This window comes from Ambystoma mexicanum, chromosome 11 (assembly GCF_040938575.1).
Source record: "Ambystoma mexicanum isolate Mex_15411 chromosome 11, UKY_AmexF1_1, whole genome shotgun sequence".
Lineage (NCBI taxonomy): Eukaryota > Metazoa > Chordata > Amphibia > Caudata > Ambystomatidae > Ambystoma > Ambystoma mexicanum.
Window position 1 is genome coordinate 1452892033 of NC_090934.1, and position 144179 is coordinate 1453036211.

Genomic DNA, 144179 nt, shown 5'->3' on the forward strand with positions numbered 1-144179 from the left:
GGCCATAAAAACAAGCCCCAGAGGCTGCAAACACGTTTGGAAAGCTGAAAGAAGCGTTCCTTAAGAAATCAGCCTCCTAACCTCCATCCCAAGGGAAGATAATATGGATACCGATAACACACAAGAGACTGACACCACCTCAACTGACGATAAACCTCGCAAGAAAATAGAGGAGGAACAGGTGCAGGGTAAAAAGAAAACCAGGACAGACATGTCGAACAAGACACAGAGGCGTCTGATAGGTTTGACCCGGACAGTATCCGACATTGGAGGTCCACAGACTGGCAGCCATCACCTAGAGTAGCATTTTATATGGCTCAGAGGCTTAGGAAACCTCAGGAAGAAAAAACGAGGCTCCGTATGTGATCCAAATGCCCACGACTGGAGCAGTCAGGAAAGGTAGAAGGAACGCCGGAGCTAGACCCGCGCATAATAGCTCATCACTAAAGCATCGAAAGATGTACATAAGGATGGACAGATCATGGAGAAGCTGCCAAGAGAAGCTCTTGGGCCGGACAGGCCCAACCTCCAAGACTATGGACCTAGCCAAAAGAGCCAGGGATACTAGCGAACTGGTAGACCACGGATGTGCTAGCCAGCTCGGCACAGAGGGCAGTTTGCCTCCTAGGAAACGGTAACTGCACCCTATCCTCTGAAAGACGAAGGAGCGTGCTCCTCAAAACTGATGCATAACTGGGGGACCTGGCGTCTTATGAAGCAGGGGAAGCAGTACACGGACTCCTGTTCAGGGAAACATTCACCAAAGAGATGGGCAAATTAATCAGGACATATACTGCTCTTGAGAAAGCGCAATCATCTATAAAGAAAAATCTCGCCCAATATGTTTTTACAAGGACCGTCATTACTGAGGTGATCCGGCCAGTTGTCACGCTTCATTGAGAAGACCTCAGGGCATCAGAGCCCAATACGATTCCTTCTTCCCAGTGAGAGGGAGAAATCCGAGAGGCCGTAGAGGAAAAGGTTTTGGAAGATTCCACAGAGCACAATCAGGTGCGAAGCATCCCCGGATTTTATCCTCCAGTACGAGGGGGGGGGGGAGATCAAAGAGTACATACACAAGTGGCGCAAGGTATCAAGCGATGCTTGGGTACTGGAAAGAGAGACAGGCTTTTGTCTGGAGTTTATAGAGATGCCTAACAAACATGCGCACTGCCCCATATTCATACATCCTTAAGGAAAGACATACAGCTAGAAAGCAAGTTACTGCAACTCTGCATAAGGGAGCCATAGAGCGCAGCGAAGTGGGGCCCGCATCTTTCATCAGAAATATGTTCCTAGGTCACAGAAAATAAAGTGAGGCCGGTGATAAACTTGAAGGGACTCAACGGGTGGGTTGTGTATTGGCACTTTAAGATAGAGGGCATCCACCTCCTCGGAGACCTTCTCAGGATAGACTACTGGATGGCCCGTATAGAACTAAAAGACACATACCTGACAATTCCAGTAGCACAGGTCATGGCTCAGCTTCAAATGTTGAGATTTGACAGTTCAAGACGCTGCCCATGAGTCTTTCCTCAGGGTAATGGGCTTTAACCAAAATAATGAGACCCATGAAAGCAGCAATCAGAACGGTATCAGGCAGATAGTCTAGCAAGACGGTATTCCGATTTTAGCAGAGAACAGGGAAGCACTATCGGAACAGACTCGTGGGAGAGAGACCTTCCAGTATCCCTTCGATTTCTGATACATCATCAGACTTGAAACCCAGCAAAAGGATTTACCTCCCGGGGTTCATTGTAGACACTAAGAAAGCAACCCAATAGCTTCCGACAAGGAAGATAAGGGACATCAAGAAAGAGACGCAACTATTAATAGCGCGCAGAAAACCCTTTAAAGCAGTGGTGACCGCCACCATAGCGAGATGGGTACGTGAAGTCATGCCCGAAGCAGGAGTTAATACGTCCAGATTTGGCGTGCATTCTGTCAGGGGGAGTTATGGCCTCCAAAGCCTTTGTCTCAGGAGTCGGTGTACAAGACATCCTGCGGGCGGCGGATTGGACTAATGACAGTATATTTAAGGCGTTTTATTGCAAGCCAATAATGTCAGTGGCGGCTACAGTATTTCACATCTTTGAACAAGCCACTGCTTGCCTCCGTCCTGACATAGATTGAACATTACCCAGGTTTACAGCTCAGGGAGTCTTGATTCTATTAAAAGACATGGAAGCAGGTATTATTCCTGCCCAGAATATGCACAATTGTTTGGATTACTTATTATACTGCCCGTATTACAACAAATGTGCATTATTATTATTATAATATACCCTCCCTCATCCTGTTCTTTCTAGTCTCACAGGGGAGGAGCAAAAGAACAGCTGATGATACAGACACAAAAAGGGGGGCTCGGCTGTGATTGGCAGTCACTGAGGAGATGACGTGGTGGGACAGCAAGCCCAAGGGTCATGTTTTGTTGGTGTTCATCGCAGGCTGCCTCGGTGAGATACTGAAAGCAGCCGACGCGAAAGACTTCGTACTTCACAACAACGGTAAGAGCCCGTCTGCTTGTTCCGTACACGATGACTCTGTAAGAGACTATTGGGATGCGAACAGATACGCACAATGAATCGGATGCGATAATCCGAGCACGCGCTCACTCTAATGTAAAATAGTTTAAGCAGTACGCCTAAAACCCTGTACCTATGGGGACACGCTTTAATTCCACAACTTGTTACCGGACTGAAGCCAGGTGTTAAATATGCGATCGCGCACAGATTAATGAAACATAATAAAACCAGTAAAATGCGCACAATCTGTTAGACATGGTGATTAGATAAATTAGTGATGACAACGCGCTAGTGAAACAGGAGCAAATAATGGTGCACCAAGACTATATGGGATTTAGACGGGAACAATGTTTTTAGAAGCCACAGGAAAACAAGGGTAAGACTAATTCATTGCAAACCTAACAAGCATTCTCATGAACTACAATAAGGCAAGATAGCCTTTCATGGCTTAATATTAATAGAAGAATACTAAAAGGATGTGCTAAAGGATAACAGACAATCTAAGCAATCTTAGCCCTACCACCAAGGCATAGAACGTAACTAAATAGAGCACTTATATAAAATAAACAGTAGCTGTAAGCCTGGGTAATCTTCATTGTACACAGAGCCATCAACAATGATAAACAGGTAACTTTTGAAATGGGTGCAGCATTGTTTCATAAGGGGACTGTCACCCAAATACCATTTATTACCACTGTGATTTCCCCTTTATTCCAATCATGCTTATGTCTACTGGCCATCAACGAATGGAAGGTGCTGCATGTTCTATCCATCACAAGCCGTGCAGTTTTATTCTAGGCAAGAACGCTAACCTATTGTTTATTTAATATGACGGCAAATAAGTACTCAAGCGGACACAGTGTAACCATTTTGCCAGACCAAGCTAAAAACATTAAAATATCACCTGTGACCCGTCCATCCTAGCTTAATTTTTGGAATGATTTTGTAGTTTTTAACATTTCATGAATCTCAAAAGCACGCTTCTTCTCTGTGCGATCAAGTGTTTGTTTTAAAATATGAACTTCTGCAGTAGTACACATTTAAAGCATTTAGTTTTGTAAGATTTAACATTTATCTTTTTTTCTATTAAATGTGGTACATTACATGATATCTGCAATATCGATACAACAGGTAATGTCAAATCACTTGGGAACCTAAACCATATATTGCACTTTAAAGCACCAGTACGACTAAAATCTTATTTCACAAACAATGTTGTCAATGGTGGGATCCCACCAAAACCTTGATGCGCTTTGGTTTTCTAGAATTGTATTACACCAGAGACCGGAAACCAGGAATGAAAATTTATTAAAATATCTCTACAATTAGCAAATCCCATTGATCCTGATACAATGCCGATGTCGTGCAGTTGGGTCATTACATTTAGCGAGTAATGCCAATAATAGCCTATAGTGTATCAGACATGCGAGGAATGACTAAAGTGAGGACATGTTAAATACATATGTGCAAAGTTTTAAAAGCGAACACGCATTATACTTAAAAAAAAATGCCTCTAAAATGCAGAAGCCCGATTCTGAATAACGAAGAGTGCAAACAATTGAAGAGCAAGAGATAATTAAACAGGCATTTCACAGTCCAGGTTGTACTACTGCTTTAACTAAAGATAAATAGCTTGTAGTGTGAGGGTTAGCAGTCTCATATTTGACATAGCAAACTGGAACATGAACAATGGGAAGTTTGTCCCAAGAGATCCTGAACCCCTTAATTCTGCTTGCTAAAAAGATGCTTGCTTCCTTCGGTCATCCCTGGGTCAAATGTGAACTCCGGTATTTAAAATCTGAGTGCTGCATTTGTTCTTGAGCACTTACACATTGAGACTCATCTATAACATAGTAACAACCTCCAGGTGAAAACCAAAATGATTAAATTCACATGGGAAGCTTGGAATCCAGAAACAGGGCTGAAGACGTGACCTGCTCTTCTTTCCATACGCCAACACCACGGGCCACCGCGCTATTCCTGTACGTGGGTCTTTCAGCATCAGGAACATTTGTTGAACATCTCAATGGTAGGATGCATGATCACATGAATTACAAGCTTATAAAGAATCTTACAAACAGAAGCATCTACAGAGAATTTCCAACTATACACAAGGTGCTTCGCTTTACATTTCAAAGAAAATTGATAACCTCATAGAAAGTTAAAGCAGTTAAGGCACGGTTTGGTTTCAGGCGTTGAGTGCTGAAGTCCCAGTTCTCAACGGACGCTGTGCGACCCAAAGAAAACTACGAGTTTCTCCGCTAGAAGCACTTGTGGGATTCTACAGGTATCCAATAAGTGCATTACAGACACAATCATTTAAAGCATTTGTGCACACTAATTTCACCGAGGTGGTCTGAAGCTGAAACAAGTGAATACCAGCTCGGCCCAAAGCCTTAGCAGACCATGCCAATGTCCACCATTTTACAGGAAGACGGAGACTGGTACCCAGCAAAAAGACCAACGCCACCGCTAATAAGAATACATGAAAACATAATTAACAACAGTTGCACTGATTTCTTTTAATTGCATGTGCCAGATTATAGGCTGCAGCCATAATATCAGGATGCAGAGTCAAAGGTACTGTCAAACCTCAACTACTTGGTCTTGGCACCAAGCTGCATAATGTTCTGAAGGCAACAGCAGGGTTCCTGAGCACAGCCTTCGGAACAAGGCCGAGACTGTTATGGCACAATGTGTCACTGGTAACGTAGCCGCCACGCTACCCAAAGCTTTTTGTAGGCAGGGACCATGTTATCAACAGAGAAACCAGGTCTAATCACGGTCATTATGGCCCAATGCTAATTACAATTGTCAAACCCCACGAATGTCAGCTCTTTTTGAAAATGTTGATTTTCAGCAGATGGCTTCCCAGATCACAAAGACTTTCAGACTCTAATGAGAGCCAATTAGCCAGCCCGTCTTCCCAAACGGCGTGAAACGGCTCTTTTACCAGAAAGTGGCTGAAAGCCGGACTACCTTGTTTTAGGTTTTGGGATGGCTTATCATTTCCATTTAGCTTCAAGCATCGTTAAAACTCAGTAAGGCATATTAGGCTTTTTACAACACTAAATCAAACACAACCCAAGGGAACATGCCATTCCCCCCTCCAGCCATCGCTACATAATGCGGTGTGGGGGAAAACTGATCACAAAATGAGTGTGCTTTACACATGATACTTGCTTCTTAAAGGGCGCTCCTTTCCCACGTCTGTCTCCATGCCGTGAAAGCTATGGAAGGGACCAGTAGAAGAGAGGCGGCTTGTGCATAGGCAACAATCATCGTCAAAACCAAGGAGGCACGAGGGAGCAATGATTTCTGAGCCAAAAAGGTACAGCGAGAAAGGAGGATAGATCAACCAAGCATATCACCCGGCTACCTTTAACTTAAAAGAAGTACCTGCTCTACGAAGGCAGAAAGTAAATAGAGCAGCAATTAAAGCATTTGCCTGGCTTACTCCAAACCTTCCCTGCTCATTGTCATGCCCGTTAATTAATCAGACAACCATTTGAGTGTTCGAGAGAGAAAGGTTTCAGGGAGTCGAGTCATTCCTCCATGTGCTGGTAGTGTCCTCTGTACCAACGCTGCATTAAGGTAGGATGTGAGTGTTCTGGTGTCCCGCCGATCCCAGTAAAGTCAACTTGTCCAATCAAACAGTCTGTTCCAGTAGGCAAGGAATGATGGAGAGTTGCTGATCCCAATCAGAGCCAGCAGCAGAACATACATGGCCATCATCAAGGCAAACCTATGTTTGGAGAACCAGGAAGGAGGACTGCAGGTCCTAACAAAGGCAAAAGGGACAGACGTCAGGCTCAAGTTTAATTCACACAGGCTGCCCCTCACATTGTTCTTGATAAAAGACATTAAAACACAGACATATAAAGAAGCGCACATACAAAAAAGAAGAGTAGTATTCATGGTCGGTATCTTTAGGCATGCAAAACAGGTTTAGTCTTTTAAAATAGGTCTGCTTGAAAAATAGACTTCCTTTACTCTCAGCATCAACAATACATTACTTATAGGACCTCTACAGATCTGTTTAACATCATGGGGCGAGTGATGTATTCCATGTTGGAGGACTATTTGTCTCGTAACCCTCTATATTGACTGCTCACACAGCCGGTTTATTTAATTATTTACGTTACCACAGCTATCTGCGCACGTACCATAATGTGGTGAACAACACTAGACTCCAGTAGGACAGATCTTTTCAGATGCCTTATTGAGACTGGTCGACCGCGACACAATTGTGCGATTGAACTCCTATGCTTGTGGTCCGTTCCGAATTTAGGTGAGCTCTAATGTTTGGTTTTGCGTTTACCTTTTTTTATTGTCACATTAGGAAGGACTGCCGTATGGCGTGCACCCTTGGTTTTTTGGAGTGGATATCAGCTACTGATGATCCCTCCTGTATTACAACATGTTCCTGTCTCTCCTTTTTGTTTTTTGCAGTTCTACTTGACTGAGAACTTGCCCTACAGGTCCATACACATTTCCCAGGATGTACATTCGGGAACAAGTGGCCAGTTTCAAGGTTGAGATATTGGTAAATTTGATAATTTAATTATTTAACCATGTTTTCTCCCATTATTTAGTAAGGAGGTGTTTTTCCAGACAGTGTTCTATGGGGGCAGGGAGGGGGTTATCCTGTTCGTCAATCACAGATCATTATGTTTTAATCATTATGCCCTCTGTTTTCTTGATTTGATTTAGTTTTGCAGGTCAATACACAATGTATCCTCGGTGTTGTTTCGATTATGTATTTACTGTTTATTATTTGTTTTTCCCTCTTTTTTGTTTGGTTCTTTTAGGTAAAATTATGGATTCAGTTTGCATAATTCTGTATTCCTGTATGTATTATTGCCTTATTGCTACATTAAAACCTTCAAGTGGCAAATATTCCAAAGGGAGTGCGCCGTCCTGAAGAAGATGGGCATCAACCGTGAAACAGCTTAGATGCTCCGCACCATCGAAACTACTTCCTGTGTATATGCCACACCTAGTGTATTTAGTAGGTCATGACAGTAAAGTAGTCGACGTATGGCACCCCTTTTTCTAATTAGGAACTATTGCCTTGTCCATATATTTTTGTGGTTTTCTCTACATTGTTAAATGTGGCCATAGCCTCTGACCACCAGCCGGGTGACCCTCTTCAGCCGATTTGAGGTTCAGACAGCTTGGCAACATGAAGTTAATACTGACTGAATTTTCAGTCTGGTTTTATATTGGCACTTTGTTTCACTAAGCACTTTATTCTACAACAATATGCTGCTATTTAGAGATGAGCTCGTAACAAAATTTAAAATGTATGTTTTAAACAAATGAAATTTAAATAAAATATTCATGTTTTTCAATTATTGTTTGGTTTATATGGCCTGATCTGTGATTCCGAATTTCGGGGGCCCCCTCTCTGCCCAACCCATTGCCGGTCACCACTTTAACTTGAATTTTGTTTCTGCTGACACACTCTCTGTTCACTACTCTACAGATCAGATAACACAAAATAACTGTTTGTGGCACGCGCTGCTGATGCCTCTGGCCTGAACCCCACAACAAAGCAGCGCAGACAGCAGAAAGAGTCAGGAACCTGCCAATCGCATACTCACTTTGCTTGGAGAATTAGTCTGATTTTGGAAAGTAAAGCAGACGGTAGGCTGCTTACCTGGAATGCTTAAGAGCATCAACTGCCTGAAGCCGAACACCTAAAAACATGCACATCCCAACAGGGCTGCATCCTGTGGAATGAGAAGGTACGGCAGAACACAACGGGCACATGCACGTCACATACTTTTCATCAACCGCAATCTCTCTCACAAGTTCCAAGGGAGAGGAGTAGCCAGCCCGTTCTTGCCTTCCCCTTCAAATGCTATACAGAGTTACAGCCGTAAACACCTAAATTCCATCTGGCTGAACAACAGACTTTATCTCCAATTCATGCTAATGCAGCCCTAACAATGACCCAGAAAACAGCAGCATAGGTATTTCTAGACCTTAACCTCATGCCACCCGCATAAGCCACCCTCCACTGGCTGCCTCTTGTGGAACCCAGCTTCCATTGCCTATACAGGGCTGCATAGAGAAGTGTGGATATTGTGACTTTCAAGTTTAGACTTCAAATTGTAAGTGCCAGCAATGGCACAGCGATCCACATGCAGTACTCAACAGACAACCAAAGAACACCCCTATCCCAACTGAAGAACCGAGGAGTTCATGGCTTGCATGCACCAAGATGATCTCTTGCCTCACTGAAAGATCACAAACCTCCTTTCTCCTCACAAGCCAGATGCACCACTTGAAGAATCCGGTGAGGCTCAACACTCAACCTCCCCCCACCTCTTTAAACCCTTCAAGAGTCCTTCAATTGATCCAATCCTTTGGCCTAACGTACAACGAGGCAGACATCACCCTGATCATCCAGGGACTAATGGGCTGTCAAAGCATGCAAGGATCAGGCATGGAATGTGTTTACTAACATGTGTTCATTATGGTTTGAGAACAGAGATTAAGAATGTCCGCAAAGTGACTAAAACGTGGTCAGAATGGACATGCATTAAAGTATGCACATGGGCCTCTGGGGAACGCTCACAGTAAACGTTATTTTGAGTTCTCTTTAAGGCCAGGTCCTAGGCCTTCCGGGTACCTAAACATAACCAAATGTGAGAGTAAGAGCTCAATGTCCCAATCAAAATAAAGAATTGCCAAGTGTCTCTACAATCTTGCTGTTTGGTACTTAAGTAATACCTATGTTGTTCGAAAGCTTCCAGGGTGATCTTTTGTGCCCATGTGTATTCGAACCATGATTCTTATGCAACAAACCAAGCTAGAGGAAAAGGAGTGCTTGAACTACTCAAAGTGGTTTTCCGCTCTTGGAGTGAGGATTAAGGAGGGCGAGTTGCTGGAAAATGAGGCCCAGCTGAAGAGATATTCTGCTTCGTTAGTTGACTGTGTAGGCAAACTCTTAGCGTGAAACATTGCAGGTCTGTCTTGGGAAGTGGAATTTGTAGATTGGTTTAACGACTATCTTGCTGCAAGAAACCTCAGCATCGAAGCCATTCCACCATCCATTCAAGATTTGTTACGTTTATTGTCCTGGTTGCGAGGACAGCCAGGCATAGTCACCTCATAGGAGGGCTGACCATTTATGCTTCTACAAAGCAGGGGCCGAAGGGTTCTCAAACTCTATAATTAATAATAACATGCATGTTCTCTCATGCACATCTTGAAATTGTCATTAACTGTGCTAATTACAATTCTACAAAAATAAAAAGTGAAAGATTGTATTGAACTACTTGAAAAATTTAAAACTAAATGTCATTCTACATTCACAAGAGGTCTGGGAGCCCCTCTACTGAGAACCACACTACCAAATAACCTGTTCTATGGGAAGATGCCTACTCGGGAGAGTCTACAACCACATTTTAGCTCACTGTACCTTTCACAACGGAGAAATACTCGTTTGCGTATCAGTCTGGTACAACCCACAACCACAGTTCAGCAGTGAAATGCTAGGCAGTTCTCCTCTGAACAAGAGTACCAGCAGCAATCCAAGACATGTTTCGGCCTTGTTGGACCTCATCAGGGAGGTTAGGCAGTGGGACAATACTGATGATGCAAATGGGTATTTCTCCTCTGTGAAGAGTGCAGTGAAATAAAACATGGTTTTAGACCCTCCTTTGTGGAAGGAATGCCATAGAACAGGGTGTTGGACCCATATTCGTTCTCAGTAGAGCAGCTCCCACACTATTTGTAAAACTCGGGGTTTCACCCCAAGTAAACCAGGGTAATTCAGACGTGGACCCCGTGTTCACTGTGCTTTAGAGAGGCACAGCTTCACCTCACTGAGGAGTGCCAACAATGCCGAAACATGTGTCTGGGGCTCATTTACTTCAACATCTCATTAGGAAATCCCATTGTGTTGTTATTACTCATGAGATTCAATACACTTCCATTGGCTGCTGCTATGGCAAAGTGGTGTGGCAACATAAGTACTGCCAAATCGCTGCTATGTCGATGCGCGGAGCAGGCCACTCCGGCGCACTTTCTCCTATTATGTCCAATTTATGCTACTTTGCAAAATAGCTGCTTCCAGTTTTACAGACCTTAAGTCAGGCATTATAAGCAGCTGTACATGGTTTATCAAGTTCCAATGACCCATATATTAGTTCTAGTCTAGCTTCTTATGGGTTAGCAGCTTGAAAGACTGGAACTGGACTGCTTTCCGGTTCTTAGGGCTGGTGTAGGAATATTGAACTGATTTATGGTCCATTTTGTTTTTATCGTTTATTTTGATGCATTACTAGATTACTGATTTTGCACATGGGCTCTTTTATATTGCTATGTTTCATATTGCATGTAGTACTGTTAGTTTGTTATCTTGTCTCTTTGATGAAAATGTTCATATTCAAATAAAGACAGACCAGAACTTCTTGTGCAACTAGGGGATGGCGGGTAGGCCCTCCTCTCAGAGCATTATGGCTGCTTCTGTAATTGGCTTTAAGCTAAGGGAGGAGCCACAGGTAGACAGGGGACCTCCCTAAGGTCGATCCAGGGTCCTCTCTAAGCCTCCTATTACCTCCCTGTGCCGGGTTTGGTTTATTTTCTTATATAGTTCCCCTAACCCAGGGGTAACTCGGTGCTTGAACTTGGGTACAAATGGATAGATATCGCACACAGCGCATTACAAGATAGTATACAGGTAACAGAAGCAAAATATACACAAATGTACAAAAGGTGGATGCAAATCACAGCGCATTACAAAAAAATAATATAGAAGACAAAGAAAAATAATACAAGTTACAGAGGCAAAATATGCACAGCAATATACATACCAAAAATCAGATTTACAGAAGCGCAAAGGGTATACAGTCTTGGGCGCCTATGGTAATACACCGAGTAGAGCCTAGAGTAGGCTTGAGAGAGAGGAGTTAGATGGCCGATTAGGCAAAGAGCCAGGCTTTAGTTTTCGCTCTGAAGGACCAGAACGAGGGTTCCCCTCTTAGGTCAGGAGGCAAGGAGTTCCAGCATGTGGCTGCTAATACTGGGAAGCTAGATCCTCCAGCAGTTCTTAGGTTGTATTTAGGGATGATGAGCTGGTTGAGGTAGTTAGACCTAGTGGGTCTGTTCGAATGGTGCCTGAAGAGTTTGTCAATCAGGTATTTTGGGGCAGTGTTAGAAAGGCACTTGCTAATGAGGACTAGTGATCGTAGGGTGATTCTCTCAAGCACCAGAAGCCAGTGTGCTTCCTTTCCAAGGGCCTAGATGTGCCTATAACGAGGGATATTCAAGGCTGGTCTTAAGGCGCTGTTCTGGAGAAATTACAGTTTACGTTTCTGATGGAGGATCCAAGGAATAAGGTGTTACAGTACTCCAACTTTGAGAGGATTAGGGCTTTGGCAAGTGTGGTATGGCTGTTAGTGGATAGGAATGGTTTACAGGCATTAATGAGCTTGTTAGTGTAGGCAGTGGAGTACACTTGCTGAGTAACGGCTTGGGAACTGATGATCAAGAGTTCAGTCTTATCATTTAGACACACACTGTGGGTTGCCATCCATGCTTGGATCTCACGATAGATGTTGATCAGCTGGGTGTCTTTGGTATAGCAGCCAGTGAGTGTGATGAGGATCTGGGTGTCATCCGCATAATTAGTGTAGGCGACACCCAGATTGTCAAGACGGTCAGAGAAGCTTCGTAAAAATATTATAAAGTGTGGGGGAAAGGCAAGAACCCTGTGGTACTCCACAATGGCTGGGGATAGGTGGTGCCAATGCTGAAGGTGCAAAGACTCTGGTGGTTCTATTGTCAAGGAAGGATTGGATCCAACTGCCAGCATCCAGGGAGAAGGCTGCTGCTGCGGAGGTGAGATGTTTAGTTAGGATTTTATGGTCAACCAAATCGAAAGCTGCTGAGAGGTCTAACAGAAGGATAGGTTTGCCTTTGTCTTTCGCTTCATCCATCTTTATTTTCAGATCTAGGAGAGCCGGCTCAGTACCGTGTTTGTGTCTAAAGCCGGACGCCTAATAAGCTTGTCGTCTTGCAGGTGTTTTTGGATTTGCATATAGGCGGCGCAATCTAGAATTTTTAAGAGAAAGGGAACCGTGGTGATGGGCCTAAAATTGGTGGGGAGGTTTATTTTTTTTTTTTTTTTTTTTTTTTTTTTTTTTTTTTTAGAAGCGGCATGACCCATGCTTCTTTGAGGTTGTCCGGGATTATGCAGTTTTTAAAGGATGAGTTTATTAGGGTAGTTATGAATGGGGCGAGTTTTTTTAGCTCCTTCCTTAATGGCAGAAGCAGAGCAAGGATCTCCCTGGCAAATGGATGGTTTTATCCCACAAATTATATTTTCCACTTCGCCGGTGGTGACCGGAGAAAAGTGAAAGGGTACATAAGCTGGATGCTGGATGGTGTTGGGCTCTGTGTTAGTGGATCTCATAGGTAGGTTATTTCTTTTAGTTTCAATGTTGTTTTGCAGAACTGTTCTTCAGTCTTCCAACCCAATAATCTCATCGACATAGCCACAAGCTCATACCTGGCATCTCTTGTTCCTTCCTTCCTTCCGTCAATCCTTATCCTCATGATTCGCATGCATCATCAATGCTTCGCCTCAGGCTTGTTCCTCAGCCATCCAGGGCTCCCCTTAGATCTTCTCTAAGTCTCCCACTCTCACCTGTATCTTCATTTCCTCTTTCTCCTGGTGATCCACCACTTCACCTGTCCAAAATAGTCCCCCTTCATTTTTGTCATCCATTAATTGTTCTTCCCTTTCTTTATAAGACTTCTCCTTCGGCACTTCTATATTGAAAAACTGGTTTCTCTGTGGTTCCTCTGCCCACCGCCTCGTGACATGTACCCAGTGCTAGCATCACTTTCAGCTTCTGAGTGTCTCCTCCGACCCCTGGGGGGAATCGTTCTGGCCACAACGTTGTAAGTCTCTCTTTCTCACTCTCTCCCATCTCCTTCTCAACAGCCTTCTGGGCCCCTCTCTTTCTCAACAGCCTCCTGATTCTCTATCTCACACCAGCCATCAGGGTCTCCCCACTCTCTCACACCCACAACAGAACCCTGGGGGGTCTCTTCTCTGTCGCCTCCTAAGTCTGGGTCTCTCTCCAGTCCAATGCATCTCTTTCTAGCCAGCCTCTTGGGTGTCCCTCTCCCCTCAGCCTACTCCATCACTCCCCTCCCACTTCCTCGCCCAGCCTCCTGGATATCCCTCTTGTTCTCCCCATCGTCTCTCATCTGAGCCTCCTAGGTATCTCGGCAGCCTCCTCGGTCAGACTCTACCCCTCTGGCAGATTCCTGGGTATGTTCCTGAACCTCTAGCTCTCTCATGTAAGTCTCCTCCACGTTTCTCACACTCTCTGTGCCCATCCTCCGGTCTCTCCAGCTCCCTCTGCATGGCCCATTGGGTCTCTCTCAGACTCCCGAGTCTCCATTTCTCTCCCACCATGTTCCTGGGTCTCTCTCAACAGCTTCTCTGGTCTCTTTTTCTCTCCATGTCTTCTGGGGCAACTCTCTCCCAGTCACTGTCCTGTCTCACTCCCTCTCACACCATGGTTATGGGTCTGTGTCTCTCTGGCAAGACTCCTGGGTCTGTCTGGCAGAGTCTCTCTCAGTTGCCGGGCGTTTTTCTCCCTCTCGTCCTCCTCCCACTTTCCCAGTCTCTAGTCGTCTCTTGACAAATTCCTGGTCTGTCTCAAGTTTCATGGATATATCTCTCACCCCCCACCCCATCTCCTCCTGAGTCCGTCTCCCTCCCTCTCGCCAGACACCTGGGTCCATCTCTCTCCTCCCTCCCTCTCGCCAGACTCATGTGTCCATCTCTCTCCCTCCCATCGCCAGACTCCTGGGTCCATCTCTCTCCCTCCCTCCCTCTCGCCAGACTCCTGGGTCCATCTCTCTCCCTCCCTCTCGCCAGACTCCTGGGTCCCTCGAACCCGCTCACCAGCCTCCTGGGTACCTCCCTCCCGCTCACCAGCCTCCTGGGTCACTTGACACCCTCCTGTACCTCTCCCTCACTCACTCACTCACTCACTCTCCCAAATGGGGTGGATGGGGAAGAGGGCAGTGGAAGCGCTTGCTTTGTCAGATTAGTTAAGTTTAAGCGAAGCCCTGAAGAAACCCACAGTTGGGCGGACCTTGATGTGCAGCGGGTTCCAATGAAGCAGGCTAGGGAGAAGGAACAGAGGGCGAGAGAAGGCATTGGGGCATGGGACAGTACAGCTTAGTGTACAGGAAATAAGACCGAGTAGACGGATATAGTTAAAAGAGGCACTGAGTAACAAGACTATCTATAACTTTATAGACTACGAGAAAGAACTTCAAAGGGATCGTTTGTGCACGGAGAGACAAGAGGCATGTGTCAGTAGTTGGCAGAGGATCTGGATAGGTTGTAGAGAGTGCAAGTAGAGAAGTAAAGGACATGGTCTAGAGGGAGGTGGAGTAGAGAGGAATGCTGAGGAGAAGCCAAGTTCACTGGGCACAAGGGTGGACATTAGAGTTTGCGTAGAGTGGCAAGTAAGAATGGATGAAATTTAAAAAATTTTAGATCAACAGCAAGAAACAAGGCTGGAGTGGAGGGAGATAAACGCTCCAGGTGATCCAGACACTTTGAGGAGAACATCGGTCAATAGAAGTGCAAGATGGGTTGGCGAGGAGAACTAAAAGGTGCTACTTTTGTAGGTGAGAAGTAGAAGCAGTAGTGGGGGTATGTGGCGAACAGAACGAGGGTGGGGAAGGAGGAAGAGGAAGGCTGTTTGTATTACAGATTTTAGAGGAAAGTAGTGAGCAAAGGTATTAGCAGAAAGGGATGAGGCAATGGCTTGGGTGGTCTGAGCAAAGCTTTGAGGGTAGATAAAAGTGTGGAGTGGTAATTACAAAGGGAGGTGATTAGGTGTGGAAAGTAGAAGTATTTAGCAGAGTCCAGTGCAGAGGTTAGTACAGCAAGATCATTTGTGTTGGCTAGAAGCAGGGTGGTGGTCTGTGATTGGCAACAGAGTGGTAGGTCATGACACAAGTATACTTTGAGGGTCTGGATCACAGAGGAGATCCAGGGCTGAGGAAGGGAAGGTGTAAATGTGCATGCAAGATAGTGTTGGTGAGAGGGTGATCAGTGAACGTCTGAAAAAGCATGGTCAATTGCAGAGGCATGCAAGAGGGAGGAAGGCAGGACAGAGATCCTCACATTATCACGGTAAGAGGCAAGAGAGTCCTGATTGCATTTCCCCTTGGTCACTGAAGAGGAGCGAGGAGGAGTGTAGGGTGGATGGACGGAGCTGTTTAAGTGAAACCATTGCATGATCGGTAGGAGAGAAGCCAATTGAGCGATCAGAGGAGAAGTGGAATGAAAGTCATGGTTAAGAGAGTTATTGCCAGAGTGTGTAGGCCGGTTGTGAGGGGGGAGGGGAGTGGGGGGTATAGAGTGGTCAGACAGGAGGTAGATACGTTCAAGGAAGGTGGCTGCAGATGGCTTGAGAAGGTTGAAGTCCCCAGGATGATCAGGGGAATGTCAGTGGGAAGTGACTGAAGGGAAAGGTTCAGGTGAGGGAAGAAGGGTTTGAGAAGACCAAGGTTTGAGAGCCAAAACTCCAGCAAAAGGATAGTGGAAACTCAAAAGAGCAGTACGTGATGCCAGGGGAGGTTGAGTGGGGGGCAGAGGTAAAGGCCTTATTGATAAGGAACCCCCACTCCACCAGCCTTACTGACAGGTGTAGGAGAATGGAAGACGGTAGCTGTGTCAGCGTGGAGAGACACTCGTGTAGAAGAGTCTTTATGGGCTATCTAGGTTTCTGTGATAGCAAGGCGTGAACATTGAGGTTGTAAGAGTCTAAGAAGTCAGTGATGTAGCAGACATGTTATAGAGGTTTGTGCATACCACAGGCCAACTGAGACAGTAATAGGAGGAGGAGGAGGAGGAGGGTAGAGTGGCAGGTGTGATAGGTAACGGGGGGGGGGGGGTGAGAACCTACAAATTGTGGCTGAAGGCTGCGAGAGAGCAAGTACAGGGAGGAACAGAGCAAAGTCCGGGTGCATTATAGAGGGTAGAAGAAATAGGCAAATGAAGACTGTAAAAGAGGTTTGCCGACTGAGAGGGTAGGTGAGTCAATAGGAAGGAAAATGTTGTTTGGGAAGGAGTGTGTTTAAGTTCAAAGTTGGGCTAGAATTTGACTATAGCTAACCACAATGAGATGCTAGAAACAGTGATGTTCCTAGGCCCTTTGAGGTAACGGCAGCTTTGTAGAGAATGGAGAATCACTAGGTCAGAGGATCCTGTGACAGGGTCATGGATATGACCTGTCAGAGGGGACTGAAGACCCCTCTCAAGAATGAGTAGGCAGCTTACTAGCATCATGTCAGAGACAAGTTTAACCTAGGGGTGGTATGAATGAGCTCAAGGTGACCCCCCCTGTCTCTAGCTCCCCAGAATGTGTGGTGACATGGATATCTGTTGGTACATCCTTTTCTGACCTGCTCCCTTCTAGCCTCAGTCCTTGCAGGCATTTCTTTTTTATTTTTCAGATAATGTCCTGCAGGCCTGGTGAATCGAAAGATCTAGCATCACAATGCAAGCAACTACAGCTACCAGCATGTACTACACTACTTGGGTTCTAGGGATGGCAAGGGAATACCGAGATGCAGCACTGTGCAAAGAGAATATGGACTACAAGTACCAGAATGCACCTTTGCCCAACAGACACAGGACAGGAAGAAATAACTGGTTGCCCCAACGAAAATAGACTATACTCCCCATTGAGGAGCCAAATGGAAGACCCAACACCTAATCCACAAACCCCACATTTGCTAATTGTGTGCAGTGGCGCAGGAGCAGTGAAGTAGTGGGCAGGGGAGTAAATCAGAAAGATTGAGAGGGGGGGCAGGGGAGTAAATCAGAAAGATTGAATCGGAAGCATCTGACTCGTGTACCCAATAAGAGCTGAGAGAACCATCTAGACAGGAAGAAGGACATACAAAGCAATCAGTGTCAGTTGAAAGGGCAAGGTGTTTTAGTGAGGCCTTTTGGGGGGAGGAGAGCTTTGGTTTGTGAGCGAGTGAAGATAAGGTGTTGGGTTTGAGAGAGTGGTACAATTTTTGATGGATGAGAGAGCGCAGTGAGACAGGACGATGGATGAGAGTGGAGGAAGGAGTAGTGATGGGAGGGGGAAGATATAGAGGAAAGCAGGTCATTTCAGGATGGAGGTGGAGAGTACACAGGAGGATGTTTGAACAATAGGAGCAGGAGATGGAGAGTATAGAGGCAGGTTGAGAGAGAGAGAAAGATAGAATAATGAGGGTAGAGTAGAGAGCAGTGTAGCAAGAGGAGAGTGAGGTTAAAGACTGAAAGACTCATCCGAAGAAATGGCATGCGAGGGCAGTCAGACTAACCTGCTTATATCACATAGGAAGTCCTTGAGGGGTTGGAGAGATGCCTTTAAGGCTCCCCTAGGTTAGACAGCATGGGTAACCCGACTATAGTGAACCGGTTTGTGTGAACACCTTTGAGAGAAGGGATCCTGAGCTGTTGCAGTGGGAGCCCCTTCAAGCATGAACCCTACCATGGTTCGGGTTGACGAGCCGATAAAGACCATGCCCGCCTCCCACCAGGCATGAATGCCATAGGTGAGCCAGTCAAATGGCTAGAGCAATTGACTCTTGGCAAGTAGGAAATGGTGTGCTCTGTGTATGTATAGAATTGCAGTGGCAAGTGACTTTTATATAGCTGGCTAGTACCTTGCAACTTACATTTTTGACCCCCGCCTCCTAGTGTAGGCAGGTGGGAAGAGCATTAGAAATACCCTTGAGATTATGGCCCAGAATCTTCACTATACCTCTAAGCTGATGGAGCTGCTAAACATTCTGAGAGCAGATGACTTGTACGCCATCACTCATGCTTGGAGGCTTCTTTATTTATGGGCTAAAGAAGCTCAACACTCTGTCTCACAAACACCCAAACACTGGCATTTCCCTGCACTTGAATAATAGGTGGGATACATCCCACCCATATGAGTGCATGCAAGAGAAACCTTTAGATCGTCAAACCCAGTTGCTGGCATTACCATTAAAAATCCATGCCCATTGTCGAGAGCAGAGTCACGCATCTTCATATTTGCGTGCTCTCTGATATTCTTCTTTCATTTAGCACCTATGATCAATCCAATGGTGTCATCCCTCCTTTCCTGGCGATGACCTCTCCACAAGTAAACAGGAGATGGCAGCCACTACCTGATCCTGATCTGGGGGCGACTATATGAGAGAGGATCACATGTGGTTTGGAGGGAGAGATAACCTCTGGGGGAGTAGTATGGCACCATCAGAGAAGGCATGGTATTCCCCTTCCTCTCTTGAGGATGCCCCATCCATACCCAATCCCTTAATGGCATACTGTTACACCTCCCCTTATCCACCTGGGAAACGTACTGAAGACCTAACAAGATCTGTATGTGAGCCATCAAAATCTGACTTACCTAGCAAGACTCATGAAAACATCTTCTCAAACTCTACCTGCAAGGTATTCAGAGCTAACTTGCCTTTAAAGATTTATGAGAGCACTTAGCCAGACTTTACAAGTAAAACATCAAGAATGGACATCCATTCCCATAACTGCAAGAATACTGGGACGAGGAAGATGAGCTGAGTAATGCAGAGTGGAAAAGACCAAGAACACAAGCTGCGCTCTAGTTGTTGGGAGCGCCTACCTGTGACCGGGATAGTGAAACAGCAGGAGCAGCTGACTGAGGCGTGCCACTGGAGGGAGAAAGCGGCTTCTCTCGGTAAGGACCGAGAGACCGTGGGGGTGCCAGGAGTTCTGTGGAGCCATCTGTCTCAGAGAGGAAAACAGACCACCAGAGAGAACACACTGCTGGAACGCTCGAAGCTGACACAGGCCTCCTGGGCGTTTGCAAGTGTTGAGCGGCATGTATACCTTACCGAAGCAGAAGGGCCCAGCAGGAACCACGCAATGCCGAGAAGCGGATGAATGAAGGCGGTGAGATCGGAAGAAAATCTTAACAACCGCCTCGGCTTGCCGCGAGAGGACCGAAGTACGCCAGCAAGAACCGGTGAGTCCACCCAAGGGAAGCAGAGACATAGGGGCGTATTGGCAGACAGGCCAAAGGCGAACAATTGAAAATGAAGTAAATAAAGTACTCGAAAGAGAAGGAACCAGTGAACATTTCGTAAAAAGAGAAAACTGACGAAAAGTAAGAGACTTTCAAGTTTGTGTGAGTAATCGATACACTTTTAAGAATAGCCCTGGCAGCATTGTGTACCAGGCAATTGCAAGTGTGTTCACATAAGAAAGCCCCGATAGGGAAACACACCAGGCAAAGACAAATTGAATAGTACATAAAAATACATCACCTAAAGGGGTCCTGAGAAGGATACATCAGGACCAGCCAAAGGCTTTGTAAAACCAAAGAGAAGAGGAGTGAACATCTGGCTGGGGAGTACACCAGGCATCCTAACAAGATAAAGAGCCAAGTTTTGTCATGGATGAGGAGAAACTCAAGGAACTTATATCTGTGAATATACAACAGAGGGCAGAGAAATCCAGGGGGAGGAACCACCCTCTGGAACAAGGAACTCTATCTTTCTGGAACCTTTGTGTTGGAGTGACACATTTCCCTTTTTGAACATTTATTAACTATTAAAGGCCAAAGACATTACCCTTTATACCTTCAAGTTTATTTTGTTAGAATGTGAGGGCCAGAATAGTACTTTGGACAGAACGGTTTTGCTTTGGACGTTTGGACATTGACAAACCCTTAGTTTTGGTTAGCGAAACAGTCTTAGAGGAGGGGCAGAGAGGCATTTCCCCACCCCCTTTACCATGAATCCTTGTGTAGGAGTCCCTTCCTGGCTCCTCACATATCCCTACAGATCCCTTGAGGAATCCTGAGAGATTAGGGGAAATATATTGTTGTGCAAATAGCGTGACCATCTTGGGCAAGTGAATGAGAACCATGGTGCCATCGATCGTAGAAGGTAAGAATGACTTGGTTTGTGTCCATCTTCCATCCCTAACTTTAGAACTTCTTACCGAATCCTATAGGTTCCCCCTTACTATAGGTACACTAAGTGTGATAATAAAGAAATTCACTTGTGCCAGTTTGATGTGTTATATTGCGCATGGGCAATAAAGAGTGTGCAAAGGTGCCAAAACTCACACTGCCTTGTGTTGGATCCTCACAGTAACAATAACATGTGAGATATTGCAGTCACAGGTTTTAGTTAACCATTAACTTGCACTTGAGGCAGTAGCACTTGCTGGACACAAAGCTTATAAATATTAAGCAAACTAGCAATAAGCAATGTCTGAGCGAGAGTACCCCTTTTCTAGGTATACATTTGCATCACCCTTTTAAGATTCATTACCAGTTGCTTGCTTTGCTAAAACATCTATAGAATAAATTAGTTTAAAAAGGGACAAAGGACACCTGCACATAGAGAAGGGCATAATAATGTGCGTTTGCTTCTTTCTCAAAATAGATTAGACTTACTGTAACTATTAAAGTTACTAAGTCTGTTTCTAAGTGCTTGTGGATTTGTCTGTACTGCAGCGCAACAGGGTAAGAGTGATTCACCCGGGATTAGACCATTACTCTGAAATGGGGATAAAAGTATTATAATCCAAATGAGAAGATAGATGGGATAGGACGAATGAGATGGACATGACCAGAAGGATACAATATAAATATGACAGGATGGATACAATCAATTGATATGACCGGAATCAGTAGAAAAACAGGCTGAGATTGGTACAAAGGAATAATGTGATGAACCAATGTAAAGAAACGGTTATTGAAATGCTTAAAAGTGAAAAGACAAAAAGGCACAAAATGGTATGTAAAATATTATAAACCGATTGTATAGCAAGCATTAGGGGATAAATGTGAGGATAGGCAGAATTGATGGAGAAATGGACAGGGTAGAATTAAAAAATGGATCGGATATATGGGAACAATTAAAGAGATGACAAAGATGGAAGAATAGACAGGACAAATGGAAAAATAGACATGAGAGACCAGACGGATGGATATATGCACAGAAAGGAAGTATGTCGTACGAATAAGAGGCTAGATGGCCATCTAGCAATAAGAGGTATAAGGATGGAAGCGAGAAACTAGGGATGGGTGGGAGATAAATAGGAAATAATGAAAGGATTTATCGGGAGGGTGCATCTGAAGAATTTGGGGTCAGGAAGAAAATACAGTAAGAGTTAAATTAATTTCTTCTTTCGTCCTCCAACCCTCTTCCTATATACACTTCTCGCACCTTCAGTGTATTCCCCACCCCACTTATCTCTTCATTTTACATTCCTTCAGTCTTTTCTTTCTTGAGCTCCTTCCCGCCCATCTCATTCCTTGTTCTCATATTTCCTCCCATGTACTATTTCCTTTCTTCTGCACGTTGCCCCAGTTTTCCTCATGTCCTTTTTCCTCATCTTCCATCTTTCTTCAACGCCTGTGAACCTTCCATCTTCTCGTCAAATATTTTTGCCCAATCCTGTACTTTATGAGAACGCAGTGCGGTGGGCAAAACAAAAATCCTTGTTGGCTGTATTGAATCCGTAGTTTAAAGCTGCAAATGTTACTTGCAGTTAAAAATACTCAAACATTCCTGCAAGTCAAATCAATTGAAATATAAAAATCAGACCAAAAAATAAATCGGACCAAAAACTTATGTGGCTGTCTAGTGCAATGTTGTTCCAACCTGCCCTGAAAGTAAGTTCATAAGGTGGTGTAGGCTTGTAAACCTTTGCAATCTCCCTGACATGTTTCCAAAAAGGGCTGTGAGGTCAAAGTAAATATACCAGTGAAAGCCTGTTTCAAGTTTATCCACATATATATACCCAAGCAAATTACTGCTCGTTTTCTTTTCCTATGCCAGAGGCTGCACCTCTTCCTTTCTCCATTTCCCCACACACTACATGTAAAAGTGGACGATGTGAGAGGTAATCAACCCTGGGAATTGGATCACAAATCTCCAAAACTAAATTAAGAGCATCTGCTCCCCTCTGTGCCAAAGTTAGTCTCCGAACAAAGAGCTTCTTCCATCTGTTACCTCTCTAGTAGTGTTACCCTACCTTTCCTTCACGCAAAGAACCACAATTTTGAATACTAAAGGAATTTTCAACAAAATAGGACGCTTTTAGTATCACTAAAAATTCTTCCCATCTGACCTGATGGTGCAGATTGTCTCTGCACTTACAAGAACCCAGACACACTGAACTAAACACTGATGTGAGCAGATCCCCACCATAAATAATCCTCCAATCCTTTCACCAACCATACAGCACTGTACGGACAGCCCTGAGCATACACTTGCTAAATTCCTGAATGCGTTAGTTCATTTCTTTCATTACATTTTTATGGACTAAGGAATGAATTAATTCCGTGGTGGAGGATGACGGAAGCAGAACGATGATGCACCTATACAGAACATGTCGGAGCAGGGAGCATCGGGACCTTAGGAGGAGATTAGAACAGTGATTGACTGGAGCGCGCATAAAGGTAGACTCCCCATTACACAGGTGGATACTCACCTTCGTCTGTGCTGCTTCTGTGAATAAATGAGCAGATACTTCACTCGAAGGAGCTGGTTATTTGTGACAACGAAATATTTTTGGGGAACGTCACCTCCTTCACTGTTGCGGACTCGTGCTCGTCTCCGGTCGATCTCTTTGGAATCTGAAGTGGGAGAGAAATTCGGTGAAACATGCAACGTGCCTCACATAGGACAGGACTGCAAGGTTTGGAGAAAAAAAGTGCATTTTGAGAATTCATTGCTGCTCTCAAGGCTCAGAGCATAGGGATGCAGCAGATGTATTTATAAAAATGTTTGTTCTAAAAAAGAAAAGTGAGGTTTCCCTCTAGTAAGTCGTAGAAAGCTAAAGCCATAAGAGATTTCACAGAGAACAAGACATCTGGTGTAAGAATGAACATGACATTTCACAAACTCTTGACATTCTCTTCCCAAAAACTAGACAGAAACTCACGACCCTCCAAGAAAGGCAACACATAGTTTGATGAAAACCTGATGACACAAAAAAAAAAGGCCAGAAACCTGGAAGAAGAATATTACAACACACAGACAAGCTCCTTTCCAAGACCCATGAGCGTTCTAGGCGTTTATCCTTAGGAAAACGAAATTATACACCCAGGACCACGCAACAGAAAGTCAACAGACCAGCGGAGACCTCCAGAATCCTTTGGGAATTTAGCACCCCATCCTGGAGCTCATAAACAACGAATACCCACCCTCTCAAGAAATAGTGGTAAGTTTGCAAGTTCCTTCAGAGAAAAAATATGAAACATCAAAATCTCTACTGAAAGGTGCAAACAAGTGACAAGATCACTGACGGCCAATTCATTACCGAACGTCTACTTCATAGGCTTTAGCCTAACCTCGCCAGAAGACAGCATCAAAATGATCAAATCTAGGAAACCATGAGCAGCCTCATCAGAGCAATGCGCAGCATACTATTTAAAGGAGTGCATCCTGGGCCTTGGCCTACTGTAAGAAGGCATGGGGTTAATAGTAAGACAGACACAAGTGACCACAGTTCAAGGACGTTTATTGAACTTTAATAAGGGTGTGATAAACACCTATCTAAAACTAAATCTTCAGATGGGAGCAGGCTAAAACCATCAAATAATAATACAGTCCTAGTGGATTCTCGTCAAAATAAAAGGGCATGTACTAAAAAACCCATCGCCAATCCTTACCTCTAAATACAAATAGTGTGGGCTAGTCTTCATGAAAAAAAATAAGTGTTCAAAAAAATTATAGGTCAGGACTTTCAGGTCATTCCCCTTCCCCACGTTTTCAGCACAGGACAAGGCGGTTCACTTGAGCATAGCACACTGTTTCTTCATCACGAAGACAGTTCCATTACTAGCATCAGGGCCTTCTGTGCCCAAGTCTCTAAAGTTATCAAAGTCTCTTGACTTCGAGGGCCTGATGCACCAAAACAAACGAAAACAAAAACCTCCTTTCCTCTTACAAGCACTCAAGTCATGTGATTCACTCTTAACCCTTTACCCCCCTCAGCTGGGCTAAAATCCCCTTCTCCAATTTTCAGACAATATTCTTTCTCGGATGACTCACGGTTCACCCCGGATTCCCCTCAGCCAGGCTCAGATCCTTCGTCTTACACAATTAGTCTCCCTCAGCCGGACTTGGAGCAATTGCAGTTCTATTAGCTTTCGAAGACTTTCGAATGTGCACAGGGTTTAAGCTTGACCCGTTGCAGGACCACTTTGATTTCACAATTTACATTTGCCAACTCTCAGCTGACTAGCTGACAGAGACACATGTGGCGCCGGACCACTCTGTATATGTATCCATCTTGGATTCAAAAGTTTAGTCATTCCTTGGATGTCCAATTATATTTGCGTTGATCATCACATACGCTTCACACACTTATCTTCAGATTTCTTCATACAATGTTGCCGCTTGCAACCTTGGTTCTAAAACAGACCGGTCTGTTCTCAGTCTCTCCGACTCAGCGGCTGGGCGGACTTTACTGGTGCTGCTTCGTTGTAGGAGCCAAGGACAGTACCATGGTGGCAATCGCTCCTCCCCACATTGGCTATCGACACGGGAGTGCCCCGGGTACCTCCAACACACAATGCATTGCTCTTCAGCTTTAATTCCAGGTTTTATGTTTCTTATTCTCGTAGGCTTGTGAAAGTAGTGTTTTTTTCTCCGGAAAGGTCCAGGGTACTTCCCTCCTTGCAACCTTCTCTGGTCTTGCCATCTTTCTCATATTAAACTGCCATCTTGGAACTGCTGCTTCCTCGTGTGTTTTGTCTTGCTCAGATTGCTTTCGTGCTCCGCCTTTTATGTGTGTGGGGCAGTGTGATACAAGTCAGGTGTGTAATGACCAGTAATTGCCCGCCTCTGCCTGACCCTTATGTTGGACATGTCAAGTATACGGCTCAAGTGTTAGTCCGTTTTCTCTCACAGAAAGCAGTCTGTGAGAAGGTTTTCATGTCGGGAAAGGGGGGGGGGGTTGAGTTCTTAAGTATCCTACCTGGTAGGATGGGGAAAAGGCGTTACAGGGAAGGGGATACCGCGTCTCACTGTGCGATATCCCACTCCCCCAAGACCCTTCATCCAGGTGATCCTCCTACACTGGTCCACACCCAGGAACTGGGTCCAAACGCAATGGCTGTGCCCTGACCACCTGGATGACAGATCCGCAGGGACTAGCGGGTGAGACACCTCCTGGTTTCTCACACTACCCATGACCAGAAACATCAATGAATGAATCCCTTTTGAAGGTGTCTGTACCCCTGGCCTTTAAACATTGTACAGTGACTGCACTCGTCAAAAAAGCATTCTGCCCAATCTCAGCAACCAATTTTATGGCACAAATAGTCGAGAAATAGGTTGCTAATCCACTAGCAGAATACAGCATCTCCCATGCCACATTTGTCTTCAATCAGCGAGGCTTTGGGGCCACTCAGGAGCACTTGGATGGCTCTCCTATTCATGGGAGAAGAAATCCTTCAGGTTCTTGATAATAACACTGCCATCATAACGTTACTAGACCAGTAAGTGGCCTACGCCAAGGTCGTCTACTCCATCGGACACAAACTGGGTTTTGCGGTAAGCTCAATATCCAGGTTACTGTCTTCCCTCAAGTTTAGCAGCAGCGCAGTCAAACTAGGCGAGTTCACATCCAGACCAATCATGTTGAACATTGGAGTACCCCAGGGGCCACCCTGTCCCCCGGGCTGTTCAATGGCTATATTCAACCATCAACTTTCAAACTATAAAAGTTCTCGGAAATATTTTAGACGTATGTGAAAGATACTCAAATTCTGCTCAAACTTACTAACCCAGTGACTCCGACAATGTCTCTTAATGCCATCCTGGAGCAGATGGCACAAAAAAACCTTTGCTTGAATACAAGCATGGCTGAAGTTTTATTCTTCCATGCACAACCATCTGGCTCCGCCCCTTTTCTTTGGCCCAAGGAGCTTGGTACATGTCATCTGGCTGCCAAGACAGTTGGGAAGGAATAGTTACTGGTATCTTCCATATATTTCACATGTTGAATATTCCCAGTCTTCATGTTGTCAATCCTCTATATTAATGAAGCAATTCCAATGAAAACACAAGAAACTACACTCATTGTAGTGTTCGTCAGTCTAATTTTGGGTCAATTACCCTTTAACCAATAGGCAGTACCTTTCTTAGTCCCACCGCTGTAAGTCATCTTCATATTCTTTACTGCAAGTTCAGAGATAGGAGTTCTACTTTTTTTTTGATGTTATAATGAGACCGTTGCCAGCTATAAAACCTATATCATTTTACAGCCAAAGATATTGTGAGGGTTTGAGAGCACTACTCTCTGTGCAAGCTCCACTAAGATGGCTGGGGGCACTCGTTATTTGTTGTTCCTTCGGGGTAGGATCCGCAGAGGTGCCCCTCCTTCTTACAACACCATGTCTGATCATATGCCTCTGGAAAGCCTCTTCAAAGCTTGCGCCACTCGCAAACATAAGAACATATATGTGTAAGGCAGGCACGAGGAGTGCGTTTACTGACTGTTACCTGTCCATTATTGGGCATCAGCTCCATTTGCCATTCTTTCACCAACAAGGCTATGAAAGACAGGCATAGAAGACTGGTTGCTTGGCTGAATTATCCTCAAACTCAGTGACAAACTGTGCTTCACAATGTCGTAGCAGGCTAGCAGAAAAAAGCAATCTCTTCTAAAAGAGATTGACTGTGAGGACTGGGGGTTGATGCACCAACTTCTTTGCGCTTTGCAACCTCAAATTGTGTCGCAGTCTGAGGAGGAACAGAGGTCTACACCCCAACCCACCTCTGAGAGCAAGTTTAGAATTTTGTCACCTTCCACATGAACTGTTCATGTGGAAGGTGACAAAATTCTAAACTCTACTAAAAGAGCAAGGTTCCACAACGAAGCCTCCAGGGAGAAAAGGTGATCCCACCTGGGCTCAAAGGAGTACTCGCCTCTTTCCCCCAAACCGTAATTGAACAAATGGGCAGTGGGGTGGCTATACACTATATCTCTCTTACCCAAACAAGTACTTTGCCTGACCTTTCTTGGCTTACTGTCCAGACGCTACTGTTGTGGAATCATTAAAAGAGTGCACGCTTTTTTATGCCGCCTTCCCATGCAATGTAATTGCAGAACTGTTTACTAGGAATTAGTGGTTGTGCAAAGTCAACTGCACTCCCTTGCATCCTTCAACTCGCTCCTCCCCTTTTCCTTCTTTCCCTCGTACACTGCAAAACTAATTTTTTTTGTTGCACTTTACCTAACAATAAAATAAACAGACAAATTAATAAATACATTTTGGCTGTTGGTTTTGGTGTAGAATTGCTCATATTGTTGCCTGCCTCATTTTGATAGTATTGTGAACAAATACTATATAGCCTATATAGCCATCCAGTTCCATAGGTGTCACCCACAGGAATAAACACATTTAAATTAAAAAATCATATGAGATGAGCTTATAGATCAATAATTTCTCAAAGAAAGCCATGCAGTGACCTCCATCTCGGTGGACATGACTTTCTATTGTCTTGGTGCATGTACAGAATTTGAGAAACAGGAACTAATCACAATGACTTTAGGTGTATTATTCAGTATGTGAACTGCTAGATTACCAGCACACCCTGAATCCTCACCGCACACACACCAATGAGGTTGGCGATTGGTCCCTCTCCATATTAATGCTATCGACAGCCTGGTCATAATGTGCAATGGAGACTAGCACCACCCCAGCGGTCTGTAACCTTTGGCTCTCCAGATGGTTTAGCCTTCAACTCCCACCAGCTCTACACAGCATAGTCAATGGTGAGAGATCATGGGAGTCAAAGTGCCAAAGATTTGGTGAGACACAGGTTGCAGACCCCTGCCTTGGGGGAACCTAGATGGAGCTAATGCACCCCAAAGCATGAATAGCAGCTCTTCTGGAATTGCCATGGCCGTTATTTTGTTAAACATTTTCTCTTTCAAAATCTTCATTTGGGACAGGACCAACAAAGACACTGCTTTCCACAAATATGTAATCTTCATTCCAACAGGAGTGCAATACCATCTGCAAAAAGCTAACAGTTAGTACCTTTATGCTCGACACTAGTGAATAACAATAATATTCCGCTACGCATACTTTTGGAAGCCGATAAGCACATGGATCCAGTATTCTGCATGTGCATCGTTATATCTGTGCTTGTAACATTGACTGGAACGATCAACATAGTGCACAAAGGAGATTCAAAATGTCCACAATGTATTCATTATTGGTTCAAGTTAGCCCCCTCATCCTACGTATGGATACAGCACGGTTTCATCCATGGAATAATTGTAGAATATTGTGTCCTGACGGGCACCTGTCTATTATTAGGCTAATGGTGCACAAATCTGTCCAAGCAGATACCGCCTCAAGCAGATACCAATCATCAAGGACTGCTTCTCAGAGTTCAAGGTGTTTTCATCAAAACATGCCCTCCCCCCCAAAAAAAAGTCTTATCGCCACCCCCCGTTGTCTACTCTCCCACCAAATATCTCGCCACCATGGGCCCAACCACTGAATCCTTTTTTGGTGAAGCCCCACAACCGCCTGTTTCCCGTTCTCCATGCTAATGAGAGCTTTCACCCCCTGCACCTCATTCGCTACATGTCTATACACAGAATAGAGGGCTCTGCCCCATTGCTTCCTTGGAAATCCAGCGGATGGATGCCCTCTGACCCCCACCTCACATGTCACCTAAATCAACTCCCTCATCGCACCACACATTCCCCATAATCCTGCTCCTCTACCTCACCTTTCCTCACGCCACCCCCGTTGTCCCAACCCAAAATTCCTCACCATACCGCGCTCACTTCATCGTTCAATGCAGTAAACACTAGATATAGAAAGCAAAACGCCCCTTTCATCAAACCTGGGCTTGCTGTGTAGGCCAGTTGGTGCTCTTTGCGTTCGGCTAAGATAGATTCGATGAATCCATCATCCTCCCTGAATATGGGTAAAACCCTTCTCAGGTAGTAAGGACTGGCTCACCTGGCCCTATTATGAAATGTAATCCAGCCAAAATGGTGCATCATTTATCCTCATCTAATCATCATGCATCTGAGACAACAGGCACATTTCTCAGTCAGAGTCAATATTCCCAAGAAGGTGGAAACAGCAACATCTGTTACAGGGTGTACAGCCTTTTGTTCCAACAGAGCTCTTGATCGGTTGCCCATCACACTTGGACGGATGAAATGCTCTTCCTACCGCCTTCCTTGCAGTTCGTTTTTACCAGTCAAAGCTTGGTTGCATGCGACTGAGCACCTGAATTTGTGAGCTAAGAAATCTGAGCAAATGTCTCCCAGTATCCACTCCTGGCACTCGCTCCATTTATGGGATCAAACTCCTTGAGAGTTGGGCTGCACCAAGGGAAAATCTATTGTTTTGCACAAACCAGGTTAATTATCAATTCATGTGCATTTTGCAGATAGACACATTCAAATCTTCTCATCCAATTCATGTTTTGTCGGATGGCAAACGGGTGGGGTTCTGAGGCAGCAGAGTAGGCCCAAAACCGTCCAAATATCACCACCATCCTCGAAGGTTGGCAGGTGCTTCTTCTCGTCATACAATGCGTTTGGTTTTCATGAAGATCACATTTCTCATGGTGGCCAAAAGCTGTGACCTGTGTCCAGTCTATCCCTAGAGGATAATTCCGCACGTCTTTTGGATCACCTATGTATGTGCTATTTGGCAAACATCAGATGGTCGGCAACTTTAAGACGGCAGTGTTTTACTGCTAGCTATCCTTCCATATTTCTTGTTGTGCTCTTTTCTGATAGGTCTCATGACATTAGCGAATGTGAGGGATACCTGCAGATCTCTGGATGCAACTCTTCAATTGTGATAATTTTTTTTGATGATTTGCCAGTTTATCCTTCAAGAGGTTCCGGGAGGAGAGACACTCCAGGGTACAGCAGCTGTGCTCTTGAACATTACACATTGGAAGACTTTCTGACAGTGGATTGGTGGAAGGACGCAGTCTCTTTGAGGACATTTTGAATGAGATTTATTAAAGAATAATATGAAGGCATAACTTTCCCTAGCTCTATGGGTATTCCCTACCCATAAGGTGCTCGTCAGTCGTCTTGGAATGTCCAAAAAGAATATGTCCTCCATCCAAAAACAAACACTATCTGACCCGATCAATTATATGAACAAAAAAGGAGGACAGGAGAAAGACTCCCTTCTCCTGTTAGATGCTTCTCGCACTCATCTTCTTGGTTTGAAAAGAGTTCCGTCTTTTGTCTTTAGCGACTTGTGGTTAGTTCATGTAGCTCTTTCCTGAAGTTGTGATATTTAACTTTCTTTTTAGAAGTGTCTTTCCTTGACTTATCACAAAGGCTATTTCGGCCTTCGGCTCCTAGTATTCTTTCCTTCTCAAGTCCCACGCTTCTACTTCTGACTCTGGATTTGTGTTCCATTTTTCCTGGATACATGTCTATCCGATTGTGATCCTCTCTATGGCTTCTGTCCCTTTATTGGAAATATTCAGTATTTGTTAATGTGGACTATAAGCCTTTTTTACTTCCTTTCCACAGCATTATTCTTTCTCCCTCTTTATCACAGGGCCAGTCTTATTCTCCCCCTAACTTAGTCACAGTTCAAACTTCGTTAGTTTGCTTTCAAAGCCCTCTCATTGGTAGTGAGACAAATTCTTTGATTCATATATAGTTTGCTGCCTTCCCGGTTCCCAGTTACTCTCTTTATGTTAAAGGTTATTTATACCGCACACTACCATCGCAGTGGTCCCCTGGTGGTTCTTCTGATTAATGACCGTCTATGGGTTCCTCAAGGGATCTCGCAGTTTTTTCATCTCCTTCGATTCTCCACCGACACGTCTCTCTCGGCATCTGTCGGATGTTCTGCTCAGGGGATTCATGTCGCTTGCTACAGCTTTCCGGGGGCGGTATCGGCGTGGTTCTGAGGACAGACTGCCCACAAAGTCTCTCGGGGTTGCGCCACCACCAGCTCTCAAGCTCCACATGAGCCATCTTCACTCCGGCTCTTGGTTACGCGGCTCTTTGTTGCTTCCCAGCAACTTTTCATTTGCTGGGGTCCACGTCCTGCTGCAGCTCCTTATCCTTTCAGGTTTGCGTTCACAGGAGAGGTCCCCTGCTTTGAGGTACATTCCTCACACACCCCTCCGCCTGACGAGTCTTTGTCCTTTAATCCATTCGTCTCAGTGAATGGTTCATTTCCAATTAAAGCAACAGTTTCTTTCTTCAGGATGAAAATGTCTGTTCGCATCTTCGGCCACGTCTTGGTACTTGGTAGTATTTCATACATTTGACATTCCCACATATGCCATCATGGTTCATGGGTCAGGGTATTTCCTAACAGGAACAGGAGTCCTTGTCCCCTAAGGGGAAGAGTCTCTCCCGCTGTGGTCCCACTTGCCCCGATCCCTAGGGAGGGTGTTGCGGAGCAGGCTCACATCCCTTGCTCACAGTGGGGGGGGGGTTCCCCCTTGGGAAGAAGAGACATTCCCTCGACTTGTCACAAAACCCTACTAGACTATTTTGAGCAACATAGCCCTAAATACTGCAGGCATATCCATTTCGGAGTTCTCCTAATTTCTGCAGATAAAAGGAAGTGTGACACACCGGGGAGAAATGGATTGGCATTGATCACCCAACTTTGGTCAGGTATACTTTGCATAACCCACAGAACGTCATGAAGATTAGGAACAGTAGTCAAATGTTGCACAGAAGACTCCCTACCATTCACGCTCCATAGGTGCATGGTCAGTGAGGCAAAATAACTTCTGTAACACTGCACAGTGGTGCACGTCTCAACCCTCCCTCCCGTTCTTTAGAACATGTCCTTGTGTGGTAGGCTGAACACTGAAACTCACCTTTTTTCTTCACCTGGCATTTCACATCCGGATGATCAATAATCTCGCATACAGCTACTGAACTAAGGACTGGTCCCAGAATGCTGTGCTGCCAACCATGGCCATGTGGGCTGTAAAGCAGAGCAAGGCTTAAGTCGCTGGTCAGATATGTTCCCTCCCCAAACAAGGATGTCTGCAACAAAACAGCCACAAAGAAAATTACAGATGAATGGAATTAACAAAAACCACCTGAAATTGCTCTGCTTCCATCATGGTACACAAACGTAAGTCAAGAAAGAATAAATGACAGTGGCACACATCATGCATTTGAACCATTAACAAGGTGTGCATTATTGATTATACACAAACGTGCCTGTCTTTCCAGAGTATTACAGCACAATGCTTGGGGAGATTTAGGAGCTGCTTCCCAGATAGACAGAATGCCCAATGCAGTTTCCAGGTTTCCAAGTAACCAATGGCTACAAAATAACTCTTGAAATCCGTACTTTATCTGCGTTCACTCAGTTCTTGGAGGTGGATTAAAGGAAGATTTATTTTTGTTTTAGTACAGACCTTTAATGGAGTTTAAACTGAATACTTGACCAGTTGAATGTTAAGCCCTGTGTCGGCCTACTTCAACAGGGCTCCCAATTTTGAAGCAGAGGGCAAGGAGAAACACGAGTGGTCAAGCATTTACATTGGTCAAGTAGGGAAATTAGGTCTCCTGGTTCCAAGTGTTCAAGTAAATCAAATCTGGCATTGAGGACATGCAGATAAAGGGACAGGGGTACAAAGCAGTCCAAGCTCAGCAGAGGTGACTGTGATATGGGAATGGCACTGTGTTTCTAGTCCTTCTGGGCACATAAGACAATAAGGAAGGCTTTCTTGAACATTCATGATGTGCCTAAGCTGAATAAGACAGTTTATCATTGGATACAAGCACTGATCACGTCCAGGCCGGCTAGCCGATTAACTATACACCCAATACTGCCTTGGAGTTACATAGAACCACTTCACTGTGCTGAAGCTCAGTCTGGCTGGGCACAAAAGGGATTCGGTGGAAAGTACTCCCTTGCCAGTTCAGGTAAAATGGCTGGAAGCTGGTTTCCCCATCATGCTGCCTTTCTTAAGGCACACTGCAGACAATTCTCCCTTTTCCTAAAATGGCATCCCTCCAGAGACCATTGCCCCGGGAACTCCCAGGAGTGGTCAAACTCAAAACCAGCTGCAGAAAAGTAAAACTATCCTGAATTAAGTAGTACATTAAAAATGTACCAACCATATGTAACTCACAAAGGCATTTGAAAGCTCACGTGTGAGCCAGCTTGTAGCAGTGAAACGGCCAGTCTTGCCCCAGTCTAAAAATTGTCTACAAAGAGAAGAGTGTATCAAAGGCAATGTGGCAAGGCAGCTAAGTATTTAATTTCAACAAAACCAGTGCACATTTCCAAAATAATTAAGCTGCAGAAATATAAATAGCAAAATCTATTGCACATATTTAGGAATAACAAAATCATCCATATTGCTGCAGTGGCATAGCCCAAAGTGATGGCAACCCCCAGAAAAAAGTTATGCAAGGCTCTCTCTAGCGCTGCAGCAGTGCACTACACACCACTCAACGTGAGTACTATTAAATCTCCTTGAAACAGTGTTAAAATGGCTGTGAGGGCATCACCTTGTTCAGATGGCAGTGAAGACCACTGTGCAGGATGGAGTGGAAGTTCTCCAGTCGGCTCCCATGGAATGCATAGATAAGGTCCTTTTCACCCTTGGTTTCTTCAAACTTGGCATTCATCTGTTCACTGTAGACAATTTGGAACAAGAAGTCCGGTGGTGGCACAGCAGAGTTTGAAAACCCGGTTAGCTCTTGAATTTTTTCGTACTGTTGAGAGCAAACAAAAACTAAGATTAAATTAAAAAGCACCTTGCACATTTTAACTTAACAGCATCCCTACTATTTGAAAACACATGGGTGCCAAAAGAGAATTTACAGTGAGAGGGAAATGACAGATCTTCCTTTTGGAGACCATACTCTAAACGAACACTGGTTTACTTTAAGATGTCAAGAAAGGTTACCATGAACCTGATGTCAATGTACTGATACTGCAAGGAAAATCCCCACATTGTTTGCACTCTGCCTATGTGTGTTATTATGTAGGACCCACGCCATAAATAGTATTCAAATGTCTTTATTACATCTTCTTCAGTTGCATCATTAACAGCAGCCCCAGCCGGCCAAGGCTTCTCCAACCTGGGGTGAGATCAGGCTTCCAGAGGCATTGCAAGTGCTCTGAAATTGAATTTTTGTAGCGCGCGTGTCCCAGCGCCCTCTGCGCTTGTCCTTGCTGCTTTCCGTGTTCTCCTTCCTTCCACCCACCGCTGTCGCAATGGATGCCTGACCGTTACAGTTGGCCACCCTAGGCAGCCCAAGCCGTGGCAGCCCCCTCGGCAAAGGACCCAAGGCTAAGGACAGCTGTGTGGAAGCAGCTCCAGATGGTGCCTGCCAGTGTCCGATGGAGAAGCAAGAAGCTAGCAGCCATCAACCAGCTGCGACCGACCAGGAAAGGGGTCAAGAGAGGCAGTACTCACTGCACCTCACCTAAGTGGCCCCTCCAACACTGTCATCTACTGTACCACACATAGGATTCTTGGTATATTGCATGGTTTAGCCTCACACGTCTACCCTGTATACAGACATCCTTGGCATTGCTGCTTTGGTTGAAAACTAGGCCTTTCCCCCCTCTTTTTAGAAAAGCTGAATCTGGTTTGCTTGGTGATAACTGTGGTACTGCTAACTGTGTCTCATTGGGCTTTTCCCAAACCCATGCTTAGAGTTCCTGCATACTGGTGAGTGTACTAACTGACCCATCTTCCTGTTCCCTACTGTGTAACCCCCCCCTGCGCATCCTGTGCGATGTTTGCGAAGCGTCCCTCCCCTCTCTTCACTCCCTCCTCCTCCTACGCCTCCCACACCCTCTATGGTGCTTTCCGTTTCCCTATCTTCTCCAACTGCTACTCCATTTCCTATCCTGTCTCCTGTCCCTCTCACGAAGTCTGGAAGGAAGAAGTTCAAAAGGGACATCCTGGTCTCCAACCCAGGCCTCCCTATAGCCGATACCCACATCAGTGTTTCCTCCATACAGACACTTACCGACATCCTCTTTGTTGTTCCCTCTCCAGAACTATGGACCCCTCAGTTTCTGCTCCCTCTCCTTTTTCCTCCTCTCCCATTAATGGTGGCACTCAGTGGGAGGTCCTCTTGGCCCCCTTCCAGTCCTCCAAGACCATTATTAAATGTCCATCTGAATGGCACGGTCTTGGTCCAGGCCCCTCACCCCAATCTCTTCCTGCTCGAAAGGCGTCTCCCATGTCTGATCAACTTCCTTCCTTATCCTGCTACTCCCACCCGCACCTCTCTGGCTCCTCTGCCACCGGCATCTTCGGTCAACTCTCTGGCACACTCCTCATCCTCTCTGGCTACTCTGCGGCAATCTGCTCCACGTCGCTACACTCATCTCTCGCTCTGCTGTCAAATACTCCTCACCTCCTTGAAGAATTGGACCTGGATGTCCTCACTCTCACTGAGACATGGTTCACGGCCGTCTCTGTCACCAGTTTTGACACTCTTCTACCCGACGTCTACAAGATCCTCTCCGAACCCAGAACCAACCGTCCCAGAGGTGAAGTAGCTCTGATCTTTCCGGAGTGGATCTCTGCTTCGGTCATTCCTACACAGGCCTCTTCCTCCTTTGAATGCCTTGTCTGCAGGCTTTCTATCTCTCTGACTGTGGCCACCATCTACAGGCCTCCTGGCCAGGTCTCCCTCTTGCTCTCAAGTGGGCTGACCTCTACTCTTCTCTCCTTGCCTTTGCCTCTCAACTTCTCTTCCTCTGAGACCTCAACATCCACATTGATGCTTAAATCGCTCCACTGGGCTCTTCCGTAATCTCTGCAACACTCTCTCTCTCGCTCTCCTACTATTCTACCCTCTGGCCCAACACACTCTGCGGGCACACCTTGGATGTTCTCATCCCCTCAGACATCCCCCTCTCCAATCCTCTCATCACTCCCCTCTCTTGGACCGACCACTTTCTGCTCTCCTCCCACCTGAAACACTGTCCCCCAGGTGAAGCCGACCCAAGGACTGCCACCTACCTTCTCGGCCATCCGGCATATGATGCTTGTGTCAGAGAGGGCCTTGCGGCTACTTTCTCTCTTCCAACACCTGTGTCTAACTCACACTCTGACACAGCGCTCTCTAACCTGCATCTTTCTATCTCCAACACTCTGGATGTCCTTGCCCCTGTCCTGAGAATCAGACGGAAGCATACCCCCAAGAGCAACTCTTGGTAGGACTCCGACCTCGCCACCATGAAATGCAAGTGTAGGGTGGATGAGAGGAAGTGGAGGACATCGGGCACATCCTCTGACAAACTGGCCTGCTGCCTGATCCAAAGGCAATAGAGACTCTGTCCTGTCCAAGAAGAGAGCCCACACCCAAGCCTGCATCTCTGAGGCCTCTAACAGGGGCGAACATCTGCAAGGAGCGGGCAAATCCTACTGCAGTGTCCACCTCTCCAGTTCCCTCCCAGTCCTTCTACATGGCTCTGGCTTCTCACTTCACCACAAAAACTCAGGACATCGTGTCCTCTTTCCTCTACCTCGCTCCGCCCCCCTCCGGCCGCCTCTCCCTCTCTTCTCTCCTCTTTCTCACTGATCACACCTGGCGATGTTTCTAGACAAGTCCGACCTATGAAAGTGTTGTTCAAGCAGGTACCCCCCTGCTCCTCCAGAACCATCAAGGACAACATTGTCACCCTCGCTCCAGCCTTGGACGATTTCTGCAATCACTTTTGCCATTGGAACTTTTCCCCTCCCGGCCAAATCACTCCCTTGTGCACCCCCTCCTGAAAAATCCTTCCGCCGATCCTTCCTGTCTGGCAAACTACAGCCCCATCGCCCACTCCTTTCCTGGGCAAACTCCTGGAAAAGTTGTCCATCTCAAAGTTTATTCTCCACACTGAATCTGTTGGTTGACTTGATGACCATCAATTCAGTTTGCATGCTGAAACTGCTCTCCTGAACACATGTGATGATCTGCTCACTATTCTCGACTCTAGCCTTCCTTCTGTCCTCATCCTCCTGGATCTTTCCTCTGCACACAGTCAATCATGTCATCCTGATCAATCGTCTCCGTGAGAACCTGGGCATCACAGATCAGGCCATGGCTTGGTTGACCTCCTTCCTCCTGGACCTACCCTCCCAGGTCCAACTTGGTTCCTTTCTCTCCGCCACCACCCTCTCCACATGTGGTGTCCCCCAGGGTTCTAACCTCTCACCCTGGATTTTCAACGTCTACTTGATCCCTTTGGCCCAACTCATCTCAACCTTCTCCTCTAATTTCCAGTGTTATGCGGGTCGCCTTCAGGCTCCAGTCTGCCTCCTTTCCCCTCTCCTGCATTCCTGACTGCATTCCTGACTGTCTATTCATGATTCAGGAGTGGTGCGCCCCCAACAATCTCTGCATTAATGTCAGTAAGACGGAGATACTTCTCGTTGGGACCCCTGCTCCCGCTTTCCCTCTGGTCGCCCTTCTTGGGCCCCCCCCTCCTGCACCTTCCTGTCAGGCAAAAACCCTTTGGGTCATCTTCGACTCCACTCATTTTCACCTCACATCACAGACCTTGCTAAGAAGTCCCACTACCAGCTGCACCTCCTCAGATGTAGTCTCGTTTTTCCCCCAGAAGCTCCGTCTCCAGAGCCCTGGTTCTCTCTAGGCTGGACTACTGCAACAACCACTTTCTCAATCTGCCTTAGTCTACTCTGCGCCCCCTGCAACTAATCCAGAACAGGACTGTGAGACTTTTCCTTGGCCTCAAGCCCAGGGATTGTATCTCTCTAGCCCTGAAATCTCTACACTGGCTCCCTGTGGCTGCAAGGATAAAGTTCAAGACCCTCTGCGTCGTCCACAAGGCTTTCTGGGGCCGGTGCCTGTATTACATCCGACCCGCTCTTCCTAAACACCTTCCTTCTCGAGCCCTTCGCTCAGCCACCTCCAACACTCCGAAGGGTCAGATGCTTCTCAAGGCAGAGAGTGGGTGGTAGATATCTCTCCTCTGCAGGTGCCTTCCTCTGGAATGGCCTTCCTACCCCTCCTCAAATTTGAGCCAGACCACCTGAGGTTCCGGAAGCAGCTCAAGACCGCTCTCCCCCCACCCTCTCTCTCCCTACCTCCCTGCCTCCCTCTCTCCCTCCCTCTCCCCCTCACTCTCCCCCTCACTCTCCCCCTCTCCCTCTCCGTCTGCTGTATTGACCAGTTGCCTGGCTGCCCTCTGAATCTCAATGGGCACCAGGCTCCTCCATGACCAGTAGCCCCTGCACTGCCTCCAGGGCTAACGCGCACTTAGGGGCTGTATCTGTAACCCTACAGTCCACTGCTTCCTTGCACTTACCCAGAGTCGTGCTGCCCGGGCTGCACTTATTTAGAGCAAAGCTGCCCTGATTGGACTTCCCACTTCCCTCCCCCTGGCACTTCTCCTCTCCCATCCCCCTGCACTTGCATGATCTGAATGACACAAGGCCTAGTAAGATCGTTTGTTTGTCCTCCCTTCGTCTTCCCTACCTTGACTTGTCGCGCCTTGAAACACTTGCACAGGCGCGTTATAAATGACTCTTCATACCATATAATACCCTCCCACTTGTGATTCAACTATAAACATTCTCAAGCCCTGCAGCTCCGGATTCCGTTGGAACTTGGAACTGTGCCCCTTTGAAATACAGAATGCTGATAGGGAGCATCTAAACTACCAAGTTAAACTATGTACATGTAATGTAACAGCAGGTTAGTGATAATGGCATGTACACATCACATATATGTATCCTCTTTGGGAAGCCAATCTAGGCACAGAGTTTCCCCCGACAATGTAAGCAATAAAAAAGCGATCACACTCCTAGAACTTTATGTCATCTCTTACAGATCCCCGTTATACCACTTGGGGTAGGACCATGGCTTATTGATGCAGCTTTTCACCCTCCAAAGGCGGCTTTCTTAAGGTTATACTTGCGATTACCTCACTTGCTTTTTAGAGCGGAGCAGATTGCCCAAGCATATTTGTAACAGCAGCATTCTGCAAAGGATTGTGTTCGACCATTATCACCTATATGAACATTGATATTTACTCGATACTACTTATGAAGGAAAGGAAAGGCAATGTGTCCTGAAAAATGAAGTGAACAATACATTCAATCATTGGTCTTCACACCCCCATAAACTTAAAAATTACTCCATGGGATTTAGAGGAGGAATTGGATAAACAAAGCAGAGAAATGCAGCCAACTTCACCAATGGGAGCATTAGCACATTATGACACACCGGGGGTGCTCGAGCTGTGTTTTGCGTGCTGAAAGGTATGCTTTGGTGTTTGACCAAGGGCTACATGGCCTATTAGAGGTTATCACATTGGGGCATGCACCCCAGTCCCAAACATGGAAACTCTCCATTTTAATGTCCATGATGTTTGGTTCCTTCTCCAATGTTAGTGGTGGATGTGTATATAGGTTTTATGAAAGTGCATTGGCCCAGTAACTGCAGGAAAACATTAATGCTTTAAGGGAGCTTGGATTTATTGGCAAATGGCGCATTTATTGGGCTATGGACACAACAAAAACCTGATGAAATGTAAAATCAACGCTCACAGGGGTCAGAGTACTGGACACATACACTATTAGAAAGCACATTGTGCAGTAACATTGGTCACCGAGTATGAGGATATCACACAGGGTGGCTGAGAATTGCCCACGTTTCCCAGCTAAAGCAGACATTTCCATTGCTCACATGATTAGTGACCCCTACGGCCAGTGTCCATATGCCCTGCAAGAGGGATAAAAAGCATACTATTGAATACCAACACGCATAACACGCTTTCAAATTCACAGGAAAAAGTCCACCACCAGCCACATGTCCATCAACTAATATGGCCAGCCGCTAAATAAAAAGCAAGAGGCGGCGGTCAGCCTCCAAATGCCCAGGAACAAGTGTCAGCAGTGGCCACATGCCAGAAACAGGTATGACCAGCCTACACAAGCCCAAATAAAAAGCAAGAGGCGGTGGTCAGCCTCCAAATGCCCAGGAACAAGTGTCAGCAGTCGCACATGCCAGCAACATGAATGACCAGTCTTCACACGCCCAAATAAAAAACCACAGGAATAGACAGCCTCCAAATGCCCAGGAACAGGTGTCAGCAATCGCACATGTAAGCAACACGTATGGTCAGCCTCCAAAAGCCCAGGAACAAGTGTCAGCAGTCGCACATGCCAGCAACAGGTATGGCAAGCCTTCACAGGCCCAAATAAAAAGCAACAGGAATGGTCAGCCTCCAAATGCCCAGGAATAAGAGTCAGCCGTGGCCACATGCCAGCCACAGGTATGGCCAGCCTTCACAGGCCCAAATAAAAAGCAACAGGAACAGTCAGCCTTCAAAAACCCAGGAAAAAGTGTCAGCAGTCGCACCGCAAATGCCAGCAACAGGTATGGCCAGCCTTCACACACCCACCACTTCAATTCATTCTTGGGAGGATAGCTCAGGGGCAACGTGCTTGCCTTGGAAGCAAGACACAGGTTCAATCCCCAGGTCTACGATTAGAAACCTCTGGGTATTAAGCACGTTATAAATAACCTATCATATCAGTTCACCTAAAGTATAGAAGGCTTCATGCAAATAATGAATGGGCAGTTTCTAAGAACAGGCGTTTATAGGTTCTCCTTTGATTAGTTACCGTTTTCACCTGGCTCGATGTGTGTTTACTCATACACCAAACCTCTTCTATCCTTTTCATGTTTTACCGCCTACCCTTGATGATGAACCTCTACATTGTGAACTTTCCTTCCCTTTATGTCCCTCCTTTGCCCCTTCCACAGCCGGCCAGACCACTCGGCGAGTTCAGCGCTTACAGCAGTTATCTGTGATAATTCCAGTTGGCCAAGTAACGTTTGCAGTCTTCTGAAGTGGAGCAGTGCCACAAAAAAGAAAAACCTGTGCTATCAAGAACTGTGTGAAAATCAGGATGTTTTATTTCCATTCTCCTCACTTTCTTTCCCCTCCCGTCTTCACCTTCTCTTTATTTTTAACACTGCAAAGAGAAATATTTGGGGCAAGGGAGAAGAGCGAGTGGAATTGAACAGAAATCAAAAGGGAGATATAATGAAGAGCTTAGCTTAGCTATAAGGAAGTTGCAAAATGAAAACAGTATGCTAGGACAGGGGCAGGATAATGCAGGGGAGTGCGGGGGACATTTCACTGCAAGCAGAAAGGTAGTGCAAGTGGTCTTCTATAGCGCCCTTCTACCAATTATGTTGGGCTCACTGCGCATGGGTCTATCAAAAAGGTGGAGAGGGGGTGTTAGTTGGATAATGCAGAAAACCTGTGGAGTTCATGGGTGCAGGTCAGTTGCACCCACTACCTGAGGCGATATGAACATTCTGCACTCTTTGCGATGGGCGTAGATTAGCCATAAGGGCAGCCCCCAGATTGTGAAGAGTCGACTGAAAATGGTTGTTGATGGAAGATTGGGGAGTTGGAGTTTGTTTGTTTGTTTAATTATTTGTAATGCGCACCAGACCCAGGGGTATCAGGGCGCAACAGTTACAAGAATATGCAAAGCTTGGTTACAGTGAATCATAGAATGAAATACATTACTTGCAAAAGCAGGATATACAGATATTTACAGATATTACGGGAATTGTGCATAAAAATGAAATTACCGCTGTGGGGATAGCAGGTAGGTATTACTAGTTGCATTTCAGTTACACAGGCATGGATCATGCAGATTAATGGTTATTGGATTTTAACCACAAGATAGTATTAGTTCTGAAATTCTGGTAGGACTGGTCTACTCTCAGTTTAGGAGGCAGGGAGTTCCATAGTTTGGCCGCTTTAGCTGGGAAGCTATTACCTCCAATCGTGGATAGTTTGAATCTGGGGGATTGACAAGCCGTCCCGGTTTGCTGATCTGGTTGGTCTTAGGGATGTCCGCTTGTGGAATCTCTCGGCGAGGTAGGGAGATGCAGCGTTGTTAAGAGTTTTATGGGTAAGCGACGCAGTTTTTAGTAGGATTTTGTCCGGAGCCAGTTGGTCTGTCGTCTACTCTCAGAAACGTGCTCTCTTCTGGAGATACCTAAGGCCGCTCTAAGGGCATTGTTTTGTAGGGTTTGGATTCTTGTAATGATAGATTTGTTAGAGCCTATGTAAAGGGCATTACAATAATCCAGGGCATTACAATAATCCGGACGGGACAGAATGAGGGCGCTGGCCAGGATAGTACAACTACTGTTCGAGAGAAATGGCTTACCAGTTCTAATGAGTTTACACGTGTACGCCGTGGAGGACGCTAGCGTGTTGACCTGTTTAGAAAAGGATAAGGTAGAGTCGAGGTAAAAACCTAATGTTTTTACCTCCGGGGCTACCTTGATGAGGTTGCCGTCAATTATGAAGGAGGAGTAGTCAGGTCCTCATTTTTTTAGGTTAGTAGGGGTACCCAAAATGGCGAGTTCTGTTTTATCATCATTCAGGCATAGACCATGCATGGCCTTGCATGCCTGGATGATGATGTACACTCTATTCATCGAGGCCAAATCCTTGTCATAATCCACTGTAAGTGGGAGGAGGATCTGAGTATCATCTGCATAGTTCGTGTAGGTGATATCAAGATGGTCCAGATCATTGAAAAAGGGCTTGGTAAAGATATAGTACAGTGTGGGCGAGACGCAGGACCCCTGTGGCACACCGCAGGAGATAGGTATCGGGTCTGCCACTGCTGAAGGTGAGAAGACCCTCATTTTGCTGCCGATTAGGAAAGAGCTAATCCGAATTATGGCATCTTTGGAGAAGTGTGCTGCTGTGTCGAGATGGTTACATAGGATTGTATGATCCACCAAATCAAAAGCAGCCGAGAGGTCCAGGAGGAGAAGCAAAGCTTATTTACCACTGTCTCTAAGCTTGCGTCTTGAGATCGAGGAGGGCAGTCTCCGTTCCATGTTGTGGACAGAAGCCTGACTGTCTAACAGGTGGTGTAATTCCAAGTATTTTTGAATTTGCATGTAAGCCACCTTGTCTAGTATTTTTTAGAAGGACGGGGACTGTTGTAATTGGCCTATAGTTGGTAGGTGTCAAGGGATCTAGAGTAGTTTGTTTTTTTTTAGAAGTGAGAGTACCCACGATTCTTTGAGGTTGTTGGAGATGGTGCCGGTGGTAAAGGAGGCGTTAATGAGCTTGGCTATGAAAGGTGTTAGGTCTCGAGCCGCATCCTTGATGAGTTGTGCCGGGCAGAGATCGCCCTGACAGTTGGATGGTTTGAGAGACAGAATAATTCTTTCCACCTTGATGATAGATACTTTAGAGAAGTTAAATCAGGTGGGATGGATTTCAGCGGTGTTCACGGATGTTTTAGGTGTGGGTGGAGCATTTAAAGAAGCTTTTCTTTGGGATATTTTATTTTGTAATGTAGATACTTTGTTGGCTAGTGCGTGTTGGATATCTGAGCACCATTTTTTATCTTTGGTGCAAGTGTCTGGTATTGTGATGGGAGTCTAATTCTTTAAGAATAGAAAATAATTATTTCATATTGGAGTTAGCTTGGGAGATATGGGTGTCGTAGGATTCCCATTTAGCAAGGCAGATTTCTTTTTTATAGAGGGATGAAAGTTTGGTGAGCTTTAGTTTGGTGGCTTCCGATGGTAGTAGTTTCCATGCAGCCTCGCAATTTCTTTTTTGTTGCCTTACATTATTTAGGAATGGTGTAAACCATTCGTTTAAATGGTTTTTTGGCTTACTTGGTCTCAGTTTAAGAGGGGCAATCTGATCTAAGGAGGAAGCCATAATTTTGTTATACTCATCGACCAGGCTTTCTGGGTCGGTACTGTCAGGAAGTGAGTTAAGAGTGAGGAGAATAGCAGGGATACGCCTATCCACTGTAATGCTCTTTTTATTTATAGTTAGGCTGGGTGGAGCTTTGGGGACAGGTATGGAAGGGTTTCTATTGGTAGAAAGCGTAAATGAGGGCAGGTAGTGTCAGTCCAGGCCAACAATGAAGTGGAGAGGATATTGGTATGGCAGTTGTAGTCTGCTACCCAATCTAGTATTCTCCCTTTGTTGTGGGTAGGGGTTTTGCTTCTTTGGGTAAGGCCAAGATTTTTGCCGTTGCCAAGGCAGACTGATCGAGGAGTCATTGAATCCCAAGTTGAGGTCCCCAAGTAGGAGTACTTGCGTGAGCTTTTGAGGTTACTGGAGAGTATAGTATGGATATCTTCCTCAAATGTCCCAGTTGGGCCCGGAGGGCGGTAGATCAGGTGGATATTAAGGGTCTGGGAGTCTATTAAGTACACTAGATCTGATGGGATCGTCTGAAAGTGGTGAGTGGTTGCAAGATTTTAGTGTGGAGGAGTTTATTAGTTAAAAGATGGGAGGGGTTGGTGTATTGTTGTGTGCACGCTCTTGATTATAGATTTCTTTAAGAGAATCCGGTGTGGGAGGAAGGAGGATGTTGCGCTCATAAAAGATGCGTTTGTGTGAAGCGCTGATGTAAAGTCAGGGTTGGGAGAAATTGGTTACTTAGCTCCTAGTTGGTTGATATTTGCTGTTGGTTGAAGAGCCAAGTCTCGAGCCGTTTCCTGAACATCAAGTCCCTCGAGAGATTGAGGCTCAGTCTGTGGCCAACACCAAGCGGATTAAGTCAAATAGTCTAATAGCACCACGGACCAGTGTGATCTTGGCAAAGATCCAACGTAGCCCAATGTCTAATGTACCCAGATCACTTCTGCAAAAGCCAACATCCAACCACAATAGCCAAGAAAGAAGTTCCAGAGCGTTTAATCCCAAAAGATTAAGAATTACTTATTGACTACATGTTGGCAGAGACTAAGGGACAGAGTGAAGAGGTGACAGACTATGGTCCTGCAGACAGACAGCATTTGCGTTTTTCAGTTGCCCACCTCATTATCACAGTTGTACCGAAACCTTATAAATTCTGTAACAAGAAAGACTTTTGAACCTTAAGAACTTGCCTTCAAGTTGCCTCTTGAATGCTTGGTCGGGGCAAGTAGTCGGTGAGCGATAGATGTTGACGGACAATCATCGAAGTAACAGGATTGACATAGTAAAGGAGGGAATTACAGTACAAGTCTAATACGGAGAAGAACAGAGGGCTTGCGTGTTAAGGGCTGGCAGCCAATTATTATTATTAAGACGAACAAAGTGAATCAGTTTTGGGCACACAGCAAACCTCACCTCCGTTTTCTTTTCCGTGGTAACGCTTAGCAACTTTGATGACAAAATCCACTCCAGCAGATCCCACAGTCGGTGGTCTTTTTTAGCAGCAGACTGCAGAAGCTCCTTCAGGTTCGGCAAAACAGTTGTGTCTGCAAGCTAAGAAGAAACACAGACAATGAACAGAGCAATATATATGCCATTTCTGTATATTGTATTTACTGTAGGCTAAATACAAATTATTATTAGAACAACAAAAAAATCCATCTTCAAAATTCTGAGCCCACTTGAGATTACACCCTCCGGTTGGTTTCAGGATTTTCACCTTGATGCAATTTTAATTAGAGAAACAAAAACTGATGCGTTTAGAAAACTCAAAATGAAGGACTAATTGAAATGAAAAAGCAATGAACACCACCCAATGTGAATGTGCCCAAAGCTAGGCACGTAACATTACAGACTGCTTCGACCGTCACATGAACTGTAATTGAAAACCATGGAATCCAATAGGACTGGCAATGAAAAAGCAACCATTGAGATCCTAGAAAGCGGCTAAGGTACTACTGATGGTTTTCTAGCTCAGCAGGACAGTTAAAGACATTAATTAAAACACAGTTTCTTACATCAAGTTTAACAGTATGTGTGACAGAATGCCATCTGGGAGGGTGTGCAATCCAGAGATTTGTTCATTTTTGCTATACAAAAAGATGGTGGTTTTCTCGCTCAGAAAGCATTCTGCTAAACACGTCTCACTTTTAAAATGGCGTTTTGGAGAGTGCTTGGAGAGTGCTGTTCGGTTGGTGGTCTCTCTGTGGTCTGCTTCCTGAAGCTAATTCAACTTTTAACAAAGGCCATTGTGGACGTTACTGTGCCTTTCATTCTGCATTATTGCAGGAGGCAAAGCTAAGCCCTGCCTACTTAACCCAGCATGCCGTATTTACACAGGGATCCGTGTGCATTCGCGCAAGCACTTAGTGGAGTGCTTACTGCTTGGAGAATGCTGTTCGGCTGGTGGACTCTCTCTGGACTGCTTCCTGAAGCCAAGTCAACTTTCAACAAAGGCTGTTGTGGACGTTACTCTGCCTTTATTTCTGAATTATTGCAGGGACGGAATCCATCAAACCCTATCTAGACTACATAGCTGTTTAAAAATAGCTGTTTAAACAATTATTTCCATCTGTTTCAGAGGCCGAGTAAGCCCCGCCCACTTTACCCAGTGTGCCCCATTTACGCAGGGTTCTGGGGCGCATTCTCACGCACGCTTCGTGGAGTGCTTGGAGTGCTGTTCGGCTGTTCGGCTGTTCAGCTGAGCAGCCGAGCAGCCTCTCACTTACTTGGCCTGTTCTTCGTGCCTCATGTACAGCGGTGGGTCAGACAACTTCTCTGGCGTAGAGCATACTGGACACCAAGTTACACTATGGAGCTCTACACCTTAAAAACAGATATGCCACCTGTAAAATCACTAGCAACTTTAGAAGCAACACCGTTGGCTCCGCCCCCACCAGTGTATCCCAGTGGAAGTGATGATACTGCATACAATTCAAGGAAACACAAACGATCTGTTATGTTATGTTACTTCTTAAGCGCACGGCCACCAAAAGGTATCTTGGTGCTGGAAAGAGATAGACCAGCATCCATGGCGGAAGCTACTGATAGAGCAGGCATGGAGATGGCTATATAGCTCATACTGTGTCCCGGTCCTCCCGTTTTCCATTCAGGCACTACTAAAGCACAGGCCACTCTGCAGTCGCAAATACATGCGGCAGGGATCATTGAGACTCAGCCTCTGTACATTACCAATGAGGAACGACTTGCGCAATCTACACAACTGGCAGCTGTGGTCTGCGCGTCCGCTGCAAAAGGTCCGCCAACTGAGAAAAGCCAAAGCACCTGCCCCCCCTGCAGCTGCATCGCGTCCATTACCTCCACGTCCACTCTTCCTCGTCCCAGTACTTACCTCATGAGGCACCCGCCTCCGACACAGGACCTTCTTCTATTTCTTCTTATTTCTATAACTCCTCCCCCACACCCACGTCACTTAGTTTAATTTTTCCTGCCTCCGGCAGGTTGGGCTTGTTTTTTCTTCCCGGCGCGGGGCGCTGGGGAGCTCCGAATGCTGGCCCCCTGGTGGGGCTGTGTGGCGGGGCCTTCGGCTCCTTCAGGTGTGGCAAGACTCCTGGGTTCCCTGCGGGGCTTGGGACCCGGTTGAGTCAGGCTGCCTTGCCTGGTTTCTGCTGGGCTTTGGCCAGCGCAGGGCATCGTGGCCCGGGTTCTGGGAGAACGGACCCGGGTTCAGGTAAGGAGAAGGGGGGCATGTTTTTCCTGTTGCATGGCCATGCTGCATGGGCGGCTGTGCACGGATTGGCGGCTCCTTTTTCTTGTTTGAGCCACGTGCTCCGGAGGAGGGTGGGCTCCTCCTCTGATGCTGCAGGCATGTTGCCATAGGAATTAATTGATGTTGTTCCTATTGGTTATTGTTCTTTCTGGCCTCTATTTGAATGTGGGAGAGGCACGTTAGCAATTGTTTGTATGTGGAGCCTTGGTTCAGTGTGCAGGGGTCTTTGGTGAAGCAGGCTTCCTTGGTCACTGTTTTTGGGCTTACTCAACATGGGAAAACATTCTGCAAAGAGCAGGCATCTGGTCCTGTCTTCTTCTTCTTCGTCTTCCTCTTCTCCTGATTTACACAGAAAGAGAAAGAAGAAGGCTAAGCGTTTTTCCCTGACCAGAAAGGATTTGAAGAAGCTGCTTAAGCATCGTAGAGGGAGTCGCACACACGCTCATGGACACAAGCGCAGGCGTCTGTCTTCCTCATCCTCCTCTTCTTCTGGCGCTGAGTCTTCGGCCTCTTCTTGTTCCTCTTTGGCTGATGCTGAAGGGAAGTATCTGGACAGAGAGGGAGTGGAGGAGGTGCTGGCTCAAGTTGGAGATTGCATGGGATTTTCAGAGCCCCTGGTGCCGGTGGAGGGGGCCGACCCTTCTATTCGCCAGTATAGGCATACACCTAGGAAGGGGTTGCCTTTGGTTTCCGATATCCGGGAAAAAATCCTCCGGGAATGGCATGACCCGGAGAAGATTGCAATGCCCCGCTTCATGTCCAAACTTTACCCTTTGAAGGGCGAGACTTTGCTGTCTGATCCAGTTGAGGTCGACGTTATCCTCGCCAGCCTGGTGGGTCGCTCCTCTATGTCGGCCGAGGAGGCGGCCGTCCGGGATCCAGTGGACCGCCGAGTTAATTCCGGCCTTAAGAAGGTTCATGCAGGGGCGCATCTGGCCCTTCGAGCAAATATCTATGGTTCCTACACAGCTGAAACAGTGTTGAATGGTTTCAGGGAGTTGAAAAAGGCTGTCAATGAAGGCTCTGATTGTGCCCCTTTGCTTACAGACATGCAGAGACAGGTTGAGTTTTTGGCTGATCTGGCTTTTGATGGGGTGCGTGGTTCAGCCATGGCCATGGGGGCTGGTATATCTGCCCGGAGGCATTTGCACCTAAGGGACTGGAAGACTGATGGGTCTCAGAAGGCGGCTGCCCTGAAACTTCCTTTCACTGGGTCCAGGCTTTTTGGTAATTGCCTTGAGGATAAGGTGCACAAAGTTTTTAGGGCGGACAAACATGCTGACAAACTTCGACGCAAGCCTCCTTCAACGGCCAAGAAATCTTCCTCTGGGGCTGGTCCAGTGACCAACAGGTCTTTTCCTGGCTCCTCATCACATTCTTTTCGGAGGGCTAGGGGGGTCGGGGTCCTCCACGCTCTTCACGTCCTGGCCCGGCACCTAAGTCCTGACGGTTTGGAATTGCCGGTGGGCGGGCGGCTCCGGCAGTTTTTTCCAGTATGGGAAAGGTGGTGTTCCGACTCATGGGTTCTGGACACAGTACAATGGGGGTATCGAGTGCATTTCCTGTCTCCTCCTATCCAGCATTGCATGGTTCGGACTGTGGTTCCCAGGTCTCGGCTCAAGAGGTTGGCCATGGACGCCGCGCTCTCCGAATTAATGTTGAAGGCGGCCATCATGCCCGTTCCTCTCCCTGTGCAGGGTCAGGGGTTCTACTCACGGGTGTTCCTGGTCCCCAAACCTTCGGGGAAGTACCGTCTAATTCTGGACCTCAAAGCCCTGAACTGCTTCGTCCAAAAGGAACACTTCAAGATGGAGACTTTACAGAACATTCTTCCGATGTTAATAAAGGGGGATTGGATGACATCTCTGGATCTCCAGGACGCTTATTACCATGTGGCTCTCCGTCCCTGGCACATGCAGTTCTTCCGCTTTGCAGTGGGATCCCGACATTTTCAGTTCAGGGTGCTCCCGTTCGGACTGCGATCTGCCCCCAGAGTTTTCACCAAGCTGGTGGCTCCCCTGGTGGCGCACTTACATCTGCGGGGCATTCAGATATTTCCCTACCTGGACGATTGGTTGGTCAAAGCGTCCTGCCGGCAGACTGTCATTTGTCATCTCCGATTGGTCTGCCAGGCATTACAGGACTGGGGTTTCCTGGTCAACTGGCAGAAATCCCAACTGGAGGCTTCTCAGGATCTAGTTTTCATTGATGCACAGGTTTGCACCAGGATGGGGAAGGTGTTCCTGTCCCTGGAGAGGGTCCGTCGCTTGCTGACTGTTCTGGGCAGGGTTCTCGGGAGGCAGTATGTCCCGGCCCGCCTATTGCTGAAATTGCAGGGGCACATGGCTTCTTGCGTGTTTCTAGTTCCCTGGGCCCGTCTTCATCTACGCCCCCTGGTGTCCTACCTTCTCTCCCACTGGCTCCCTTCATCTCAAGCTTTCGAGGCTTTGATTCCGGTGTCTCTGGCGCTGCGGGTCTCCCTGCAGTGGTGGTTGAGGGTTCCGAAACTACGGGCTGGGGTGTCCCTGATCATTCCTCCGGTGACCACACTTACTACCGACGCCAGTGGAAGGGGCTGGGGAGCTACGTTGGGAGTTCTCTCTGCTCAGGGGTTGTGGGATCCGGAAGAGAGCCATCGGACATCCAATTGGCGCGAGTTGTGTGCCATTCTCCGGGCTCTGGTGAACTTCAGGAGGTTGCTGATGGGCCGGGCAGTTTTGGTCCGGACGGACAATACGACAGCTTTGGCTTACGTCAACCGCCAAGGGGGTTCCGGCCGATCCTTGAATGCCCTGGCAGCTCAGATAGGTGCTTGGGGGGAATCACATCTGGTGTCCCTGGTGGCTTCACATATCAGGGGGGTGGACAATGTTCGGGCGGATCTACTCAGCCGCCGGGTTCCCTCCTCGGTGGAACTGGTCCTCTCGACCCAGGTTTTTGCAGAGATCTGTGTCAGGTTCGGGACCCCTATTCTGGACCTGTTTGTGTCTCCAGCCTCAGCAAAAGTTCCCCTCTTCTGCTCTCGTTTTCAGACAGAGGGTGCGTGGGGGGTGGACGCCCTCTCTGTGCAGTGGCCTCAGGGTCTCCTTTATGCTTTTCCACCTATTCCTCTTCTGCCTCGGGTGGTTCAGCGCATCAGAATATCCAGGGTGACTGTATTGTTGTTCGCTCCGTACTGGCCCCGCCGGAGTTGGTTCCCCTCTCTGTTGGAGCTTCGGTGCCAGGAGCCTTGGCTGGTTCCGAAGTGGCCTTGTCCCCTTCTGGGGGAGCTACGGTTGGGGGTCCGCCAGATACAATGGGCAGTGTGGATATTGCACGGGCTAGGCTGATATCTCAGGGGTTTTCTGGTCCTGTGGTGGATTCCATAATGAATGCTCTTAGACCTTCCACTCTGAAGGCTTACGGCAGACATTGGAGCCATTTCCGGGACTGGTGTGGGCGGTCTGGGATTCCACCCCTGCGTTCTGGCCTCCCCGCTATCCTTCAATTCCTCCGGGATGGGTTTGACAAGGGCCTGGCGGTTTCCACGCTTTGCTCTCAGTGGGCCTCCATAAAATTCCTTTTGGGGGACTCTGATGGGCACTTGGATGGGGAGGTGTTGGTGGGGAAGTTGCTCAGGGGTTTTTCTTCTTCCCGTCCTTGTACTTATAAGGGGCTTCCTCCTTGGGATCTCCCTCTTGTCTTAAAGTTTCTTCAAGGGCCTCCTTTTGAGCCCATTTCCGAAATTGATATGAAACATCTGACGCTGAAGACTGCTTTTCTGATTGCCATAACTTCTGCCCGTAGGCTTGGGGAGATTGGGGCTCTGTTATGTCACCCCCCTTTCCTGAGGGTTCTGCCAGACTCGGTGGTGCTGAGGTGTGATCCGAAGTTTCTCCCTAAAGTTGTTTCTCGTTTTCACACCTCTCAGGATCTGGTTCTCCCTGCCTTTTTTCAAAATCCGCAAACGCCAGAAGAAGTGGCTTGGCATAGCATTGATGTGCGGCGGGCGGTGTTGGGAGTACTTGGCTAGAACTGCCCCTTTCCGCCGCTCTGACAGTCTTCTGATTACTTTTGGCCCGGCTGGGGCTGGGCGTAAGGCATCTGTAGTGTCCATTAGCCGATGGATCCGTCTTGTGGTCTCCATGGCCTATGTGGCTTCGGGCCTGCCTGTGCCTGCGCACGTTCAGGGGCGGTCCACCAGAGGTTTGGCGGCCTCATGGGCCGATGCTAGGGGGGTTTCTCTACAGGAGATATGTAGAGCTGCCACTTGGGCTGATCAGAGCACCTTCATCAACCACTATAGGTTGAATGTCTCCCACTCGGGGGTTGGTTCCTTCGGGGTTGGAGTTTTGTCTGTGGGGATGTAATATTGGAGTTATTAAAGGTGTGCGTTTCTGCACTGTTTTGACTCTTGCCTCATTGGGACCTTTTTCCCCGTTTGTTGCTTTGGTATACCTCATGAGGTAAGTACTGGGACGAGGAAGAGTGGACGTGGAGGTAATGGTCTGATTACTTACCGGTAATCTTCATTACTCCTAGTCCTACTCTTCCTCGTCACAGTACTGACGACCCTCCTCACCCTCCCTGCGGGGAAGGTCCCATGCTACGGCTTGGTAATATGAAACTAAGTGACGTGGGTGTGGGGGAGGAGTTATAGAAATAAGAAGAAATAGAAGAAGGTCCTGTGTCGGAGGCGGGTGCCTCATGAGGTAAGTACTGTGACGAGGAAGAGTAGGACTAGGAGTAATGAAGATTACCAGTAAGTAATCAGAACATCTACACATGTTCTAGGGACTGTCTTGTGCTCTCAGGTCCTCAGCACAATAATCCATTGCAGCCTGAGGCGACCAGACGCCAAGTTGAGCAACTCAGGCGAGAAGTGGTAAATAAGGATGCTTGTCTAACATGTATGGATAAATCCCACAAGTATTCCCCATCGAAAATGAATCTAAACTGTTGGGGATTGCCTTTAAAAGTCCATGATGCCATCGCCTTTTCACTCACTTAATGAAGAGGGGAACAGACAAGGTCAGCAAGCTCACAAACTGCTGACGCGCTCTGAGGAAAAGATCATTCCGTAAACCCAGCTTGAAGCGCCTCAAATTTCTGAAGCATTAAACCGGTCTCACTCGCCAATTCTGGATCCCGACTCCACTAGCTCCTCTGTAAAGTCATCTGTTGTAGGTCTTTCGCGAAGCCCACACAGAGACCATTCTTCAGGCTGAAGCAACTGCAGACTTCTAATCATGACACCATACTAACAGCACTGAATGACAGGGTTTATACTTTAATCATACAATATGAGGCCATGAATATAAAGGCAGAAAGTCACCAGGTGTCATTAGTTAACGTTGACATGGAATTGTTCGTGCTGGCTGCCCCAGTGAAAGACATGAAGGCAAGCCTGCCGTCACAGTATCGCAGCCAAGGTGCTCCGCTGCCAAGCACACAACTTGACACAACGGCCCGGAAGGATGAAATCTAGGCAGGTTTCACGATGGAGAAGAAATTGGGCTTGATTGTAATGCACAAGACCGGCGGGCTGTGGGTCAGAGGCAGTGACCGAGCCTCGAGAGGAACCCATAAGCAGCTATATGCAGTTTTTCACTTAACCCACAGGAAAAAGAAAAGAAAGGGAGGGGCTAAAAAAGAAGAAGAAATCAAAAAACACCCCAAGACAAAAGAAAAAAAACAAAAATCTAGAGCTACCCATGAAAATTGCGAAAACCCATACCAAAACCTTTATAAATGCCCCAACTACACCACGTAGATCAAAACAATCTAAACTGAAACAAATTCCGTATTTGCTGGAACATGAGCAACCACATAATCTAATGGAGGAAAAGGAATGGACCGCCTACTAAACTGCTCAACCTATTCTATAACAATACTCCCAGATACTAATGTTGATCAAATGGGGACGGAAGAATCAGGCAACAAGGAAGATCTGATTTTACTGTAGATTGCCAGGACAAATCAAAAGAGAGTTTCCTCACTATGGAACAGACAAGAATGTTTATTACAAAGCATGGGAAATGGGGACCAGCTGTTCCAATCAAATTAAAGATTGATATAGCTGAAGACCTAGACAGAGCTGTTAATTTACGCCTGGGTACTCGCAAACATCAGAGTACAGAGCCCCGATAAACACCTCCAAAGAGGACCTTAGGTGAGGTAAAGAAAATAAATAAATAAAACCCAAATAATCTCCCAGGAGCCCACAATGAACAGCCAGAAGGAGTATGATCGAGTTCCAGGACAGGCGCACCCTGAAGATGAAGGATAGAAAACGAGGGGGTCCATTCCCGAATAGAACCACCATACTCAGGGTTTTTAAGCAAAATAAATAAATAAATAAATAAATCAGCAAAAAGAAGAATCAAGGGATATTGAATCAATCCAATTTTCAAACTGCCGAAAATTGTATACTGTCACCCTGAGGGTCCCTTCACTAATAGTGAAAGAAATAAGGAGTGAAAAAACGTATCCGAGAAAGGTGTCTTACTCTGAATTAGGAGCTGACATTCTAAGATCCCCAAGTAAAGAGTAGTCTAATTATACACATTATGAACCCATTCAAAGAACTGTAAGCGTTCAATCAAATAGCCTTAATAACCTAAGCATAAAAAGGAATTATTGCACAGATGAAAGGGACCAAGTAACACATCAAAGATCGGTTGATAAAACAAACTTCCTGGGTATCCCTACATATTATATTATCCCCACCAAAAACATTGCCGTACATATGGTCGTTTGTCTCGCCATAGGCGATATTTTTGAGGGAGGTAATTTGTGGGAGCGGCTGTTGTGGGGGTGTCCCCCCGAAACATTTAAAAATAATGCAGGGGTGTCCCCCGCAGGGTCCATGGCTCAATATCGCTGCAACAATATGGCGATATTTTTATATCGCTATATTTTTGGAGGGATATTAACACTTGGAGGCACTTCCTGGGCATGAATTTGAAATACCTTAAACGTCGAAAAACGCATCCCAGTACAGTAATGGCAGGATAATCCTACGCAGCCCTGTAGGATGGCTGTGTGGAACACCAGAGGATTCACGCACCTCCAAGACGTAAATAAAATCACACAATCTGGCTAGATATGCTTTGATCATACTGCAGGAAACTTGTCTTTCTGGCTATCCGATATGGCCAAATTATGACATTGCGTGTATCCCAGCCATCAAAAAGGCACGGGAGACCGATGGCAGGTCTCACGAGTGCCCAAAAAAGTAGAGGGGCTTGCACACTCCTTTTCTAATCCCCTAAACTGTATTACTTTAAACCTGGCATTCAATGCTACTGTGCGTGTGTACATTGTGAGAAAACTGAAGGTGTCTCACTGACTAGTCCCCGGGGATCTGTCATCCAGTAGGCCAGACACAGCCATCGCTATTGGATCTGTTCCTGGGGGTGGACTAGTGAGGGAGGATGACCTGGATGAGGGGTCCTCGGGGAGTGGAAGTGGGACACCGAAGGGTGAGACGCTGTATCCCCTTCCTTATGACACCTTTTCCCCATTCTGCCTGGTAGGATACTCAAACGCTACCCCCCCCCTTTTTCCCCACACAAACACTTTCCCACAGCATGAACGACAACGGATCTATACCTAAGCCATTTACCTGACATGTCCCAGCACAAGGGTCAGGCAATTGCAGACAAGTACACACACCAAACTACCCTTCCCCTCCCGCATTGGGATAAAAGGCAGAGCACACAAGCACACTCTGAGCAAGGCCGAACGCACAAGGAAGCAGCCATTCCAGATGGCAGTTCAAATGGAGAAGAAAGGTGGCGAGATCTAAAAGGACGTCAAGAAGGGAGTTGCCTTTGCCCTTTTCAACCCAGATGCGTGAATCCTCTAACAAAAGATATGCAAGACCGGGAATTACAGCTGAAAGGTGGTGTGGCAGATGTCAGCGGTACATGTAACCCTCCAACACTGATAGTCGGGGTGGGAAGACGTGGTGGCCCTCGAGGTACCGTCCTTCACTCCAGCGGAAAAAGTAACAGAGCGAGTTCCACACAGCCGCTGAGTCGGAAACACCGATAGTACACCGGCTTGTGTTAGGCTCAAGGTTGCAGCAGCAGCCGAATAAAGATAAGTAGACAAAGGTTGTTTTTTTTAACAAACTGTATCGGATTCAGAGTGGTCCAGAGTTACGCAGGTGCTCAGTCGAGGGGTCTTTGACTGGTACTCCTCTCCTGAGCAAAAGAGACTGTATTGAATATAAAAGATAAAGGAAACTACAAATATCAAGAGGCCATAAGGAAGGCCGTACTAGGTCATACAAAGGTCAAGTCAAATCCTTTGTACAATCGAAAGTCCTTGACACATTGCATAAGTTTTGTGGTTACAAATTGGCGTTGGCACCCGGCTGAGGGGAACACTGTGTGAACTGGAATGGTAAAAAGCCTGCACTTGTCGGCTAACAGAGTGAACCCAGCGAGACGAGATCACCCATTGGAAGTCTATGTTTGAATCGGAAGCGCTTTGGTTGGTCTGAGCCCGGACGAGGGAGACCTAATCTGAACCTTGTGCTATTGTTTAAAGAGATTAAGAGTTATGAATGTCATAGAGGAAGAGGGAAGCTAAGTAAAGCAAACTGTGATACTGGGGCCTTAAGGTGAAGCCTGACTGGGGGCTTGAGAGAAAGCCTTACCGGGGGCTGAAAAGCTAAGGGAGGTGAATCCTGCATTGTATTAAAACACCCATGAACATTGTGATGACAAGTGTGAACCCGACTGAGGGATGTCCACAGTGAGTGGTCGGTCTGAACCTGAATGAGGGAGGCTGACAGTTGAGAAAAGGATCGAAACACGGCTTAGTGGGATCCAAGGGTGCCAGGTATTCACCCCACATAAAGATTACCCGAAGGAAATGTTGCTTTGTTGTTTTGGTTTATCAGGCCCTCTGAAGCAGGAGACTTTGCATAAGACGAGACTTGGGCACAGCAGGCCCAGATACTGAAAAAGGAACTGTAACCTCGTACTGGAGAGGCCCAGGAGTGTGCTGTGATCAGGAGTCCTGCCGTGTCCCGTGCTAGAAAACATGGTGAAGGGAGACCCTGGATATAACATCCTGATTTATCATTTTTGTGAACAGTTCTTTCTTTTCTTATGAACATTATCCCACACCGTTTTGTAATATTGCGGTAAGGATCAGCAATTCGTTTCTTAGTATAGGCCCTTTTTTATTTGACTAGACTCCACTTGGGCAGTATTATTTGATGGTCGTAGCTTGTTCCCATCTTAAAATGAGGTTTAGATTAGGTGTTTATCTCACCCATGTTACAGTTTAATAAACACCCTTGAACTGTAATCACTTGTGTGTCTTACTTTGATGCCATGCCTTTCTTACAACATACACACGTAAAACCACATCTTTTCATCCAACTCCTGTCCCACATTTTCCTCTTTCAAGGAAGGTCTTCCCGGGAGGCAATGCCTTTTACCATACGATAGATGTTGGACACTATGCCACTTGCTCTTGCAAGGTCACAATATATTTCATGAGTGGAGTTACAGTTGGATCCAACAGGAACTCGGATGACCAGCTACAGAATGCCACCCTAATCCTAAAATACTGGAAATCCAGCACAAAAACACTTCCACACTCATCCTCGACCTGCTCCCATTTTACAAACTGGCCTTATGCATAGAAATCGTACTTATGGTTTATCCCTATATTTGACCCGGACTCCCTGATTTCAGTATCACAAATATTCCAAATTCCCAGTTCAGAGGTATATGGGATCTGTACCTGTATTCTACTCATTAAACGCATCCAGGCCCCGATGGTACACGCCACTGGGTCGAACAGACATTTCTCGTTTACTTTCATCTATCACCAATGCCCCCTGTAAAGAATATGGAGTGTCTTTCCACATGCACATGTAGAAACAGGGGGATCCGGACATCGAGTATGTTGTGAAAGAAGCCTGAGCAGCGAGCAGCTAGGTAGTATAACTCTAGATCAGGCGCATATAAACCTCCATTCTCAGACGATCTAGTTAACGTTTCCCATCTTATCCTAAGTGGTTTGGGATGCCAAGCCAACCTCATCTTCAATGACTGAAGCGCTCTAAAAATTGTCATTGCTGGACAAACTAGAATATTCAGAAAAGAAGTCCAACAACTATGGCAATATTTATTTACTCACATTTGTAGAGCGCACAGCAGCCCTTGGGCAATATAATTATTTTCATCACTGCAACATGGTCTAACAGTGTGAGTGGAAGGGCAGCCCACTGATCTATCGTTTTCCCTAGTTTTCCCATGTACGCCAAAGGGTTGTTCCGCAACAGCAATGTACGGTCCCGACTCACTATCTCTTCTAAGTACTGTACATGACTGTTCACATTTATACCTACCCAAACCCTGGGGTCTGTATGCACAGTCTGTCAAAGAAAAGAAAATGGATTTTGTCCAATTCATTTTTAGACCCGAAACCTCCCCCAAATCGCTCTATTTCATCCGTGAGAGGCGGTAAATTCTGCGTGGGGTCCTTTAACATACAGAATAATACAGTCTGTATATCAATCCCCCAATAAGAGCTCACATTCCTATACTGCTCTGCTCATGGAGCATTCCAAGCGGTTCACCAGAGGAGCCACAGCAATAGCAAATAGCAGTGGGGGAGGGACACCCCTGGCGAGTACCCCATCCCAATTAAAACGAGTCGGACCAACAACCATACAATCCAATCCTTGCTGCGATACCCGAATATAGGAGCTGCACGCCGAATAGCAAAACCAAAACAAATGCCTCCATGGTACGGAATCCAAGGCCTTTTCCATATTGAGCAAAGACCCCAGTGCCTGCACCTCTGGGTCTATCTGTGTTAGGACCACAAATCATCTCCTCCAAATTAAGTGCAGTGGAATGCCCCAGAATAAAGCCATATTGGCCCAGGTGAACAAGCCTTGATAAGTACGGAAGGAGCCGGTCGCAAAAACTTGAGAAAAATCGTCATATCTAGGTTAATTAACGAGATGAGCCTGTACGAAGCACACTCTGTGGGGTCATTATCTGGTTTGGGAATAAGATAAATTATGCGTTCCCTCATCGTGGGAGGGAGGCTGTTTGTAGTGCTTCCTGCCAAACCTGAAGCATCTACTTAGCAATATTTGGCCCAAACTCATTATATAATTCTGCTACGATTCCGACCGAACCAGGCACCGTAGATGTTGTTAGGCTTGTAATGGCGGTTAAAACCTCTGTGAGGGAGATCGGTTCATCCAAAGTCGCTCCGGCATCACAATCGAACTGCCTCATGGGGAGATCGGCAAGAGAGCAGTCCCATCCCTTCCTCAACTTCGATGTTCTTAAATAATGACTCATAAAACGTATGGAAAACTCCCAACATCAACTCTGGTTCAGACACCACCTGCCCATTCTGATCTTTATCACAGCAATATCTGTCTGGCCCCATTTCCCCTCAATAAGCAGGCTAAGCGACGGCTGAGCTTACCCTCTTCACCATAACTGAAGGCTCTAGGATGAAAGGCCAGATATCTCAATTCTCCATCTGCCACTATTCAGAACTGTTCCAGGGCAACCCTAATAGATGCCAAAGTGCTCTCCGTAAGTGGCTGAGCCAACCCAGCCTGCCACTTTAATGTCCTTTCAAGATCGTCCAATAGATATCGAATCCCCTTGAGCAGACAATGTTTAAGAACGAAACAACGACTGTGTAGACAAACCTTGGAGGGCTCCCATATAGTCCCCATAAAGGGGGCAGACCAAAGATTTTTGTTGAAAAAAAGTGGTACTAATGTCTAGAACCTCTCTGTTGAATAGTACATCGTGCAAGGCCTGCGCCTTAAGCTCCAAAATGGCCTAGAAATAATCAAGCCGTGCATTCTCCATGTCCCTAACACCGGAGATTGGTCCGAAATGGTTCACGGGAGTAAGGTGACCTCCACCATCCTATGCATTCGCAAATACATAATCTATGCATCCCATCCTATGTCCCTCCTCCTGCACCCTCCCCCCGGACCCTATTGGTCAATTTTCCTGCATGAGTATGGTAGGGCCTAACCATCGGCACACCGGCTCCCTGTGTCTGTTTCCACCTTGGCATCAGGTGAGCCTTGTGCTGTGTGGTCCCTCTGTGCCCCCCCCCCTTCACCACCATGATACTGGGCTTCCTCATGCATGCCGTTGCGGGCTCGAAAACCCGTCACACCCAGACAGAATTGTGGATGCTGGCAAGTGCTGCCCTTATATAGAATTGGAAATATTAGCAGCTGCGGAAATTGGATAGAATTTGTGAATGTTGGCATGCCACACTTAGAATTATGAGCGTTAGCAAATGCCACACTTGATTATAATTGAGAATGTTAGACTGACACATCTAGATAGAACTATGAATGCTGGCAAATGCCCCACTTGGTTGGAACCGTGAATTTTAGCAAAGGCCACAGACAGAATTGGAAATGTTAGCAACTGCAAAACTTATATAGAATTTGTGAATGTGGGCAACTACCACACTTGGATAGAATTGTGAACATTGGCCTGCGTCGCATCGGGACAGAGTTGAGAATGTTTGCATATGCTGCACTTGGATGGAGTTGGAAATGTTGGCAGGTGCCACACTTAGATAGAATTATGAATGTTAGAAAGTGCCACTTCTGGATAGAACTGTGAAAGTTGGCAAATGCCACACTTGGATGGAACTGCGAGCGTTGACAACAGCCACACTTGGTCAGAATTGGGAATGTTAGCAACTGCGAGACTTAGATAGAATGTGTGAATGTTGGCAATTGCTGCACTTGGATCGAATTGTGAACACTGGCCTGCGTCGCATCGGGACAGAGTTGCGAATGTTGGCAGATGCTACACTTGGATGGAATTGTTGGTAGCAAGTGCCGCATTCGTCATAACTGAACATATGACTGTGTTTCATCCACTCTGCAGGAATCCCAAATCTAGGTGTAGCCTCCATCTTTGTCTATCCTTATGGTGACAGGTAATGTACCGTGAAGCCAAGGCCCCTCACCCACTTTACAGGATCCCCAAATCTGGATGTAGCCTCTACCTATTATATGTTGAAACCCACTTAACGGGGAACCTGGCCCGTTCTCCCAACATGCAGGATTCCCACGTCTAGATATAGCCTCCATCCTTGTCGACTGTATAGTGAAACATAGTCCATTGTGAAACCACAGTCTCCCCACCACATTGCAGGAAGCTCGAACCTGGGCGGGGCCTACATCATTCTTTTGTATGGTGGAACGTGGTGTACTGTGAGACCCAGGCCCTCGCCCGCCATAAAGGATTCTTAAATCTAGGCATCTAGCCAAACTACAAAAAGGTCAGCTACAAGACACACAACCCACTAGCCAAAAATCTGAAAACTTCTGCATACTTAACTCTCGCAGAAATCCACACAAACACCTCTCGCACAGCAAGCCACACGCACTTCACCACACCGCAACAAACATACAAACCACACGAGGACTGACATCAATCCGATACTCGCACCAATGCTCAGTGCACGGTGTATACTGAACTGAAGCTGCCAACAGGACATCACTTATCTCTCGCTATCCTACTTTCTCTTTACCATACTAACCCAACCCACATTCTCGTTTACAGATCCGCATGAGCGCCTGGGGACCAATTCCGTAGGTGACAGTGCGCGGTACAACTACAAATACCTTCAAAATTAACATTAATATTTATATGGATGTAATTGCAAGCCAAAGTCTTTCTAAAAAAGGAAACTGCACAGCGTGATAAAAGGAATGGTTTCTTTCCATTCAGCTTCTTCTGTGTTGTGGGTAGACGCTCATGGAGCAAACAGAAACACTGTGCATATTTATTTTCCTAGCATTTTAGGATTGTAGAATACATACGATGGAAGTTGCAATTGAGGATTAATCACAAATTATGCATTTTTTCCCAGTGAAGGCAAGCCAGTATTGAACAATGTTATTTTTCAGAGTTCCTGTGCTGTGTGCATAACCATGGGGGGGCAAATTTTGTACACATATAATTTAATTTACACTCCAATTATAAAAACAAGTATGCATGGTCTGGTTTACATCCATTCAACCTTGCCGTCAATGTGGTACATTACTTTAAAGGGTCAGTGGCAGTAACGTCTTTGCTCAAGGGTGAGCGATTGTCATTACACCAATCACAGGTGTTATAGCCTCTCCAATCTTCAAGACTTCAATTAAAATATTCAAAACCTGACTCGCAAGGAAGTGCAAGCACTGCTCAAAAACAAACAAATGAAAGTTACATTTGTTGTTGAAATAGAAACTCTGCAAAACCTGTCCATGTGATAAACCAGATAGGTATTTAACTTTATGTAGCGCTTCATGCATGGTTCATCCAACATCTAGGCATTGTGATTAATATATCTCAGTTGATACTCAGTTTACCGACCTCTGAAGGATGTTAGCCAATAAGATAACTCAGCTGGATGAGCGCTCGTTGCTGCAATCTGTGCGTGGTCTGTAGGTTGAAGGTTTGAATCCCAGCAAGGCCAACTCATCCTTTCAAGGTCGATAAATTAGTACCAACTTCAGTTTGGTGATAATTGTGATAAATATGTTCTATGTACAGCGCTTTGCAAAAAGCGCTATATAAGTAACAATTTGACTATGAGATTAGGTATAGATTTTAGCACAGAGTCCTTGCCTCTCCCTTTGGATCATTATACCATAACATTGGCATACTATTAGGTAGTAATAGCTCCATGAAATGAGGATTTTCATTGAACATCAAAAGACAATTCTGCTGGGGAAGCACAAAACACAAGACAATTCATGTTTGCTTTTGTAATTGGCTAGGTTTTTGTGTTTTCAACATTTAAGTATATACAGGAGAGATCAAATGGCCAAACCTTAAAGAAATAATGAAAGATATATTCTGTCACAATGCAGAAAGCTGATGCACGGTAATGAGTTCCATACAGTTTTTGCACACGTCGGCTGGATGCCACATACATTTTACTATCTTGGAAAGGAGAAAAGTCATTTTTACTCTCTTGAAATCTCAGTTTAAAAATAGGGAGTAAAATACTCCCACCTGAAAATCGTATCTAGAGCACTGGTTATGATCATTCATTATTTTCCATGCTGCATACTTACCAAGGCATCAAAGTCTTTATTCTCTTCATGGGTGTAGAGAGACGGGAAAGGACGCAGAACTGAGTCACGTTTGTAGCTCTGTAAGGCAGACACAAAAAAGCTACATCGAAGATCCGCAGCCAGAATATCTTTCGCTATGATTTCCTCGGTCTTCTCTTGAACAACATCCCTGTGGTTTGAGGCCTGCATTCCTTACCTGATAAGAAAGAAAAACCTGCAGTCAAACAGAATCATGTCTACAAAACAAATACACACAGATCTGCCAAAAGCACAAAGTGTGCCAAGAGAGAACAACTGTTTCAAACCCTTAGCGTGAACATTAGGATTATGCCTGCATTACATACAATGACAGATCTGCTTTAAGATATGGCAGTGGAACAGAGCCTTCTGTTCCGTGAAGGTTGCTTTTGAATATCACACAAGAAGATAGTCTTTCAGATGTGTGGCTATCAAGGACCTCCAATGACTAAATTAGGTGGGTGTGGGGAAATGTGATTAACAATATGAAGGGCGTTACCTTGAAAGCAACATGTGAACTTACAAGATGAATGCACCAGCTGTGTGAAGCACTCCATTGCTCTATGAAATGTACTTAACATACAAAGGGAACTGCTTTTCTCAAAGTACAAATGAACTGGAGTCCAGGAAATGGGGAGGGGGTGGAGGGGCTGTTGAGAATCCTGAGAAAGTCTAGGTCTATGTGAGCCTTATTATGAACCAGGAGAAACCAGAGATCTTAAGAAAGCCACAAGTAATTGTTACAAAAGCCAAGGAAAAGCCTGAAGCCTAAAAACTGGGCTAGGCTAGGAAACCCAAGATGAAAGCAGAGGGGCCTGAAGTAGAGCCCAGACTGAGAAACCACTGCAAAAACCGTCCCAAAGGAATGACAATGCATTACTTACCGTAAAAGCATTTCTGATGGTTGTATCTGCTTAGATTCACATGCTGTGCATAGGTCCGACATCCAGTGGTCACTGCGGAGTATTGCATTTTGTTTTTCGTAGTCGAAAAGGGACGTCGACAAGGCGTGTCTGAAATACTATCCCTATAGTGACGTGCGTTGTACCCACAATCCCTCACGCGTCGAGGTCCCTCTGTTTGTATTTTTCTGCCCTGAGGGAGCCTTCTAGACGTGAGTGAGTACAGAAAAGAGAGATATAAAAGGAAGTCTATGTTCCTTCCATCCGAGCGGGGAGGAAGGGTGGGCGTATGTGAATCTAAGCAGATACAACCATCAGAAATGCTTTTACGGTAAGTAATGCATTGTCTTCTGATGTTTGTTAATCTGCTTAGGATCACATGCTGTGCATAGACTAGCGAGCAGTACCCAGAGTTGGCGGTGGGCTATGAGAAGGAACAGTAGAGAAAAGATGTCTTAATACTGCCTGTCCCACCTGGGAGTCAGATCTCGAGTGTGCATCTAGACAGTAGTGTTTTGTAAAGGTGTGCACAGAACTCCAGGTAGCCGCTTTGCAGATGGACTCAAGGGGAACATTTGCAATGAATGCTATGGACGCCCCCGTGCCTCGAGTAGAGTGTGCTCTTGGCTTAAAGGGCAGTTCTCTCTTAGCAAGAGTATAGCAGAGAGTGATGCATTGAACAATCCATCTAGAAATAGTGGACTTTGAAACTGCATCCCCTTCTCTTCCTGCTGCCACCGAGACGAAGAACTGATTAGTCTTCCTCAGTGGTCTGGTTCTTTCCATGTAGAACATGACCGCTCTGCGCACATCTAGTGTGTGCAGAGTTTTTTTCTCCCAAGTTGGAAGGATTTTGAAAGAACGTTGGCAGTTCTATAGACTGGTTTACGTGGAATTTCGAGATGAATTTCGGAGCAAACCTTGGGTGCGTGCGTAGAACCACCTTATCTCTGTGAACTGTAACGAAGGGGTCTAGAACAGAAAGAGCCTGTAGTTCACTTACTCTTCTGATGGAGGTGATAGCTATTAGAAAAGCAGTCTTAGGAGAGGTGTTTAAGAGATGCTTTGTGCATAGGTTCGAATGGTGAGCCCATGAGTCTGGTAAGTACCACGTTAAGGTCCCATCCGGGAGCTGGGTCAGCTATCGGGGGGTGTATTCTCTTTACTCCCTCCATGAAGGCCTTTATAACAGGGATCGTCCACCACGACACTTTGAGTTGGGAAGTGGTGTATGCAGAAAGTGCCGCTAGGTGGACTTTAATGGAATTGAACACTAGACCTGAATCCAATAAGTGGGTCAGGTATAGAACAATATGTGTGGGAGAGCAGTCAATCGGGTTGATGCTTTTTCCTCTGCACCAGATGACAAATCTCTTCCACTTGCTAGAATAGCAGTGGCGAGTGTTAGGTTTTCTGGCTTCCCTGAGGATGTCCATGCATCTCTGCGGGAGCTGTAGATGTCCGAATTCTATGATCTCAGGAGCCAAGCTGCTAAGTTCATGTTCTGGGGGCATGGATGCAGAGTCCTGCCCTTGTCTTGTGACAGCATGCTGTACGGGCAGGGGAGTTTCACTGAGGGAGATAGAGACATCTCCATCAAGTGAGCGAACCATGGCTGTCGGGCCCACATTGGGGCCACCAGTATCATGGTCACTTGTTCCTGGTGCATCTTGTGCACCACCTTGTTGAGAAGGGGAGTCGGGGGGGGGGGGAAAGCGTAAACAAATTTCCCTGACCATTGCATCGACAGACCGTTCCCCTTGGATTGGTTCTGGGGGTACCTGGAGGCGTAACTTTGGCATTGTGAGTTCTCCAGGGTTGCGAACAGGTCTATTTCTGGGAATCCCCATTGTGTGAAGACGTCGAAGACGATGTCTTCGTACAGTCGCCATTCGTACTCTTCGGGCAGGGGGGAAATCTCTGCTGAGTTTGTCTGCCAGCAGATTGAGTTCCCCTGGTACATGTTGTGACAGTAGGAACATGTTTTGTTTGAGAGCCCACTTCCATATATTTTGGGCCAGTTTGGACAGTCCTGGAGAGTGGGTGCCCCCCTGCTTGTTGATGTAGTACATGGCTGTGGTGCTGTCTGTAAGGACCAACACAGTCTTGCCTTGTAGGTGTTCCTGGAAGGCTTTTAGCGCCTTGAACACAGCTAGTAGCTCCAGTAGATTTATGTGTTTGGAAGCTACGTTCGGAGTCCACATTCCGTGAGCAGTCTGATGTGATAGGTGAGCCCCCCATCCTGTGAGGGATGCGTCTGTGGTTAGAGTGGCTTCCGCCGCGGGTGTGGCAAAGGGTTTCCCTCTTTCCAGGTTTTCCTTTGTCCACCACCGTAGCGAGAGAACCAAGGCCTGCGAGACCACCACTAGATCGTCCCATAGTCCGCTGGCCTGACACCACTGGCTGTTGAGCCACTCTTGCATAGGGCGCATGCGCAGGCGCGCGTGAAGTACCAAATAAATACACGACGCCATCATGCCTAGCAAGCGCATTGCTTTGCGTACGTCACCTCTCGACCGGTCACATATTGAGGGATCTGAAACAGCAGGTTTTGGACCCTCTCGTTGGAGGGGAAGACGAGGCCGTCCTTCGTTTGAATTAGAGCCCCTAGGAATTGTTTGATTTGGCTGGGGTCTAGGCTGGACTTCTTTTCGTTGATGGAGAAGCCCAACTGGAACAAAAGGTCTACAGTCTTTTGGGTATCGGAGAAGCACGTTTCGTAAGAATCCCCTGTTATGAGCCAGTCGTCGAGGTAAGGGTAAACTGGGATGGACAACCTGCGCAGGTGGGCCGCTGCCACTGCCAGTACCTTCGTGAATACCCTTGGTGCCGATGCTATGCCGAAGGGTAGCACTCTGAACTGGTAGTGTTTGCCCTCTATCATGACCCTGAGGTATCTTCTGTGCGCTGGCAACATTAAAAATATGAAAGTATGCATCTTTCATGTCCAATGTTGTCATGTAATCTCCCTGTGATAGCAGTGGGATCACTTCCTGTAAGGTCACCATACAAAACTTCTGGGGTTTGATAAACTTGTTCGCTGGGCGCAGATCTAATACAGGGCGCATGGTTAGATCCTTTTTGGGTACAAGGAAGTACACTGAATAAATACCTTCCGTTACCTGAGATAGAGGCACGACCTCTATGGCTCCTTTTTCCAGCAGTAGTTGTACTTCTTGGAGAAGGATGGCAAGGTGTTCTGGTGTCATGCGTCGTCCCCTCGGGGGTCTGTATGTTGGGGAACCGTTGAATTCAATGCAGTATCCATGGGCTACGGTGGAAAGTACCCAGCGGTCTGACGTTATTCCCTCCCATGCTGGAAGAAAGGATGTTATCCGGCCCCCGACCGGTGTTGCATGGGAGGGGACGCGAATCTTCGCGTCACTTGGTGTTGTTTGGGGCTTGGGAGCCTCTGGGGGTGGACCCCCGACCTCTCCCTTTGCCACGGCGCTGGCCTCTTTGGCTGTACTGCCCACTATTGGTCTGGTAATTGGTGGCAGGGTACTGTTGCTGCTGATTCTGCTGTTGGCGTTGGCCACGAAAAAAGCGTTTGTTGCCATAGCCGCGTCTGGTAGTGGGCTTAGAGATCTGGTCAAAAGTTTTGATAGTATCGAACTCTTTTTTAGCCATCTCCAGAGCCTCATCCACCGCTTTCCCGAAGAGGTTTGAGTCTTCAACAGGTTTATTTATTGAAGACAACTGTGTCTCCGGTTTGAACCCTGAGTTGCGCAGCCATACATGGCGTTTTAGGAGTATTCCCTGAACCAGGGAACGTCCCGCTGTCTCTGCAGCATCCAGAGAGTTCTTTACAATACTCTGGTTGACCTGGGTTCCTTCGCCAATAGTTGATAGCAGGCGTGTACGTAGTGGTTCCGGCGCTTCTTCGGCGTCTTTGCGCAGTTTGGCCCACTGTGCGTCCGTGTAGCTAGCTAGCAAAGAATTGTTGTTCGCAATTCTTGCCGAAAAGGCAGCCGAGGATGTGACTCTCTTTGCAAGGGCATATAACCTCTTGCCCTCCTTGTCAGGTGGTGCCTCGCTGGTGGACAGCGGCACCCCTGCCCTCTTCCTTGTATTAGTTACTACAAGGGAATCCAGAATGGAATGTCCCCTGATGTACAGCGGGTCCGAGGGTGAAGGAGTGAAAAGTTTTTCAATTCTTGGATTAACTCCTCTGATTAGTGCGGGTGTGGATAGCGAAGGGATGATTCTTCTCTTCACTGAAGCGAGGAGGGGAATGGTCTGGCTGACCGGGGGTTTCTCCTTAATTACTCTTTCCACAAAGTCTATTTCAGGAGAGATCTCCCCAGTGTCCAGTTCGAAGTGTGCTGCTGCTCTGCGCAACAGGGCATTGAATGTGGGCTTTCTAACAGATGAATTGTCAGGAGGATTTAGGTTCAGGACATCAGTGTCCGAATATACTGATGGGGATTGCCAGGGATGAGAAGATCCTTCTTCTGGATTTTCTCCGAAGCCTTCTCCTACCATGTCTGGGCGGTCTTCCAGACCTTCCTCCTGGTTCTGTCCTTCATCGTCCACAAATTCATCCTCCTCCTCCAAGTATTGTTCCTCACCAGTGAGGTCATACACATTATGGAAATCTGAGGCTGTGTCCTGCTGGGGATTGAATAGTCTCGGATATTTGGCCCTGGGGTCCTCCTGAGGCCCTTCTCTTGTTCTCTTGGGAGTGGGAGGGTTCTGGGTCTTCATAAACCTCTCCATTCTCTCCATGCAGAGATGGAGCCTTTCCATGGGGTACCCCTGAGCGGTCTAGCGGGGGAAAATTAGTGTCATCTAGCTGAAAACGGCTCGACCTCTCCCATAACGTCGAGGAAAGTGTCCCGTCGCCTTCCGAAAAGCCTTCCGGTGTGCTGGGGGTCCCCCCCGACTGAAGGGTGTAGTCCCTGTCTTTCTTCAGGCTTTTTCGGCGTGTCTTTCGACCTTTGCGTAGAGCTCGACGTGTCTTTCGGCGTATGCTTCTGGGCGTCGGCTACAACGATCCTCGCCAAGCTCTCTGCGACTCGTTTGTCAGCGGAGGGCTGTGGTTTCGACGTTACGGGTGTCGATCGTTCTACGGCAGCGTGCGCTCTCTGCTGGTGCGCACCGGCCGATGGTTTGGGGGCGGCGCCCTTATTTGCCGAAAGCCCAGTCGCTGGTCGCGGCTGCGAGAGGGGCTTCGAACCTGAACGGTCCGAGGAGGCCGCCGGTGGAACCTGCGTCTCCTTGGGCGCTGATGCTTTCTTCGTCTTCGACGAAGAAGAGCCATGGGTTGTGTGCTTATGTGTGGTATCGTGTGCGTCAGTGTCGCCGGGGTGTTCATCCCCATAAGCAGGGCGTGAGCCGAGCCCGTCGGGGCTGGGGACAGACGACGAAGAGCGCAAGCGCTCTTTAGAGGGGTCTACGACTTCCGTAGCGGAGGTCGTGTTATCACGTTCCTCGTCACTGTCGGTGGTAGCAGCGGCGGGTGAAGAATCGGCCTTCGACATAGCGTAAGCCGCCCACCTCTTGACCCTACGGTCTTTTAGAGTCTTTGGCTTAAGAAGCCGACAAGCCGTGCAACCCTCCTCTTTGTGATCGAGGGGCAAGCAGCGGTTACACGGTGAATGCTTGTCCTTCCAAGTAAACTTGCCCTTGCAACGTGGGCAAAACCTAAAGGGTGTCCTCTCCATAGCCGAGGCAATAAATCGTGATAACGACCCCAAGGGAAAGGAAGGGGAAAAGGAAAGGCATTCTCAGAAAAGAACCAGAGATGTCCCACGACCCCGCTCTCCCTACTGTATTTGGCCTGCGAGGCCAGGCCACGTGTTCGGCAACGCCGAAGGATCTCCTCCGCTCGTCCCCTCCATCGAAGATCTTGCTCGGCGGAGACAGCTTCACAACTGTGTCGAGGGAGGGATCGATGTGCTATATATTAAATAGGAAAACGACCAAAGGTCAAGGAGATGAAATCTGCAATGTCTCTCGAGGAGCTCCGCGTAAAGGCGACCAGTAGCTGGGCGGAAAAAAACAATCTGAGGGACCTTGACGCGTGAGGGATTGTGGGTACAACGCAGGATTGTGGGTACAACGCACGTCACTATAGGGATAGTATTTCAGACACGCCTTGTCGACGTCCCTTTTCGACTACGAAAAACAAAATGCAATACTCCGCAGTGACCACTGGATGTCGGACCTATGCACAGCATGTGATTCTAAGCAGATTAACAAACATCAGAAACATATATTTTGTTGTACTAGAAAGCTGGACTTTGAAGATTAAGTTTTAGACTTTACTTTGGGCCAAGCGTTAAAAAACATTTATGTTATATGCATAGGGTAGCGCCTAGGGTCTAGAAGTAGGAAACCGATACACAGGTGGCATGCTTTTAGCTATACACTTAGTAGTGAGCAAATAAAAAAGAACCCCAACTGACCCAGGTTTCCCTGCCTCAACTAATACGAAGAAACCTGTCAGGGTGTCAGTCTATAACAGAGTTCACCGTCCTGTATCCAAAACCTATTTCCAGCCCTTACAAGATAACTTAACTCAGAAAGAGGGGTGATTTACTTGGTGCAGAAATGCAACACCCTTCTTCTGGACGAAAATCCAAAGTTCAGCTCTGGGTGATGCAAACAAAATTGTCTTCTCAAAGGATACACATCAAAAGTCTCAAAAGACTTCTTGTGTTGGGGTCCCAGCAAGGTACGTAGTACAAACGTCTTGCATCTTTACAGTCTTAGAGGGATGACACTTCCCCTGGCCTTTCACAAGTTTCTCACGGGTTTTCCCAATGTCATGTCAAGTGTCTTTCTTCTCCTGGCCTTTTTTCAGGCCCATCAAAATTCCAAGACCGCGACTCCCTGTTCTTGGCTCCTTTCTTAATGTTCATCAAGACTGGGGCGTATGTCTCCTTTCCCCTAACCTCTTGCAACCGGTTCACAAGGCCAAGAGAATGACTCCTTCTCTTGGCTTCATTCACAACTTTTATTAACACCTGGGGGTACGTCTCACTTCCCCTGGACTTTCTTAAACTCTTCACAGTGCCACAGTGTTCATAGCCCACTTGGTTCCATACTCAGCCAGGTGCTGTAACTATGATGTAGGCAGTTAGTTATTGTTGTGGTTCTCGGACCCTTCATAGCTGTTCTCCATCTTAGCACTTGTACCTGGTTCACTATCCTGCCAGGTACTCCACACATCGGGTGCCAGACCCTTTTATGGTTTCTCTTTTTCTCGGGTCCCAGACCCCTTTCATGTGGTTTCTCTGCCTTTTGGAGACTGTTCCGGTTTTCCCCACACTATTCGGGGTGCATAGTAGTGTCTGTCGGTTGTCTGCGGGCTTTGGTTCCCCTCTCCGGCGTCTTCTGGCATTCCAGGGACTGCGACAACTACACTGTCCTCTTTTGATAATTCCAAGGTTCGCGTCGGTGCCCTGCTTCTCTGTGGCCTCTTCAATCATTCCAGAACTGCAGCGGTTCTGCAGCGAGTCCCTGCTGCTCTCTGGCCTCTCCTGATCTCATTCTGTTTGAATATCCATCTTCTATTTGAAATGTTTCTTGGCCAATAGGAAGTCTATGACCGGTCAGTATGGTTTATGGAGGCGCTCTTTAAGCTTTCGCACTTCCTCCTCGTCTCAGTACTGATGTTGAGGACTTCCAGTGAGTCAGCAGTTCTCTTCCATTTCTCAGTACATAAGGGATATAAGCCCCTTGAGTAGTCCACACTCTTCCTCGTCCCAGTACTTCCTACCTTACTGGTTTTAAGGAAACAGATAGAAACGCTAGGAATGGTGTTGTAGGTTTTTGGTGAGTAAGGTCGGTTAAGGTAAGGTGGGCCATGAATATACTGTGTCCCCCCCCCAGGTCGTCACTAATCCCATAACCAATAAGGGCCTCCCACCCCATGAGATTCACCTGCTGAGTAAGACCCCCAGGGGGACTAACAGGTAGTGGCCTCACCTCCCTGGCCTCATGGGAAGGGGCTCCCCAATATGCATCTTTCATGATGTTTACAGCACTAGGTTTTAACAACAGTGCATTCCATCCATAGGATATTCACCCACTCAAATTAACTAATTCAGCAACCCGGCGAAACATATGCTACTACCACTCATCCTAACAGGGGCTATACAAATATCAAATAACATACCTTGAGTGTGTCTTTACACTCCGCAAGAAAGTCCAAAGGTAACTTTTTTTCTACATTATACAACCCTAGACCGGGGGGGCGTGTGCATTTGTGTGTGTGTTTCTCTAAAGCCTATCAGTGTCACCGAGTCATAATGCCCCAGCCAATGACACTCATCCTCCTAAGCTCCACCACGGGTGGACATCTTCAGATTTGGCTGTGAAGTGGCAGTATATACCAAGAAGAGCCAGAGAGGGGAGGGGAGGGGAGGGAGGGTTTGCATTTCAATCCATGTAAGACCAATGCTGGAGAACAAGAGTTACAAGTGAGTAACTTGTTCCTTGTCCAGCATGGGCAGGGCCTGCTAAATCTACCAGCCCACTCGCATTTGCGAGGAACATTTTTGAAGGGCGAGTACTATTAGTTGGGTACCCGACCTTGCCGGCGAATATGGGGGATGTTTGACATTTCTTTTTTTACATTTACTGAAAACAAATTGTTTGCAATAAATGGCAAATAAACGGTTTACTGTGCATGGCTAGCATTTGGGAGGCCACAATGCACTGAATATGAAGTGTTCTTTTGGTAACAAGCCACGTTGTCAAACAGAGGCCCCATCCGTTTGGGCAGTGCTACGTTTAGCTCTCACAAAGGGGCAGGATCTTTCACCTGCGGCAATGTCCTGAAGAGGCCCTTAAGGAATTACATAACAGGCCTGTACGACCACAAGGAGAGCTAGCCCGGAGCCCAGGTGAACGGTATATGGCAGCCAGGTGGACCTTGACGGATGCATGGGTAAGGCCAGCCTTGGCCAACGAGAGCAGATACGGGAGAAGCTGTGAGCCGTTACACACAGCAGAGCAATCTTCTTCGTCCGGCACCACACTGTAAAACGCTTCCCCGTGTACTTGTAGCAAGCAAGCGTAGAGGGTGCCCTGGCCTTGGCTAGAATGTTCTTGCATTCAAACAGCAGCGCGTAGTGTCCAAATTCTAGGGCTGCAAGAGCTAAGCGGCGAGGCTCAGAGGCTCGGTTGTAGTGCAGGATTGACCCTCCTTCTCTAGAGAGGAGGGCTATCTGATGGCTTTAACCACCAACAGGCGGAGAATGGAGTACCATTTCTACCTGAGCCACGCCGGTGCAAGGAGGATCATTTTGCAGGGGCAAAGTGTGTGGATTACTCGTACCAACAGCGGAATCTGTGGGAAAGCCTACAGGAAAAGGTCCTCCCAAGGGAACGAGTAGACGTCCCCCAGACTCCTTGGCTGTGGATACCTGCTTGAAAACTTTTGGCACTTGGCATTGGTAGCTGTTGTAAAGAGGTCGATCTGAGGGAGAGAAGGGAGAGACACTTGCGCTTACTGAAGGTCCTTTGTGGCAGGGTTGCAGCTCATGCTGAAAGAGTCCACAGTGGTCTTTTGGACTCCTGCCATATAAAAAGGGACAGGGAAGATGCTTTGAACAATGACCCAGCGCCATAGATTCTGTGCCTCCAGTGAGCGCATCCCACCCAGTTTCTTGATGTAGAACATGGTGGAGGTGTTGAATGTGAAGATCTACACCATCTTCCCCTGAAGCTGGAAAGACAAGGACCCAGAAGACTGCCTGCAGTTCCAGGACGTCCTCTAGCGTGCAAATGCCCTGTGTGGGCTCCCCAACACTCTAGGGAGGTGTTGGTAATGACAGTTGCCCGACAGGCAGTGATTTGAAAAGGAGCACCCTGGGAAAGAGGCAGGCGAAGTGACCACCATTGCAGGGCTTGGCGGAATGCCCGACTGAGGGCACTCATGACGGTCCACGTGCCATTGACTAACTGTCACCTGGCATTCAGGAACTCATCTGTAGCCTGCAAATGAGGATTAGATGGATGCAGGAAGACATCACCCCCAGCAGGTGCTTGATGGGCTGGACTGCTGCCACTGAAGCTTCCAATAGCCATTGGACTTTTCCCAGGATGGCTTTCACCCTCTCTTCCAAGGGAGTCACTAGAGTGTTGAGCCGGGAACCTAAGAACAGTGCGTTCTGAGATGGCGCCACGCATGACTTCGGATAGTTGATTGAGAATCCTAGAAGTCAGGATCTGGATAGATTCTGCAGTGTGCTGGGTTGCCAGCGCATGAGAGCAGGATCGGATCAGTCAATCCAAGTAATGGTAAGCATAGATTGCTTTGCGGCGCAGATGCGCTGCCACCGGATCCAAGCATTTGGTGAACATACCCTCTGGGCCGATTTCAGGCCAGAGGGCAGAGCCTTCAATGCAGGAACTTCCGGTGCTTGCAATGAATGAGGATGTGGAAGTACACGTCTTCAAGTCGAGAGTCGGCAGGAAATCCCCTTCCTACAGCCGGCTGAGCACATGCCACAAAGTGGCCATCCTGTACTTTTGGGATTTGAGGAACTTGCTGAAGCATCGCAAGTCTAGAATTAGTCACCACTCTCCCGACTTCACCCACACCAGAAAGAATCTGGAGTGCACTCCAGGACCCTGGAGGTGCCGAGGGACCAGTTCTCTCACCCCTTTGCATAGCATGGCTTGAACCTCCTGTAGCAGCTATGCCATGTGCAGCTCTTTTCGCACGAAAGGAGGAGCGTGGGGGCACTGGCCTTGAAACTCTAAACCCCGTCCCTACTGAAGAACATCAGCACCGATGTGTCTGGAGATCTTTTGCCACTAATTGACAAAGTTGAATAGTCGGTCTCCCACTGTGGTGCAGAAGTGGGGGTGCGGGTCCTTGGACGGTTCAGGCCTGCTTTGGCATCTGCGGCCTGGACGGGGGGTTACTACAGTGTGTGCCACTGCCATAGGCCTGGGAGTGTTCCCTATAAGCCTCCTTGAGGACCTGAAGACTCTCCCTTTGGAGGAATGAAAGGACAGCCTCCTCTGCTGAAGGGTGCCCAGGGAATGCGCCGTCACAGTGTCAGTCTTTATAGTGTGAAGAGTTTCGTCGACCGCCTGGCCAAACAGGGTGTCGCCATGAAACAGCATTTCGCTGTGTGGAAGTTGGTGGCATTGAGTCAAGCTTGGGATGGAGGGTCACGCCATTCCACATATGGCAAAAGTCGGAGTCACAATGTGAAGAGCGACAGTGAAATCGATGTCGGAAGATGCCTCCCTTTTCTGGAACAGGGCTAGGGCTTTGGTATTCTCATCAGGGATAAGTCGAGTATGGGCCTCAACTTAGACCACAGCTCCCAATTGTACCTTGACAAGATGGCAAAGGCGTTGGTGGCCTTTATGGTTGATGCTGCCATGATGATGATGCGTTTTGCAGCGGGATCTAGCTTCTTACTCTCCTGGTTCGGAGGAAAGATGGACGAAGAAGAGGGGTGGGAAGACCTCTTTTTGGCGGTGGCCGAGACAACCAAGTCTGGTGAGGGCTGGCGCCTGAGGCACCTAGGAGTCGAGAAGCGGACACAGTACTTCTCCAACCGGTCACGCTTAGCAGGAGTGGTATTTGGAGCCTTCGTGACTGCCTATCCGTTGTCCAACAGGAGGACTGAGATGATGGTCTTCTTGGAGGACTCCCATCATTCAAAAAGGAAGCCTTCCGTTTTGTTTTCCTCCGGCACCAAGTTGAAAGATTAGCAGCCTAAGATATCAGAGAGTGGAAGGAGACAATCTCATCAGGCGGAGAGACGTTGGCGGGCACGTCGACATTTGGGGGGCACGTCGACATTTGGGGGCTCCCCATCCACAGGAACATAGTCATCTAACTCATCCATGCGAACACCAGTGGTATAGGTGTCCGTGCCAGTGCCAATCTGATCTGTTTCCTCCATCACTGCGAGCAGCAACACTGGCCGAGGGGTAACTGGGGCCTTATAAGGCAGTGTTGGCTGAGCCCGAGAAGGCCTTGGAGGGCTTATTGCTGGAATTGGAGCGGGAGCAGTGGGTATATCGGACACCAGTGTTTGCAAGGTGTTCATGATGTCCAAAGACATGTCCCTTGGTGCAGGAGCCAGGCCGGAGTCCCTTGGAGGGCTGTTAAGGCCAGCGGGCCGGTGCCCCCTGATGAGGCCTGGGCAGAATGGGGTCAAGTTTCCTTGGCTGCCTTCCTGATCTGAGTAAAATCGCTCAGACAGGTCCTCCTCCGATCTGGTATGGATCCCTAGAGACCTTGGTGGGCCTGGGCAGGAAGCCTGGAGCTGAAAGCGTGCCCCTCACTAAATTCAAGACCTTAGGGAATGTTGTGACGACTGGAACCTGCGGAGCAGGAAGAGGTGCAGTCATCGGAACCGCTGACAGAGGTCTAGGCAGCAGAGAAACCCTGGGCATAGTAATTGTAGCTGTAGTAAAAGGTGACAGGCGTGAAGAAAGGCCTTGGCATTGTAGCTATAGAAGGAAGAGCAGACTTCATAGATGGAGTCGTTGACGATGTACTCATGGACAGTTCATCAACGGACTTTATTAACGCTCCTGTACACAAGTGTTTCTAGGAGCAACAAGGGGGTGGGGGGGGGGAGAACAGAGAGAGGACAAGACAAACGATCATACTAGGCCTTGTGTCCTTCAGATCCTGCAAGTGCGACAGTGCAACAGTGTGGGGGCAAGAGAAGGGGGGAGCGAGGGGTGGGGGCACGAGTGCCAGGGAGAGGGAAGAGGAAGTGCAATCAGGGCAGCAATGCTCTCAGTGAGTGCAGCCAGGGCAGTGCAGCTCTGGGTAAGTGCAAGGAGGCAGGGGGGTGTAGAGGTTACAATTACAGCCCCTAGGTGCGCGGTAGGCCCTGAGGCAGTGTCCGGGAGACTGATCTTGGGGGAGCCTGGTACCCAGTGAGACTCTGCGGGCAGCCAAGCAACCCGTCAGCGCAGCAATCAGGTAGGTAGATTGCAGGCAAGAGAGAGAGAGAGAGAGAGAGAGAGAGAAAGCAAAGCAGAAAAGGAAGGTATTGAGCAGCGTTCGGAACTTCAGGGAGCAGCTCTAGTTTGAGAGGGTACGGGAGGCCATTCCAGAGGGAGGCACCTGTAGAGGAGAGAGATCTAACCCCCACTCTCTGCTTGGAGAAGCGTTTAACCCTCAGAGTTGGAGGTAACTGAGCTAAGGGCTCTAGAAGGAGGGTATTTTGCAAGAGAGTTGGATGTAATGCGGGCCCAGGCCCAGAAAACCTTGTGGACGATGCAGAGGGTCTTGAACTTGATCCTTGCAGCCACCAGGAACCAGTGGAGAGATTTCAGGGCTGGAGAGATACGGTCCCTGGACTTGAGACCAAGGCTAAGTCTTGCGGTCCTGTTCTGGATTAGTTGCAGAGGGCGGACAGTAGAGGAAGGCAGATTGAGAAAGAGGCTGTTGCAGTAGTCCAACCTAGAGAGAACCAAGGCTCCAGAGACAATGAGCTTCTGGGGAAAGTAAGAAAAGGAAGAATATCTCAGAGGAGGTGCAGCTGGTAGTGGGCCTTTATGGCAAGGTCTGTAATGTGAAAAGAGAATGAGAGTGTGGAATCAAAGACGACAACAAGGGTGGGGCGCTGTTGAGCACGGAACGAAATGGCGGCGTCCGTGTAAGCTCCGGCGATATCCTGGGCCACAAAGCCTGCTTATAACATTTATACACTCCGGTTTTTAAGGGAACCAAGACCGCCCACACGAAATCTTGGGTAAAAAGGAACAGCGGTTCGCAGGATCGGGACTCCGTAGCTGAGTGGGACAAGGTGTGGCGCACTCGCCCAAGATCGAGAGGAGTCCGGCGCGGGAGCAGCAAAAGCGGAGGCGGAAACCGATGCACGGAGATCGCTCAGCGCGGAGGGACGTGTCGGGGGTGCTCATCTCTTCGTAGAGCGCCCTGCCAACCCCCTGCCACCCACAACAAAGCGACTTCCCCACACAAGAAGAGAATATCCGAGAACCCGGCCCACAACAGAAAGGTAGGCCGCACGGCCGTTGCAGCGTATCACCACTGGGTTGCGGGTGGACCGCGGTTCAACTGACGAGTTGGGAAGGCAGGCGGGTGGACGACTGTCGACCCACCGGTGCTGGCTTTAAGAGACTGATGTTTGAAACCGGGGTAAGGCCGGCTTGAGATTGCTCCCTCCACATCTAAAGAGTGACTAAATAAGGGGCGCAAATAACATTGCCTCCCCCTGCCACAGAGGTGACACGATACTACACAAACCCGCGCCTCGGCGACCCCACGGAGTGAGGCCAATGCAGCCCACACTGAACTGGACTTGAACAAATCCCCCGGTCGGCCAATAACACCCCGATCCTGGCAGATAACTACGCAAGGAATATCGGGACACCGACCAAACCCATGCTACGTGAATATAATAACAAGGTATACAGAGGAGACATACACAGGCATAGCTCCCAGACCAGAGACAATTCCCAAAAGCTTTGGCCCGAAAAGGAACAAGGGTAGAATTGAGAAATACACAACCACAATGCCTAAAGGTTCCAAGCCCGAGGAAGAAGAGGCAATGCAAACACAGGTTGAACAGACCCCTGCTGCCTCCATGATGGACCCACAAGCGGTGTTCCAAGCTATGCAACAGGGATTTGCGACGCTAACAGAAGCTGCAAGGAATCACGGCAAGTGTTGCAAGCATCAAAACACAGCTTGACAAAACGACGTCTCGCATGACAGAGGCAGAAACCAGAATATCGGGAGTAGAAGACAAGATGGAAACACTGCAGAACACGGTGTCCACGATGGCCAATGAACTGAGGACAGTTAAATCTAAGTGTGAAGATTTAGAGGCGAGATCAAGGAGGAATAATATCTGTATAATAGGTGTTCCGGAAGAGGCAATTAAAGGAACGATGGAGAAAGCGGTGGAAAATCTTCTGCGAACACTGCTAGGAGAACCAGGATGGTCGCCAGTATTCATGGTGGAAAGGGCGCACAGAACATTGGCCCCAAAACCGAAACCAGGAGCATACCCCAGGCCCATTATAGCTTGTATACTTAATTACAGAGACAGAGACCTGATCCTAAAAACTGCACGAGAGAAACAAGAGCTTAAGTGGGAAACCAGCACAATACGCATCTACCCAGACTTCACCCTAGCAGTCCAGCAGGAGAGAAAGCTTTTCACAGGAATCAAAAAGATGCTGCGTGATCGGAAGATACAATATGCAATGCTCTATCCTGCCAGACTCAAGATCAAACATCAAAATAAGGCGTACTTTTTTACATTCCCTGAGGAAGCCGCAACCTTCATAGAGACGCACATACCGCTGAATAAAGGACAATCCTGAAATGGAAGTAAAATCAATAGGAGAAATCAGAGTCAACTTCGCAGACATTATGTTCAAGAAGGAAATAGGAACAGCGAAGAGATAGCTCCAAGTCAGGAGCCACATACTACGGATGTCGAGAAACAACGAAAAGAAACATAACACAAATGCTGATTCGAAGATGCCAACTAAAGGAGAGCAACAGACCAGAACTGGAGACAACGCTTATAATAATGGATGGCTTGGGCATAGGAAACGCCGCAGCCCCCCCTGTAGCAGGTGCTAGAGAAGATGTGGGATGGGAAGATGGGAGGAAATCTAGGCACGGTTGAAGTTCGGGGAACTGTGAGGGAAAAGACTGGGGGAGTTTGATTATTGTTTAAAAAATCAAGGTTGTAAGCACAAAAAGCACACAGGTACCAGGCACAGAAACTCTCAGGCCAAAATACAGACATATAGAGACACACAACATCGCAAATACTACAGAGATAATGGATAAGCCCAACACCGAAACTATCAATGCTCTGAGCTGGAATGTCAGGGGGTTGGGATCTAGGATTAAGACAAGGAAGATCATGGCTTACCTCAATAGACAAAAAGCCAAGATGATTTTCCTCCAGGAGACACATATAGGCCCTCGACAGGGAGACCAATTGATTACGAATTGGGGCACTCTAATACTTCACGACCTACTCCACTAGGGCAAGGGGGTGGCAATACTAATACACAAAACAATTCCGTTCGTATGTAATGGGACTGAACGCGACCCCGAAGGGAGATATGTTATAGTACATGGTATGCTATACGACAAAGAAATAGTTTTTCTGAACATATATGGCCCAAATATTGACCAACCCGAATTGAAAAATTATCGAGATACCCCACAGCCCGGGTAATGTGTGGTGGGGATTTCAACACAATTCTGGACGTACAGTTAGATTGTACGTCAACAAAAAACAGAACACTAACCAAGGCAGCACAGACAAACACACAAATGACAGATCTGCAATTAAAAGATGTCTGGAGAACGCTAAACCCTACTGGTAGAGAATACACATACTACTCAACAGTCCACGATATGCATTCCAGGATCGACTTGTGGTTAATAGACACGGATAGCATGGCCTGGGCAACGAAAGCTCACATATACCCCAGAACCTACTCTGACCACTCCCCGATAAAACTAACATTGCAAATCAAGGACAAGGCCACTCCAAGACCGCCATGGAGGTTTAAACCAGCAGCACTAAGGGACGTAGTATACAAAAACTCGATGGCGCAATACGTGCAGGACTATTTTGAGATCAACGAACACTCAGTTTCAACTCAAGCCACGCTTTGGCAAGCGTTTAAAGTCTGTATAAGGGGCCAATCGATATCCATCAAAGGGGGAATCCTCAAAGACATCAGGGCCAGACTAGAGAGGCTTGAGACGCAATTAGCAACACTACAAACCCAATATGCCGCGACCCCGACCCCCCAATTGGGTGCTGAAATTAAGACTAAACTGGAGCAGTACCGGGAAGCGGCAGACCAAGAGATAAGATACTTTGATAGGCCTATAGCAGCACGTAGATACGGGGAGGGAGAGCGCCCTGGGAAATTACTGGCCAGAACAGTACGTGGAGAAAGGGGACCCACTAGCATACCCTGTATACAAATAGAAGATGGTACGGTGTCCACCAACCAGAATGAAGTGAAAGGCCCTTTTTATAAATTCTATAAAGAATTATACCCCCCCCCCAGAGCACGGTCACAGACATCGAGATTGAACAATACCTCTCCAAGATACCAACAACGCTCATATCAGAATCTACTAGAGAATTACTAGAGGCACCCATTATGGAGGCCGAAATACATGAAGCAATTAAAGCTCTTCCCAATGGAAAAGCTCCGGGCGCAGATGGGCTAGGAGCAGAGTTCTATAAGGAGTCTAGTCAAGTCCTTATACCCAGACTGCACGCCGCCTGGAAGGAAGCTCTGGAAATAGGAGAACACCCCCCGAAACCACCAGAGAAGCAATTATCACGCTTCTACTGAAGCCCGGTAAACCAACTACAGGATGTGGATCATATCGCCCACTATCATTAATAAACACTGACGCCAAGATTCTGGCCAAAATACTTGCAACGAGACTCACACCATATATGCCATACATGGTACATGAAGACCAGGCCGGGTTTATAACGGGTAGATCCACAGCAACTAATATTAGACGATGCCATCAAATAATGACCTCCATTCCTGCCACCACTCAAGGGATAGCGGTGTCCCTAGACATGAGAAAAGCTTTCGACACAGTCTCATGGCCCTTTCTATTCGGAGTACTGCAAAACTACGGGTTTGGCCCACAATTCATAAAGTGGATCAGGGTTCTATATACTCGGCCTCACGCGAGGATAAGAGTGAGTGGAGCCCTCACGGGCATACTGGAGCTGTTGGGAGGCACCAGACAAGGTTGCCCCGCTTTCCCCCTTGCTCTTTGCCTTAGTTATAGAACCACTGGCAGATATTCACAGGTCTCATTACAGCTCGTTTGGGATATGGCTTGAAAGCAAACTGCAAATTATAACGCTATATGCAGATGACATTCTTTTTATACCTAAAAAACCGGGACAGAACGCTCGGCAAGATCCTGGCAGAAGTAGAAAGATTTGGCGAATACTCAGGACTACGCCTCAACCCCCACAAATCTGAAATATTCCCGCTCACAGACGCCACACCACGACCCCGGAACCTTCACGGACTTATATGGAGTCCGATACACATAGTGTATCTAGGGGCCCACATAGCCAGAACGGCCCAACTATCCCGAGCATTAAATTACACGACACTAGCGAACACCCTCTGCGCTAAAATGAAACGATGGAGTGTACTCCCAATATCAATGGCGGGACGATTAGCCTTAATCAAAATGGTGATACTACCGAAACTTTTCTACCTCTTTAGCACGGTTCCGATGTGGCCCGGCCGCGCACCGTTCACCAAAATCAATAGCGCCTGCGCAAATCTTGCTTGGGGAGGACACCCTAGACTAAGCTGGAGAGTCCTGACAGACACATATCCAAGGGGAGGAGTGATGGCACCGGACATGGAACTTTATTACTTGACAGCGCAGGCACAACAGGCGGCAAGATGGGCCACATCCTTTCTTAACCCTACTGACGTTTCCCTGTCACCACAAGAAAGAGAGGCGATAGGGGTGCTGCAAAGAATGTCCAGACCCACCCCGAAGCAATACAATACAATCAACCCCTCCAAAGTCACAACCATGGCACAACGAACCCACCCAACATTCCCAGAAGAACCAGAAATAAATATGGCATTAGGCTATATATTCACAGGAGGTACCCAAAAGGTCACTGCCTCTACGCTGTACAAAACTATAATACAAACACGCCCTGCGATAAACCACACAGCTAAAGGGAGATGGGAACAGGATTTGGGGCAACCGATAGACGATCAAGAGTGGTCTCGGATTTGCACACTGACTGAAAGGGATATCGTGTAACTCAAGGTTTAAATTGATACACTATAAAATAGTGCACAGGATACATTACACTCCATTAAGGCTTAAACAGATATACCCCACATTGAATGGTGCCTGTCCAAGATGTAATGCTGGAAACGCTAATATATTCCATATGCTGTGTGACTGCACCAAATTGAGACATTATTGGTCAGGGGTATGCCGGGCGCTAGACAAGATGGCAGACCAGCCGGTGACATGGACACCACGGGTTTGTATGTTGGGGGCAGAAGGGAAACTGAATCCGACGTGGAGGAAATTATTGAATCTGAGTTTGCTCATAGCCAAAAGGGTCATATTGATGAGATGGAAGAACGTACAACCCCCTACAATAGAAGACTGGAACAGAGATATGGTGTGGATTAATGATACTGAGGAACTGTATATTGACTTGGTCACACCACAAAGTAGACCCAGAAACATATGGTCGCGATACAAGCAATATCTGGCTGACCTCAGTGAACCGAAGAACCTGAACACAGAAGGCTAATAAACTGTATAAGTAATATGTCTGTATAATCAAAGTAAGCTGCTAAAGTTTGTGCATAACCTGTGTGCAAATATAAATAAAGTTGTAAAAAAAAAAAAATAGATGACACCAAGAATTTTTGCCTCACAGAAAGGCGACGGAAGAGGGTGCAAGGAGGGCAGTCAGATTGAGAGAGGGAAAGCGGGAGCATGGGTCACAATGAGAAGGATCTCCGTCTTACTGGCATTAAGATCATTGGAGGCGCACCAATCCTTCGCGGACAGTCAGGAATGAGTGAGAGAGAGGAGAGGAGCCTGAAAGGCAGAGTGTCATCCGCATAACACTGAAACTTAAACGAGAAGATAGAGATCAGGGGGACCAAAAGGGCCAGGTAGACATTGAAGAGCCAGGGTGAAAGGATAGAGCTCTGGGGAACACCACATGTGGAGAGAGAGAGGTGGTGGAGAGAAAAGACCCGAGTTGGATCTGGGAGGGCCTGATCCATGATGCCAAGGTTCTCACGGAGTCAAGAGATCAGGATGGCGTGAGAGGAAAGGTCAACAAGGATGAGGACAGAAGGAAGGCTGGAATCAAGATTAAAGAGCAGATCTTCACACGTGTTCAAGAGAGCAGTTTCCGTGCCTCTGGCTGCACTGAAGCCAGACTGGTTATGGAGACAACCAACAGATTTAATGCGGAGAGTAAGCTGGGAGATGGCCAGCTTTTCCAGGAGTTTACCCAGAAATGGAGTGATAGAGATGGTGGATGAAGTCGTCGACGAGGCTCATATCGACGGCAGTGGAACCGATGACGGTCCTTCGATGTCTTGCTCTTCGACAAAGACTTTTGCTTGGCCGCTAATGTTAGCGGCTCTCTCACGGACGGAGGCAGCCCACCAACCAGTAGGCTAACCGTCAACAAGAGCCGGTGACTGGCCTCTCGGCGAACTAGGTCATGCAGCCACGGCGACCATTGACAAGGAAAGCGACAGACCATATAATTCTGCCTTCTTTTGGATCTTTGCCAAGGATGCATCCTCAAAGGACCTCAACCTCTTTTTAGTATAGGGAGTACGCTCACTGGACATGCTGGCCCTGGAAAGGATGGCCGCCTCAGAGCCCTTCCCTTCTTTGATCCACGCCACCAACCCCCGATGGCAGTCCATCTACGTCTTTCGGGGGGTGGAGGGGAGAATTGGCAAATTGGACATGCGTCTGCATCGTGGTCGGGGTGAAGACAGTAAATGCACTTGAGGTGCCGATACTCGTATATATTCTTCAGACCGCAGCTTTCACAGGGCCTGAAGATGCTTTTCTTCGTGGCATCTGCCTTGGTCAAGTAACCCTTTCACTGAGCGAAAGGTTCTTGCCTTCTGTAACCTTCAGCAGTAGCATATTGGGGGGAGATAGAGCATGGGGTGGGTTAGCATGGGGTGGGTTAGGGGGGATTTAGAGGGAGAAAAATTGGATCTATATGCAAGAGGCCAGTAGTGGGAGTGCAGGGTTCCAGGTTGCTTTGCCCTGTAATGCCTACTCGCCCCCCATTCCCCTGACTAAAAATCTCCCTTCCAAGATCTACAACCTTACACTGCACACAAAAGGCCACCACAGGCCTAGCCACGAGCATATCAACACGAACCGAGCCACGGCTAAGCTCTCCTCTTTACCTCTGTCGCTCTCTCCCACATGAGCGGCTAGCCAGATCCAAAGCCCTGCAATCTATCAGATCTTGGGCTTTTCCCTATGGATATCATGCTCCCAAATATCACTGCCAAACTCATACAAAGCAGATTGGCACACAGGAACAGGGTACTTCTGACCTGCACCCATCAACATCACAGGTTCCGCATCTGCCTTTACCACTGTCCCACTAATGAACCCCACACCCCTTTTTCCTTACAGAGCCAAGTGCAGCGAGGTATCCGCAGAAAAAGTTGAAAGGAAAACATCGAATTTCGAAATGACCACATCTTTTTTGCGATAATTTCACCAAGTTTGGGGAATTTATTTTAATAAATAGGGGTGGGGTCTCCTCTTCGCATGTTGACACAAAAAACAGTGTTCATTTCGAAATTTGATCTTGACACGTATATCCTGCAGCAAGGCAACCAATAGAGACAGACAGGCGCTATACAAGACCACTTACATTCCATGATACCTATACAAAAACCAAAATATTTGCCTTTTTATTATTACCCGTTTTTAGCAGGACTTCAGTGCAAGGATATACATCTCATCTTATTTTAATTACAACAGGTACTCAACTAAATGCACATTTAAGGCACTGAATCTCAGAAAACTGCTTAAAAAGAAAGCTTGCCGGCCATATGCAACACAAACTTTGATATTACTACATGGTAGAAGTTAAACATGGTGTGCCATCATCTAATGCGCTCCTTATAAGATGTCCGTAGCTGATATGCAATGTTGTCGTCCCAGTCAATAAAGCAGTTGCTATGAATTGTATGTTTTAATTGTCAAAATAAATTAGTTGATTAATTGCAAAAATCAATAAAACAGTCCCTAAAAATTACCAGATCAATACATCAGTTGCTATAACTTGCCACGTCTTTTTCAACGAAATCTGAGGACACACGTTAATCACTTTTGAAGTAGGACTGATTAAACATTTTGAGGGTTGCTAAATTTAGTTTTGCCTTGAAAAATACCATGTTGGTCTAAACATGTGTTGGCAAGTTATGGCAACGGATGTATTGATTTGGTAATTTTTAGGAACTGATGTATTGATTTTTGCAATTTAAACTAATGTATTGATTTTGACAATTAAACTAGACAATTCATAGCATCTGGTTTATTGACTGTGACAACAACATTGCATATCAGGGACATCTTATAAGGAGCGCATTAGATGATGGAACACCAGGTTTAATTTAGCTTAATCTTTAGGCAGGGGCTTAGCCTAACCAGTGCCGGAATCTGCAGCTTCCTAGAGGGTCTGATTAAGCCTAAGCACCCCAAATCACTGGTTTAGCCCCATCCATTTTGGAAGTCTACATGGTAGAAGTAGCTACAAGGAATCAGACATTTTTCAAGCACTGCCATGTATTACCTACAAAAAATCCTGAACCATCGTTTTTGTTAGTACTTGTTTTGAACAGAGCTTAAGTGCAAGGAACAGATGTATTGGCACACATCTGTCTTTAAGTACAATAGGAACTCATTTACATGCACAATTAAGGCATAAAAGTCCTGAACACTGCTGAAAAATAATAGCAGGTCCTATACAACAAACCTAGATGTTACTACATGATACGATATGCTTTACACAGATGAGCTCTTCACCAAAATATATATATATATATATATATATATATATATACACACACACACATATATATATATACACACTTAGTTTTAAGTAAGCAATGGTTTACATACGATATGGTTTACAATGATATTTAAGGATACCATTACCTTGTTGTTCCCGCTTATATATTGCCATTTATACATTTATCATCAAATGAAACTGAATTGTCTACGGAATATACCTGAGGGTCCACCCAGGGGTTCCATGTGTTTATAATGAATTTATTGGTGAATTTAAAATAACATTTTCAATTTGGGGGTGCCCCCCCCTCCAAACCTCCTGTTTCCCTAGCGTTATTACACAGCCCCAACATCCTCCCCTCCTTTTTATACCTTTGCCCCACCCCCCATATATACATTTACCCGAAAATTCCATATTTATGTTATTTTGTATTCACTGAAAAAGTAATTTGTTATTTATTTTTCTTTATTTTCACTGTATACACCCCGGATGGGTGGCCGTGTGATGCGGATGCGACTGGCAAGTGTGCATGTGGATTTGGTGTTGTCATTGGGCATGTGGTTCAGCGAATTTAGGGGGCGCCAGGGGGGATTGCAGGGTCCCCCCATAGGAGCATAATACTTCACTAGAATTCCCACTAGCCAAAGGTCTGGTGCACAGGACTCCTCTGGGTAGGGAAAAGGATATTCAGGGATTCAGACTGGGGGAGGAGGGGAGTAGTGTTTTTTCTCTAGAGGACCAAGAGTCTTGAAGATTGGTGATGTTTAGGAAGGAGAAGCAGTATTTGTATCTATAGGTGGCTTATGTATTACCACCAGGGGCGTTGCTAGGGGGGGGCTAAGGGGGCTATAGCCTCTGATCTTTTGGTTGTAGCCACGGATAGAATCTCAGGAGCTACAGCCAAAAGACTAGCTAGCCCCCAGTCCCAACAGTTCTGACATCAGCTTAGCCCCGGGTCTTTTCCAGACCTAGCAACTCCCCTGATTACCACCACAACGTCAAATATAAAAACACGTGTACTGCACTAATCCGATGGTATGGACAAGAGGACATGCGTTGAATGTATATCTGACAATTGTGCATGTAACATGCATGTGGCATCATGTTATTCACTGTGCATATCTGACAATTGTGCATGTAACATGCATGTGGCATCATGTTATTCACTGTGCATATCTGACAATTGTGCATGTAATATGCATGTGGCAGCATGTTATTCACTGTGCGTATGTTCTACAGGTGCAGATTCCTCAACTTTAGACAGTTGCTTGAGTCTAGAGGTCTATCCATTATACCCATTTCCCCTCTTGTGTTGTGACGAAGAGCATATAACTTTGTTCCATGAAAAAATGTGGTCCATCTATCATATAGTCACTGACATATCAGTAATCTCTAGAACACAATGCAGTGCAGCATTATTGTGCAATGTTTTAAACTAGTCATATCTGCTAGTAACTCAGTCACCAAATTCTAATTACTTTTTGCATGCAATGTAATGTATTTTTTATTTTCATGTTTGCAGACTACAGTCTTTCGAACTGTCTTCATTAACCACAACTGGTAGTAGGCGCTATACAAATATCAAATATAACATCCATTCAGATTCACCCACTCATTCACCAACCATATTCACCTGCTCATTCGGCCAACCATTTTCACCCACGCACCTATACATCACATATCCACTCATACACGCACATTCGCCCACTCATTTATCCACAGAGCCTTTAACTGGGTTTGCGCTACATAAACCACAAGTAAATAGTTGCCAATTCATCCATACACCAAAATAAACACTATCACCCACTTGAAATTACAAAAAAAAGTCAGACCAATTGGATTTGCCGACGATTGTTTTAAGTCTGCAAACACAACAGTTTGTGCAGTGCCGATAGAAGAAAGCCAAAAGGTAAACATAAAGGCAACAGCCAAACCACAGCCAAACTCAAACAGGAAGATTGTTACATGTGCGTCCCAGGTGCACATATGCGCTGCCGTGAGCCCCCTCCCAGTCACACACTCACACAGAGGCGATGGTGCTAGTTCGGGCTCCCCAGTCGCTGAGATGAGCAATAAAAGACTCACGCCCAGTACTAGTGACACACTTCCACTTGGCATAATGTGAGACAATAGGTTTCAGTTTATGAATGAAATGCGAGATTTCGTAGCAACCATACAGATTACTGGGATAATTTAAAACGATGCGCGCACGGACGCGCACTGCATGTGCAATTACAGTATTGCCAGAAACGTCCTCTATATCCAGTAACATAGCCATGTAAAGATAATGATGTGTTATCTATATAGCGCCTTAATCCAAAGCGCTTTACAAAGCACATATTTACATACAATATCACCCAACCGAAATTGGCATTCATTTTTCGACCTCGGAAGGAACAAAGGCTGCGACCTGCAGATCATGCTCAGATCGCAGCAGCGAGCGCTCAACCCGCTGAGCTATCTTACCGGCTATATGTACTGTAAATGGTTCGGTCCGCGTGCAGCTGCCTGTATAGTCTACTTGGCAAATCTACGGTATGCAGGCTTCAGAGTAAATCCGTTTAATTTGAAATGCACTGGAAAAGGACAGATCAAATATAAAACTTAGATGAAATTTGAGGGCAAGGCGAGATTCATAATCCCAGTGCCTTTTCGCACCAATGCACGATGGCAATGTTTCTTAGTCCCTGTACATTGCAGAGGATGCTGTGCCAACATCTCCAGCACTAGCTCCTCATGGAGAATAATGCATTCTGGGACTTGTAGTGTGCAATCCCTTTCCTGACTACAATGCCAAGTGGAACACATCTCAGATGACCCCGTCATGTTAGTAAAGTTGTAGAAATGAGAAATAATGATCAATAACGGGGGGAGGGGGGGAAAAAGGCACCATATAAATAGAAAGTGCACATTATGACATCACAGAGAAGGCTCCACGCGGGACCCAAACCTCTCCAGCGCTACATTCATAAAAGATGTGCTCCACAACGCACCTCGCCTCGGGTTTTATTCGCCCACGTGGAGCCGTAAAGAAGCATTAAGCGGTTTTCCGGGGAAACGAGCCAGAGTCGCAGCCAGTGCCTGCCTGTCCCGAAGTGACGCGATCACTTCCCCATCCGAGGAACGGACCCTAGCGACGCGCCCTCGTCACGTGACTCGCGCGTTACGCCCAGGCCTGTCACACAGCTCCAATGAAACACTAGAGGGGTAACATTGGAGCCGAAGCCGTGTCCGCCCTGGGCGCCATGCTGGTGGGAGAAACAGTCATGGATCACTCACTTTCCTCTGCATCAAGCAGAGTTTGCATCCAAAAATGGCCCTTCTCTCTTCTGTCATTTTTAAGAGGGGCGGCCTGCAGGGCGTCCTGGGCAAATTATATTTTCTTTCTCCTAATAATAACAATTTAGCTTTTAAATAGCGCTAGGCACCTCCAGGCATCTGAGCGCTGCTTATTATTACCCACAGTGTGTGGTGCTCATTTATCAACCTCAGAAGGGTGAAAGGCTGAGTTTGGCCCGGCCCTCTGCACAGATGTCAAAGAGAGCGCTCTACTCGCTGTACTATCGGACTGGCTGTCAGTTGTGCACATTATAAGTTCTTTCTCGTTGGTATATCTGTTTTTCTACTGCAAAAACTGAAAAACCTCTCAACATGTACTTTTTAAATATAACTGTTTATGGTATTGCTAATTCTGTAAATTGTGAACTAAATATACACACCATAGCTCTCAACTCTCACGCTTTTGGCGGGTGTCACCCGCCTTGTAAACAGCTGACTCACCCGCCAAGCCTCCAGCACGGCCATTCATTTCAATGGGCGTCTCACCCGCCAAAACTAAAATCGGGTGTTTTCACCCGCCTTCGCGACCCAAATGGTTGAGAGCTATGATACACACACACACACAAGCTTCGGGCAGGTGTTATCCAGTGTGGTGTGTGGCCTCCCCAATTGTGTGGTCCCTCTAAGGGAATGTGTCCCTTCAATGTGTATTGCCCGTTTAAGATGGGCGCTAATAAAAAGAGGCTCTGCAAACATGTGCACCAGGCTGCAGACTCCCAAAGAGCAATGACTGGTCCGTCTCTCATTTAGGCTTGCAGGCCCACACCGTGTGAGCAAGGGCCTGCAACCCATGATGCTGTGGGGCCCCCGTGCAAGTACAGTGGCAGAGGTCCGCATGATGGTCATGGGTATGGCTCGCCCTGCCCCCACACCAGACGGTGCTGAAGCCTCATAGCACCCTGGGGCCTGCTGGATGTCGATAGCAGGCCCCAACCCCTAGAGGCACTGGGCCTCTAAGGTGCTGATGCCCCAGGGTGCTGGATGTCCATAGCAAGCCCCCTACACAACACCCTGCATGCCAACCCTCCCGATTTAGGCGGGAGACTGAGTTTTTGGATGAAAAATATTGCTATTTTTTACTAACTCCCGCCTAAAATAATGAAATCCCCAGTAAGACCCTATGGGGAAATTCCTGTCTCCAGCTTTCCGTTGCCTGTCTCCCTCCCAGGTGTTCAAGCATGTTGGCATATATGGTTACCCACATTGAAATAGTTAAATCACCTGTCAAGCCTCCTACCCATCTCACTTTCACTTGTCTCTATAACGCAGACATGCCAAGTCTCCTGACCCTGTCTGCCTCTTTACGCCAAGCATCAGACAACTGTCCAAAAATGGATCATCTCATGGGTGCCATGAAGATTGGATTACATGTTTTTTGTCACTGGAGATGTGTACTTCTTGAGTTTTACCCGGATCTTAATTTATAACATTTTCTAGATTGTGCTAATCTTTGCCACATTTGTAGCTTTTATTATGGTCATTTGTAACACATTTTTAACTTTTGTTATGGTTATTTGTTAAGAGAAATGGCCGTGGTCTTTCGTTAAGCAAAATGAGCATCAATTCTAATTTCATCCACCAGGGGCGCCACATCAGCAACACCATTAGATTACTCATGAAACATTACCTCTGTTAGACCGCTGTGGAACCCTCTAGATTATTCCCCGTCCATTTCTATAGCAGACAAACAGACATGTTCAAAAAGATGTACTAGATTTTATTTTAATAATATTATGATTATTATAATTATTTTTTGTTTTTATTGCATGAACCTAGCTCTGGAGCAATAGGGCACTGTACAGGCCATAAAGCAAAACATTGGTAGCCAGAATTTAAAAAGTCATTAAGTAAACATTAGTCATAATTATGACAGTACAATCTATGGATGGGACTGTACACAAGATAGCCAGGATCTAGGTTGCACAAAGGTGTTGTTGGAAGAGCCAGGTGTTCAGTTCTTGTGTAAGCTGAATAATACTTGTAGCAGTCCATATTGCCACCAGGATGGGGGTCCAGAAGACCGGAGCAGAGAATAAGAAGGACTATTTCATAGTTTTCTTCTTGCAAGGCAATCTAGTTTCCAATCTTGTGATGTCTTACTGCGACATGACCATGTGCCCAGAGATGTTTTTAGTTTGGCCATCAGGTAGATCAACATACCGGTGGTGGCTGCCTTGTAGGGGAGACATACATATTTTGACTAGTTTGTAGCCAGTGTAATTAATGCAAGTTACGGGTGATGTCAAATTTCTTAGGTCTGGTGAGGAGTTGAACTGCGTCATTGCAGGCTATTTTGAGGGTTGCCCGATGAGCAGCCAAAAGCCCTGCAAGGATCCCATTACTCCCATTGAATTGCCTTTAGAATTCCTTGGTCTGGAAGACGGGCTTCATCCTGCAGAGTAGAGAGATATGATACCAAGCCCTTCCAGCCTTTTTTCACAAATGTGTTATTGGAAGGATAAGTTGCTATCCTCTATGAAGCGTAGAGATTTTGGTGAGTGGACGAGATGAGGATTGGTCCCATCCAGATGCATTTTGCCCAGCCACCTTTGAGTAGGTTCCTGCTTGAAGGGATGTCCTAGGAGTACAAATTCAGTCTTGGTGATATTACGCTTTAAGTAGACACTTGTCACCCACGTTCCAATGGTTGCAAGACATGCGCAAAGGCAAGCAATATTTGTGCTCCTTTGACCATTAGGTATAACTGTGTATCATCTGCATACTGGTGTGTCAAAATGTTGCGGTCATCTAGCAGAGAGCCCAGTGGTTCCATATAGAGGTTAAAGAGAATGGAACCATGGGGAATGCCACAGTGTTCGGACCTGAGGGAGCCCATTTGGAGAGCCTGGTCTCTGCCAGATAGTTTGGATGTTAACCATTTAAAATGGTGCCAGAGAGGCCCATCCTGCGGGCAAGAAGGATGAATAGTTTATGATGGTCGACTGTTTTGAACACAGCTGAGATATATAGGTGGACTAGCAGGCACCAGTCCCCTTTGACGATAATCTGGAGGGCTTTGTTGACCCCCTGGATTGTGGCTGTTTCAGTTCTGCATTTGGGGCAGAATTCGGATTGATAATCTCAGAGCAGACCGAGTTGCAATGTATTTTAATGTGGTTGGTTAGCAACTGCCTTATTGATTAAATTGCTGATAAACGGGAGGCTCGTGATGGGCTTGTGGTTTGCTAGGTCTTCCAGGTTGATGGTGGTTTTTTTCAGGAGTGGGCCTATAAGACCTGTTTTTATGAGGTCTGAAAACATACACTTGCTGACGGTTGAGTATCATAATCAGAGAACCAAATGCAAGACCAGTACGTTTTTAAAGAATGTCGGCAGGGAGAATGTCGTCATTGTAAGTGGTCGCTTTTGAGGATGCGAGCGAGTCTGGCAGGTCTTCGGGCGAGAGTGGAGAGAAGTCGGGAGAGAGTTGATCTGCCCATGGGGGACATAAAATGGTCGGTCAGAAGATTTGGAACCCTTGATGTGGAGCCTGACAGCAACACTCCTGTTGATAGGGATAAGCCTCACACCTCTCTCTTGGGTCTTGAGGTCTTGAGTATAGCAGGGGGAAGACAGTTTTGTTATGGCATGTTCCAATTTATCTGGAACGAAAGTACCTGCCAACTACTGTGAGGTTTGGGTAACTGTTTTCAACAGCAAGATGACATTTGCAAAGGTAGGGTAGTTGGAGAAACCAATGCCTCCACTGGAGAGATTTTGAAGGAGCGACGTGCCCCCATGGGTCGTTTATCCTGACCTGTGTAGGCGGTCAGGAAGTATAAGGCAAATGGGATACCTGCATGTTCTGTCCAGTCAAGCTCGAAGGGGTCTGCGGAGCTTGGGGATAAGATGTGGTTGAGTGTATTATCCCTAATATATGTGGGGCTAGCACATGTTGGGTTATGTCCAGCGATTCTGCCAGGGACAGGAATTTGCCTCTGTTCTTTTTGTTTATTGCGTCTCAGAGATGTACGTTGAAGACTCCAAGAAAGAAGTTGCCATGTTAGAGACTGAAGCTATAGAAAGTAAGTCCGTAATCTCATCTGAGAAGGTTCCACATCTGTGAAGGAATTGGCAAGTGAGAGATTCAATTGAATCTAAAGGTGGTTGATTGTGTACAGTATAAGGCCAGTTGACTTTGTGGATGATTCCCCTTTTTCCCCGACCGGTCAACATGTTGTGTGCTGTATCCATGTAGGATGAGGAAATCAAAGATGTGTGGTGAGGTTGGTGTGAGCCAGGCTTTGGTAATAAAGATAGCATCAAGTTTATTGGCTATTATGAAGTCCAAAAATGGCTGCTGCCTATAAGGTGACTATTGGGTTTTAATCAGCATTAAAGAGCATGTACAGTGAATATCCGCACTCCACATAAGGAGTTTTATTATAACAGCAAAAATAAGGGTGCTCATGTCACATTGATTTCACAGATATCCATACCAGGTGACGTCATCACGTACAAAACAGTATAGCGCAGATTACGTGCACCGCAATTACGTCATTACATACAGTGGCACTGACACGATATGATAACGCTGCATAACAAACTGCCTATGCAAACACCCCAGCTAATGACCATAAAGAAACGCAGGGTTAGGGGAACAGTTTAGAGAGAGAGTGAGAGAGAGAGAGAGAGAGAGAGAGAGAGAGAGTGTGTGTGTGTGTGTGTATGTGTGTGTGTTTGTGTGTGTGTGTGTGGTGCAGTTGGGAAACTAGGATGACAATGTGCTGAACTTTTATGTTATGTTATGGTATTTGGCATTTGTACAGCGCTGGTATGGCCTTGAAGCGCTGTGGTGATGAAGACCGCAGTCTGAGATGCAAAGTAGTGAGAGGAGATATAAAATGTGTGTGCATTTGTAGCCTGAGCAAAGATAGGTAGGGAATGTCTAGGTCCATAACCGTAGCCCATATTACAAGGTGTTGGGTGGTTGCTGTGTCAATTGTCAAAAGAGTTGAGCTATGTGAACAACTGGACTGAATTTTTCGTGGGATTCGGCTGTATTCTACAGTGGTGGCCCTCAGGCTGAGGGTAATGTATGTTTAGTATATAGAGTGTCGTCAGATAGTGTGCATGCCAGATGTGTGAGGCTATGTGTAATGCAGTTTAAGTTGGAGCCCTAGTGAGGCACGCTCCAGGTGAGGCAAAATACAGACAGTGGCAAGATTGAGGGAGCAATTTAAAAGGCAAACCCAGGCCCGCACAATTCAATTGCAGCGAATTGCAAACATTGGCAGGATTGAAGCAGCAATCTAACATGGGAATCCCAGGCCCGCAAAGAGCAACTGTGGTAAAAATGCAACCCTTTGCACGATTGCAGCAGCAATCTAAAATAGGCAACTCAGGCCCGCAAAATACAAGTGCAGAGAAATGCAAACATTTGAAAGATTGAAACAGCAATTTAAAAGGGAAACCCAGTGCAGCAATATGCAAGAGTGACAATTTCCGCAAAGTCATCTCTTACCTGGAACTAGCTGTAGATGGCTAGCGTGGTTTACTGTAGGTCTGGGGCACCATTGCGAACAGGCAAACAGGGATGGTAGGTGCACTACGGAAAGCGTCCCTTGCCTGTGCCTGTCGCCGGCTGCCTGGGCAAGGCTGCCCTGGGGGGTGGTTCAAATGTGATGTTCCCGGCCTCGTGACCTGGGGAAGCACCAAGCAGATGCAGCCAGGGCAGGCAGGTGGAGGAGAGAGGTGGAGCTGGCCGAGAGGAGCCGTGGGTGCAGGGAGACCACAAGAGGCTGAAATACATTAAATAAAGAGGGGCACAAAATAATAAGAAAATGGATTCATACACATGGCTACTCATGGTCCTGATATTTTTGAGTGCAGTCACTGGTAAACGGAACTGTGGTGACAATGTAATTTACTTGGACAACACGGGCACAGAACGATTGAAATGTTTGTGTTATTTTTCTAGAGGCAATAGAAAAGTAGCATCCGGGTGAATTTTGCTGCACCTTGGCCACAGTCAGCGTATGGACGGGTGCATCCTTAAGTTCCAGCCATAGCCATCATATGCCCTGGTGCAGCCCATATGCCCAATAACGCCTAAAATGTAAGGTACCATCTAATCTGTCAAGATACCCTTATATCATGGAAGAACTTCTTCACAAGTTCCCAGGCACCACAGGACCATAATTCATGGAACGTACTCTGCATATTCAGCACAGGTATTCAAATACTCCCAGGAATACTTTGTAGCAATGCCCTCGTTGCACACTCCCTACCCTGGCTCAGAGGCCTCAGAGGACTGCAGATGCCAGAAGGCATTATGCCCCACTGATTACTAATGTCACCACAGACATTCAGCCTCACTGTATCATCTTTACTTCACCCTATGCAAATTCCACCGCACTGCTAAATATCCCAGAATGCATTCCTTGACTTAGTACAGAAGCCTCTGTAGGGAACCACGTGTCCCAAAAAGCAGAATGCTGCAATACAGCTGTCCCCTCATAAATGCAGATCCCCAAATACACTCTACCTCTTAGAGTGCTAATAACCACATTGGACTACTAATCTCAGAATGCACTACAGCTCACTTGATAAACACGCCTGCACAAGACTATGTGCCCCTTAAACCAGCTGTCCTCCCTCAAAACAAATGCCTCAATACGACTACATGTAACAAGAGACCCTCTGCTTCAGTCAGTCTAGATGTTCCCCCCTGGTGCGCACCACACTGGACTGCCTGTCAAAGAATGCACATTTCGTCACTCAGCACAGGAACATCTACATGACTACATTTCAACGAACACTTTACTTCCCAAAGCACAATTGCTTCCAGAGCATTACTTCCCTGAGAATGTACAGCCGGTAAGATAGCTTAGCTGGTTGAGTGCTCGCTGCTATTATCTATGTGTGATCTGCAGGTTGCAGGTTCCAGTCCTACCAAGACCAACTCAGCCTTTCATCCTTCTGAGGTCAATAAATGAGTACCAACTTCGGCTGGCTGATAATTGTGTGCAAATATGTTCTATGGACAGTGAGCTGGTGAAAGTGCTGTATACATTTGGTCCAGCTGTTCAAATAATCAGTCTCCTTGACTCTCCCACTCCCATGACCATCAGTCATGGCACCCATCATCTCATCTCTTATCTATGGGCTGCTATTAGGGGCCTGGCCGTGCCCTACCTACCGTTGTGCTGGCTAAAAATGCACACATACATTTTAGAAATCCTTCCATCACATCTCACATCTCGGACTACAGTCCTCCAAAGGGCGTTCAACCTCACAGCGCTTTGATGCCATACCAAAGGCAGTAGGTGCTATACCAATGCCATATAACATAACATAAATATCAAATCAATATCATTATCAATGTACTTTGCATCACTAGGTATAGATGACCCTGCAGGACTATCTTTCAAAGATACACACTCTCCAATAGTTAAGATCCCTGCCCAAAATGGCTACATAGCCCAGAATGCACTCCCAATCACTGCAGACGTTCTTACCTGACTACACACATTAAAACGCACTCTGCCTCCCATATGGCAGATGCTATAGCCGAAGTACATACCACAGAATGCCTCCTGTCCCAGTACATTGAAGCTGCCACCTCCAAACAAGACTGCAAGCACTCTGCCAACAAAACAGAGAATGTAACACAGCACTACAAAAATAAACGGTGCCATACAGACACAGTGAACACTCTAGCTGATGGTGCAGGTGTCTGATGGTGAGCATGCTACCAACAAAAAAGGGATGGGTGGAAGGTTTTGAAAAAATCTGAAGCACTGGCACTGCTCTGGGCAACCTTCCACACCACCGTTTTATAGCCCGTCTGGTGCCATTGCAAAAGGGTCCAGCTGTATACAAATCAGTCAGGTACTGCCACCAATGGGAGCAGCCCAGCCCGAACTGCTAGGCCAGGTCCCCTCTGCACGGAAACACAAGCAACCCCAGACATGTTTTGGCCTTGTTGGGCCTCCTCAGTGAGGTGCAGCTTGGTCCCTATGGTGCAGCCAGCAAGGGACCCACGTCTGGGCACACCCTCTCTCACATAGGGAGACAAACTGTGACCACAAAAGTGATGGGTGGAAGGTTTCGAATGAATGTGACGCACAGGCATTGCTCTGGGCACCTTCCACACCACCGTTTCTTAGCCCGTCTGCGCCATTGTAAAAGGGGTCCAGCCATATGCAAATCAGTCAGTTACTGCCACCAATGGGAGCAGCCCAGCCCGAACTGCTAGGCCAGGTCCCCTCTGCACGGAAACACAAGCAACCCCAGACATGTTTTGGCCTTGTTGGGCCTCCTCAGTGAGGTGCAGCTTGGTCCCTATGGTGCAGCCAGCAAAGGACCCACGTCTGGGCACACCCTCTCTCACATAGGGAGACAAACTGTGACCACAAAAGTGATGGGTGGAAGGTTTCGAATGAATGTGACGCACAGGCATTGCTCTGGGCACCTTCCACACCACCGTTTTTTAGCCCGTCTGCGCCATTGTAAAAGGGGTCCAGCCATATGCAAATCAGTCAGTTACTGCCACCAATGGGAGCAGCCCAGCCCGAACTGCTAGGCCAGGTCCCCTCTGCACGGAAACACAAGCAACCCCAGGCATGTTTCGGCCTTGTTGAGCATGGGCAGCTCTCAGGCACCTGAAGCAGTGGAGTAACTTTGTTGAAAAGGTTGGGAGGACATGACATCTAAAGGAAAGGGACCCCTGCCAAATGAGGGGGACAAAATGGTGTGCCACGAAAGAGAAAGAGAGGGAGACAAACACCCTTGCCCCCCAACCCCCAAAGGTACCCCCATGGGCTGAAGGAGGGAAAGGGGAAAAAGTGCAAGAAATGGAAATGAAAGAAAACCTTCGAAGACACCGACCAGAAAGAAAGAAATTAGCCGAATCCACCCTACGTAGCTCAGTATGGGGTGCCCTCCATAACATTATGTCCAAAACCGCCTTTCATTATTGTCTGTACCCCACATGATTTACACATTTTCTAGATGGTGACAAGAATGGATAGGTCATAATTGAGGCTCTCCGTTTTAACTAATTTGTACAACTAAATCATAGCTCTCAACTCACCCGCTTTTGGCGGGTGTCACCCGCCAAAGCATCTACACACCCGCCCACCCGCCAGCTCATCTGTTTCACCCGCCTTGGCAAAGGTGGGAGCTACGATTCATATTTTTGCCGGGACCCGATTTCGAGATCCCGAAATCGGGTCCCGGCGCGACTCTTCCTGCGCGAATGGAGGCGTGAAAAGCAAGTGTCATGCTTTTCACGCCCCCATTTCCTCCCCCTTCCCCTCCCTGGCGCTCTCCTCCAATGAGAGGATTGTGCCTGGGAGCATTCCTCCCCACCCCCCTCCCGTAAAAGGTCAGCGACATAGAAGTAGGACTGCCGTTTCATGTTTTTACGGCAGTCCTACTTTTATGTTTATGGCCTTTCTGGGTTTTCACCCGCCTTGGTATCAAAAAATGTTGAGAGGTATGACTAAATACAGACGAAAATTACTTTGGTTTCGGTCAGTATTTATTTACAAAAACTGCCAATGGCCGTCTGACCTGAGGGCGTGGATGTCAGCCATGCATTGCAGCCAATGCTCTGATTACTTACCGGTAATCTTCATTACTTCTAGTCCTACTCTTCCTCGCCACAGTACTTACTTCATGAGGCCCCTGCCTCCGACACAGGACCTTCTTCCATTTCTTTAAATTCCTATAACTCCTCCCCCACATCCACGTCACTCAGTTTCATATTACCAAGCCAGAGCATGGGACCTTCCCCGCAGGGAGGGTGAGGAGGGTCGTCAGTACTGTGACGAGGAAGAGTAGGACTAGGAGTAATGAAGATTACCGGTAAGTAATCAGAGCATTAACTCCACGTCCACTCTTCCTCGTCCCAGTACTTACTTCATGAGGTATACCAAAGCAGCAACGGGGAAAAGGTCCCAATGAGAAACAGAGCTAAAAACAGTGCAGCAAACACACCCACAATAACTCTTAATTCACATCCCCACAGATAAAACTCCAACCACGAAGGAACCAACCCCCCGAGTGGGAGAAACTCAACCCATAGCGGTTGATGGAAATCCCTAGAGCAGCCAAGGCGGCAGCCATACAAATCTCTTGCAGAGAAAAACCCTCCTTGCATCGGCCCAGGAAGCCGCCAAACCTCTGGCGGACCGCCCCTGATCGTGCGCAGGGACAGGCAGGCCAAAAGCCATATAGGCACTGGGATCACAACCCGGAACCATCGGAAAATGGAAACCACAGATGCGTTTTTCCCAGCCCCAGCCGGACCACAAGCAATCAGAAGACTATCAGATTGGTGGGAAAAAGCAAACCTAGCCAAATTCTCCAACACGTCCCGCCGGACATAATGTTAAGCCAAGCCACCTCCTCATGCATTCTCGGATCATAAAAGAAGTCAGGGAGAACCAGATCCTGAGAGGTATGAAAACCGAGATACAACTTAAGGGAGGAACTTCGGACCACACCTCAGCAGCACCGAGTCTGGCAGCACCCTCAGGAAAGGAGCGTGACATAAGAGAGCCCCAATCTCCCCAAGCCTACGGGCAGAAGCGAAGGCAATAAGAAAAGCAGATTTCAGTGTAAGATGTTTGATATCAATCTCGGAAAAGGGCTCAAAAGGAGGCCCTTGAAGGAACCGTAATACAAGAGGGAGATCCCAAGGGGGAAGCCCTTTATCAGAACACCTTCAGAGTGGAGGGTCTAAGAGCATCCATTATGTACTCAACTACAGGATCTGAGAACCCCTGAGATGTCACCCTAGACTGAGCAATAGCCACACTGCCCATTGCATCCAGTGGAATTCCAACCGCAGATCCCCTTGAAGGGGACACGGCCACCTTGGAATCAGCCAAGGTTCCTAGGACCGAAGCTCCAACAGAGAGGGGAGCCAACTCCGGCGGGACCAGAACTGAGCTAACAACAACACAGTCACCCTGGACACTCTGATGCGCCAAACTACCCGGGGCAGAAGGGCAATAGGCAGAAAGGCATAAAGGAAAATCCCAAGGCCACTGTACAGAGAGGGTGTCCATTCCCCAATCCCCCCGGCCTGAAACCGAGAGCAGAAGAGGCGAACTTCATGCTGAGGTCGGGGATGCAAACAGGTCTAGAACCGGGGACCCTAATCTGATACAGGTCACTGCAAAGACCTGGGCCAACAGGACCAGTTCCGCCGAGGAGTGAAAACCGGCATCTGAGAAGATCCGCTTGAACATTGCCCACCCTTCTGATACGTGAGGCCACCAGACACACCAGATGAGATTTCTCCCAGGTGCCTATCAGCGCTGCCAGAGCATTCAAGGAACAGCCGGAACCCCTTTTGCAGTTGACATATGCCAAGGCCGTCGTATTGTCCGATCGGATCAAAACCGCCGACCGTCCAGCAACTCCTTGTAGTACACCAGAGCTTGGACAATGGCACAACTCTTGCCAATTGGATGATCGCCGGCTCTCCCCAGATCTCACAACCCTTGAGCTGAGAGGACCCCCAATGTAGACCCTTTCTGCTGGCGTCGGTAGTAAGAGAGGCCACAGGAGGATGGACCATGCACACCTCAGCCTGTAGACCTGAAACCCCCCGCCACCACAGCGGGGAGACTCGCAGCGCTGGGGACACCGAAAACACAACTACGAAAGCCGAGACGTCGGAAACCAGTGGGAGAGAGAATAAGACACCAGGGGACATAACCGAAGACGGGCTCAAGGAACCGAAAAAAACGCAAGACGCCACGTGCCCCGGAATTTCAGCAACAGGCGAGCCGAGACACACTGCCTTCTGAGAACCCAGCCCAGACCAGCCAGCAAGCGCCCCCCTCTGCACAACATCCAGAGTACACTCTCCCCAGACATCCGGACAAGCAGTGCAGGGTCTTGAGACCCATAAGCAGTTGACACATCCTAGAAGGCATAGGGACCAGGAACACCCGCAAGTAGAAAACTTGACCCTGAACAGGGAGAGGAACGGGCAAGACGGTAACCCACAACAATCCTTCCTAGAGAATGGATCCCATGGCCAACTACTTGGACCGTGAGCTGGGTACCAAAGTCCTAACCATGCAAACCTGGACAGGAGGAGACAGGAACTGCAACCGATACCCCCCTCCGGAAGGAGCCCATTACCCAGGAAGCCGAACCCCACCGGTCCCATACACCTCAGAGAAGATAGAGACGAGGAGCCAGGGAAAACCGCCAGTCACCGCACTTGCACCAGAGGAAAATCACAGGACGTTGAAGCATGCCTGCGCCACAATATAACAGCATGCTTGTCAGCCCACAAAAAGATCCGACTTATCAAAAGGAAGATACAGGACAGCCCAGAAGTCCAGCAGACCAGGCCCCCCCCCCAGCCGACAGAGGAGCCACCAGGCTGGCGTCAAAAGGGCAGAATACTGTCACAAAGCAGGGCAAAGCAATCCATCCCGGATAGCAGACATCAAAGGCAACCCCCCACCTGGGGTATTCCTACACTGGAAAAACCCACTGAAGTGACATCCCCCTCCACAGGCACCAGGGGCTCTGAGAACCCCTCTAAGCACAGACATGTGCCATATCACTTCCCACAAGTCTGAGAGGAGGCGTGAAAGCAACACGTCAGCACCGGAGGACCTAGGCCCTAAAAGAAGAGACACTGGGAACCCTCTGAATGGCCATTACTTCCATGATGCATTTTCTATAATTCCATGCCGGACAAGGGAAAAGAAAATCATCTCCTTTGACCTTCTCTGGTGCAGTTCAGAGGAAGAGGACAAGGAGTCTGCGTCCATAGCTAGCACAGACGCAAACACACCACTAACTCGCCACATTACTGAGAGGTGGCTTGAGCCCTGTATCCAGTAGCTGGTAGCCCAAGCTCTAAATTGTTCCAATGCGTCGGTCTAGGAAGGATGAAATGCCGAGTCAGCACCGCAGAGACTCGAACCCAAAGTGTAGACTATGCCAGGCCGGGACCCTTCAGGCCGCTTGCAGACGCGTCCAAATATGCGCCGTTTTCACAGGCTGCACGCAAAGAATGCAGCCAACATCCGGTGCATCCTGGGCTGCGTGTGTCTGAGGAGCGGGTAGTATGTGACATGCCTGTGACAGAACAGAGCCCCAGCACTTTCAAAGACTCTCTGCCACTGTCACCCCACGACAAGAAGCAGAGAGGCCTCACAACAAAAAGGGAAGGCTAGGCCATACTGCCAAGTGCTTGCCATTATTTCCAATAAAGATGTGTATACAGAGCACAAGGAAACGGCATGTTGAAGGAGTCAAGATGGCCATACCAGCAGGAGAGGGGAAAAATATCAAGCACAGTCCTCCCCTCTCCTTACCTTCCCCCAGAGAATGCAGCTTACATCCGGTGCATCCTGTGCTGTGTGTGTCTGAGGAGCGGGTGGTATGTGACATGCCTGCGACAGAACAGAGCCCCCGCACTTTCAAAGACTCTCTGCCACTGTCACCCCACGACAAGAAGCAGAGAGGCCACACAACAAAAGGGAAGGCTAGCCCAAACTGCCAAGTGCTTGCCATCATTTCCAACAAAGATGTGTACACAAAGCACGAGGAAACGGCATGTTGAAGGAGTCAAGATGGCCATACCAGCAGGAGAGGGGAAAAATATCAAGCACAGTCCTCCCCTCTCCTTACCTTCCCCCAGAGAATGCAGCTAACATCCGGTGCATCCTGTGCTGTGTGTGTCTGAGGAGCGGGTGGTATGTGACATGCCTGCGACAGAACAGAGCCCCCGCACTTTCAAAGACTCTCTGCCACTGTCACCCCACGACAAGAAGCAGAGAGGCCACACAACAAAAGGGAAGGCTAGCCCATACTGCCAAGTGCTTGCCATCATTTCCAATAAAGATGTGTACACAGAGCACGAGGAAAAGGCCTGTCGAATCAAGATGGCCAAAACAGGAGGAGAGGGGAAAAACATCAAGCCCAGTCCTCCCCTCTCCTTACCTTCCCCCGGGCCATGCAGGACCCGGGACACAATGCTCACGCTGCGGTCCGGAGCCCAGCAAAGAACCGAGCGAGGCAATCCCGCTCAACTGTGACCCCAAGCCCCGCAGGTGGCCCAGGAGCAGCGCTGCACCTGAGGGAGCCGAGGGCCCCGCCACACAGCCCCCCCCAGGGGGCCAGCAATCGGTGCTCCCCAGTGCCCCGCACCGGGAAGAAAAAGTCCAACCTGCCGGAGGCAGGAAAAATTAAACTGAGTGACGTGGATGTGGGGGAGGAGTTATAGGAATTTAAAGAAATAGAAGAAGGTCCTGTGTCGGAGGCAGGGGCCTCATGAAGTAAGTACTGGGACGAGGAAGAGTGGACGTGGAGGTAATGGCTGTGTGAACTGAGGGCGTGGATGTTAGGCATGCATTGCAGCCAATGGCTGTGTGAACTGAGGGCGTGGATGTTAGGCATGCATTGCAGCCAATGGCTGTGTGAGCTGAGGGCATGGATGTCAGTCGTGCATTGCAGCCAATGGCTGTGCGAGCTGAGGGCGTGGATGTTAGGCATGCATTTGAGGGCATGGATGTCAGTCATGCATTGCAGCCAATGGCTGTGTGAGCTGAGGGCGTGGATGTCAGTCATGCATTGCAGCCAATGGCTGTGATATGATATGATATGATATTGGATTTAAAACGTGCCAATACACAAGTGTTTCAAGGCACGACGAGGCAAGGGAGCAAGGGAGGGGAAACAGGGAGGACAAAAGACAACGATCTTACTCGGCCAAGTGACATTGAGATTGTGCAGGGTAGGAGAGAGGGGAAAAGGGCCGGGGCAGGGGGAGGAGGGAGAGCGCAGTACAAAGGATAAAAACAAGAAGTAGTCCGGCCAAGCAGGAGGCAAGTGCGAGGGTTAAGTGCAGACAGCAGGTGTCAGATAAGTGCGGGTGAGGGGACTGTAGGTTTACAGATACAGACCCAAAGTGCAGGGGTTGCCAGGAGGCAGTGCGAGTGTGCAACTGGGCGGGCAGAGACCTGGGCCCGAATTCAGATGGTAACCAGGTGACCAGTGCACAGTCGGACAGGAGATCAGCAGGGGAAAGGAAGAGAGAAGGCAGAAACAAAGAGGAAGGTCTTGAGTTGCTTCCAGAACCGGAGATGGTTCTCCTCACGTTTCTGAGAGGCAGGGATGCTGTTCCAGAGGAGTTGCCAGATGAAGAAAGAGATCTTCCCCCAACTTGTTGTTGGGAGAAGCGACTGACCCTCAAGGAGTTGGAGGTGGAGGAGCGAACAGCTCGAGTAGGAAGATATTTCTGAAGAGAGAGTTGGAGGTACTGCATTCCCCCAGGCCCCAGAAGACATCAGGACAATTCAGAGGGCCTTGAACTTGATCCTTGCAGCGAGTGGGAGCGAATGCAGAGATTTCAGGACTGGAGAGATACGATCCCTGGGCTTCAGGCAGTCCTGTTCTGGATGAGTTGCAGAGGGCAGAGAGTAGAAGCAGGCAGATTTAAAAGGAGGCTGTTGCAGTAGTCCAGCCTAGAGAGAACAAGAGCTCTAGGGACAGTGAGCTTCTGGGAGAAGATGGGGAAAGGAAGAATACCTCTGAAAAGTTGCAGTTGGTAGTTCGACTTATTAGAGACGTTAAAGATATGAGGAGAGAAGTAGAGGGTGGAGTTGAAGATGACCCTGAGGTTCTTAGCATCACGGGTGGGAGCTGAGGGTGCGGATGTCAGTCATGCATTGCAGCCAATGGCTGTGTGAGCTGTGGGCATGGATGTCAGTCGTGCATTGCAGCCAATGGCTGTGTGAGCTGTGGGCGTGGATGTCAGCCGTGCATTGCAGCCAATGGCTGCGTGAGCTGAGGGCCTGGATGTCAGTATTGCATTGCAGCCAATGGCTGTGTGAGCTGAGGGGGTGGATGTCAGTTGTACATTGCAGCCAATGGCTGTGTAAGCTGAGGACGTGGGTGTCAGTCGTACATTGCAGCCAATGGCTGTGTGAGCTGAGGGCGTGGGTGTCAGTCGTGCATTGCAGCCAATGGCTGTGTGAGCTGAGGGCGTGAATGTCAGTCATGCATTGCAGCCAACGGTTTGTAAGATGAGGGCTTGGATCTCCATCATGCATTGCGGCCAATTGCTGTGTGAGCTGAGGGCGTGGATGTCAGTCGTGCATTGCAGCCAATGGTTTGTAAGCTGAGGGCTTGGATGTCAATCATGCATTGCAGCCAATGGCTGTGTGAGCTGTGGGCGTGGGTGTCAGTCGCGCATTGCAGCTAATGGTTTGTAAACTGAGGGCTTGGATGTCAATCATGCATTGCAGCCAATGGCTGTGTGAGCTGAGGGCGTGGGTGTCTGTCGTGCATTGCAGCCAATGTCTGTGTGAGCTGTGGGCGTGGATGTCAGTCGTGCATTGCAGCCAATGGCTGTGTGATTGAGGGCTTGGATGTCAATCATGCATTGCAGCCAATGGCTGTGTGAGCTGAGGGCGTGGGTGTCAGTCGTGCATTGCAGCCAATGGCTGTGTGAGCTGAGGGCGTGGGTGTTAGTCGTGCATTGCAGCCAATGGCTGTGTGAGGTGAGGGAGTGGATGTCAGTCGTGCATTGCAGCCAAAGGGTGTGTGAACGGAGGAGGTGTAAAGTCTACATAAATTGGGTGATTTTCCTTTAAATCAGACGTGTCTCGGGTCTGCAGTGATCACAGGCCCATCCATTTTGAAAAGCATTCGTTGGTTTTGGAGGTGAAATGGAGTTTGCATTTGTGGAAGTTTATTTTGTGTGCCAGTATGTGCATGTTTATTTTAGCAGCATGTGAGCGTTTGTATGTGAGCCTGCTGAAAGGGGCTTGATTTGTTGCCGTCTGTGGTGGGGGGCTCACCATGGACATCCGGTGGGCCCCCCCTTGAGTGCCATGGTTACTGACACTCCACAGGCCCAGTGCCTGCGGCGGATTGGGGGGCTGCCCTGGTCATCCGGCAGGCACCATGGTACTTTGGGACACCAACACCATTGGGGGTTGTGGGGGCACAGCCTGCCAGGCCCCTGACCATGCGGACCTCTGCCACCGTCCTGGCACGAGGGTCCTACGGCATCAGGGCCTGCAGGCCTGGGGCTCCACGTGTAGGCCTGTAGCCTACATAGTAATGAGACATGGACTCAGAAGGTCCACTTGTGGAGTCTGCTGCCGTTCTAACGCATCTGCCTGCAGGGCTCCCTTTTATTAGCTAAAAGGGCAATATAAGGAGGAGGGAGACATCCCCTTAAAGGGGCAATTCACACAGGAGGGTTCACTACACCACATCCCTCCATTTTCATGAGAAACAAAACAAACTATATTACACTGTAACTGATTTTCCTTCCTCCCGTTACCCACAGGTGACGGTCACAGGGGTGCCCCCGGTGGATGGTTGGCAGCTGAACCGCACGTTACAACCCTTTATTAACCTCGGGTACAGACTTGCCACCACTACAAGACGTCAACGATGACCACTGGTCCCATGTAGAGCACTCCCACCTACTGCAGGAACACAGCTTCACATCACCGTCCTTTACTGAGACCTCTTCAATCATGTACATACTACGCAGGTTCACAGCATCAAAACTCATGTTTACTGTGTCCTCTTAAAGCAATGGCTGGGCTGCAGGACAACGGTTTATCCTCCATCAGCGTCTGTTCAGTAGTCACTTCCCCAGGACCAGGTCCATCGATTGCACAGTTCAAAACCAGCAAAGCCGCGCCTGGTGGGTGATGCCAGGGGCCACATCGGTATAGACCCTGTTGTTCAGAGCAGGGTAGCGAGACGCATGTTGCCGGGCGTCCAGGCTTCTCCTGACGCTGTTGATGGGGAACGGTGCTGTAGGTCAGGCACAGGGTGACAGGACATCACTCACCCCCCTCTTCGTGATGCTCCCCTAGTCAGGAATATTTCTTTCCTCCAGGGACGCAGGAGGGCCCACAAGCACTCGTGATGAGCTGCAACCCATACCCTGCCTGTTGCACTGCCTCTAGGTGTTGGTTTGACAGACCCAATTTGATGGCCGAGATCAGGGGGACCGGCAGGTACCTCCCCCAAACCCACGTTTGTCTAATCTCATGATGGCACGGCATGCAGGGCGACACCAGTGGCAGGCAGTCTCGGAACCTTGATGGTCTGGTGTCTAGGCCACCTGTGGGGCAGGAAGGGTTACTGTAATGGCTCGCATGGTGTTGCGGCCACTCATAGGGCAAGCTAGGCGACTGCAGTGGCTCGATGTTGGGGCCGCTTTCAGGACAGGCCGGATGACGTTGGGGCACGGTGCTGAGGCCATCACTCCCTGCTCCCCTTTTCGAGTGTGAACTGACATCTCCGGTGTGCTGGGTGACGCTGGTACTATGCTGGCCAGGATACGTGTGGTAGTGGGGCCCAAATTGTAGGCTGGATCCGGGGGGAGCAGCAGGTACCTCCCCCAAGGCCACGTTGGACTGATCATCTGATGGCATGCAGGGCAACACCAGTGGCAGGCAGTCCAGCAACCTTTGTGGCTCAGCATTGGGGTCGCTTACACGGCAAGCAGGCTGACTGAGGTGGTATAGCGCTGGGGTTGTCTGCTGCCCAGGACTCCTCACTGCAGCAGGGGTGCTACCCTTGGATCACCTGGCGGTGCAGAGCGTCTACTGTCCAGTGTGAAGTGGGAGTCGCTCTGTCTGGACACCTGGCGTCACACAGCGCCTCCTCCCCGGTGCTGGATAGTCCTGGTGTCGCAGGTGCACGAAGACATTTGGTCTCTCTGAGTGCCTGGCATTGTAGAGCACCCCTTATCCCCTTATCCCCTACAGCACCTCAGGCATGACATTGTTAATGAGGTACATAGTGCACAGATCGCAAACGCTCCAATGTCATGGCTCGGAGCCTCGAAGAGCATGAGGATGGAAGTCCTATTGTAGAGGCCTTGTGGTCCTTGTGGGCGCTGGTGCCGTAGCACCACTTTGTGTCTTGTGCACTCAAAACCGGTGGCGCTTTGGGACCGGCCGCTGGGGTGCCTCTGGCCTAGAGTTGCTATCTCCAACACCACTGGGCATCCTGGGAACTCGCTGGGAATCTTTGATTCTTGCTGCCCCAGCGAGGCCAGGGATCTTCAATAGGGCCCCTTTTCGATGCCAGGAGCTCCGATGGGGAGCATGCATTCTTTTCTTCACTGCTCTTTCCAGAGCACAGTGGCTCCTCCCCAGGAATTTTCTTTGGGGTGCGTGGTGCGGCGTGGCCCTCTCTGGGTGCCCCCTCTCGTGTGGGTCTGACAGCAGACCCAGGCAGGGGTGCCGCCTTCGCCCTTCTTTGTGTGTGTGCTCCGACCATAGTGAAGGTCACCGCCGGTGCTCGGATCCTGCTGGGGCTTGCCCAGGATCATGCTGGGCTCACACGGGTGTCTCTTCATGCTGGAGCACCCTTTTCCATAACCACCTAGCCCCAGATCAAGCTGGGGGCTCCAGCAGATGTTCGTTCTGCTCCCACAGGAGCACTGCAGTAGTGCTCCTGAATGGAGCCCATTGTTGTTGTCACCGCTGCAGGGCCCAGAGTCGGGTTGGGGCTCCCCTCGGTGCCTCTCTGGATTGGGCACTATGCTTTCAGTTCACCGCCTGTCGGCCCGGGATCGTGGCAGACTCGTCCTGTTTCCGCTCCAGGCAGGAGCATTTCTTGGCGCTCACTGCCGGGTCCATGTCCTCGACTGACCATCTATATTATCTTGATTCAGCAGCGCACTCACCGCCAGCAGCCCAGTGTTCTCCCTGGGTGCTTTCTTCCTCTCAGGCCCCCCGACCGGAGCATCCCACGGTACCACCGGGCCCAGGGTCATCGTGTGGATTTCAGCGGCGGCACAATACCAGTCAGTTGCGCCACCCTCATGAGGGGCCCACTCCCCGACATTCGCTCCGAGCCGAAGCATAAAACCGGCTGCACCCGGCATCCCCACATGTCTAGGAGTGCCGCTGACACAGCTGACCCACGCTGTCAGCTTTCCTCTTTTCCAGGCTGGCGCTCCCCCTTTCCGCACGGCAGATGCCGCAGCGGCAGCAGATTGGGTCCTCCCCAGGCCGCGTGAGCACCCTCCTCGCAGAGGGCCATGGCCAGGGAGGACCCCTCATAAAGAGTGCTTCTTACCTTTTCCTTGGGGCGGGGCAGCATGGATCTGTCCTTCACTGGGGTGCGGTGATCCTCCGTAGCAGCGGACACACCATCCTTCTCCGTCCCGCAGGACGGATGTTGCAAGGGGTCTGCTGCGGGCTGGCTCCTACCTCTGCGTCATTGCAGGGGGCTGCCACCATTCCCCTTTTGGGGAGGCACACACTGCCCCCGAGCACGCAGATGTCGCAGGGGTCGCAGACTGGGTCCTCCCCAGGCCGCACGAACCTCCTCCTCGCACAGGGCCGCGGCCGGGGAGGACCCACAATAAATGTAGTTCTTCCTCCTGGGCGGGCTAGGCACCCACCTCCTCCAACTCTCCCACAGAGACGCAAACATCTTCTCTCCGCGAATGGGAGAGAACTTTCTGGAATTGCGGCAGCGCCGCCAGCACCGCCGTACCCCGGGGCAGCAGGTCTTGTTTCTGCACCTTTAGACGGGCCGGGCTGCAGGCTAGGCCTGAGATATTTCCTTTTCTTGACAGCAGGTGCAGCAGGGGTTGGGCTCTCTCCCTTATCTACCACACGGAAGATGCCGCAGGAGCAGCACCTCTTTTCCCCCAGGGCGCATAGTTTACTTTAAACTTCCTTTATACGAGAGCCGCAGGCTGGGATGTCACACCACAGGCTCGTCATCACCTCTCCTTTCACCATCGAGTAGGTGACGAGATCTCCTTTCACCATCGAGTAGGTGACTTTCTCGTCGCCAATGTAGTGGGGGGCTCACCATGGACATCCGGTGGCCCCTCCCCCTTGAGTGCCATGGTTACTGACACTCCACAGGCCCAGTGCCTGTGGGGGGTTAGAGGGCTGCCCTGGACATCCGGCAGGCACCATGGTACTTTGGGACACCAGCACCATTGGGGGTGCGATGCAGCACTGTCGGCCATTTTGCCAGAATGTGCCGGGCAGCAAACCCAGTGACTGACTCAAGAGGCCCAAGCAGAACTAACAATAGTGGCCCACGCAAACAGAAAAGTGTGGCCACCGTGGAACAGGATCTCAAAGAGCTAGACATCGCTGAGGAGGAGGAGAAAGAAGAAAAGGTCTTCTTTATCTCGAACATTGATTCCATCTCGAAGAAGCGTCGACAGCCCACGTGTGTGGTCGACATCTGTGAGACTCCCACCCCGGTACTAATAGATGCGGGTGCATCAGTGTGTGTGATGGCCACGCGACACTATGAGGCACTGCCTGGATCACCAGTATTGGCCGAGACCAAGGCCAAAATATACTTGTTTGGGGGAGATCGTCCACTTCCCCTCCAAAGGGTATTTACAACGTTCGTCACGCACTCCAACCACTCAATCAAGGCCAAGTTTTTTGTGACCAACATCAGCCCCACTCTCTGCTGAGTTGCGCAGCGTTGAGGCCCTGGATATAGTGCACTTTGCGCTCTCAGTGTACCAATCAGATATCCATAGCATCACGGAACGGTTTTCAGGACTCTTTGAAGGGGTAGGCAAGCTGAAAGGTGAACCGATATGCCTACACATTGACGAATCGGTGAGACCAACAGCGCTGAAACACCGACACATTCCTTTTTATCTAAGAGCGCAGGTGGAACAGGAATTTCAAAATCTCATAGACCTGGACATCATTGAGAGGGTGGAGGGCCCTACTTCGTGGGTGTCTCCCATAGTCGTGGCGACAAAACCCAAACAGCCGGGGCGGTACGCATTTGCGTGGACATGAGGCTGCCCAATCTGGCTATCAAGAGGGAACACCACCTGACGCCAACACTGGACGATGTGGTGGGGGAGTTGCAGGGTGCCAGAGTATTCTCAAAGTTAGACCTATGTTCAGGTTACCACCAGCTCGAGCTGCATCCAGACTCCCGGTATATCACCACTTTCACCACCCACAATGGCCTGTATCAATACAAGAGGTTGAGGTTTGGAATATCCTCAGCCACTGACCACTGGAACCAACCAGATAACTTCTAGAGCTGCAGCAAGTGGGAGGCTAGGCGACCTGACCCCTGGAACCAACCAGAGAACTTCCAGACCGCTGCAAGCGGGAGGCTAGGACATCCAATCCCTGGAACGAATCAGAGAACTTCTAGAGCTGCTGCAAGTGGGAGTCTAGGCAATCTGACCCCATCCGGCCACTGGAACCAATCAGAGAAACCATCTGCTCGGGCATTATCGAAAAGCTGTTGCATGCTGCTCAACTGAGCCCGACCCACTCCAATCTACCCCGGGCTCCTGGCCCCTGATTGGTCACTTGAGGCTGACATGACTCTGAGCTCTTTACCGGGGCGTTGGCAAAGAGTGACTCCTGTCAGCTCGCCTGAGCCCTACACAGCCTCCACTGCAGCACGTGGACATCCCTTCCCAGTCCCACAATATTTAAGCATGAGACAATTCAATATATTGTTATGTTGTTTCATACTGTGGAGTAACTTTGCTGAAAATGTGTGTGTGTGGGGGGATGGGAGGGGACCATGATATCTAAAGGAAAGGTGCCCCTGCCAAATGAGGGGGACAAAATGATGTGCCACAAATGTTGGGAAGGGACAAACACCTTTGCCCCCCCCCTAAAATTACACCCATGGATTAGTGAACTGTAGTCCCCCAACTACACTGCTATTGAGCCAGCTTCCATTTCTCCTTTCTTTAATACATACCCAGCAATACTTCTCCCCAAATATCGCTCCTTGCAGGACGACGTCGGCTTCCTCAGAGTTATCGCATGCTTCACTCCTCGAGTTGTCCCACATTGACCTCACTGTTGCTATACCCTTTTCTCTTGGATATAGCAATGTCTGTGTCCCCGAAGGAACAAAGAAGCAAAGTCTACACGTTGGCTGTACTTATATTGCCCCTCCCCCCACACTATTCCAGGATTGTTGATTAAGGTGGATTTCCCTTGACTGCCGCCTTGCATTTACTGCTCTGGATCAAAGACCATTCGTAGCCTTCCGACTCTAGCCTTCATATATATATTGTGACTTGCTTGTTGATCGGTCGTGTGGCTCATGAATACTGCTCGTTTGTGTGCGCCATGTACTGCACTTGACTGGGAGTGATTGTCTGCTCCATGTATTGCTCTTGATTGTGAGTGATTGTGTGCTCCATGTACTACACTTGATTGTGAGTGATTGTGTGCTCCATGTACTGCTCTTGATTGGGAGTGATTGTGTGCTCCATGTACTGCTCTTGATTGGGGGTGATTGTGTGCTCCATGTACTGCTCTTGATTGGCAGTGATTGCATACTCCATGTACTGCTCTTGATTGGGAGTGATTGTGTGCTCCATGTACTGCTCTTGATTGGGAGTGATTCTGTGCTATGTGTAGTGCTCTTGATTGGCAGTGATTGCATACTCCATGTACTGCTCTTGATTGGGAGTGATTGTGTGCTCCATGTACTGCTCTTGATTGGGAGTGATTGTGTGATCCATGTACTGCTCTTGATTGGGAGTGATTCTGTGCTCTGTGTAGTGCTCTTGATGCAGTGATTGCATACTCCATGTACTGCTCTTGATTGTGGGTGATTATGTGCTCCATGTACTGCTCTTGATTGGGAGTAGTTGCGTAATCCATGTACTTGTCATGCACCATACCCCTACACATGTCCCTACAACCCCTAGGTTCCCCGCAGCACGCCCGTGTCCCACAACTACCTCTTCTAGTACACACATAGGACGGGGGTCATGTGAGCATCTCGGTTCCCATATCCCTCAGTTACGATCTGGTGAGTTGCGTCACGGCAGGCCCTCTATCCATTCTCGTCTGTACCCATTTCTACAGTGGTAACTGCCGTGGCGCATCGGGGCAAGCAAATGCAGACGGCCGCTTCCGAATCACGTGACAGGGTATTCCCGATCATGTGATGCTGTTGCACGTCACGTGACAAGGAAGCAAACAGAATAAAAGTGGTGATTTGCGTTTGCTCATCGCTTCACAGCTGTTTATTCGTAACTCTGTTTGGCGCTGACTTCCTGATCTTGATTCTTGGATTCTACGACCTCGGATTTGCACTACGGACGCCTTTGGATTCCCCTCCTGCTTTGGTGTTCTTCATCTGGAGATCTGGTTGCCTTTTTTCTTTGCCCTCAGGATTGTTTCACAGACTTCTTTTGATTCTTCCAAGTTTGAACTGCTCCTTCACAGAACTTGCCCGAACCCACGCCTTCCGCCCTAGATTAAGGGTCGGTGGTTCTTTTGTTTCGTTCAACACCACGCTAACAACTACAGGTGGACTAAACCAGTGTTCCACTGACACCACGGTGATCCCTCCAACTCACCAGTACCGGCCTCTGAGGGTGCTGCTCACGTGCCCCCACGGACCCATACCTCAAGCCCTTGTGTGGTTAGTAGTGACCCGACTGCCATTACTAGGTAAGCCTTTTTCCCTGAAATCATTATTGCTATCTGTCTTGGTTACTGTGATTGGTTGTGCTAATTAATATTTACTTTACAGCGGCCTTGAGGTTTCCAGCGTTCTGTGGTTCCGGACTTCCAACATCTACAAACCTGTGGCCTCGAAGATTGCACAGAGAGTCATTTTTATCTCTCTCTGTGCGGTACTTGGGGACGGAGGTCTCTCTAGTCTTCACGACAATCAAGTCCTGACAGTACTGCTCTTGATTGGGAGTTATTGTGTGCTGCATGTAGTGCTCTTGATTGGGAGTGATTGTGTGCTCCATTTACTGCCCTTGGTTGGGAGTGATTGTCTGCTCCATGTACTGCTCTTGATTGGGAGTGATTGTGTGCTCCATGTACTGCTCTTTTTTTGTGAGGGACTGTGTGCTCCATGTAGTGCTCTTGATTGGGAGTGACTGTGTGCTCCATGTACTGACCTTGAGTTTGAGTCATTGAGTGCTCCATGTACTGCTCTTGATTGGGAGTGGTTGCGTGATCCATGTACTGCTCTTGATTGGGAGTGATTGTGTGCTCCATGTACTGCTCTTTATTGGGAGTGATTATGTGATCCATGCACTGCCCTTGATTGGGAGTGATTGCGTGCTCCATGTACTGCTCCTGATTGTGAGTGATTGTGTGCTCCATGTACTGCCCTTGATTGTGAGTGATTGTGCGCTCTGTGTACTGCTCTTGATTGGGAGTGATTGTGTGCTCTATGTACTGCCCTTGATTGTGAGTGATTGTGCGCTCTGTGTACTGCTCTTGATTGGGAGTGATTGTGTGCTCCATGTACTGCCATTGATTGGGAGTGATTGTGTGCCCTGTGTACAGCTCTTGATTGGGAGTGATGATGTACTCCATGTACTGCTCTTGATTGTGAGTGATTGTGTGCTCCATGTACTGACCTTGATTGGGAGTGATTGTGTGCTCCATGTACTGCACTTGATTGGGAGTGACGGTCTGCTCCATGTACTGCTCTTGATTGTGAGTGACTGTCTGCTCCATGTAGAGCACTCGATTGCGAGTGATTGTGTGCTCCATGTACTGCACTTGATTGGGTGTGATTGTATGCTCCACGTGCTGCACTTGATTGGGAGTGATTGACTGCTCTGTGTACTGCTCTTGGTTGTGAGTGATTGTGTGCTCCATGTACTGCCCTTGATTGAGTAGTGATTGTCTGCTCCATGTACTGCACTTGAGTGGGAGTGATTGTCTGCTCCAGGTACTGCACTTGATTGGGAGTGACTGTGTGCTCCATGTACTGTTCTTGATTGGGAGTGATTGGGTGCTCCATGTACTGCCCTTGAGTGGTAATGATTGTGTGCCCTGTGTACAGCTCTTGATTTGGAGTGATTGTGTACTCCATGTACTGCTCTTGATTGTGAATGATTGTGTGCCCCATGTACTGACCTTGATTGGGAGTGATTGTGTGCTCCATATACTGCACTTGATTGGGAGTGACGGTCTGCTCCATGTACTGCTCTTGATTGTGAGTGACTGTCTGCTCCATGTAGAGCACTCGATTGCGAGTGCCTGTGTGCTCCAGGTACTGCTCTTGATTGGGTGTGATTGTGTGCTCCATGTTCTGCACTTGATTGGGAGTGATTGACTGCTCTGTGTACTGCTCTTGGTTGTGAGTGATTGTGTGCTCCATGTACTGCCCTTGATTGGGAGTGATTGTGTGCTCCATGTACAGCCCTTGATTGGGAGTGAATGTGTGCTCCATGTACTGCACTTGATTGAGTAGTGATTGTCTGCTCCATGTACTGCACTTGAGTGGGAGTGATTGTCTGCTCCAGGTACTGCACTTGATTGGGAGTGACTGTGTGCTCCATGTACTGCTCTTGGTTGGGAGTGATTGTCTGCTCCATGTACTGCTCTTGATTGGGAGTGATTGTGTGCTCCATGTACTGCTCTTGATTGTGAGGGACTGTGTGCTCCATGTAGTGCTCTTGATTGGGAGTGACTATGTGCTCCATGTACTGACCTTGATTGTCAGTCATTGAGTGCTCCATGTACTGCTCTTGATTGGGAGTGGTTGCGTGATCCATGTACTGCTCTTGATTGGGAGTGATTATGTGCTCCATGTACTGCTCTTTATTGGGAGTGATTATGTGATCCATGCACTGCCCTTGATTGGGAGTGATTGTGTGCTCCATGTACTGCTCCTGATTGTGAGTGATTGTGTGTTCCATGTACTGCCCTTGATTGTGAGTGATTGTGCGCTCTGTGTACTGCTAATGATTGGGAGAGATTGTGTGCTCCATGTACTGCCATTGATTGGGAGCGATTGTGTACTCCATGTACTGCTCTTGATTGTGAGCGATTGTGTACTCCATGTACTGCTCTTGATTGTGAGTGATTGTGTGCTCCATGTATTGACCTTGATTGGGAGTGATTGTGTGCTCCATGTACTGCACTTGATTGGGAGTGACGGTCTGCTCCATGTACTGCTCTTGATTGTGAGTGACTGTCTGCTCCATGTAGAGCACTCGATTGCGAGTGCCTGTGTGCTCCAGGTACTGCTCTTGATTGGCAGTGATTGTGTGCTCCATGTACTGCACTTGATTGGGTGTGATTGTGTGCTCCATGTGCTGCACTTGATTGGGAGTGATTGACTGCTCTGTGTACTGCTCTTGGTTGTGAGTGATTGTGTGCTCCATGTACTACCCTTGATTGGGAGTGATTGTGTGCTCCATGTACAGCCCTTGATTGGGAGTGAATATGTGCTCCATGTACTGCACTTGATTGAGTAGTGATTGTCTGCTCCATGTACTGCACTTGAGTGGGAGTGATTGTCTGCTCCAGGTACTGCACTTGATTGGGAGTGACTGTGTGCTCCATGTACTCCTCTTGATTGGGAGTGATTGGGTGCTCCATGTACTGCCCTTGAGTGGTAGTGATTGTGTGCACCATGTACTGCTCTTGATTGGGAGTGATTGTCAGCTCCATGTACTGCTCTTGACTGTGAGTGATTGTGTGCTCTGTGTACTGCTCTTGATTGGGAGTGATTGTGTGCTCCATGTACTGCACTTGATTGTGAGTGATTGTGTGCTCCATGTACTGCTCTTTATTGGGAGTGATTATGTGATCCATGCACTGCCCTTGATTGGGAGTGATTGCGTGATCCATGTACTGCCCTGGATTGTGAGTGATTGTGGCTCCATGTACTGCCCTTGATTGGGAGTGATTGTGTGCGCCATGCACTGCACTTGATTGGGAGTGATTGTGTGCTCCATGTACTGCTCCTGATTGTGAGTGATTGTGTGCTCCATGTACTGCCCTTGATTGTGAGTGATTGTGCGCTCTGTGTACTGCTCTTGATTGGGATTGATTGTGTGCTCCATGTACTGCCATTGATTGGGAGTGATTGTGTGCCCTGTATACAGCTCTTGATTGGGAGTGATTGTGTACTCCATGTACTGCTCTTGATTGTGAGTGATTGTGTGCTCCATGTACTGACCTTGATTCGGAGTGATTGTGTGCTCCATGTACTGCACTTGATTGGGAGTGATGGTCTGCTCCATGTACTGCTCTTGATTGTGAGTGACTGTCTGCTCCATGTACAGCACTCAATTGCGAGTGCCTGTGTGCTCCAGGTACTGCTCTTGATTGGGAGGGATTGTGTGCTCCATGTACTGCACTTGATTGGGTGTGATTGTGTGCTCCATGTGCTGCACTTGATTGGGAGTGATTGACTGCTCTGTGTACTGCTCTTGGTTGTGAGTGATTGTGTGCTCCATGTACTGCCCTTGATTGGGAGTGATTGTGTGCTCCATATACAGCCCTTATTGGGAGTAAATGTGTGCTCCATGTACTGCACTTGATTGAGTAGTGATTGTCTGCTCCATGTACTGCACTTGAGTGGGAGTGATTGTCTGCTCCAGGTACTGCACTTGATTGGAGTGACTGTCTGCTCCATGTACTGCTCTTGATTGGGAATGATTGGGTGCTCCATGCACTGCCCTTGCGTGTTAGTGATTGTGTGCACCATGTGCTGCTCTTGATTGGGAGTGATTGTCTGCTCCATGTACTGCTCTTGACTTTGAGGGATTGTGTGCTCCACGTACTGCTCTTGATTGTGAGTGATTGTGTGCTCCATGTAGAGCACTCGATTGCGGGGTGCCTGTGTGCTCCAGGTACTGCTCTTGATTGGGAGTGATTGTGTGCTCCATGTACTGCACTTGATTGGGTGTGATTGTGTGCTCCATGTGCTGCACTTGATTGGGAGTGATTGACTGCTCTGTGTACTGCTCTTGGTTGTGAGTGATTGTGTGCTCCATGGACTGCCCTTGATTGTGAGTGATTGTGTGGTCCAGGTACAGCCCTTGATTGGGAGTGAATGTCAGCTCCATGTACTGCTCTTGACTGTGAGTGATTGTGTGCTCTGTGTACTGCTCTTGATTGGGAGTGATTGTGTGCTCCATGTACTGCACTTGATTGTGAGTGATTGTGTGCTCCATGTACTGCCCTTGATTGGGTGTGATTGTGTGCTCCATGTACTGCACTTGATTGCCAGTGATTGCGTGATCCATGTACTGCCCTTGATTGTGAGTGATTGTGTGCTCCGTGTATTGCACTTCATTTGGCGTGATTGTGTGTTCCATGTGCTGCACTTGATTGGGAGTGATTGTGTGCTCCATGTACTGCTCGTGTGTGTGATTGTGTGCTCCATGTACTGACCTTGAGTGGGAGTGATTGTGTGCTCCATGTACTGCCCTTGTGTGGGAGTGAATGTATGCTACATGTACTCCACTTGATTGGAAGTGATTGTCTGCTCCATGTACTGCGCTTGATTTGGAGTGACTGTGTGTTCTATGTACCCCTCTTGATTGGCAGTGATTGGCAATGATTGTTTGCTCCATGTACTGCCCTTGTGTGGGAGTGAGTGTGTGCTCCTTGTACTGCCCTTGTGTGGGAGTGAATGTGTGCTCCATGTGCTGCACTTGATTGGGAGTGATTGTCTGCTCCATGTACTGCACTTGATTGGCTGTGATTCGTCGTGATTGTCTGCTCCATGTACTGCACTTGAGTGGGAGTGACTGTGTGCTCCATGTACCGCACATGATTGGCAGTGATTGTGTGCTCCATGTACTGCTCTTGATTGGGAATGTGTGCTCCATGTACTGCACTTGATTGGGAGTGAGTGTGTGCTCCATGTACCGCTCTTGATTGGCAGTGATTGCCAGTGATTGTGTGCTCCATGTACTGCACCTGATTGGGAGTGTGTGCTCCATGTACCACTCTTGATTGGCAGTGATTGCAGTGATTGTGCGCTCCATGTACTGCACTTGAGTGGGAGTGACTGTGTGCTCCATGTACCACACATGATTGGCAGTGATTGTGGGCTCCATGTACTGCACTTGATTGGGAGTGAGTGTGTGCTCCATGTACCGCACATGATTGGCAGTGATTGTGTGCTCCATGTACTGCTCTTAATTGGGAATGTGTGCTCCATGTACTGCACTTGATTGGGAGTGAGTGTGTGCTCCATGTACCGCTCTTGATTGGCAGTGATTGCCAGTGATTGTGTGCTCCATGTACTGCACCTGATTGGGAGTGACTGTGTGCTCCATGTACCGCTCTTGATTGGCCGCGATTGTGTGCTCCATGTACTGCACTTGGTTGCTCCATCAGCGTTGCTCCTAGTTGTTTGCTCCATTTATCACGCGCCTTGATTGTTGTTTCATTTAAATGTTGCTTCTTGGCTGCTCTAGACTGTTTTTTTTTTTTTTTTTAAAACATTTTTATTTATTTCAACCAACAAACAATACAGACCAAATATACAATACAATATACCTTAATATAGTTTGGATGTGTACAGTATGCAATTTGATCTCCAATCCCCACACCCACCCCCCCCTACGAGCCCATCAAGTCTGTTTACTCTGTGTTTGCGCTGCGCGGTGTGGTACATTCTCCATTGGAATCCGCCAAATTCGGCTTCGTTCCAAACAATTCCGATATCACTGATTTCCAAGCCAACAGGGTTCCCACCTCTTCTCCCCTTCCCATCATATTGGACTCCTGCCATACCACGGTCTCTGCTTCCGCCCACTTTTGCAATTCCTTCCACCATATCTCCACCTGCGGTTTATAACAAGCCTTCCACCCCATGGCAATCCTCCTCTTAGCCAGCACGTATGCCAAGTCCTTCAGTTTGTTAACGTGCTTCAGTTTTTGCGATCTAGGGAACCCCCCCAATAAGCAGGCCCATGCTGACTCTACCACCAGTGTAACTCCTTTGTCTGCCATTTTCGCCGCTATCTCGCCCCAGAAGCGCCCAACCACAGGGCAGGACCAAAACATGTGTATCATGTCTGCCTGCTCTTCATTGCACTTGGGACATGCTTGTCTGCCTGCATTTTTAAACCTTGATATCCTCAGGGGCGTCATGTATGCCCTATGCGTAATATATAATTGTATTTGTTTCAACCTGGCATTTCTCGACACCTTCTGATGATACCACAAAGCCCGCTCCCACATCCTATCTTCCATCGTGGCCCCCACCTCAGTTTCCCAATCTGATCGAAGTTGTACTGGTTCTTTACCAATCTTAAGCATCAACATTTCATACAATCTTGAAATCTCGTGCCCTCCCTCTGTTATATCATATATAGTGTCCACGGTACCATCCGGCTCTGCTTCGAGTGTAGTTTCGGGCCAAGCCCTCTTAATTTCCCACACTAATCTACGATATGTAATATATTGACCTACGTGTAGACCTGTTTCCTCGCCCAACTGTTCCCAACTTATGATGGCTCCCTCCCGCCAAACATCTCCCATCGTTGCCAACCCCACTGATTCCCAGTGGGTTCTAATCCCCCTCCGCAGTTGCTTATCTCCTTTCGCCAGCGCAACCAGCGGTATCTGCGGGGAGCACGGAGCCAGGATTTCCATCATTCTGCACGCGCGGCGCCAGATCCTCCACCCAAGCAACATCATTTTGGAGCGCCCCTTCATGTCTGTTTCGGATAACCAGATAATTTCCTTTAAGTAAAATGGGGCACAGTCTGCACTAAACAATCTGGATTCGGGGGTACTTTCATCCGATAGCCATTTAGCCACGTACTGCAGTTGGCTCGCTATATAATAGGCCTCATAGTTGGGGAGCCGTATCCCCCCTTTTTCATAAACGTTTTGCAATTTCCACAATGCCATCCTGCGCCTGGTTCCTTGCCATAAAAAGTCCCTACATATACTATTGAGCTTGGCAAAAAACTTCCCAGGTATGAGGTGTGGAATATTTCCAAAAAAATGCAGGAGCCTAGGCAAGACCACCATCTTAAGCATTGCACTACGCCCCATCATGGCCAGCGGTAGCTTCCCCCAAAATTGCATACTTTTCTCAATTTTCCCCACAGCTATCTCCGTGTTGTGTCTATGTTCTTGTTCAGTCGTATGATACACATCTATCCCAAGGTACCGAAAGGTAGCAACAGTCCAAGGAACTTGCAACACCGGCAGCTGGTCTACGGGAAGTCCCCTATAGTTACCCAACGGGAAAATTACAGACTTCTGAGGATTCACAGCTATCCCAGACAACCCCGCATACCGATCCATGACCTCCAGGATATACTGGAGATTCTCCTCCGGATACGTCAGATACAACAACATATCGTCTGCATATAGAGAGATCAAGTGTCGCTCCCCGCCCACCTCGATGCCTATGGTGTCATACTGCTGTCTAAGGTATATGGCCAAAGGCTCCAATGCCAATATGTATAACATAGGGGACCATGGGCATCCCTGTCTGGTGCCTCTGCCCAGCCTCCATCTCTCTGAAATAACTGATCCCGTCTTAACTCTGGCGAGCGGCTCACTATATAACATCCTTGCCCATCTTACATATCCGGGCCCCATCCCATATTCCGTCAAAGCCGACAGTAGCCATGGCCACTTGACGGAATCAAAGGCCTTTACCGCATCCAGGGACACTACTGCCATGTCACCCTCTTTATCCCCCGCCCATTCAACGACTCGATGTAATCGCCTGTGATTGTGAGTTATGTTCCTGTTGGGAACATAACCCGTCTGATCCGGGTGTATGAGTTTGTCTATGACTCTTCGCAGTCTACCCGCCAAAACAGCCGTTAGTATCTTGCTGTCTTGATTCAGCATTGATAGCGGTCTATAGGAGCCACAACTGTTCTCAGGCTTATTCAGTTTAGGGAGCGGTATTATGACTGCTTCCCTTAGCGACTCTGGCAGCTGTCCCACCTCAAACGCTTCGTTTAGCATATTCAGCATCGGAGGGAGCACCTCCGCCATGTATGCTTTATAAAACTCGCTCGGAAACCCATCCGCCCCTGGGGTTTTACTAGTTGGCAATTGTCTCACCACCGCTTCTAGTTCCTCCAAAGTGATTGGAGCATCCAGCTCTTCCCTCTCTTCAGCACTTATCTTGGGCAGACCTATGTCTTCCAGCGTTTCCCTTATTCTCTCTTGAATATCCTCCTCAACATCCCCATACAGTTTCCTGTAATACGTGGCAAATTCCTGATTGACTCCCTCCTGGGTATCCGCTACACTCCCGTCCTCCCTCGTTATTTCCCTGATGGTGGGTCTGGGGGTTTCACTCTTATACAGCCATGCCAAGAGCCGTCCTGTTTTATCCCCACCCGCGTGCTGCCGCTCTATGTATTTCTTATAGTTCAGTTTACACAACCTATCCCAATGCTCTCCACACGTCTGCTGAAGTTGAATTACCCGCTCCGCATTCGAACCAGTATCACCACCCTCCTTTTGCACTTTCTCCAAATCCCTCTCAACCTCTTGTAAATCAGCCAGGACACCTCCCTGCAGGCTTCGGGACTTCGCTATGGCCACGCCTCTCAACACCACTTTAAAGGCCTCCCACAGTGTGCACGCCGAATCTACACTGCCCGTGTTCTCCTCAAAGTAATTTATGATCTCCTCCCTCACCTCTTCTTTAAACACAGGATCTTTGAGCGCCTCCGCTCGGAGCCGCCACGTCGGGATCCTTGCCCTTGGAGGGCGATATTGCCAGCTAACAACCAAGGGCGAGTGGTCCGACAAGACTCTCGCTTTATATTCCACCCGCACCATCTCCGTTATTAAGCCTGACGTGGCAAAGACATAATCTAGTCTAGTGGACAGCTGTTGCGGGGCCGAATAGTGAGAATACTGACGTTCTCGGGGGTGCTTAATTCTCCATACATCAGTCAAGTCAAAATCATTGAGCAACGCTTGTAACACCCGTGCCGCTGGGGCAGGTTTTTCCCATTTCTGATCTGATCTATCCACCCTTGGATCTAACACACAATTAAAGTCCCCCCCCCAAAGCACTGCACTTCCCATGCACATACCAAGGTGAACACTCAGGGTTCTGAAATACATTGCCGTACTCTGATTGGGCGCGTATGTATTAATTACACTTATCTCTCTGTTCTCTACCATGCCCCTGAGTATGACCATTCTCCCGTCCGCCTCAGCAGTTTCCTGTAGCACATGAAAGGGGACATGCGGGGCCACCCAAATAAGAACCCCTCTAGCATAAGCCGAGTATGTTGAACCCACCACCACTCCTTTCCATTTCCTCTTAATCATTCCCAGTCTCTCTTTCATCAAATGGGTCTCTTGCAACAGTGCAATATCTATCTTTTGTCTCCGCAAGTATAACATGACCTTATTTCTCTTCAAATAACTGTTTAGACCCCTAACATTCCACGTAATTATTTTAAGGTCCCCCATGGCTTGTTATGCTTCCCGCCCCCATCCCACCCGCGCAATCCACTACTCGTATCCGGTCTCGTATATTTAGGCTCGTATCCCCATTCAAACTTCCCTTAACTACACACACCCCAAACACCCCTCCCTTCCCTTTATCCCACCCAACCACACCCAACTCCCCACACCACCCTCCCCCCATCCTCCCACCTAACCCCCTTACCCCTTTCCTTAACTGTTGCCCAGCTCCATCCCTGGATCTCAGGCTCCCCCGCATCTAGCACCTTTCTGGCAGACGCCTGTACTCGTTGCTCCGCGGGGTGAGGCCGCCCTACTGGCTAGCCTACTAGTACTAATACTAATATGGGGGGTAGAGTGCTCGCATCCTGTCGCTCCTGATTGCTATAAACTCTGACCCTTAACTGTACAATTGACACTTATATATGCACTTTACTATATTCAAGTCCTTGCGTGCGCCCAAGTCCATGGGTTCTGCTCCCAGTGCCACACGTACCCAGTACTACCCCTTAGCCACAGCCATCCCCCACAGTTCTACTGGACACCCATTGCACATCCTGTCGCACTACATGAAATGTCCCCAGCCACTTATCGTGTCACTCTCGCGCTTGGTCCGCCTCCTGCTCCGGACAACCCTGTAGGTCCAGCCAGGTCGTCGCTTCTTCGGGCGTGTGGAAAAAGAACGTCTTGCTCTTATGTATCACTTTCAGTTTCGCAGGATATAGCAGCATATATTTGATCCCCGCCGCACGCAGCCTTCTTTTGATCGCCACATAGCTGAATCGCTGCCTTTGGACCAGCATTGTGTAGTCTGGATATGCCGTGATGGCGCACGACGCCCTCTCAATGGTTCCTCCTTTGCGGAAGTATTCCAAAATCTTCTCACGATCCTTATAATTCAGTATTTTCGCTATTATAGGCCGGGGGGGAGCCCCCGGTTGTGGCTTCCTCATGAGGGCTCTGTGCGCACGTTCTACTGCAAACCCCTGCGAGAGTTCTGCAGCCCCTATTTCTTGTAAGAGCAGATTCTCGATGTAGTCCGTCGGGTCCCGTCCTTCCTCTCCTTCCGGCAGACCCACCACACGAATGTTGTTCCTCCCCGCTCTCCCTTCAGCCTCCTCCGCCCGAGTCTCCAGATTGGCTACCTGTTGTTTGAGCACGTGGATCTCTTGTACATTGCTAGTGCTAGTGTCCGTGTTGATTTTCACGGCACTTTCCAGGCTGCTTGTTCCCTCCGCCAGCCCCCTGACGTCTTGCCTCAGCAGGGTAACCTCTATGCCCACTGCATCTATTTTGGCCTCCAGGGAAGTGCGCAGGTCCGACATCGCTGTCCCCCATGAGTCTCGCAGCTCCGTTATTGCCGCTAATATCTGATGTTTGTCAGTAGCTGCAGCGCTCTCCCCTGGTGCCTCTGCTTCTTTAGACGCTATGACCGCCGGAGATTGCTGTATTTTGGAGAATGCTTCCATTGTGGATTGCTTAATCTTGGTCTTACTCCCAGCCCCTCGCCCCGACATCTTGCAGCTTTCGTTATGCACTCGGGTTAACTGGCCTCCAGTGCGTAACCTCGCTTTCACATGTAAGCTCGCCCCCGGTGCACCTCCCCCGGCATAAGCAGCCTCTGTATGCTGAGCTCCAAGTTCTGAGTGGGCTGTGTCCTCCCCCGTATCCGACGCGCCACTGCGTCCAAGAGACCGCACACCATTCACAGCTATTATGCCCAGCTTAGGTTCAATGCTCTCTGGACACCACTGTCACTGTTGCAATGGCTTATCTTCCGGGGCCAGCGAACACTCACAGCTTCCCCTACAACAGTAGCTTCGCACCTGGTGCACAAATGCCTATATCCTCACACTGCAGGCCCTAGACCCCTCCGGAGCCTCCTGCATCTCCTCAGTTCCCCGTGGTATGTACTTCCGTGCTTGGCGTATGCTCATCCAAACCCCCAAGTTTCCCTTGGCGCTCCACACCAGCAGTGTCCCAGTGGTGCTGCCTACCAGCCCATGTTTCACTGAGCAGGGGGAAGCTGCTACTGTGTATTGTACGTCCGTGCACTCCAGGCATTCACACACTGCTTGGCCACTCCCCCTCTTCATACAGCGTTGCTCAGTAAGTTAGATGCACTCACACCAGTGCACTGGATCTGCTCTGCGTTGGTCGATCCAGTAACTGACTGCGGACCGTATGCTACCGGCTTTGCGCTTGTGTTTTGCCAGGTTCCACTCTGCTGCGCGACTCAATGTAGCGCTGGTTCCTTTGTTCTCAGTATTACCGGCGCCATCTTGCATCCGATGCGCATCTTCGATCGGCTATCTTCTGACCCCCACACAATGCCGTGGCAGCCTGTCCATTCCTTTGTATCCGCGGCAGATATATCTTGTGCCTTACGAGCCCCGCTCATGTCACAGCCCGAGCTCTCGTCAACATGTTCCTCCGCGGAGGAGGGGTCTGTTCCTCCGCTACCCTCCGCTAGCCGCTCGATACAGTAGCCGCGTGTCACTGTTCACAGCGGCTCACTGTTACAATGTTGCAAGCCGCCTCGGTGTGGGCGGCCACAGTCGTACGCTCTTAGGCGTGTGGAATCCCGTGCTGCAGTCTTTCATCAGGCCGATCGCCGTCTTTGTTGCCTCCGTCACCGCAGCAGCGCCACTTTCGCTGTGCGGATGTGCCGACTTGTCCGGTTCCGAACTCTTTACACTTTCGCCTGGGGGCCCGTGTCTCTTCACGCACTGCTCGTTCCACGCCGTAAATCTTCTCGCACCGGCAGCTCCAAGGCAAAGTAGTTTTTTTTAAAATTCGCGCCAGTTTCTGTCCAGGATCGATGTCGGATCACAGGAGCTCAAGTGTCCTGCGACCTACTCCATGGCTCTGCTAGCCACGCCCCCCTCTAGACTGTTGGTCTGTAAACAACGCCTCTTCATTGTCTGTCCCACATATCGTGAGCCTTTGATTGCTGATTGTTTGCTTTATATCTACATATATATTGTCCTTGCTCGTTGATTGATTATGCGCTTCATAAATACTACCCTTGGTGGTTTGATTGGTCTATATCATTGAGTGCTGACCATTGCTCCTAGATTGCTTGCGCATCTATACTGCTATTTGGCTGTTGCTTCCTGCAAACTGCTCACTGATTGCTTATGCCACATATATGGCGCCCATTCTTCGGCTCCCCACAGTGGTCCTATAAATAATGCTCCTTTATCAATCCTTGCTTTTGGGCTTCATGTTTACTGCTCCTTGATTGCTTGCTCAGTATATATTGTTCATTGGTGTCGTGAATTTTGGATTCATATAAACTGCCCTGCTGATGAACTGTAAGCATCTCGCTTGTTTAGGCCTGTGTATGCAGCTCCCCTATATGCTTCATATGCTTCATTGTGTCTTGTCTGCTGTCCATTCCATTTTCCTTTATCTTAGATTGATTGCTCTTTATCGTAATTAAATACCAATCCTTGATTATTTGCGCTTTACTGTCTATATTGCTCTCTTTAGTTGTTGATTGATTCTGCGGTTCATACACACTGTCTTTGATTGTTGACTGATTCTGTGTTGCACAGCTAACACCCTTCATTTTAAGCCCATCTATATCCCCCCCAGTTAGTGCTTTTTCGTGGCGTGATTGAGTCTCTCATCCCCCGAATCCCTGCGCGCCCAACACGGACACATGATCTCCGAGTCTTGGGATCAGAAAACTGGCTTTAGTAGCGATCCCACGTTTCAACATTAAGCATCAGGGAAGAGCATCTTTTGTAGTCCTTACCACCCACTTATGAGCTTCATACCCAGGTAACTGGGCACATTGGACGGCTGCTGAATCTAGCTGTGACTCCGACCAACAAGGCTGTTCACCAGGCTGTGCGAAATAAAACATTCAGGATAGGCTCGTTCTAAGCTTGGATCACAATCGGCGAAGAATCAATGGACCTGGGATAACACAACCGCTTTCAAGCTCTGGGCCAATCCCTAACATTCAAATGTCAAACAATCGGATCCAGTTGACATCTAGGAGCTTATGGTGTGACCATTATCCTCCTTCTGAGACATTTTCACCACTGTACATGGATAAGACTTGTGCATAAAAACTCTCACAACAGACTGGCAACAGCAAAATCTTTTAAGTGTTTAAGACTCAACCTTCCATAAATAGGTAGCGATTGGACCAGAAGGTTGCCAGGAGATTCTCCAGGAGGGCAGGCCCCCTCAGGCCAGCATCCACCTCTCCGGAACCTCTTCACAATTCCTTGTTCCACTGTACCTTGCACGCATCAGTTATCCATGCCACACTGTAGCGGGAAGCCTGTTAGATCTCACCTCCCCTGTGCACACCAGTACCATCCAAACTCTACTCCTCACCCGCCGATCGTAGACAGACAGCCCTGCAGCAATTCCCCTACCCGTCCTTGGTCTCAGGTAGACCTTAGCAATGAATCGAGCAGGATACCGCTCTTGTGGACTCTCTCTGGATCCAAATAACCTGGAAACACACTTGCACACAGGAAGTAGATTCTTCCAAATGGCGCTTTTCAGCGCGTCAGGTTTTGCATCTCACCTCATCGCTTCTCTTCCCACTAACCCCCTCTGCTCGTTCCCTTACTAAACCCCGAGGCCGATAAAATGGCAGACGCTGTGCTAGGTAATGGCTGACCTGCTGGCTTTGCCATTGCTTGTTTTTCTCGTACCAAACCTCTGGTTGACTTTTCTCGGAGTTGAAAAGGCTACTGCAGGACACACTCAAGATTCGCGACCTTAAAAAGGAACTCAGCCTTCGACCTCGTTCCGCTACTTCGTTACTGAACGACTCGGCAACTTGCATTACCCTATCACTGTATATCAGTGGATAACTCATCCCTTATATAGTCCGGTTCTTGTGACATCATAAATGCCAGGTTATATTTGATCACCCCCCCTTGTGATGGAAGTGAATACTTACTGATCTGAAGTAAAGCTGATGGGGTGTCTGCTCTGCAACCCCTGATTTAGCAAATATTTAGGAGTCTTCTATGGATCCTTGTATGAAGACTCTACTGATTATTATTGTTATTGTATTTAGTGAGCGCGGAACTAGCTTTAAGAAGTAACAGAGCGCTTTACAGAGGTATACACCAGTACAGATGCATGACCGAGCGCTTTACAGAGATATACACCAGTGCAGATGCATGACCGCGCGCTTTACAGAGGTGTACACCAGTACAGATGCAGGACCGAGCGCTTTACAGAGGTGTACACCAGTACAGATGCATGACAGAGCGCTTTACAGAGATATACACCAGTACAGATGCATGACCGAGCGCTTTACAGAGGTATACAACAGTACAGATGCATAATGGGGCGCTTTACAGAGGTATACACCGGTACAGATGCATGACCGAGCGCTTTACAGAGATATACACCAGTGCAGATGCATGACCGAGCGCTTTACAGAGGTATACAACAGTACAGATGCATAATGGGGCGCTTTACAGAGGTATACACCAGTACAGATGCATGACCGAGCGCTTTACAGAGATATACACCAGTGCAGATGCATGACCGAGCGCTTTACAGAGGTATACACCAGTACGGATGCATGACCGAGCTCTTTACAGAGGTATACAACAGTACAGATGCATAATGGGGCGCTTAGTAGCGTGAAGACACTAGAAGGTGTCCAGCTGCATCTGGAGATCTGGTGTGGCGAGGAATGGTGATCAGGTTAGTGGGGAGGGATCCTGGCAGTACCCTGAAATGAGGATGTTCTCCATGCCGCCGATCTGGTGGCCCTTGATATATTTTTGTGGTGATACGCAAGGGTCTGATTTGGGGCATCTTCTAGTATAGCTAGGCCCATGATGATGAGTGCGATGATCCGGGAAGCTTCATCACCATCCAAATATTGCTAAAGAGGACCACATTTTCCGTTTATTGCAATGTAGACAGCAGGGCTCCAAATGTACACTCGGCAATAGCCAATGGCTAGTGATAGTTGAGTCTTGGCGAGTAAAACATCATATACTTTGTGTATCTATAGAATTGAAGTGGCAAGTGACTTTTCATGCCTGGGTAGTATCTTGCAACATGTACCTATGCCCACTGTTTATCGCACTCCCAAGTGGTGATTCACGTCTAAGCAGGGGCATATGTTCGCTTTTCGGCTCCATCTTGGCTGGGTCTAAGAGCATTTGCTCAATGTTTAGCATCAATATGAATCTTAGATGATCACCCAGCTGTTCCTCTGGGCTCTGGCACCTGGGGCACATTTGGTTCGGCTCCCCTAGCCCTGTCTGTGTATCTGACTCATAACTTTAGACAGTGGGGGCATATATTTCAGTCCTAAATTACACAGGAAATCATTGGAAGCCCTGCCTTGTCCCCCCCAACATTGGGGTCTACTTCCGGGGTTTGGTTTTTTTTCAAACCACTTCCAATGTTGTTAGATAAGAGAATGAGACACAAAAAGTGTAAAAATCCTGCCCAGGATACCCAGGATACCACCGCTGGCCGAGCGAGGAAGCGATGATAAGAAATCAGCTCTATAATTTAATTACGAGATCAAACCTCCTTACAACATTGTTAGAAATTAAGCTTCTGGTAGCAGTCGGCCTCATTACGAGGATGGCGGTGTGGGGAAAAATGTGGCTGTAACGTAATTACCCCTACTTTTCCCGATCCGCCATACCTTGAGTTTAGCCCTGTAGTCGGGGACTTACCTGCAGAATTTCGCTGGAGGTAATTCCTCCCACATTCCCCTAAGAAATGTTGGACTGTGGATGTTTATGCAGTCAGTACCACCATGCTCTGCGATGCCAGATCAGGGAGATTTTATGTGGATGAGTGCTGATCACGGTGTCCATCACAGAACTGTTCAATACTGGTGCAATGCCAAGGAACGTCTCCTTAGCTACACCCAATTAAAGAACTTTCTTTTCTGACTGTACCTAATGGGGGGCGGACCTCTTTGGTCGTTTTGCATGTGGTTGATGTGGTGATTGTCACAGGGTGGGTGATCATGGGTGGGTAGGCCCAGAAGAAGGTCTTCATTCTTGAACCTGTCACCTTTGAAACTTTTCATTTGTCAATGGCGGAAGGGCTTTGAATACTGGGGGAAATGAAGACATTTGGATAGATGTCTAGGTCGCCAGCGGGGACGGAGAGGACCACTTCCTGGAGTAGGTGCTTTAGGAGCTATTGGTGACTGCAGAACATGAGTAGTGGCCCTTGAGGGAATCTCTTGGGATGATGGTGAGCTCAAGCTCAGCCATGAATGCACCAAGCATCAAAGCTTCTTGGTAGTCACTTCAAAATGAGCTCAGCTGCTGCAAAGTGAAACCTCAGGCACTGGTGATTACTTGAATCCTTCTCTTCAGGACTCAGTGGGAAATACATGACACGATGTGTATATATGCAAGGGCTTGGGCATGCTTAGGAGGTGCCTGTGTCCCTTGAGAATTCAGTCATCCAGACAGATCCAAGGCTTGGGTCATGGTGCCACAGTTAGGTCGGGGGGAAGCAGTGACGCCATTGTAACTCACCGTAGATGGATTTTGACTTCTTTGGCCCAATAAGCACATTGGGTGCCATTATGATTGTGTGACAGCATAGGGTTTGCCAAGCTTCTGTCCAATCACAGACTTACGAGTCTCGGCAAGATCGCTCAGGGGCAACAAAGCTGAACACACGTGCACATTCTCTCGGGTGGGGAGTGTGTACATTGGGAGGTGGATAGCTTGGAAACTTGGAAATAGTGATGAAGGCCAGACAGACGTATATAGCGCATGGATCTGAAGGCGTATTCAATCAGCATAGCAACCATCATTGCATTAGAGGTTATGAGTCGATCACCAGATAACATAGCAAACTAAAAATAATCCTTAAAAGGAGACCTTCAGGGACAGAGATGAACACATACCCAGTGGGCATCAAGTTGGTGGGAGCCCAGGCTCTACCACTCGCTCTTCATCCAGACCCTGGATTCTCACTTCCTTCTCGGGAAACTCTGGCAGCCGAAGGGGATGACGACGATGAGCAACCCTTTTCCCTCTCTTTCCTCCCCCTCGATACTCCCCCCTTTCTATCTTTTCTGACTCCCCCAACCCTCTCTCTCTCTCTCTCTGACCTCAAACCCAGCTTCCCATCCTTCTCCAAAGGACCCTGCTAACGCGGACATCTTCCCTCCGCCTCTCGGAACCCCTACCGCTCACTGAGCCCACCCGGGGTCGGCTGTGACTGGCCATAGGGTCTCTATGGCCAGGGCCGTAGAAGATTTGCACCCCCCCCCCCCCGATATGCATATGTGGTGTCACCACCAAAAATAACGTCACAAAACGCATCGTTTTTGACACTCGTGGGTATGGCCAGGCTCCAGGGGTTGCCCCAGGCCAATCTCTAGAGCCTTGTGATCCCTGGGCTATCAAAAACGTATGTTGTGATGTCATTGGAACAGCGGACAGAGTGAGCTGACTCGCCTGCAGGGATTTCTTACATGGCATAGTGACATGCAATGAATTACTTTCCCTCTCTCCCGCCTTTTTCTTACAGCTGGCTGACTGGCCCGCCTGGTGTACCTCAGAGTCTCGCATGTCACTGGCACCCCCACTAGACCTCTCCGCACGTGCCTCAGGAGCCCTGCACTCGCCTCACCCTCACTGCACTTGAGAAATGACCCATGAGAGTGGTCTCTCTGCACTTATCTCAGTCTCCACCGACTGGGTGCACTTGGACCTCCCCCTCCCTGTGACACTCTGTGCACTTGCACGATCCGTACGCACCACGCCTGAATATCGTCTGTCTGTTCTCCCCGGTCTTCTCCCCTTAATTGCACTGGTGAAACTGCAGAATCGCCGTCAGGCCTATTTGCTGAGTCTCAACTGTTAATTGTTTTATATGCACTTACTCTGCCTGTGCAGACTATTATCATCTCAGAATTTCAAGGGCTTTGAATGACTGTTTTTTTCCCATATTTCCACCCTCCTTGAGCGCTTTGAACCACTTGCCTTTGTGTAGGCGCTTCATAAATAAATATGACCATTTACCATTTACTCAGGAGCACACAGTTTGGGATTTGAAGCCCCTCTGCAACTGGGACACTTTGCAGCCATAGTTGGCAGAACTTTTGTTTCCTCGAGTCCTTTTGCGGTTTTGCTTTGAAAATATCACCCGACTTTGGAGTGCAGTGGAACACAAGGCGCATTGGGTTTTGCTAGCAACATTTCCTTTGTGCAGCTGGTTCATGAGAGCTCTTATTTCTATGGAGTAGATCTTTGACCACTTTGTCCAAATCGGCAATATGCTTTTAAATGAGAGGCTACAGATGAGGATTATTTTGACTGTCAAAAGAAATGAACCTCCATGCCATATAGGCGGTCAGATAGCAGAGTGAGTTAAGCACTCACCCCATATATCTGCTCAGCAGCCTGCTGTGTCAGTTTCTAGTCCGGCAGGGTCAGCTCTGCCTTTCATCCTTGCGAGGCAGGGTCAACTCCGCCTTTCACCCTTCCGAGGCAGGGTCAACTCCGCCTTTCACCTTCTGAGGCAGGGTCAACTCTGCCTTTCACCCTTCCGAGGCAGGGTCAGCTCTGCCTTTCACCCTTCCGAGGCAAGGTCAACTCCACCTTTCACCCTTCCGAGGCAGGGTCAGCTCTGCCTTTCACCCTTCCGAGGCAGGGTCAGCTCCGCCTTTCATCATTATGAGGCAGGGTCACTCCGCCTTTCACCCTTCTGAGGCAGGGTCAACTCCGCCTTTCACCCTTCCGAGGCAGGGTCAGCTCTGCCTTTCATTCTTATGAGGCAGGGTCAACTCCGCCTTGAACCCTTCCGAGGCAGAGTCAACTCGGCCTTTCACCCTCCGAGGCAGGGTCAACTCCGCCTATCATCCATCAAAGGCTGATAAACTGAGTACCACTCTGTGGGATAATAATTTCTTCTGTTATTACAGCGCTCTGAGACCTATAGGTTTGTAGCGTTATATAAGAAATACACTATTTTTATTATTATTATGTGTGTGTTTTTATTTTTAAACATAGAACACCAAGAGATGTCTCCAGCTGTTACTGCAGGGCTTGTGCAAAAAGAGACAAGCGCCTCTGTTGCCTTTCAGTGCAACTGGAGCACAGACTACTTACCGGGGAGAAATTGATAAAAGTGAGAAGTTATGCAGGACTTTGAATCTTAAATCAGCTCAGGAAAGTGACTGCCTCCTCTCCTCCCACATCCCTGCACCTGGCACATCATGGCCCACTTCCCCTTTCCTCCTTCCCTCCCCTCACTCCAATGTACCCTATTCTATAGAGAATACTTAAAAGTACAGAAACCATAATGAGCCACTCCAACAAATATATACATTCTTAAAGAAATATGTTAGCAAAGACAGTAGGAGTGTAGCGTTATCCCTCCCCCCGACCCCCCGAGCCCCCATCTTCACTGGAAGACTACAAATGCAGCAGTCAGAATGCAATTCAGTGTGAGTTTAACACAATATCCTGTGGGATTTGTACATGAACTTTCAAGACTTAAGGACTCACAACAAAAGATAATGGGCCTCATTCCGAGATTATAGGTAGTCATGGCGCTATTTGTGCCATGACTGCCTCCAATAACGGGTCCGGCACCGGTATGGTTCAATGGGGACTTGCCGGTGTAGTCCGACCTTTGCGGGACCGGTAAGTCCCCATTGAAAAAGCCATTCCCCATTCCCATTGAGCCCCTATAGGGCTCAATGGGAATGGGGAAGGCGCTAACAACGGTACCGCAAATTGCGGTACCATTATTAGCTCTGAAGTTCCTTAATGGGTCCCGTCCTTTACGCCTGGTGAGACCAAACGTTAAAGGAGGGACCCGCTAAGGGATCTCGTAGTAGGGCGATAAGGAATTACCGGCACCAGTCTCCTTATGGTGCCCGGTATCCCTTACCGCCCTACTCGGAATGAGGCCCCATGTGTGAGAAGGTAACCTGACTGTTTTTCAGTGTCTGGCAAAGGCATTCTTCATAAAAGGTGTGAGCGCAATATCACATTCTTCAAAATAAGCCTCTTTTGGTGCATCGGATAAGAAAAGGGGAGGAAGCATAGCTCGGGGGCAACGCGTTGTCTGGGAAACAAGACAACGCGGCGCAACTCAGGTTCGAATCCTGATTCTGTGCTTAGAAAATTAAAAAGCACTCTCTGGGTGTTATAAATGAACAATCAAAAAAATTAAATAAAAACCCATGAAAGTAAAGGAGATAGTTTAATACTTTTGTGTGGGATGTATTTTACTTGTCTTGGAAGAAAGCAGAGCTGCTTACATCTTACTAGTCCTTTGAGTGTGATTTCGGAATAAAAATGTCCCTTTTGCAGCTCTCATCATCATGACTGGACCAAGTTAGGCTTTCACTTGCCAATTCTTCTGGTTATCTGTGGTCACACCCTTCCTCTGGAGAAGGTGCATGGGTCTAAGATGGTTGAAGCACTTCCGGGAAAGTCAGCGGCAAACTGTCCATGGTGTCTGCATGGGGTGTGCATGGAAGACGCTTGCATCCGCGTGAGGGGACTGGACCCTAGGAGAACTATGGGGGCTGCTATGGCACCAGGGAAGATAGTGATTCTTACAGCCACATCCAAGCATGTTCACAGGTAGTCCTGAACCCCCAAGTCACGGCTACGGGCTGTAATGGGCAGTTTCAGAAGCACATTACCCCTTCCTCAGTAATGTCAGGATTCCTTCTTGCCACACAATGAGGCCAAAAACACAAGAAGGTGAAACAAAGGATAGAAAAGCAACGCAAGTCAGCAGATGCACCAGCCCACGCAGGGGGCGCTAGAGAGGCAGCTAGCATAGCGGGCTGGGGGCAGAAGTACGGGCCCCCCTAGGGTCCGGCCGGAAACAACCAGGCCTAGGGAGGCATTTCAATAGCCAGTGCTGTGAGGGCCAGGTCTCTTTTCCAGACCAGGCACCGGCAGCCGCCCTCCCACCCAAACTGTAGTTGCAGAGATAGGCAGAAAGAAAGCTTACCAAGGGTTGATAACGGATCCAATTTTGTTTCTTAAAGTTTTGTGCACATTTTAATACTGTTTGGCGGTTGATAACCAATTCAAATTTTTCCTAGGTGATTGTAGCAATATTTCTAATTCTGTTTTTCTGTCGCAGGTGAAGTTACAAGGGTGTTCCTAGCAAAGGAGGCACACTGCGGTCTTGCCATGAGCTACAACCACTGGCTGCATCAGCCAGGATGGGGTGACACAGGCACTGACACCACTAGGGACGGTTGGGAATCTTCAACAACTGGTGCAGTGGCCTTGTTCGCTCCACTGAACCAACAAGGGAGCGACTGAACTGGCAGTCGGATACAAGGGCGGCCCGTTCTCATAAGAGTGAGAAGGGCGCACCGGTTTTGAATGGGACTATGTAACATGGGATTGGCAGAGCCCCTCGGGAAAGGATGTTTTTGGGCCAGGCATACTTGTGGCCGAAGCAGGCCTAGGACCGCCCATTAGGATGACTCTAAGAAAGCGAGCATGTGTTTTCCAATAAAATGTAAATCAGAAATGTCTTGGTCTCATCTTATTATGTGTCGACAATGTATATGATGTATTACTGGGCAGGGGGGTCACAGTAGGGGTTAGCCCTGCTATGCCTCATGACTGACCCTTACCCAGCCCCAGTCCTCCCCATTCATGTGAGGGCAAGGGGGGTGAACAGAGCTGAAGGGTGGATGTAATGTGGGCCCTGCAAGCAGAGTTGATAATGGATGCCTGGGGGGAGGGGCAACGTGTATGTAAGGACACCCCCTCAATCTCATCACATCTTGACCAAACCACTAGATCAGGCTTTTTTGATAGAAAAATGTTTTGTCTTTCTCTTCGAGATGTGTGCTCCATGAATTATAACATCCCAGTGTCTTTCATCCATTTGGACCATGAGTGTAATTTTAGGGAGTGATAAGAGTGTTTATGAGGGCAAGAATTAGGGGACTGCACATGTAGGTCTACACGTGTGTTGCACTTGGAGCAAATTGTGCAACTTGTCACATGCACTCCTCTTGAATATATGAAGACCAGAACATGTATTGCACTCAGAGGTTATTTGTAGGTTATTTGCGCTCAGAAGCTTGTGAAGGCCAGCACATGTACCACTCTTAGAAGAACTATGAAGATTAGCCTGTGATTGCACTTGGAGGCAATTGTGTGGGTTAACACATGCAGTGCACTTAGTAGAAATGTGGGTGTGCCCAGTGCTTGTTTGTGCCTGAAGAACTTTGAAGGCTAGCAACTTGAGAAGCACATAAATGAACAGTGGGTTGAATAACAACTGTCAAGGCTGTCATTTGTATGGCACTTAGAAGACTGGTTTTATTTAGACAATTCTGATGGTCTCCAGTGTGGTGCATTAGATTGACCTGGGAGTGGACATTTGTGCTGCGATTTTAATTTTAGCACGCCCTTTATGTTCGAAGATTTACGCTCGTAACCCTTTCATCGCACTTAAGGATCCTAATTTCTTTATGGTATCCTGATTTCGCAGTTAGTAGATGGCCGTTGGTAGTGTTTACCATCACCAATCATAAATACATCATAAATACAACAACGTTGTATTCATAATTGCAGTGGCTTTCGCATTGAGTCTCCTGGGGTCCCCCGGCCCGATAAAGCCATGAGACTCAAAGCGAAAGCTAGCATAATCATAAATGCAACGCAGTTGGATTTATAATTGCAGTGGTTTTCTTTTTAAGTTTCCCGGGCTCCCCCGGGCCGGAGGAGTCCAGGAAACTTAGAAAGAAAACCATGGCAATCATAAATACAACGCGGTTCTATTCATAAATGCTGTGGTTTTATTTTTAGGTTTCCGGGGCTCCCCAGGGCCGGAGGAGCCTAGGAAACTTAAAAAGAAAACCACAGCATTTATTAATAGAACGTTGTTGTATTTATAAATGCTGGTACTTTCGCTTTGAGTCCCCTGGGAGACTCGAAGCGAAAGCTGCTGCTGTCCTAAATACAACGCGGTTGTATTTATAAATGGTTTGGTTTTCATACAAAAAGAAAACAAACACTTACCGCAGCAGCGTTCCTCCCAGCCTGCATTCTCTCCTCTCCGACATTAATAAAGCAAAGGCCGCAGTAATAAAATCTACCAGCAGGTGTCTTTTGCTACTTTAGTGCTGCGAGGGCAGAGATTAACACAAGCAAAGGAGGCTCATCCATTTTACAAAATGGATGCCTCCTAGTGTTTGAAATTAAAGGTGTTTAAACATTATTTGTGCAAAACTTTACTTAGGAACTTTTTTTAAAAAGATGTTTAATATATGTTTTTGATTATTGCCCATCTTTTAAGACAATAACATTTTTTAGTGCATTTTCCCTTTAAAGACCTGAGAGCCTCTCCATAGTGCCTAGAAGAGTCTACAAGGGTAGCTGTTTTTCCCCACAGACGATCTGATGACACAGCGACATCAAAGACAGGCTGAATCTGAACTCTAAGTATGTATAAATGCACCACTTCAGTGGACATCTCCCACAGGCACTGCTATCGATCCACACACATTAGAATGCAGCTATTACCTACGACAAATTCGGTCTAGCTGGACACTTAATGTTTTAAGCCTACTAACACCAGACTTGCCTCAACAACTCTGCAACAAGGATACAGCGACAACCTACGACTAAATCTGGTCGAGCTGGACGCATAACAAGCCTCTTGCACTCGCACTCTTGCACTCGCACACACTCGTGACCTCCTGCAGCACCCACCCACATGCATGACCTCTGGAGTTGCTTACCAGAGTCTAGCCAGTTCATCTAATCCCTAATCTTGGCCAAATGCACAAATGCATTCAAAGCCTTCGAGAAGGTTCCCATATCTGGACTTCGATCCCCAAGGGCGTTCAAACCACAAGCGCATTGAGGCTAATATAATAGTAAAAGGTGCTATACAAATGACGACTACAAATACAAAGTCAATGCAGAGGCATCATGGAAGTTGTAGTTCAGAACATCTAGAGAGCCACAGGTTGCAGGCCCCTGGATTACAGAGATGTGTTTTGCATTAATTACAGCATCCCATTTTCTTTCAAGCAGTTGGACGCCAGTTGAAGAACCTTTTTTGAGACTTACCTGGCAGTAAGGGCCTCCCCACGCTCACAGGAGAAGACTCATCTGAAACCCAGAGCTATGAAGCCACCATGGAGAGTTTTATTACAATAACTCCTGGTAAACCAAAGCAGATGTCCCCTGTTACTGCCAAGGCAGTCATGTTAATTTTGGGTTTCAACTTTGCATCAGACTGCCAGGCACGATGAGTGCAGAATACAGCAGATGCTGCCACCAGCAGTGATGCAGGCAGCAGCAATGTGATGCACGCGTACTGCACAACTACTGAAGAATTGCAACCTATTAAGCCCCAGCATGGCAGCACTTCCCAAAATCAATGGTTGCAAACCTATAATTGTCTTACATACAAAGAGTGTGTTAAATATATTTACTGTAAAATGTGTCAGTCTTGTAATAAAAAGGGTATGCCATTTCCAAAACGCGGTAGTGGATCTGGAAAGCTTTTGTTAAACATGCCATTGACAATTTTACAAAGGACCTGGAGAGATGTTAAAACCTTCAGAAGTCACATGTAGACCCCTTGTTTTTTTTCTGGCCTCAGGGAGCGAAGTACTAAGAATACTGTGGCAAGAACCGGATCACACTGGCACCATGCCGCCCTCCCAGACCAGCTGTTCTGGTGGGGTGCTGAGCAACCTGCAAATAAATGGATAGTAATTTAGGAGTTGGGCCACAACACTGTGCGCCTGGTGTTAATGCAGCACAGTACACCTGAGGGTTGCCCTTGCAGTCTTTTATATTAAATTGAGTTAACTTTGTAAACAGGCAAAACCCATGTCTTTTCTCCACATCAACCCCTTGCCCCAATTCAGCTTCCCTCTTCATTGTTTGATAACACATTAATCAGAGTAACAGCTACTTTTTGCACAACTCCATCAATGGGTGAACTTTGAGTAAGTTCCAATAGACATGTCCCATGGCACCATCCTTTCTTCCCCAACCTCCCACTTCACAACGACCCATTGCCTGCTTGATACCACTTTGAACCCCTTAGCGGCTGCAGTCTGCTCTAAACCGAACCTTCCCCCATCTTAGCCTCCGTAGTCCTATACCACATTACCCAAAACACAGTACCTTTTTGTTCTCTATCAGCAGCAGTCCTTAAAGGAATAGTGCGCTCAAAAATATTATTGTCCCAACAGATGGGCAATAATGAAAAACATGCATTAAACATAATTTTAATGAAAGTTCCTATGTAAACTTTTGAGCAAACGAGGCTCAAAGCGTTTACATGGGAGCATCCATTTTGCCATTTCAGGCAGCCTCCTCAGCTCATGTTAAGCTCTGCCCTGGCGGCACTAAAGAACAGCAAAAACCCCCTACTGGGAGCTTTTGCTTACTGCAGCCAGAGCAGAGCTGTACATGAGCTTGGGAGGCTGCCTTCACTTTAATAATTTTACGTTTTCGGTGCTCCCCAAGCCCAGGGAAGCACAGAAAATGTTAAATGAAAGCCAAAAAGCAAAGGTGCAGCAATTATACATACAACGTTGTTGTATTTGTGATTGCCGTGGTTAGAAAACCACGGCAATCACAAATAGAACAACGTTGTATTTGGGACTGCGGCGGCTTTCGCTTGGAGTCCAGGAGACTCCAAGCGAAAGCCGCCACAGTCAGAAATACAACTTTATTGTATTTCTAAATGCTGCGGTTTTCTTTCTACGAATACTGCAGCATTTACAAATACAATAATGTTGTATTTCTGACTGCGGCAGCTTTCCCCCGGGCCGGGAGAGTCCAGGCGACTCAAAGTGAAAGACGTCGCAGTCAGAAATACAACATTGTTGTATTTGTAAATGCCACAGAATTTACAAATAGAACAACATTGTATTCTGAATGCAGCGGCTTTCGCTTTGAGTCTCCGGGGCTCCCCCGACCCGGGAGAGTCCAGAAGACTCAAAGTGAACGCTGCTGCAGTCAGAAATACAATGTTGTTGTATTTCTAAATGCTGCAGTTTCCTTTCTATGTTTCTCGGGCTCTGGGAAACATAGAAAGAAAACCGCAGCATATTTAAATACAACAATGTTGTATTTTGGTTTGCTGTGGCTTCAGCTTTGAGTCTCCTGGGCTCTCCCGATCCGGGGAGTCCAGAAGCCTCAAATTGAAAGCTGCCACAGTCAGAAATACAACGTTGTTGTATTTCTAAATGCTGCGGTTTTCTTTCTACGTTTCTCGGGCTCTAGGAAACATAGAAAGAAAACCACTGCATTTTTAAATACAACGTTGTATTTAGGTTTTCTGTGGCTTCAGCTTTGAGTCTCCTGGGCTCCACCGAATCGGGGGAGCCCAGGAGACTCAAAGCTGAAATCGCCACAGTCAGAAATACAACTTTGTTATATTTCTAAATGCTGCAGATTTCTTTCTACGTTTCACTGGCTCCGGGAAACGTAGAAAGAAAATCGCAGCATAATTAAAATACAACAAGGTTGTATTTATGTTTACTGTGGCTTCAGCTTTGAGTCCCCTGGGCTCCCCTGACCGGGGTCAGGGTGGCCCAGGAGACTCAAAGCTGAAGCCACAGCAAACATAAATACGTTATAAATGCTGCGGTTTTCTTTCTATGTTAGAAAGAAAACCGCAGCATTTATTTTGCAGTGCTTTTAAAAAAGGACATTTAAAGCACTTACCAGTTTGTGTTAATCTCTGCTCTCTGGCATTAATGAAGCAAAAGCCACCTGCTGGAGGCTTTTGTGTATTACAGCTGGCTGGATTTTGCTTCATTAGTGCCGCAAGGGCAGAAATTAACACAAGCACAGGAGGCTCATCCATTTCACAAAATGGATGCCTCCTAGTGCTTTGAATCTGTGACTTTGAGCCTCATTTGCTCAAAAGTTTACATAGGAACTTTGTTTGTTTTTTATAACTCTGCTTATTGAGTTTAAACAACACAACATAAAAAACAAACATGAATCACAGGCATACATAAGATGAAAGCAGCATGGCATTAACAACGGCTAGAAGGGGAATTTGCGGGGGCAGCCCCGCGCATTATAGATCCGGTGCTCTGAAGCTGCGCACCTGTCCAGCTCGTTACTCCAGCGGTTCAGGCACAGTGGGTCGGCAGAGCCCCATTTAGCCGTAATAAGTCTTTTGCCTGCCCCCAAGACAATCGCCAGAAACATTTTTTCATATTTTGACAAGTCTACTTCACCCCAGATGCCTAAGAGTACCATTTTGGGATCCCTAGGGATTGGCCTAGCCAGGGCAGCAGAGATCGTGTTAATACAGTTCTCTCAGAAGGCCTGTAACACCCGACAGTCCCATATCATATGGTAGAAGGTGGCAGGCTCAGTTTTGCATCTAACGCATGTCCCGTCTTCTAGTCCCCCCCATCTGGCCATTGCTGTACGTGAGTGGTATGAGCGGTGAAGTATTCTCAATTGTATTAGTCTGAGCTTAAATTCTATACCAATTTCTCTGGGGGACATTAATGCATCAACCCAGTCTTCAGGTTCCAGTTGACCTACATCTCTTTCCCACTTTGCTTTGAGCTCGTCTAGCTGTGTAGCCCCGAAGGAGTTAAGGGCCTGATAGAGAGTGGAGGTGACCTTAGAGGAGATACGTTGTGGCAGGATATTGGTCTCAATGGGAGAGCAGGGGGGTATGTTTGTCGTGTCAGGGAATTGGGTGCGGATGGCATGGGCCAGCTGCGCATGTCGAAACCGGTCCATGGGTGTCAGGTCAAATTACTCTTGCATGGTCTCAAAATCCAGGAGGCAACCCCCTTGTATCACATGCACTAGTGTGTGTATCCCTTTTGCGCGCCAGTGACCAAAAGAGCCCATTTTCACTATTTTCGGGAGGAGCGCGTTGTGCCATATGGGTTGTGATAGTGTTGGCTTTCCTTTCCAGCCCATTAGTTTGTGTGCATCCCGCTAGGCGCGACGAATATGGTGGGTCATTTTGGGCAGCGTCGGGAGCTGATTGTGGGTGGCGTAAAAGATCTGCAGCGGGGTAAACGAGGCCATGATCTCCAGTTCAATACGGATGTGTGGTAGTGTGGGGTCTGCGTGTATCCAGTCATTTACTACCCCTATCTATGTCGCAAGGTAATAGGTGCGTATGCAGGGTAAACCGATGCCTCCCTCCCATACTGATCTCTGGAGGGTGTCAAGGGCGATCCTGGATTGTTTCCCACCCCACAGCAGCGTGCGTAGGTTTTTGTCAATGAGTGCAAAGCTTTCTCGGGGGATGAGGAATGGGGCATTCTGGAGAACATACAACAGTCTGGGGAGGGTCATCATCTTGAATAGCGCCGCTCTACCCATTAGCGATAGGGGGAGTGATTGCCAGTGGGGGGTGTCTCTGTTGAACCGCTCAATTACTGGTTGTAGGTTAAGTTGGAGGAACCCTTCGAGTGTCGGGTCAAGCCGTATACCCAGGTATTTAAATTCCTTAATAGATGCATGGTATGGGCAGGTCTCCGGGATCGCAGACTCGCCACCCTGAATCGGGGAGAAAATGGTTTTGGCTTGATTGACCTTTAGGCCCGCAAAGCTCTGATATTCCCTAAGAATGAGGGAGACAGCCGGACATGAAGTGCTCGGGTTACTGAGGTATATGAGGAGGTCATCCGTGTAGAGCGATAGGTGGTCCTCTCCCCCTCCCGGCCAAATGAAACCGGTCCAGTTGGTATTAGCTCTAAGCTCAATTGCAAGTGGTTCGATGGCCAGGAGGAAGAGAAGTGGGGACAGCGGGCATCCTTGCCTCGTACCTCGACCCAAGGGAAATGTTTTAGAGGACCTGCCGTTCACCCTCACCGTGGCCTCCGGGGATGCATAGAGAAGTTTAACCCATGATATAAATGTTTGCCCCAGGTTCATCCTAGCCATGATCGCCCACAGAGCATCCCACCCCACAGAGTCGAATGACTTTTCAAAGTCCACCACCAGGAGGGCTAGTGGGGCTGGTATTTCTTTGGCTCTACTTAGCGCCAATTTTACTGTGCGTAAGTTCATGCAAGTGGATTTATTGGGCATGAATCCACATTGGTCTGGGTGGACGAGGGTCTCTATCACCTGCAGTAGTCTGTTGGCAAGTGTTCTGGCGAGGACCTTGGCTTC

At 47.9% G+C, this 144179-nt stretch overlaps 1 protein-coding gene across 1 annotated transcript; it reads right to left on the bottom strand.

Annotated features, from left to right (window-relative positions):
- Positions 1–3814: 3814 nt before the first annotated feature.
- On the bottom strand, positions 3815–89689 carry PARP16 (poly(ADP-ribose) polymerase family member 16). The gene is made up of 7 exons (XM_069625109.1): positions 89569–89689; positions 63097–63292; positions 45692–45829; positions 34087–34293; positions 32433–32604; positions 23059–23203; positions 3815–6306 (listed from the first exon to the last, which is right to left on the bottom strand). The coding sequence occupies exons 2-7, from the start codon at positions 63283–63285 to the stop codon at positions 6162–6164; spliced, it is 996 nt and encodes a 331-aa protein (XP_069481210.1). The 5' UTR covers positions 63286–63292; positions 89569–89689; the 3' UTR covers positions 3815–6161.
- Between the last annotated feature and the right edge of the window lie 54490 nt (positions 89690–144179).

Coding starts and splice junctions, on each gene's coding strand:
- PARP16 (XM_069625109.1), bottom strand. CDS start 63,285: ATGCAGGCCTCAAACCACAGGGATGTTGTTCAAGAGAAGACCGAGGAA. Junction 34,294..45,691: donor CCACGGAAAAGAAAACGGAG/GTGAGGTTTGCT, acceptor TGCTCTCAACAG/TACGAAAAAATTCAAGAGCT. Junction 32,605..34,086: donor TTCACTGCCATCTGAACAAG/GTGATGCCCTCA, acceptor GTTTTGTTGCAG/ACATCCTTGTTTGGGGAGGG.